At 42.8% G+C, this 144,179-nt stretch overlaps 1 protein-coding gene across 2 annotated transcripts; it reads right to left on the bottom strand.

The window, feature by feature from the left end:
- Positions 1–23,318: 23,318 nt before the first annotated feature.
- On the bottom strand, positions 23,319–93,501 carry LOC147421407 (carboxyl-terminal-processing peptidase 1, chloroplastic-like). 2 transcript variants are annotated; one of them, XM_086502586.1, is made up of 12 exons: positions 92,984–93,500; positions 52,753–52,872; positions 52,350–52,487; positions 52,158–52,262; positions 51,896–52,058; positions 51,704–51,780; positions 51,544–51,588; positions 25,103–25,186; positions 24,991–25,029; positions 24,154–24,216; positions 23,922–24,051; positions 23,319–23,773 (listed from the first exon to the last, which is right to left on the bottom strand). In XM_086502586.1, the coding sequence occupies exons 1-12, from the start codon at positions 93,422–93,424 to the stop codon at positions 23,727–23,729; spliced, it is 1,452 nt and encodes a 483-aa protein (XP_086358712.1). In that variant the 5' UTR covers positions 93,425–93,500; the 3' UTR covers positions 23,319–23,726. The 2 variants fall into 2 exon arrangements, with proteins under 2 accessions (XP_086358712.1, XP_086358713.1); XM_086502587.1 differs by lacking the exons at positions 23,319–23,773; positions 23,922–24,051; positions 24,154–24,216 and adding an exon at positions 24,235–24,313 and having other exon boundaries at positions 92,984–93,501.
- Positions 93,502–144,179: the final 50,678 nt, after the last annotated feature.

The following is a 144,179-nucleotide window of genomic DNA, read 5'->3' as shown; positions in this document are numbered from 1 at the left end:
TCTATTGATTGTATTAAAACTATATCATTATAATGAGAAATCCCATAAAAGTCCAAAGCTCTTCTATTAGTATTGATCGTCAAAGAGTGTAAAGGGACCAAGGGCTTCCAAAGTTGTAACTAAATACAGTTCCTAAGCCTTCTTATTCAACCCAATTAGCTAGTAATCCATTTCTTAAACCTTGGCCAAGGTATAAAAGCCAATTTTTTGACTTTTGACCTAAGGTTTTTGGATAATGAAAGTGAGCATACGCTACAATATAGTATTGTGAGTTCTTTGATTTTTTTATTGTTCGTGCGGTGTTGGACTGTGATTCTAAGTATACAAACGTGCTTGCAAGTAAAAGCTCTTCCGTCCTATGTAAATTTTATGCATTTTTTTTTTAAAAAAAAGTCATGCTCGTCTACAAGCTATATTCATTTTCTATGAACAATACACACATCCAAAGTGATTTTTGACCATAGGGATAGGTAGAGCACGTCCTAATGAAGCTAGATAGTGCTTCAGAGGCTGAAACTGGCCTACCTAAAATAGGTTGTTTATCTTTGGTGCAGTTTTCTCCAAGTGTCAGAAATGACTTTCGAGAAGATGGGAATGTTGAGGATACTTTGCATTTTCTAGGTAGTAAGTTTCATTGCATTTGGAGCATCGTAGCCGAGATCGTAGCTATACAAATTCATCAAGTTAAGCTTGAGGCCGGTAAGAAATACCCCCCTCTTGAAAGAATTGTAATCACCCACGATTACGCATGCAAAATCAATCATAAGCCAGAAACTAGTTCAGTAGACACTGACTCTAAGTATCGACGCTCTAGACGACACAAATCCAGCACTTGCATAAAGACGACAGTCACTCAACTTCCACATCACATTCAAATTAAAAGATCTTGGACCATGATCTCTCAACAACATGTTTAGCAATCGCATCTAGATCCACATCGGATCTCATTGATGTCGTATTGACTAATTCTTATTTCTATCATGTCCATCTCATAAGGAATCTCAAGGCCGAAATGTTGCAGTCATTTCTTCTTTCAAACATGCACTCAAACATGACTCACATGAGAGAGCACACGTAAATCAAGATTATTTTGGGAATTCCCATGTCGATGTACTTCTTTCATAAATTCATATAGTAGAATATTGTCAGCCTATCAGTATCCCTCAAATCAAAAGAAAAATCAGTGACTTTATTCCATCTGGGTAACCTATGACAAAGCAGCGTAGTGACTCCCCTCTTGTGCAGTCTTGTCTGCACCAGATTCAACCCTGTTGATCCACGGGATCTCTTAGAATAGACAAAGCTAGATTGAAAGACTCAAGGTAAAGTTCAAATATATGAGAAGTATCCGCTAGGTCCTCCTCCTCCACCCACTTTGCATCCAATGCCGGATAGTTCTTGACTAATAACAGTCGTTCACTTTACCTTTCTCTTTCATTTCCTTCTTCTAAGCCAATATCTGTTCCAAAACAAGAATCTCCTTGCTCTCTTCCATTTTAGGTTGCTCCTCAGGCTCCTTGTCGATTGGCACCTCACCCTTGAAAGGTTTCAAAAGACTCACATGAAAAGAATTGTGAATCTTCTAAGTATCCGGCAACTTCAGTCTGAAGGATACATCATTTACCTTCTCTTGAATATGGAAGAGCCATAGTACCGCATTAAAAAATCCACTCCTTTCCCTTTTGTTTTCTTAGGCATTCCTTCTCAAACTATAAGAGCACCCAATCATCTTCCTTCAACTGCAAGTCTCATTGATCATTGTCGGCTACCTTCTTATGTCGTGCTTGAGACTTCTCAAGTGCCGTGCACCTTGCCAAAAGCAGTATCCAGATCTAGATCAGACTGATCTACTTCAAAACTCTTATCCTTGGTTTGGGGAATTCTCTTATCTACCAACTGATTCCTTTTTTCCTTTCTTTCCTTGTGTCGTGGGACATGTGGGTAGCTTTGCTAGCTTCCCCTGTCTGTTTCCACAATCATCGGAAACCTGAGATGCACTATCATCTAATTCCCTTTCTAGAAAATCCTCTAATGAACTTGCATCTGGTTCCCTTTGTTCAACGGAACCTTTAGATGTGCTACCATTTGATTCTCTAGAATCTTGTAATGAGCTGTCATCTAACTCCCTTGATTCATTCTTTTCACTAGAAGACTCTTGCCCTGTTTCCGTAGGATAAGTCAATGTGCTAGCATGCATTCCAAGTGGTTTCTTAGCATGTTCCATAAGCCTCTAAATAGGGTCATACTTCTAGTTTAGCAATAGTCTCCAATATATTTTAAAAAACCACAACAAAACCACTTAATCTGGTCTCTCAAAAGTAATCTTCCTAAACGAATACATTGGCATATAAGTATACCAAATTCTCTCCGAGTAGTCATCCAATGTATCTTTCTTAGTCATTTTCAAGTGATGCCACGACCTGATGACATCCCACGCATATTCATTTGATATCCAAGTTGACGTGAAAATTGACTTGAATTTAACTACGTTGCAAGTGCTTCTCTGCATAATAACAGAGTAGACCAATATGTCTGTGCAGTTCCTTTCAAGTAAGATGGAGCCTGTCATACCATGGAGTGTTCTGTGAACCGATATTCAAAGAAGGCAACGTCAAACTGCTGTATAATTTTAAGGGCTTAATGGGTGTCCTGGTAGCTTGAAAACATCTTGGACCTGACAGCCTAACTCTCTTTCTTGAACTCTTGGTCTTCTTGCTCATCTGGTCACTGTTAGAAAAGGATGAGCTCTCCTCCTCTGAATTGCTAGATGGCCTTCCATGCTTTCTAGAATTTCTCAAAAATTTTCTTTTCTTGCTTTTTCTCCGCTTCAAAAATCTTATCTTTGGTGCTCATAAATGCTGGGACCTTGTTAGCACCCTCGACTACCTCAAATGGCACCTTCCTTGTTGAAAATGAATTGTGTTGTTGTAGGCCAACTCCACCGAGAGAAAATACTTTCCCCATTGAGTCTTCTGATCCAAAATAAAAGACTTCAACAAATCCAAAACTACTAAATTGGCCGTCTCAAATTGCTTGTCTTTTTGTGGGTGGAATGGGGATGATAATTGCAACTGCGTGCAAATGTTCTCCTAGATTTCCCTCAAAAAAAAGGAGTGAATTGGGGAATCTTGTCTTCTTTACCGGAATGAAGTGGTCCTCAAAGGATGTGTAAAACACAACATCGTTTTCCGCATCAAGTAGCTGTCCCATATCGAATAGCCTACAACTATTTCTCCACTTTATATCCGATGAAATATATCTGCAAAATCAAGATTTGTGGCATACTGATATACCATATTCTTGAAGCTTCGATGATGTATCCTAGAAATAGCTAGAACCAAGGGCTTTCTAGACAATGCATCTGTCACTAAATTCTTTTGTCCTTGAACATGGACTATTTGGAAATGAAATTGTGACCACCTCATCTGTGCAACAAGAAGTAGTGCAAACTTTGATGTTTTGGGAAGACAATAAATTCAGCTCCAAGTAGATAGTGTCGCCACTGCATAAGAGCATGGATAACTGCGAACATCTCTTTCTCATAAATCTGTGCAACCAATCCTAGACATGAAAACATCTTGCTCTTGCAACATGGCCTTCTTGCATCAAGACTGCTCCCAAACTATGACCACATGCATCACAATAAACATCAAAGAGATTTTGCAAGTCTAGAAAAGGCAACATTGGTCCGATTGTCAACTTTTCCTTGAGAGTTCCCAAGTAAAAGGAACCCCTTTTTGAATCAACACATGCAAAGGATAAGCTATCTCTGCAAAATTTTAAATAACTTTCCGATAATAGGAGCGGAAACCCAAAAAGCTATGCCAATCACAAATGGTCTCAACTTTGGCCGGGTCCATCTTTACATCTTCCACTGAGACGATGTGTCCCAGATAGTGTAGCTCGCGCAAGACAAACTCGCTCTTTTTCGCATTTACAACCCTTTTATTTTTTTGCAATGTCTGGAAAACTTGTAACAGATGGTGTCCATGCTCTGCCTGACTCTTAGGGAAGATGATGATGTTGTCCAAGAAAGTGTCCATAAAAGATTGAACCGCCAATAATAGGAGCAAAAACCCAACAAGCTTTGCCAATCACAAATGATCTCAACTTTGGTTGGACCCATCTTTACACCTCCGTTGAGATGATGTGTCCCAGATAGTGAATATTGCATAAGAAAAACTCGCTCGCTCTTTTCCGCATTTACAACCAGTTTATGTTGACATAGTGTTTGGAAAACTTGTAACTGATGGTGTCTATGTTCTACCTCACTCTTGGAGAAGATGATGATGTGGTCAAAGAAAGTGCCCACAAATGATTGGTACTCTCTGAAAATCCTATCCATCCTACGATTGAATGTTGTCAAAGCATTTGTAAGGCCAAATGAGATTACCAAATATTAATGCAACCTCAAAAGTCGTATAAAATCTGTCTTGTAGGCGTCTCCAAGAGAAAATTTGGGTCTGATGACTCTTCAGATTAATTCTGCTAAAACAAGAGGACCGCTAAAGTCTATTGAGAATATTGTTGTTCCTTGGGATAGGAAATCTGTTCTTGAGCACTCCATCCAGCCCAAGGTGATGCACATCAAATTATGCAAAACCACTTTGGCACATATTATGGCTGCAAAAATTTGTGCAACATTTCAGTAGCTTAACCATATCCCAAAAAAAAATCCAAAAGACACACCAACTTTCACAATCAAAATCATAACCATAATCCATGAGGAATCTCAACCCTTGACCATAAATCATATTCCTACCTGAACTGACTCCCACACTTAAGAGTTTGGCATATCCACTACAATCAAACTGAGCCAACACACATGGCCCTTAAGACGTGAACTTTTTATGCATAAAAGAATTTTAACCAATGACTAAACATGACTTCAACATCCCATTTTGATAATTTCTACCCATGAATAAGTGATGCACTATGACCGTACCTCACCTCCCTAGCAAATAAAGCTAGTTTTGACCTAGAAGGATGGAAAGTAATATACACATGCACATGAGGTAATTATATCCATCCATGAGGTTCCATAAATCATATGATGTCATCCCACAATCTTAACCATGACGCAAAACAGTCCCACTACTTTGATCAAGCATATGCCATAACTTCACATATATGCAAAAAAGAAGTTTTTACTATTTTTGGGTGCATACATAACATAAAAATGAGAGTATTTGACCTCAGAACAATGCATCAAACTCAGACCCATAACATAGACTAACAGCTTGGGACATCACTTTGCCCATATGAGACTTATGCAAACAATCGTGATACAAAAAAAATCCACACTTATTAATATTCGCCCGCACAGTTCAAGATGACTAACCATATACCCATATATACGTTTATGGTCATCAAACACTTGAAATTAACTCATCAAAACAAACCATAAAACATATGTGAACCACTCCTCCAACTCACGACGTCATATGGTATTCCCCCTTGGTAGCACCTCTACCTGTGCTCGCGGGGGGGGGGGGGTCACTTAATAATTATGTGACTATCACGTGCAGTAGAAGGGCTTATTATATGTCATTTTTTCTTATACTTTTACATACATAAGCTAAAATGGAAATGGGAAAAAAACTAACATATTGAATAGGAAAAGGTTGTATTTTATCTTTCAAAAATTCACAGATAAGCAGTTTTAGAAATAGAGTTGACAAGTGAACACAGAAGAAGCCTTTCCCAACTTTTTTTATCACTTATTTTTTAGAAACAACATAACATTTTTTAATGAGTTAAGCGAACAATATTCTTTGTGAGAATGAGCCTCTAAGGAGGAATTGTATATAAGCCAATTTTTGTAACCCTAAGGAGACTTTTGAATTAATATAATCTCATGTTTATTGTGCGTTGTGTTTGAGAGAGAGAGAGAGAGAGAGAGAGAGAGAGAGAGAGAGAGAGAGAGAGAGAGAGAGAGAGAGGCTTATTCTTTTCCATACGCACTCTATAGAGCTTCCATTGCAAAAGCGACACCACCAATGCATTAGCAACAGTGAGGGCTTCAATCCAGTGCAAAGCTTGCATGATTTTGGTGTCGTCGTCGCGAAGGGAGCTCCTACAATCTTTTGGGTGTGTTTCCTTGCAAACCGTGTGTCCTGTTGGTAATTTCTTTATACCTGTGGGTTCACGGTGAGTAGAGCTACATATTAGGATCATAAAAACCAAAAGGTGGTGACCTATATTTTGTTGCCTATCTTCTTATTCCTAGATACATGCCCTCCCAATCTGCCTGCACACAATTTGCCACTAGGCTACCATAGCCATAACCCTGCGGAGAACTAGTCGTAACCTGAAGAGCACAACTCCAATTGGGTCACTTTAAAGCTTGAGAGAAAGCTTCAAAAATGACTGGTGAGAAAGCTGAAGATGAAAAAAGTTGAATCTACACACTGCTACATGCAAAATTGATGCGAACACGGAGCTGTCCCGACACGACTACGCGTAGAGTAGGCAAGGCGGGGGCAAAAACTACAACAGAAACCATCAAGGAGGCACAACGAGCTCAAACCTGCAATTTTTTTATCTTTGGCTGAACTTTTTTTAAGTTTTTACATGAGTTTAATTTATATAAAAGTCTCACTTCGAAGAACTCACTCACAGGCATAGTAGCCCGATAGCTGTCACTAGACTAGCGACTTGCAGTGCATGTACATGTGCTTGCTAAACCAAGTTAAAAATCTCACAAAAAGAAAGCCCACACACCCTTTTGACATCATGCGTCATGTCCGTATGTACAAATTTACAAAAAATGGGGTGTCAAAAATGCACACAACATAGTTTGCCAACCCCCCAGTCTACTAGAGGATTCATGGTGAGCAGTAGCATAACAATCTTGCCCACATGGATCAAAAGGCCATACAACATAAGCACAAAATGCATAAAAAAACACCAGCCATATCAATTTTCCCACTTCTAATATGAAAGCACAAACCATGTGTAGAATCCAAATCCTCTTTAGGCATAAAGGACTCTCAACAAATACAGCAGAGAAAAACCCTTTCATCATTATAGCATGCAAGGAAGCCTCTAACATCTCATCCAAAAAGTCTTCAACTTTTAGCTCAGCCATTTTTATATCCTCATGCATACATATTTCATTATTCCCACTTTTCACTAAGCATCCATCCATTTCAACCATACCATGCTTGATAGGTAGGACATCTTCTACACATTGCTTCCTATCCTTAGCATAAGGATCAATCAAGGAATCATTAGCCATCTCATCTTTAGGCATCAATATTATATTTTCATGGCTTTCCACATCCTCAAACACCTCTAAATTCTCCTTCTTGATCAAGGCATGGCTACATACATCATCATAGATACAAGCACGAGAGTCCTCATGGAAAATCTCCTCATTAGCAAGGTCCACAACATGCTCAATAGCATTATCATTTATTAAAAAAGGTTCAACAATAGCATACATTTGACAGAGCTCTTCATTCACATCGTTCACTTCCATATAAGTATCCTAATTGACTCGTAAATCATTCTCAATGAATTCACATAACGGAGAGGGATACTCAACATCCACTTTCACATCACACACATGCTCATCTTTTTGTGTATGCACATTAAACATATCAACAATGGCATCTCCTTGATTCTTATCATGATCATTCTTTAAGACTTCATTTATTGCATCCTTTTCCTTCTCATAAACTTTTACATTTGTAGAAACATCATCTTTTTCATGTGAAACACCATTGAGAGGCATAAACAGCAAGGATGGCATGATGTGTACATTCATCTTAGTGTCTTTCTCCTAATTATATGCATTTTGCTCTTTCTCAATAGAACCATCATCATACAATATTGCATTAGAGGCACTCTTTGTATCTACATCAATGCACAAACAAATCTTTGGCTCCATATCACCCTACAATCCAAGCTGCTTCACACTCTCTAGCTTCCATTCCTTATGCTTTGCAACCTTTACTGCATCATCAAATGTAAGTGGCCTTTTAAGCTCAACCTTTAACTTCAAATCATCCCTCAAAATTTGCATAAACATACACTTCTTAAGCATAAGAGGAGGAGCATCACTTCCCAAAGAAACACACCATCTCTTCCACAAGGCATTGAACTCCTTGACAAAGGTATCTACACTGTGACCATCACATTGCACAAGTCCTTCAATGGAGTGCCATACATCCGTTGGGTCCTCTACCTTCTTGAACTTCTCAAGAAAATCCTTCTTTAATGCATCATAAGTCATCACCAATGGAGGTTGAGATGATTTCAATCAAAACTCATACTCATCATACCATATCCTTGCATCCTCTTTCAAGCAAAAGAACAAAATCTTGAGCATAATCATTGGATCTTCCTTATTTGCCATCAAACAAGAAAAATCCATCTTTTCAATGAATGCATCAGCATCCTAAACTACATAGCATAGAAACTTGGAAAATCTATCATCATAGCCATCAAAGCTGTCAATTAAAGGTCACTTGAAGAAGATCCTCGGTGGGGGGCACCAAAACACTGTTGGGAAACAAGAAAACCGGAACACCTCTATAGCGATGTCACCCAAGAGTGTCAAAAGAGAACTACAAGAACACCAAAATCTTTGGGAAACCCCTTTGAAACACCACAAATCCAACAAGAGTAGTCCCCTTGGGAATTTACTGGCCGTCGCCCACCCAAGAGACTATGTCACATAGGAGCAAAACCCTGCCAAAGCATGGATTTACGGCACACGCCGATCAATACATATTAAGACAAGGGCTTCCCCTTTCACCATTGAACACCACAAACCCACAACTTCAACATCAATTCCTAGATACATGCCCTCCCAATCTGCCTGCACACAATTTGCCACTAGGCTGCCATAGCCATAACCCTGCAGAGAACTAGTCGTAACCTGAAGAGCACAACTCCAATTGGGGCACTTTAAAGTTTTAGAGAAAGCATCAAAAATGACTGCCGAGAAAGCTGAAGATGAAAAAATTTGAATCTACACACTGCTACATGCAAAATTGATGCAAACAGGGAGCTGTCGCGACACGACTACGCGTAGAGTAGGCAAGGCGGGGGCAAAAACTGCAACAGAAACTATCAAGGAGACACAACGAGCTCAAACCTGCAATTTTTTTATCTTTGGCTGAAATTTTTTTAAGTTTGTACATGAGTTTAAGTTATATAAAAGTCTCACTTCGAAAAACTCACTCACGGGCATTTACAGTAGCCCGACAGCTGTCACTAGACTAGCGACTTGCACTGCATGTACATGTGCTTGCTAAACCAAGTTAAAAATCTCACAAAAAGAAAGCCCACACACCCTTTTGACATCGGGCGTCATGTCCGTATGTACAAATTTACAAAAAACGGGGTGTCAAAAATGCGCGCAACAGCGTATAATGTCTTAGAGGTCAAAATTGAGTCAGATTGTGCATATGAGTATACCCTTGTAATCTATAGCAGGTAATGAGCACATAGAACCAATTGCATCAAGTGGGAAGCACTATTGGAGTTAAAAAGTACCAAAAGACTGTTTGAGATAGGTGAATGATTGCATTGTTCATATCTAGCACAGAAAGTCCTGAAACTGAGTTTTGAAAGCTTATGAGAGTTGCTTGCATGGTAGAGAACCTCTAGAGTGGAAATCTTCTCATTTTGGCCAGATAGACATTGCATATGATGTCTCAAGATATTTAAAGACCAGAGTTGATTTTAGGGTTGACCAAGGGGTCTAGCACCTCAAGGAGAACTTAAGGACCCAATTTCACACAATTTGAGTCATGTTTTGGTTTAGAAAACCTCTTAGGGAATTGAGAAATATTAAGACAATTTCAAGAGGATTTAACCAGATTCCAGGTGTTAAGACCACAGAAGGAGATTGGATTGAGACTTAATACATCAAGGAGAACCTAAGATTTTAATTTGAGTTGAATCTGGCACATAGACATCATACGTGTATATTGTCTAAGGGCCAAATTCAGGACTCATGTGTATATAGGGAGCCAATCCTCCAAAAATAATTTTTGGAAGAAAATTACCCACCAGGTCATACTATGAACACTAAATAGTACTAAATTGAGAATCACTATTTGACAAAGATTTGCAGAGTCTAAAGTTTTGTACAAATAGCCATCAACAAAGTCCAGCAAGTTGAGACCAATTTGAAGTACAAACTGTCAACAAACTGGAGAGCAGTGAAGACTAGCATGAAAAAGGAACAACTACGAGCAAACTTTTGAGGTAAAAGGTTTGGATTGATAGTTGTGTGTTTAACAAAATTAATGTATTTAAGATCAAGTAGAAATATCCAAAGAGACCAAAAATCACTAGGAGACCAGACCAGCTTAGTGTCCACTGAGGAGAGTGTGACCCAAGTAAGAATAGATTCACTAGCACCAATTATAGAAGATGGTAGTGGGATTGACACCTCTTTAGAGCAGTCTATTTACCTGTGGTTGACCAAAACATCATTGTCAACCAGCAGAACCAAGTGGGAGGAGGTAGCACCTCTAAGAACCCCACTCAGACAACAAGGTATACAACCCTTTACTTAGAAGGACGAAATGCCCATGGAGCTCTAGTATATGCTGATGCAAGGGGACACAAAAGCATATGCATAGAGGAAAAACTAGCTTACGGAGTGGAAGCCCTTCTAGTGTATGGTGACAGATTTTGTGATGATGAGGGAACACATTGCTTCATTGTTAAGGACCCGGAGAACTATAACAAATACGGGGACAATATTGCAAAAGGGAAGATGGATTCTAAGATGACAAAAATGCCTTCTCAGATAGATCTTTCTAATGCCATCCTGGTGTTTGATAAGAAGGTGACTAAAGTAGTGACAAACCAAGGAGTGGTAGGAATCTACGAGTACACGAATGGTAGGGCCAATATATATTTCGAGTGTCTAGTACCCTACGCCTTTGAGTTAAGCACGAAAAGGACTTTATACTTGTTTTTGTACGACTCAGGTGAGGGGAGTCTCATAATATATGTTGACAAGTATGGACGAGAGTATGCGCCGATAGAAAAAGCAAAAGTAGCAAGATTGATAGGCACTGGAGTAATTCCAAATGATCCAGTTACAACAACTCACCCCTAGCAAGTCTACAAATCCCTTTGAGGAAGTGGAAGATACGACCAGGTTTACATCTAGTCAAGCTAGAGTGGTTGAAACACCAGTTTTTCCTTCATATCTAAACTTAAACCCTGAAAACTTGCAATCCTAGTTGCCTCCCACAACAGTGACAAGGGAAGAAGAATTCTATAGAGGAGAAATCCCTATCACAACAAGATCATATATGACCCCCATAGTATCACCAATGCTCACTTATTCTTACTCTTATCTCATGGAGGGCAAAGGACCGACAACGATGCAGACCACATCAGGATTCCCCTCTATGGAAAGAATCAAGACGGAAAGAATAAGGTAGATATAGTTTGGACGAGAGAACATTGTTGTTCATAGCCAATGGAGGCTTAGGTGGACCGAGGCCTACTTACCAATAGAGGGGAGCTTTAGGAGTGCCACGACAACCATTGGGACCATGCTACAAGTGTGGAGGCGACCACCTCATGAAAGACTATCCTCATATAGAAATTTTCCAAGTGAATGCGTATTGTCCAGACTGTGGCATCAACCATTTGATCACCGATTGTCCAAAAAATCCAAAGAAAGCAACTAACACTACTTTGAACATCTTGGAGGCAATACCTTCAAGCAATGGTTCAAAAAGAGAAATGTTTATACCTATACAGGTTATCACACAAGCACAAGCTTAAAAAGAGAGAGAGAAACCCATAATCAAAGAACCAAGAATGAAAGCACCCAGCATTGAACGAAAAAACCAGCAGAACACATGGAAGGCTAGGAAAGCACAGGTAGGAGCTAGGAAAGAGCGAGAACAGACGGCCCTAGCTAAAGAATTTAAACAAATCAAAGATAAATTGGAAAGACTTGAGAGTTCCAAATTCTGACACACGGCATTCAACACCCTTTCTTTGACCTTTTGGCACTCATTTGATGAATGCATTGGCTTCAATATTTTGGTCTTTTTAGCATGAGTGCTTTTGGCACTTCCGTTTGATAGTCGAAGAGGAAATTGGCTTTGGATCTACACCAACATATAGGTTTCTCACAAGCTCATATATAGCAAGCCACGGGGTATACATAGCCAGAGCATGCATCCCTTTTACAATTCATAGGTGTTTTCAGACTCTCTACATTTTTAGAGAGGTTACAGCTTGCCATATGCATATCGGCAGCATGTATAACACTTGTGGTTGTTTCTGATAGATAGATCTTTATTTCCTCTAATTTGTGAGTTACTTTGGACATAAGTACTACATATTTTTTGGAGGCACTTTTGCTAGCATTTTTGGGAAGTAGTCTCACTGCAGAATGTTATGCATTGACATATGCATTTTTTAGTCATTTAGAGTGCCACTAAGAATTTTGAGAGTAGATATCCCACAGGGATCTTGTCTATTGCTTGCATCAATTTTTGGTGCCTATTTGTGGGCGGTCCTTACTCATGTAAATATTGCCTAGTCTTCTCTACTTTCTAAAAATTCTTAGCATTGATAGAGAATCAATGTGTCAAGAATATCAAAAGCTTGAGGACTGATAATGGTGGAGAATATGTCTCCAAGGATTTTGAGAATTTCTATAGAAAGAGAGGTATCAAGAGGCATCTTAATGTGCCTTACACACTAATTAAAATGGAGGCGGAGAAAGAATGAACCAAATGATTCAAGAGCGAGTCACAACCATGCTTTTTATGGCAAATTTGACTCAAGTTCTTTTGGATAGAGGCAGTATTGACAACACTACACATCATTAACAGATCACCTAGTACACCATTGAATTACCATTTGTAATTCAATTATGAAGCCACATTATGATCATTTGTATGTCTTTAAAAGTAAGGCATATACACATGTGCCCAAAGAGCTTTGGAAAAAGTTAGACCCAATGTCACATGTGTATTTCTCTTGGTTATATGTAGATGGAGAAATGGGGTATCTTTGGCACTCAAAACACAAAGTCATTCACAACTCCCTTGTTATCTTCAACAAATTAAAGATGCACAAGAAACCTATCAAAGAGGTTGAGTATATAAAAGTCACATTCAGTGACATTGCCTTAAAATTTGTGAAAAATCAAAATATTAGTGATGTACCTTCCACTAACAACATTCCAATTGACAGGATAGAGAGAAATTGTTAGGGTTTGAGACAATCTACTAGATCCTCACATCCACCTGAGTGGTTTCAACTAGGGTTGGTCTATGTCATGCTGACAGATTGCAGTGAGCCATCTTGTTACAAAGAAGCCATGCAAATGGATGACAATGTCTAGTGGGATCATGCCATGCACTTCAAGTACAATTTGATTGTCAACAATGAGACATGAGACTTGGTTGAATTGCAAGAAGAAGTTTACATATGATGATCCCAAGCTTAAGTACAAGGCTAGATTGGTTGTGCTAAGGGATTCAAGCAGCAAAAGGGAGTTGATTTTAATAAAATCTTCTTGGCCCATGGTCAATATTACTACACTTCACATAGTGCTAGGCCTGGTAGCCATTAAGGACATGGAGCTTGTCCAAATGGATGTGATGACACCCTTTCTTCACATAGATCTTGAAGAGGATGTTTACATGAAGCAATCCAGAGGTTTTGAACAACCTAGTTGGGAAGAGCTTGTATGCAAACTCAAGAAAGTGTATTATGGATTAAAGTAGGATTCAAAGCAGTGGTATCAAAGGTTTGACGCTTTTATGCAGTCGCACAATTTTAGAAGGATTCAAGAGGAACACTGCTTGTATACAAAGAAACTCAATGATGGTTCTTTGGTCATTCTCATTTTATATGTAGATGACATGCTCATTGCAAAAAAGTCCATTGAGGATATTGCCAAATTGAAGCAAATGTTGAGAAAAGCTTTTCTAACGAGTGATTTGAGTGAAGCAAAACATTTTTGTGGTATGCATTCCAAGAGAGATAGGAAAGAGGGAATTCTTGAGTTATCCAACAAGGATCTTATATCCACAAGATATTGCAGCATTTCAATAAATTTTTACTCTCAACATGAAATAGAGGCAACAACATATCATATATATTTTATGAGCTCAAATTTATCTCCTTTATATATGTTAACAAAGGCTAAAGTTCATCTTCCACATTAAAAAATACATCTTGACTAATCAAGATACACTTTGTTTGTAGATGATATAACCTCTAGCCTTTGCTTTCTAGACCATAACCAACAAAAATAAATTTCACAACCTTATCACCTAATTTTTTGCTTTGTTGTTCACGCACCAAAGAAAAATTTGAGCAATAAAACACATGCAAACAAGTACCAATAGATTGCTTCTTGTCATGCCAAGACTCGTATGGAATGATAGACTGCAATGCTTTAGTGGGGCACCTATTTAGTACGTACGTCACACACATGACAACCTCAAACCAAAATGTAAACCGAAATTCAGAACACTACATTTTTCACAAAATAGATCATTCACATACATGCATCAATGGTGCCTTGGGGGAACAAAGCAATCATATCAATTTCTTGCAAATGCAACAAACTTGCAAATATGAATGACCAAAGCATGCATGTCAAATATTTGCATTTGAGACAACCTTTGAAATTAAAAACTATGCATGTTTAACCTTTCACACATTTCTTGTAAGCATTAAGCTCATACATCCTACCAATAAAGTGCTAGGTGTCCCAATAATATTACCAAAATTGAGATCATGCACAATTCATTTGTCATCCACAAACTTGTCAGAACAAGAAATTATGGGAATTGAACAAGTGTAGCATTCATAGCGTATTCATTTAGGATTTTCCACATCAGTTGTTACTATCTAACATTATCACTTAGAGCATCCAAATTTATATTTCCAATACAATAATTTCTCATGTGCTAGAACTCATCCAACTATAGTTATTTTCTAAATATCTTTGCCATGCTCTCAACACTACCCCCCCCCAAAAGATTACGTCTTTGCACATCCATATCCTTTACACCTATTTGTCTCGTAGTGTAGCCTCCCCATGGTGCCCCACAACTATAGCCTATCATTTGCTAGCCCAAGCCTTTCCAAGTGCACATTTCATAGGGGGAAAATTGTAAACTCAAATAAATTTCTAGTCATCTCAACCATAATGGGATTGAGGATGTTTGCCAATCTTGTTTATTTTTCTTCTTCAAATCTTCATTCGCTATGAACCTGACTTCTTCTTTTGTGGTCATCTTGGGACTTCGTAATTTTTCCTTAAATTTTGATTGTAGATTTGATTTGATTGATTGCACTCGTAACTTCCCTCTCTCCTAAATGCAACATAACTACATGTAAATTTTGGCTTAAACAAAAACTGACTTACACATCTAATAAATGTTGGAATTAGGATTGCAAAAAAAACACACACAGCTTGGAGAAGACGAAGGAAGCTCAAGGCACACAAGAGAGATTGTTTTACTTAGTGTGCAATGGAAAGATAGATATCCCTAGAGTGATGGGCGTATATACAATGCACAGGGGGAAAAACCTCCTAAAGAGGGAAAAAATGCCTCGGTGGTCCTACTGTGTTCACACACATCACTACCACATGTATATGGTAACAAATCCTCCCTGGGAGTGACTCGGTGAATGAGGGCTGGCACAAAGAGTACCCAACAGCAATTTGGTAAATAGTGACCTTTGCAGGATCACCAGCATCATGAAGACTCAATTTCAAATCTGTTCCATGGGAGTGGCAATAGGTTTGCAATCCTCAAGTTCAAACTTACATAGCAATGTCTCTATGTAACTTTTCTGACACAAGGCAATACCACCATCACACTGCTTAAACTATATACCCAAGTAATGATGCAACATCCTTAGATCTTTCATCTTGAAAGTAGCATTTAAATTCAGCAATATGTCTCTCATTTGGTCCAATGATCAACAAATCATCCACATCTAGAACCACAATGAGAAGTACATCACCCTCACACTTTACATACAATGTGCTTTATGTTGGACTGTTACCAAAGCCTCGTTTGACCAAATGAGTGTCATTTTTCTCATACCAAGCACCAGGAGATTGCTTCAACCATACAAAGCTTTGCTACATTTTCACACCTTATCCCCTTGTCCTTTCTTGACAAACCGTGAGCCTGCGTTACATAAACTTCCTCAAATATGTCACCATTTAATAAAGCAGTAACAATGTCTTATTGATATACATCCCAACCAAAATGAGCTGCCATTGCACATAGAAAACGCACAATAGTCAAACGACGAGTGAGAGCAAAAGTCTCATCATAATCTATGCCTTTTTTTTGTGCATAACCCTTTGCAACAAGTTGAGCCTCATAGTGATCAATCTCACCATCTGGCTTGTGTTTAAACTTATAAACCCACTTCGTATCAATGGCCTTTTTTCCAAGAGGCAAATCACAAAAATTCCATGTGTCATTTTCTATACGTGCATCATATTTTGATTGCATGGGAACCATCCAATTTTTTGAATTGTGTGCTTCATCAAAAGACAGAGGTTCTTCAACATCCTGTAAGCTAGACACAGCCAAAGCATAACAATCTGATGCATAAGATGCATGGCGAGAGCTTGAAAAAGTACGACTAGACAAAGGTGCATCCAATTTATTGTCACACAATGTATGCACCAGCCATTTTGGCATACCTCCAACCTGCTTATTTTCAACACTTTCTTTATCAAATACATCATGTACATCTACATCAGTAATAGGCTGATCTATAACATTTTCAGAAACCCCCATAGGCTCTACTTTTGCCTCATTGGAATTTACATTTGTACTTCCACCACTGAAAAGAGGCAACAAATGTCATAGATGTCCTGTGAGCTTATATTACTCTCTCTAGTACATGACAGCAAGGGCTGAACAGAATCTTCCACAAACACAACATCTCGTGAAACCAGAATACACTTTGTTTGTGGATGATACAACCTCTAACCTTTTCTTTCAGCACTATAAGCAACAAAAATATATTTGACAGCCTTATCGTCCAATTTTTTGCGTTGTGTTTGTGGCACCAAAGCATATGCCAAATAGCCAAAAACACACATGTGCTCAATAGAAGACTTTCTATCATGCCATGCTTCATATGGAGTAATAGCCTACAAAGCTTTCGTAGGACACCTGTTTAGTACATAAGTGGCACACATGATGGCCTCAAGCCAAAAAGAGTGCGGCAAAGCTTGTCTTTTGACCATACATCGTGCCATTTCCATAGGTCACTTGTTTTTTCTCTCAGCAACACCATTTTGTTGAGGCGTATAAGGCACTTTACATTGGTGTTTTATCCCACGACTTGCCATAAATGCATTAAATTCATGAGACATATACTCCCCCCCTCGATCGGAACGAAGGGTGCCCATAGTACATTTCTAGACATTTTCAACCATAGCCATAAATTGTTTGAAGCACATAAATACTTCGGACTTCGCTTTAAGCAGAGATACCGCATGGAGTAATCATCAATGAAAGTCATGAAGTAAAGGTAATTGCCCAACGATGGAGTTTGCATGGGCCCACAAACATCACTATGCAGCACAAGCTGCAACCTGCATGTGGACCTAACTGAACCATCCTTCGAAAACTTAGAACGTTGCATCTTACCCAGAATACAGCCTACACAAACGTGTTTGACAAGTGCTTCAAGAGGCAGAAAAGAAGCAACCATATCAGATTTCTGCAAACGCAAACGTAGCAAACTAGCAAAATTCAGACGACCAAAACGTGCATGCCAAAATTTTGCATCTGAAACAGCCTTTGAATCCAAAATTGCATTTGCAAAATTCTACCCAAACTTGTCATACAAAGTGAGCCTATACAGCCCACAACATAAAATGCTAGATACAACAATTTCATCAGTGAAACTGAGATCATGTAATGTACATCTGTCATCCACAAATTTGACTATAAGACCAAGTCTAGCAAGTGCAGATACAGACAAAAGATTGTTCTTGAACCCAGGTACATAAAGTGCATCAACAAGTGTGAAAGAACTTTCATTTGCAGCAGCAAGCACAATCTTTCCAACTCCCTGAACCGGATAAGAGGCATTGTTGGCACAAGTAACTGAATTCCCATGAGGGACAGTCTCAAGAGAGTTGAATAAATCACGATGTGAGGTAACGTGCTTTGTAGCATCACTGTCAAAATACCACACATGTGAATCTGCATCATGGATAGCAAGATTATAGGTACACTATGCAACAAAAGCCCATTCTACATCAACATCAGCATCACAATCTCCTTTCACATCAACAATAGCTGTATTTGTGGTGGAACCAGCATTTGGAGTGAAACCACCCTCTTTCTTCTTAGCCTCTTTGGCCTTCAACTTAGGACACTGCTTGATCAAGTGATCATTAGCTTTACAATAATGGCAATGCATCTTCTAATTGCTCTTATCACCACGATTTTCGGATATTGCTATTACCACCCTTTCTTTGAGCAGCAATAAAAGCATGTTTAATTGTACGCTGTCTAGTCCTTTTTTTTTGGGAAAGTGACTCTTGCAACAGCAATGTGCAGAATGCATCAAACTTGACAACTTCAAGATTTCCTTGGGTCATAAGTCTCCTAGTACTAGCAAAAGTCTAGTAAGAGTCTGGCAAGGTATCAAGAACAGTTTGCACAAGGGAACTATCTGAATTGACTTCACTTTCATAAATAAGTTGCTCATTGATATCCTTGAAGCCAGCAAAGAAGTGTCCATATCATCTTCCTCATGCATAATCCTCGACTCCAGTCCTTTATGCAGCAATGCAGTTTTTGCCTCATTGTGGCTTGCATAAAGACATGCCAAAATATTCCAAGTCTGTTTTGCAGATTTTGTTGAACGAATGTGACGAGTAATGGTACGCTTCACAGACAACGCAATCAACGCATGAACTTGGACATCCTAACGAACATGTTCTGCCGTAGGCAAAACAACTCTAACAGCAGCAAGACCTGCAACATCCTCAACATCGCCTACATCCTCAGAACCAGGATGTACATCAATGCCATGTACAATATTCTAGACGCCCTTTGACACAAGAACATGTGGCATCATGTAAGCCCACATAGGGTAATTGTCCCCATCCAATCTGTCCTCAGTAGCAAAACATCTTGAACACATCTTTGTTGTTGTCAGCCATGATAAATGATGCACCTAATGTGAAAACCTCCCGAAAAGAGGAGAAACAAAGCGGGAACAACACGTGCTATATAGCACAAACCGTAAAAGACTGTAAGGGACCTATTATGCAAAAAATGGCACTGACAAAAATTTTGCACAAAATTACGAAATAGCTTGTGCAGTACTATCTGTAGTGGAAGCGGAGACCGAAATGAGCCCAAAATTTTTGTTGACCTACGAACGCTTGCCAAAGATCACTAAAATCGGAGAAAGTGAGCAAATGTGTGCTGGAGTTGCTGACGACTAAGCCTGGGAGGACGCAACCTGCTCTGATACCAATTGTTGGAAAAAATCATTACACAAGATGATCCCCCAAATGCCCAAGCTTGCTCTCATACCAATTGTTGGACATGTGGCTACAAGAACGCATGCGAAGGTGGAAAAGATGAAAATGAATTCCAAGAGCATACAATATAGAAAATAGTATTACTGACTGTGCTAACACAAGGATAAGGCTTGATCGAGAATAATGGGTGTATATACAAGCCAAGGGAAAAGAACCTACTAGTGAGGAAAAAAGTGCCCCGTCTATCATAACTGTTTTCACACACATCACTACTAAGATATGGTAACAAAATACCCACTTGTAAAACTGCAACATTTACGTTAAAGAATGGATGAGTGTAATTGTCACAAGTAAATTAACTCCAATGCAATTCATTTGGATTCTTATAAAAGAACCCTAGAATTTTGATGATGAAAAAGACAACTTTGGCATTGAAAGAAATTGGTGTCAAGTTTTCCTCTATTGTAATACAAGAAGAAAGCAAGGCTTTGTAATTATAGCTAGCCAGTCTAAATATGAACGTGAAGTAGTTACGCTTAGCCTTTAGAAGATTAATTCCCCCAAATTTTGATTGTAGCTTTGCTTTGATTGACAACATGCAAGAATCTGACTTATCCATCTTAGTGTCGCCTGGAAGAGCCCAAGGATTGAGATATTTCATCTGACATACACATCAAGTGAAACTTTCTATTCTCCAAAAGTTCTCTCCTGCCTTGAAACTCCGTCAATAAGGTGTAGCAAAACATCAATATTTGAAGAAAACCGTTGCACTCGACATTTCCTTGAAGCCCGCTCTGATACCAATTCTTGGAAATATGACTGCAAGAATGCACCGAAGATAAAAAATAAGTCTAAAAGCAAACAAAATAGGTAGTATTATTGAGTATGCTAACACAAGTATAAGGGTTTTTCTAGAATAAAGGGTGTGTATACAAACCTCCTAGTGAGGGAGAAAAGTGCCCCGCCGGCTACCATATGTGTGTTAACGACATCATTACCATAATATGGTAAAAAAAAAGTACCCACTTGAAAATCAACTTAAAAATCAAGTATATAGCAATGCTACATTTAGATCAAAAAAAAGGTCAAATCTAATTGTCACAAGTTAATTCTGCTTCAACTCATGGTGGGCTTTTAAGAAACTCCAAAAGTTCATTGATAAAAAAACTGTGAGATTGAAAGAAAATTGTTTGTCAAGATTTCTTCTAGATTAGTACAAGAATAAAGCAAGGCTTTGCTCTATTGCAAAATGGTCTAAATATGAAGGTGAAGTAGTTAGGCTTAGCCTATAAAAGAATAATTTCCTCTTGCCTTTTGAATGTAGCTTTGCTTAGATTGACTAAATTGAAGATTTTTCCTCTTTGCTAAATGCATCATAACTACATGGAACTTTATGCTAGAACATGCAAAATAATAAGTAAATTTCATCCAATTCAATTCATGGCGATTCTTTAAGAAAAACTCTAAAAGCTCGTTGATTAAAAAAATTGAAAATGTTGACATTGAATGAAAATTGTTTGTCATGGTGTCTTCTCATGTAATTTAATATGAAAGCAAGGTTTAAATCTTATCGCAAAACAAAGTATGAAGGTGAAGGAGTTAGGCTTAGCCTATAAAAGACTAATTTTCACTTGACTTTTGACTATAGCTTCACTTTGATTGGCTGCATTGAACAATTTTCCTCTCTACTAACTCATCATAACTATATGTAACTTTATGCAAATACCTATGCAAGAATGTATGACGTCCATCTTAGCTTGATCTCCAAGAGCCCAAGCATTGAGATAATGCATTTGACGTACACATCAAGTAAAGATTTGTATTCTCCATAAGTTCCCTCTTGTTTTCAAACTAGTTAAATAAGATGTAGCTAAAGATGAAGATTTGAAGAAAACCGTTGCATGCAACACTTCCATGGATGCACAAGCCCGCTCTAATATCAATTGTTGGAAATATGGATACAAGAATGCACACAAAGATAGAGAAGATGAGAAGAATTTCAAGAGCACACAACAAAAGTAGTATTACTAATTGTGCTGACATAAGGACAAGGCTTGCTCTAGAGTGATGGGAGTATATATAAGACCAAGGAAAACAACCTTCCAGTGAGAAAAACATGTCCCAACTCTCATAAGTGTGTTCACACACATGGCTACCAGCATATGGTAGCAAAAGTTCCACTTGAGAATCCCTCATTAGATCAAGCATACAAAAGTGCTACATTTACATTTAAAAAGGGTCGAATCTAATTGTCACAAAAAGTAAATCTATCGCAATTCAATTCATGGTGATATTTTAAAGCCTCTAAAATTTTGTTGATAAAAAATGAAAACTTTGAAATTTAAAAAAAGATGTCAAGATATCTTCCATTGTAATATAAGAAGAAAGCAAGACTGCGATTGTATAACTAACTGCTCTAAATGTGAATGTGAAGTAGTTAGGCTTAGCCTACAAAAGACTAATATCCCCCCCGACCTGTGAGTGTAACTTCACTTTGACTCATTGTACTAAAGAAGTTTCTTCTTTGCTAAATGCATCATAACTACATGTAGCTTTATGCTAAAACGTGCAAAAAACCCAAACATGAATCTATGACTTCACCATCCCAGTGTGATCTCCAAGAGCCCAAGTATTGAGATATTCCATTTGACATATACATCAAGTAAAGCTTTGTACTCCCCGTATGTTCTCTCTTGACTTCAAATATACACACCAAATAAAGCTTTGTATTCTCCATAAGTTCCCTCTTGGCTTCAAACTGCTTCAATAAGGTGTAGCTAAAAATCAAGATTTGAAGTAACTGTTGCATGCAACACTTTTCGGTATGTTGAAGCGTGCTTTGATACCAATCATTCAAAGTGTGACTGCAATAATGCATGAAAAAAGGAGAACATAAAAAAGAACTCCAAAAACACAACACAAAATGTAGTATTACTAAGTGTGCTAACACAAAACTCGGTATTACTAAGTGTGCTAACACAACGAAAAATGTAGGATGTGACCACGATTCTAAGAAAAGCTTTTTGAGGCAAAATTAATCTTGACAGATGCCATGGACGATGAAAGAGGACATTTACAACTCTACAGAATATTACTAGTTTGTGGTCCATTCTCATGAAGCATGAGCATGGTCGCTCTCGCTCGCTTCCATATTCGGAATCTCAAATTCACAATATGAAGCTGGATGGTAGGTTAAATGAAAAGCATTCAGCCTTGACAAACCACTTTCAAATGGACCACTTATATCTATATTTTTCAGCTGAATACACAAAAAAGATATCAATTTCATGGGCATCCAATGCTAGAGCACCCTTGCTACACATCGTAACTCGCATCCTCCACCTAAAGGTTTTCAATCTTGCCACTTAGGGCTACCTTCAGAGTGTGTGCCATCTTCTTATATAGGATGAAGACAAATTTAAAGGATTTGCAAGAAAGGGGTTTAAAAAAACCTTGATTAACAAGAGACAGTGCAAAAACTTTCAGTTCTCTAGCTCAAGATGACATAGATGACAAATGTGCTCTAAGTCTTACTCCTGACATCTTCATGTCTTAGTACAGGTGTCCACTAGGGAAGCTTACACAAGAGACGAAGCCGATTTTAAGAAAATTCCAACAAGGTGCCCATGATTATCAAGGTGACCATGATGTAGTCAATAAGACCTAACATTTGTGAAACTGCCGTGTCTACTATGAAAATGCCATGTGACAGATGACTTATTGCATAACAAACTGGCGACTTTAAAAACAAAGTTCTTTCAATGTGCTTCCACCTCTCTCTCTCTCTCTCTCTCTCTCTCTCTCAACACAGATACGACCAAAGGCCAACAATGGCTTTACTCCAAAAATAGACGAAGAATATTTGAAATGCTTCAAAGTTCTTATTACTGTTTTGGCATAGATTACAAAGTTCAATAGGATACCAAATCACAAATTAGGTGAGCTGCCATTGTTTCTATGTCATTGAGAGATTCCATTGATGCTTTATCTTTGTCTTCGTAATAATCCACTTCTCAAGACAAAGCTTTGCATATACTTCTCCTTGCCAAAGCTATCAAGAAGCACTTGCAAGGAATTAAGCTCTAGCAATCTGCTTCTGGAAAGAAAACCAGGAAGCAATTTTGTGCATATAAACATTGATAGCGGAGGTAGACAGTACGTATAGCTTGATCAAGTGTGTAGATTTAGCTGTGTTCAAAGTCATTCCAACACGACATGTGGATCAGGATGAAACACACATCTGAATCTTCTTGTTGACGTCCACTAGATCTGTACAGGGACAACCAAGAGCGTGAGCTCTCAATTCAAAAACAAATTATTTCAACTGATTAGAGGCTGCAAAACAAAACTGAGAACCAATGTTCCGAGCATTCACTGTACAACCCTACAATGGACACCAATTTAATGTTCAACTTGCCAGGAAGCTCTTGAAAATCAGGATAAATGCCATTTTGATCGATCTCATGATGATGTGGAGTGACATACATCCCAACAGTGAGGATCACTCCTGAACCGTCACTAAGTTCAAAAACTGATTGAATAAGACCCTGAGCACATACACAAAAGCCGATCAGACTCCCCAAAAAATTAAACCAGAGTTCCAAACTAAGCACAAGGTCCATACTAGGACTACATGACAGCAGGCTCACCTTGCCAAAGGTCCTATGCCCCACAAGAACTGCCCTGCAGTTATCCTGTAAGGAAGCAGCAACCTGCATTTGTCGATAAATGCACTCTTTGTTATTCAGAATGCACCTTTTTGAGGTGCACGCCAATGACACACTAGTGGACCCCAATTCAGTACCCAATCTGTGCATGCATAAAAATGATACATAATAGCATTTCAATTGATACAGTAACCAATTACATGCACCATAAGATTACCCAGCGCAAATACATACTCTTTATAAGACATCTAGAATACTAAGAGAACAAAACCGCAGGTACAGCTAGCTTGAGAACCCAACACACTTGATGAATGTTTTGCACACATCAGCAGTCACTTATTCTGGAAAGAACATTAACCCTCTCTACCCATTCACTGCTGCCAATGCACAGCACAGCAATTAGCTGATAATCTGAGGACGTCGGACAGGACTTTTGAGTGTACAAAGACAATTAGAACTCTTGCAAGTATTACTGGGGGTTGTGTGAGGGTGTAGACTGGTTCGTCAATGCTATTCGTCCACATATCAGCACATGCTTGAGGAAACTACCATACTCAAGAAAGTGAGACTACCACATAACGTTGTAACACCAAGAGAGTTGACAAGAAACACTTTATAGACAATTGAGCTGTGAAACAAAGATTTTTCGATATGATATTCATGGCTACAATTCCCTTGATGGTGACTCCTATTTAACATTCCCTCCCACACTCATCAGTCTCCTACGCACTCAAGCATGGTCTTTGAAAAGTAACAGCATTGATTTCCTCATTAACAAACCTTCAAGACATTATGAAAATACATTGGCTTCGCACTTACAATTTCACTTGCACTTGCAGTATGCTCGTTCACCAAAATCTGCGAGACAGGGGAATATTTAAAACACAGAAGATTACACCCATTTCACTAAACAGAAATCTTTTAGCCTTACAACTAAAGGTGCTTTTGTCAGAGGAGGACTTTTCGCAAAAATACCCTTCTGATCCTGTGGGTTCCTGGAAACAGTATAGACTACCTGGCCATGAAAATGATTTAACACAGAGTAAGATTTTCTTGTCAAAGAATTTAGGTTCTTCAAAAACTTTTAAGTTCTAAAGCAAAGGCTATTGGTCGAAACCAAATCACGATACTTGAGAAACATCAAGTAGATTAGTAAACGATATTCAAATAATCCATCTATGGCCAGCAAAAAATATAACATAATAAATTGAATAGCCACTTGTCACACTCTTACTCCCTTTGTATCTGCTTACAGTCGTCACTGTACTGGTTCTTATGGGTCATAGAAACCGCAAGACAATATTCTGAAACAGGTTGTGTACTTGAAGGGAAATAGTCTCCAGATACGCTCATCTACATATTACAATGTTCACAAATCCTTGGATTACAGGACGCTATGATGCCACTGTCAAGCACACAATGATGCATGATTAATAAAACATAGGCTACAACCATGAAGCCAGCTGCCTGCAGGAAAAGGGGACAAAAATAATACTAAATTTGCACCTTCTATCTATGCACGTCCAAGGACTATTGGTGACACCCATTATATGGGATCATTTCAAGGACTACACTGTTTCTACTCAAATGTATCAGTTTTTGCAATATCTTAAACATCAAACAATCGAAATATCCTTCTATTTGAACTCTCATGATAACTAAGAGATCTCCCTGATGTTTAGATTGCATGGCAAACAAAGGTCCAAGATCTTACGAGAGGATGATGAATCCTTTCAACATGCCCAGAATGCTATAACATTTGAGTTGCAATCCAATCTTGGCGAACAAACCAAAAAGAGAGTTACAAACCATGGCAATTGCTTAAAAGAGCGATTGCTTAAAAGAGCATCCTCAAGTTCTTTAAATTAGAAGGTGCCAATGTTATTTTTGCGAGAGGTTGATGACATAAGGCCATAAGTGATACACTTAAGATCTACCACAAGACTTTGGCATACTGTTTACTCCTTTGAGATCCCTGTGTCTTGAAAATCTCCACTACAATTACCAGTAGACGTCTTGATGTAGCTGGTTTCAAAACAAATGAATTGAGGCAAAGCTGGCCAACCACTTTATGGCATGTGGGCATGACAATGGAGCCTAACCAAAGTGGCTATGTGAGTTCAAAACTTACAAATCACTAACAATATGCTCACGATAGAACGGACAGCTTTCCACTTCAAAACAGGTGTCAGAAAAAACAACGAACGCACATACAAACAGTGCCAAAAAATTACAACCTACATTCTTACCATGACCCTTAAATAACAAATCCTTGTTAAGATTATTAAAACTACAAGAAACAAATTTGAATGTTACTAGGATTCTCTTGCTACTTGCTGGACCTCTCCCCCCCCCCCCTGCTTCTCCCCCACGCGCCCCCCCCCCCCCATGTAAGGCTCGATTAAGTATTTTTACTTTACACTATATTTCCCTCTTTGCATCCATGTTGTCGCTCTGTAGTAATCTCTGTAATTCATTTTCAGCGTCATGAAGCTTTTGTCTCATAGCAAGCACAATTGGGATGACCCTAGCATTGCTTGCTTGGACAACCCTCGCAGCTTTAAACTCTGATTTTGCAGTTAGAAGATGTTCTTTAGCATCTTGCAGTTGTTTGCTGAGAATTTCAGAGGCAGCCTTTATGTGCTGCAAATTCTCAACGCCAAAAAATGACAGGCTTTCAGCCTACTGGTGAGTGCTGTGGCGAGAGATGGGTGTCTCCTTGGTATCCTCCTTAATTCCGGCTTGCGCCTCCTCGATGTTTTGACATACGTTGCGCATCCTCCACTTTTCGACATGGGCCTCATAGTACCCTTTCTCTCAGAGGTCTTGCAAATGCTAATGATTAGTTGCATTCATAAGCAAAACATTAAGTTAGTGTGCTTATCTAATAACTAACGTAGCCAACACAAGTATAAAATAATACAACACAAGTAGATTGATAAGATGCTTAATTTGTACAATGAGTTGTGTGCTTATATAGCACTATGAGTGTGTACCCTCAAGCCACATGTTGAGCCACATGTCCTAATACATGGCATAGAAGGTGGCACTCTTAGATAAGAGGTAGTGGCACGTAGGTGGCACATAGGTAGTCATGCAAAGTGTAAGGTTGCTTCCCACTAGAGTGTGTGAGAGTAGCACCATTAGGGGCAGTTCACATAAGCATAGGATGGAAGCGGATTTAACCCTACCCCCCGTTTACCCAGCCGTTGTCCACCCTCTTCCCCTTTCCTCGAGGTGCCCCCCCCTACTCGCCCTCTCGTTGCCCTCACTGCCTACCCCCTCACTACCCCCCCCCGCTCAACCGACTCACAAGTCGGACAACCAGCATCTGCAAAAGGTACTACTGTTGACCGCTCCAAGAGAATGCATTATAAATGAGGGTAAAGGCATCGAAGAAAGAGTCGGAATTCTGAACCTCCGGTCACATACCACATGCCAAAATATCCAAGCTGCTACGGGAAGTCGAAAGAATGGGACAACCGAGGCTACTGAGAAAGTAATTGTCCGATGACGAAGAACCAAAGAACTGTGCATCAGATTTGAGAGTGAAACTGCTATTGATCTTCATCTGTCTAGAAAACCACCCGAGAGAGTATCACCCCACTCTTAGAGTGAATTGGGAATAAACTCCAGCAGAAAGAAGTACACATCAATATTGAGACTGGAGCTAACATGGCAAGATCAAGAGAAGATCCTGCTCCCAAGCTCTGCAAGAGAAGAACAAGGTGTTGTAGAAAGCCACCAAATAAATTGTCCATCATGTTTGCTTTACATGGAGTCACAGAACTCTAAGGAAGTAGTGTGCACAAATTGACTCCCAAGCTGGCTCCACGTCCCCCTCTGAAGGGAGAACACATGAACCATGGATAATTGTCATAACTCTCCAACAGTCTCTACCTGTGTAACTAGATCACCAAAGGGAGGTGAATCCAAAAGGAAATATACATGTGGAACCTAGAACCAAATCTGGGAGCACCAAGAAGACTGTCTTCCCTCTTTGAAGAATGCCGGCTAACTATAATTGGTTCCTAGTCCAAGAAGGACCACTATCCACCTGTACGAAACAACATGCCAGTCTAAGGATAAGGAAAGTAGGTGTGTCCTGAATGGTATAGTCTCCAAGGATCAATTTGGAAGACAAGGCATATGAAATACTTGTCGAATGCACTAGGAAGAGCAACCGTCGCACCACAAATCTGAAAGACGAGACAACCACCGAAATGGCTAATGAAGAACATCCGCCAAGATACTAATTGCACTAAGACGTAAAGCACACCATCCAAAGCCGCGAGAAATGGGCAAGGAAACTAGGGACTAGCAGACCCCCTACATGGTACTCTGTTGAATGAAGCACCGGTAGTCGACTGAAGATAATAACCTGGAAGCCCCCCTCTAAAAGAGAAGTATCCTCAAAAGTATGCTCTGAGGTAATAATTTATTCAACCACACATCGGCATAGAGCAAACACTATCACTGAAAGCTCCAAAGCTAAATCCGACAGCTCCCCCCAGGATAGAAGGCCCCCTCCTGCTCAATCCTGGAAAAGAGAATGAGTACCACCAAAAGAAATCTGAGACAACCTGGAGTAAAACTACTTCCTCGTAACTGAATAGCAACACCTGAATCTCGTGGAACTCGAGACTCAAAGAGAATCACACCATCGGTAAACTCTGACTACTAAGAATAGGAAGATCTAAAGGTCATCATCTGAGAATCATGTTTGCCAAAGAAGCCGTCGGAGTCTAGATAGGACCTAGCTACTCAAGCAAACTCCTTGAGATCAAACCAAATGTCTGCCACCTCTTTGCATCTGCCAAGATCAAACCTGTAGGTACAATCCAATACAACATGCCAAACTACATACAAACTCAGAAGAGCACTGTTGTAACTTGCTTCCTTAAAATCTCCACCAAAATTGTCCTTCGTACTTGTATTGAGGAGAATATACCCAAAATTGAATTGTGCAATCAATATCCAATACACAACATAACTCCAATACTCAAGGGAAGAGTAAAGGAACCAGCTCGAGGGAAGGCCCGTGAAGAACGTTGGGGCTTATCTCTAACATGCCAGAAAGCTGGAGCCTGGACAAAAAACTGCAATAGAAAAGAACCTGCTATACTAGCCAGCCGTGGCCAGATCTCCACCCGAAGGGCCGCCCCCAAGGTACGAGCTCTCCAAAGGGATACATGGAAGAAGCATTCGATTGTTGCTCACTACAGGAGTAGGAACTAGATGTCCCCACCAATTGTCGACACTACGTGCAAACCTGTCATCCAAAGAATCTCGACAAATCTGTTGTCAAGCAGTAAGAAGACCGCCCATGGAAGGTTGAAAATCTGTCCCAAAACTGATGGTAACTAGCTCACAAGGATCGTAAACTGTCCCACAACTGATACTGACAAGCTCGCAAAAGGGCAAAGGAATGACCAAATTTGTAGGCCCACACTACCAGCAAGGAAGGAGAGAACATGGGGATAGGAGAAGTCCACACTCCAACATTGTCATTGTCGGCTAACAGTCTGGCATCACATGCTCCACCTCTAAACCTCATCCAGGGAAGTCGGATGATCAAAGAAGAAGTGGTTCTAGAGATAGAGGGATGTAATATTTTTAGCTAAGGCTACAGATAAATGAAAATGATTTTTGTGCACACAGAATGAATTTATTTAATGAACTTATGAATTTATTGGTACCAATTATGAGCAGGTAAATTTTCGGGTGCAATGCGCCATCTGGAAAATTATCCGTGTCCAGATAGTCTGATAAGCAGAATAGAAGCTAGACAAAGTGCAAAACAGATCAGAAAAAGCGCATGAATAAGATGGTGTCCCTAGTGGGTTCAGAAAAATTATAATTAATTATATTCATTGTGGCCTCCCATGCAAGTGGCCGGCCGGACACATTGTAAATACATCCCGGCGGGAGCTGGCAGATTGAGTCGGAAGAGATATAAAATCGACCGGGTTGATAATGCCCCAGAATGGCCTGGAAAAGTGGGAAATAATGCCCGTTTTTAAGTGCAAAGGTTATAAAAACCTTATAAATTCAATGGTCGGCCACTTTGAACGCGGCCATAATTAATAAACTATAAAAAAAATTCAACTCTAGCGTTAAAAAAAACTACAGATCAACGTGGAAACATTTTAACAAACTCTCTCCCCCTCCCGCATGCAACGCCAAGTGCCCAGAACACTCGCCCAAGTATAAAAAGTTGTTAGCGCTACCTCCTGGGGGTGTTCTGCAGAAGCTAACAGGAAAAGAGAGCTTCCTCTCTCTCAGCATCCAGTTCAGCCCGTTCTTTCTCTCAACACCAAACTCGTGCGCAGAGCTCTTGTGAGAGCCGTGCGAAGTTCACACAGCTCCCGGCTAAGGCCGCGGTCACAGAGGAGACCCCAACCTGCACCACAGGCCCAGCCCCAACCCTCAAAGCCCCAACCCTCAAAGGCTGGCCAGCAACAGCAGGCAGAGCCACGGAGTTCACAAGCAGCGCCACCCTCCGAGCCTGGGGCTCAAGCGGAGGAGGGTTGGCAGCATGTTCGTGGTCGACGTGGGCAGGGGCCACCATGCCAACCTGGCACTCAGAGTGGTCCTCAGGCACTTGCCCAGCAATAGTGGGTTCCCACGGAAAACCGATTCGACCCTCTTCAACAGGATGAGGTCCCTGCTCCAACCTCCACCTCAGCTTCACCCTCGACAACCCCCCCCCCCCCCCCCCCCCCCCCCCTCACCTCCTCCCGCTCCAGTCCCTCAGTCGTCCCAGGGGGCAAGGCCTTCTTCAGTTGCTGGGAGATCTCTTGGCAGCGCGTTTGCCACGAGTCGTTTGGAGAGAGGGGCAGCCTTTCTTGCGACCTCCTCTGCAGGTGCAAACGTCTCCCTTTGCAGCAGTTCCTCGTGGTCTAACGAGCTTCGACATTCGTCGGCATTGGGATTTCTTTACCTATGACTTTACCCGTTTTCGCGGCGACCCCTCACCAGACCTTGAGGCAGCCTGCTTCAGAGTTCATGTACTGTTCCTTGCAGCTAGGGGGATAGAGGCCTTGGACTCAACGGTTGGCTTCGCTTTCCCCTTTGCGGCAGGGACCAGGCTGAGGGACTATAGACTCAGTGATGGAGTGGCTGCAAACACAGGCCCTAGAGTTCTCTCACCACATGGGAGACCTAGGAGTTACAGACATGCTTCATACTCTTTGGCCATTGGCCAAGTTTGTTGTGACACCTCCAGACACAGCAGGATGTAGACACATTGTGGTTCACTTTTTTGCTGACACGTAGAGTTCGCCATGCTATGTACACATACATGAGGACTCTTGGACAGAGGAGGTTGCTTTGCGCACGGCTCAGTCTACTTGGGCTTGGGTTGGACACTCTTTGCAGTCACGCCTATCTCGAGGACGCTCGGATGCGGATCACTCCCCATCCAAGCCTGCCTTGAAGATAGCACGATTAGCTGCTGTGGCAACATCAGTTCTCTCTCGTTCCCCATGAGGATTGTCTCATGGAATGTACAAGGACTAGGTGGGCCCCAGTTTCAGCGTCAGAGGGGCCGACTGTGTCAAGAGCTTCAGCGCTGCCTCGTGAGAAGAGAGATTGACCTACTTATGCTACAGAAGCATCATCTGTGTGAGAGCCGCATTAGACGTTGTGGTCAGCTTTTGCGTGGACGTTATGAGACTTTTTGGTCAACTGCTTTTGGACCTGGAGACATCCAGGGTGGGGTATATATGACTCTTGCGGATTCTTTGCAACAGGCCATTGTGGGCAGAGGGATTATTGTGCCAAGCAGGGCCCAGTGGATCACTATGCAGGTTCAAGGTTGTCTCGTGGGCTTCCTGAACATATATGCGCCCAATGTGGCGAGTGCACGTGCAGATTTTGGTCTTAGATTGTTGAGTCTCTGCCGCAGGCAGAGCAATGGTGCATAGGGGGTGACTTACAACATGTCGGAGGAACCCTCTGACAGGATTGATGGTAGCCATACTATTGTGCATGGAGTTGAGCTGGCAGCTTGGGAGAGGTTTTGTATGACTCTGCGGTTTACATGTGTGTGGCAGCATTCCAGTTTTGTGAGGCCCCCAGACAGCATGGCCTTCTCTCGTTCGGACCGCAGAGTGGGAGGCGTGAATCTATCTCGAATAGATCTCTTTTACACTAGTGACCGCTTTTGTGACTTGGGTGGGACAGTAGGCATTCTGGCAAGGACCTCCTTTTCGGACCATGCTCCAGTGATCCTTACAGTGACTGATAGACATAGGAGGGGGAGCACGATGCTTCGCATCCCAAAGAGGGTCTTGCTGGACTCAGCGCTTAGAGAGCGAGTGGAGGCTCTTTGGACAGAGAGCTTAGACATGCAGGATTCTCCTGCTCACAGAGTGGCCTCAGGACTTGCTCAGCTTAGTCGACTCTTTCTCCAGGAATCTTCGGCTCGCCTGGCTGCAGCGAGAGAGAAGGAGCAACGTCTCCGACGGGGCGTTGCTTCCCTGCAGAGGATGCAGGAGCAACATCCAGGCAGTCCTTGGTTGGAGGAGCAGTTACAGCAGCCTCGCCAAGAGCTGGCTAGCACAGAGGAGAGGCGCCATGAGTTTGCTTTCCATCGACAGGCATCTAAGTGGACCCACGTGGGTGACAGAGTGACAGGAGCTTTCTTTGAGGCAGTGGGACCTCGACATTCGCATGCCAAGGTAAGTCAGTTGAGGAGGCCCGACGGGTCAGTTGCTTTAGAGCCAGAGGACATGCGTACAGTTGCCACTGATTTCTACCGTGATCTACTGTCTGCAGAGCCTCAGTCAGAACGTCAGGATGCATGCAGAGAGCAGGTGTGGGCACAGATGCCTTGTCTTGTGACTGAGGAGATGCCCCAGAGGCTTGAGCTGCCTCTTCAGCTAGAGGAGCTACACACGGCTCTTAGCGCACTCCCACGTGGTAGCTATCCAGGTGAGGATGGCTTGACTCCCAGTTTTTTCTTGGAGTACTGGGACTTGCTTGGCTCAAATCTCTGTAGTGCTTTTCAGTACATCCTGCACACAGGAGAGATGCCTGACAACATGAGTGAGGGCCTCATCTACCTCATTCCGAAGGAGGGTGGCTCCTTGGATGAGATTCGACAGTGGCGCTCCATCACCATCCTCAACTCAGCCTACAAAATTCTTGTCAAGGCTCTGGGTTTGAGGATTCAACCACTTCTAGAGAGCATTATACATGGGACTCAGACAGGTTTTGTCAAGGAGCGTAGTATCCTTGACAACATCTTCACTTTTTGGGAGGCTTCTGCCCTAGCACGGCTCTGTGGTGAGGATCTGGTGATTCTTCTTCTCGACTTTGAGAAGGCCTATGACAGAGTTGACTGGGACTTTCTGAAGGGCACTCTACGCAGGATGGGCTTCTCAAATGCTTGGATCAGAGGAGTGTCAGCTTTGAACAGACGGGCACACAGTCAAGTACTTTTGTCAGGAGGTAGAGGGGATCGTTCCATGCTCACATGTTCGGTCAAACAGAGCTGCCCTCTTGCCCCATTCCTTTTTCTGTTCTATGCTGAGGCAATGAGCAGGTTTTTGGTTTCGCAGCAGGTTGGTTTGCGTGGCTTAGTGCTTCCTATTCGGGGAGATAAGCTACTGGACACTGAGTTTGCAGACGACTCAGCCTTGTACTTGGATGGCGAGGAGGCCAACCTTCACAGGTGTGAGCAAGCTCTTGAGACTTTCTGTTGTGCATCTGGCGCATTGATCAATTGGAGAAAGACAGTGGCTTTCTCGGTTGGTAATGCTCCTATGCCCGATTGGATGCTAGGTGAGGGTTTCAGGTGGATTCCCCCAGGCACTGCAGTTAGGTACCTGGGCTGTCAGGTTGGTTTGGACTTGTCTCCCAAGCAGCAGATTGCTCCCCTCCTCCTGTCTATCAGGAGGAAGTTGTTACATTGGAGCTCCGCACGTCTTTCTCTGGCAGGCAGAGTTGTAGTGGCCAACCAGGTGTTGTTGGCTACTATGTGGTACATCACTTCTTGCTGGATCTTCTTGAGTTCTTGTATCAACCAGGTTGAGAGGCTGATCAGGAACTTCCTTTGGTCAGGGCGTGACACTCAGATAGCCCGGGCCAAAGTGGCACGGCAGGTCATCACTCTTCCTTGTTCTCAGGGTGGGCTAGGGATCATAGACCCAACACAACACAGCAGAGCCCTCCTTGGGAAGTTCATCGTTAGAGGAATTCTTCTAGGTGAGGAGCCCTGGAAGGAGTTCTTGCTTCAGCGGCTTAGTGCTAGGGTGCCTCAGGCTGGAGGCCTCTGGCGACTCTCAACTAGATGGATTTTCATAGAGATGCGCAGAGTTGGCTTGAGCAGGAGACTGGAAGACCGCTTCTCTGTGAGTTTGCTCCGATCTTGGGAGCAATTGTGGCAAGGCTACCTTATTGGAGACGGGTGCTAAATATAATCTGCTATCATATGGGGTGTGGTGTCAGTTAGGGAAGACACATGTGGCAAGACGAAAAATGAGGACAAACTACTTAAACACAGAAAGTAATCCCTAATCAGCCTACTTGCACGGAGGAGCGCCTGACACAGCCCCTTGTTTGGAACCCCATGGTTAGCACTCAGAGAGGCCACTTGGTTGGTAGTCGGCCTCATGTTTCCTGGGGTCCCATGGCAGAGGGTCCAGCACGCTCTCTGGGTGATTGGTTACAGTTTTCAGGTGTCACGTGACACATCCAACCCTATGTGTCCGTGGACAAGCTACACCATAACAGGTTTTCCGTCAAGTCCAGTCGGTTTAGATTAGAAGTGATCTGGCACTTTTGTGAGTCTATTCGTAGACCGTGCATGCCCAGTCACTCAGTGTAGATGCATATCCTCTAGTTGCACACTGCATAAGCATAAGCATTTCCATCAGAGTCAGTTTGGGGATTTTTCAAGTGACTTTATCCCATTTTTCCCTATTTTTGACATTTTTCACTTATTTATTAAGTGACTTTTGTTGGGTACTCAGTAGGGCAAATTGGGTAAGTTAATATATAGGCAAACCCAAGTTAACACAATTGGGTAGATGAGCAAGGAGCACAACAGGCCCCCAAGCAGCAGGTGTTCCCTCCCTCTCTCAGCAAGACCCTCCCCAAGCCGCCTTGGCGAGGCCACTCCACCACTAGCCACCGTTTTCATCATCGCTTGCCCTCTCCCTCCCTTGGCGCTTTCCCATATTCAGCCCATCGCCATCCAAGTCCCCTCTTGCCTGGCGGTTTTACCATCTACCAGCAATAGTCCTAGCGTTTTACTAACGCTGGCCATACCTGCAAATCATCAACGATTTCAGCCCCAAAACGCACCTGCAGCCCTGCTGTAAGGCAGCGTTTTTCAGCCCTTGATATCCACACAAAAACGCAGCCTGTTCCTTGCCAGAACCTCAGCGTTTTGTCATCAGTAGGAGCCTCTTCAAATCAGCAAATTTCAGCCATGACAACAGCAGTAAAACAGAGATTTTCAGCCATACGAAAACAGCCCAAGACCACCCCGATTCTCAGCCATTAAGCCCTTGTGGACAGCAGATACAAGAAGACCAAAAACAGCCCTAAAGTCATCATCGTCGTCATCGACATAGCCCCCATTTGCATCAATCCATGCATCATCATTGTACACCTTTGTGCAATCAAAGTTAGACCACTCTCACCGACGAGAGTGGGGCCTTCGGAGGAGGGTTTTACAACCTCTCGGGTGTCGTATCTCTTTTCTCTCCTTCTCTAAGTCTCATTCACTTGCACGCACAATATCCACTCACTTTGTTCGTGATCATAGCACACTCCATAAAGACGGAAGGCTCTCTCCTTCCCTAAGAACTAAAAGGAACCTTGAGCAATAAAGATCACTAATCTTGAGAAAATACAACATTCATTCTGTTGCACCTTACATTGGTATCAGAGCTTTGGAAGTGTTCTGCATTACTTAAGGAAAGAACCACAAGATTTTATTTTTTTTGCTTGTTGCGGTCGCACAAACCCAAGTTTACTTGGGCGTGGCGATTCCTAATCGTGTTTTGTTGAAGAGTGACAGGAATCCCAAAAAAGAAGGGCTTGTCCAGCCTCCCCTTGTGTACTCCCCCCCATTATCTGTACGTATGCATTTAAGTTTCAAACCCTTTTGAGTACAAACAAAGGCATAAAACTTTTTAAAAGCATTTAAAACCTCACTCTTGTCCTTGAGCAAATAAACCCATAGCTTAAGTGAACAATCATCAATGAAAGACACAAAGTAACGAGAACCACCATGAGTTTTTATTGGCATTGTGCATACATCAGAATGTACAAGATCCAAAATACTAGCCTTTTTAGAGGCTCCATGAGAGTAAGAAGCTTTTACATGCTTCCCAAGTACACAATCATCACAAAAATCAAGTTTAGAGCTTTTTACATCAATCCTACCAAGGGAGGAAAGAGTCTGCAGTCCCTTATGACTCATATGTCCAAGACGCTTATGCCAAAGCTCCATGTGTGATTGCACTTCTGCAATTGCAACAAAACCACCAGGTAATGCCTTGCAATGCAGATAGTATAAAGTACCCTTCTTACTGCCTCTAGTCACAAGCATAGATCCCTTTTGGATCTTCCACATGCCACCACCAAATGTAGTGAAGAAGCCTCTGCTATCCAACTGCCCAACTGAAAGCAAGCTCTTCTTGATACCAGGCACATATCTAACATCATGAAGGGTGAGTTCCTGGCTATTATCAAGTGCCAGGTGTATGGTGCCAACTCCCTCAATGTCACAAGCATAGTTATTGCCCAAATACACTTTTCCAAGGTTTCCTGCAATGTATGAGGCAAAACACTCCAAAGAGGGACCACTGTCAACAATCCAAGATTGTGACAGGCCATCATGAGTAGAAAGCAAAGCATCTATCACATCATGCTTAGTGATATGCATATCCTCAACAATCATGACATGTGGATCTAAAGATGCAACATAAAGATCACTACTGTCTTCATTTTCATCAATCTCTTTAATGACAACACTAGAGATCACATTTGCCTTTTCAGGCTCACTTTCCTTAGGGGTAGAGCTGCCCTCTTTGTCATTTTTCTTGCCTTTTGCATTCATTTGCTTCTTGCGCTCCTGCTCTTTCTTAAAATACCTGTAGTCGGGCTTTTTATGCCCCTTTATTGATAGCAAGTGATGTCTTGCTGTTTTTTCCTTGCTTTTGCTGCGATTTCTTTGCTTATTTGCAACATTTTGCCTTTTTTCATTGCGTCCACGCACATTATAGGCTGATCCACTGCCACTCCCACTTGACTTGCGTCTAATCTCCTCATTGAGGATAGAACCACACACACCATCATAGGTCAAGTTGGAGTTGTTACTCAAAGAAACAACCAATGCTTCCCAAGACTCTGGCAGTGTCATAAGTAGAAAGATAGCCTTGAGCTTATCATCCTCAAAAGCCTGCAAACCTGAATCACTCAACTGACTCAAAATGCCACCAAAAGCATTCAAGTGATCAGAGACAGATTTGGACTCATCAAGCTCTAAGCTTACAAGCTTCCTCATGAGATGGACCTGATTTACAGGAGTTGTATTCTCATAAGTAGCTTTAAGCTTATCCCACACAGCCATAGCTGTGTCAAGTCCCTTGATGTCAACAAGGATATCATCAGTCACAACCATCTTGATGTAAGTAACGGCTTTCCTGTTAAGCTTAGTCCAATCTGCATCTGACATACCCTCTGGCTTATTTGCAGACAATGCATCATCGCACTCTTTCAAGAAAAGAATGCCCTGTATGCGATCCTTCCACAGATCAAAACCTGTACCATCAAACCTACGGATCTCAAAGAGGCTCTTAGAGTCAGAGGATGACGAAGTGTCAGCCATAATGAGGCAAAACAAAAATTGATAATTTTCAGCCAAGAAGTACAATCACTGTACCGCAAAAGCAAATGCAAATATACACTGTAAAAGTGTCTGCAAGAGCAAATATAATGCTGTAATTTACTTCAAAAGTAAAATTTTTAGCAAGATGATATATTGAGCATGTCAAACTCAACGCATAGAACAACCTCACATCAAGTATACATCACCAAATGCATTTGCAATGACCCCAATGTTGTACATGCCACAGTTTCATTGCATAAAGTACATTTGGCAATACACATAAGAGGTGAAAGTTGCTCAAATAATTGAATAAACACCTGTAGGCTCCACAAGCCTCAATCTCTCTGCTCAAATTGACCACAAATGTAAGTACATAAGTGAAATTTTGCCGAATTTTTCAAAATTCAGCAAAAAACCCCCAATTCTCACTGCTCAATTCTCCAGTGTAGCTTTGCCACCTACACCTGTAAGGAGTAAACTTGGTAGTTTTTGCTGAAATTAGCAAAAGCCCCAAGTTTTGTCGCGAATAATTGTTGAAATTTGACAAATTTCAGCAAAATGGTAGAAAACCCCAATTCCAAACATGAAATTGGGTTCCCAAAGTGCCCTGTGACAACCTGTAAACCTGTTTTTGTTGTTTTTACACCTGAATATGCAGAAAATGGCCTGTTTTTAGCCAAAAACAGCCCAAAATACACCTGTTTTGGACCTGTAATTCCCTGTTTTCAGCGTGTAAGCAACGGTAGTCGACGTACCGTACTTGGAGAAGAGAGGGAACGCTGTTGCACTGCTGTTTCTAGAGAGAAAAAATCTGCAAAGGAGAGAGAAACTCCTTCCTACGCGCGAGAGATTCGCCCAAGGCACGTAGCCTTGCTCTGATACCAGTTTGTTGAGCGCAGGGAGTATGTGAGAGCAGGAGGAGATGGGCACACACTGCAGGAAGTAGGGTGCGCAGCAGATCGAAAGAGAGAGAGAGAGAGAGAGAGAGAGAGAGAGAGAGAGAGAGCTCAAACGTAAGAAACCCACAATGCTTCTTTTGAGGGTTCTTTGTTTTATTTAAGTACACTTATAAGTTGTCCGGCCAAAGTGGCCGGACACTTAATAAAAAAATGTGTGTACTCACTTATAAGTGAGTTTTAAGTATAAGTATGTGTACACTATACAAGAAAGGGGGCCACAGGGGGCCTTTACCCCCAACAAGCGGACCGTGCACTTAGCGGCCGGCCAATCGACGTGAGGTGGGAAAAAGCAACCTTGGTGTGAGCGCAAGGCCACCACGGGGTGCGCCCGCAAAAAAGGGTAGAACTCGGGTGAAGAGAAGATCCTTCTCCAACGCGATTTGCAAGCAAAAGGAAACCTCAAGGACCTCAAGAACCTCAAGACACTCAAGAACCAAGTTCCTCGAGAACTTAAGAACCAAAGATCCTAGTGCATGGTCGTCACCCGAAGCGGAATGGATACTTCGCATACAGGTGATGAGCATGAGAGAGGCGACGAAGGATTCTCCCCACCAGGAGATTTTTCCAACCCTCCCCCTTCGCCATCTACGCCACGAGTTGTTCTAACTCCTATGGAGATGATGGTCAAATCAATGGACATGATGCTGGCACAACAAGAAGCGACTCGCGTCACTTTGGAAGCGAATCGCATTGCGTTGGCACAACAAGAAACCAATCGCCTTGCTTTCGAACGCAAGCGCGATGAACGAAATGAACGCAAAGCAAAAAGGGACGCCGAGCGTGAAGCTCAAAGGGAGATTCGCAATCAAGAATTTATTTCCCACATGCTAGCCTCGAAGACCGAACCACCCAAAGATCGTGGGAGTTCCTCCAGTGGTGCAAGCCACGATGCGGATTCCAACAACCCAGTCACCGAAAAGTTGACTTTCAATAAGTATGATGGTAAGATGGATACTACGGTGATTCATTCTTGGTTGCATCAATTTAATGCTTATTTTGCGACAACTAAGAAAACAGGAAATAGCAAAGTTTTGACGGCAGCTATGTACCTTGCCGGTGATGCCATCAATTGGTACCATGCATGGCAAGAGGCACAGCTAGCCGTGCACCTAGAGGCAGCCGACGACTTCACGCCCCTCTCTTTTAGTTGGGCTGATTTCCAAGACAAGCTCAAGTCGCGGTTTATGCCACCTCAGTATCTCGCACGATTGAAAGAGGATTGGCGTAATCTCAAGCAACATGGTATGCCAGTCATGTCTTTTTCTAACCGTGTTTTGCAGCTAGGCACTCAATTATGCAAGTCGGATGATGAGCGCAAAGAGGCTTTTCTCTTTGGGTTAGACGAATACATCAAGTTTGATGTTGAAGTCTTTGACCCTGGGGATCTCAACGAGGCGGTAGCAATCGCTCTCGCCCAAGAGATGAAGCACAACAAGGGAAAGCCTAAGGAGAACAAGTCTTCTCAAGGGACATCTCAGAATTCTCAGAACACACAGAATGGTAAGAATAGTAAGAATGGTAAGAATGGTAATTCTTCTAGCCCTTCTTCCTCTAATTCCTCAGAAAAGAATTCTAACAATGAATCTAAGGGTAAAGCTAAAGCACCTGCAAAACCTAAGCTAACCCCTGATGAAAAAGCTTCACAAGGAATTATAGGAGGATACATCACGGCTGAAGAACAAGTGATTTATGCTAAAGAAGGTAGATGTTTTCAATGTCATGTCCAAGGTCACATTAAGAAGGCCTGTCCTAAGACAGTCCCACCTAAGGAACCAAAGGCACCCACAGCTACCACAAACTCTGTCACAACACAACCTGCATCTTCTCATGACTCTGACACACACATTGATGAATCTCTCATGAAGTGTTATGGTCATGTAAAAGGACAACGTTTTATCATATTGTTTGATCCAGGCAGTATGCATGATGTGATTAGTCTCCCTCTTGTTGAGAGAGCCCGCCTAGAGGTTAGTCAGAAATCTCCTCTCGAGGTTTCTGGTTTCGCTCTTGGTATGGACTCTCTCATCACGAAGGAGTGCCTTGATGTGATGTTTACCGTTCAGCAAGCTTCTTTTCGTAAGAAATTTCTTGTATCTCCTCTCTCAGGATGTGATATGATTTTAGGCATTAAATGGTTTCGTGAACTAAACCCTCTCATTGATTGGGAGGCGAACACTCTCACTTTACATGCCAAAACCGATTCCCCCCTCATCATTCGTGCTGAGGAGGACTTGCATTCTTTGCCTCTCATCTCGCATGTACAGGTAAAGCGTGAATTACGACGAGGAGCACAAGCGGCATTCATCTATGCTGCCCCAGTTTCCCAGAGCATTCAGGCTCCAAGTAAGTATTCGGAGTTGTTTACGAAGTTTAAACATCTCTTTTTGCAGGATGATCTTCCACCTCATCTCCCACCCGAGCGGCCAGAGGACCATCGCATCGAGCTTATGGAGGGAGAACAGCCTGTCAGTAAGGCTCCCTACCATTTGAACAAGTCACAGGAGGAAGAGTTAGAGCGACAACTCACGGAGTTGGTGGCTAGAGGATTCATACGTCCTAGTGTAAGTCCGTTTGCTTCCCTTATTTTGTTTGTTCGTAGGAAGGATGGTTCGTCTCGTTTGTGTGTTGATTACAGGGCATTAAACAAGATGACCGTCAAGAACAAGTTTCCGATGCCTCGCATTGAGTATACCCTCGATAGGCTCAATGGGGCAAAGGTTTTCAGCAAGGTCGATCTCAAAAGTGGATACCATCAGGTACGGGTATTCAAAGGCGACATTTTCAAGACCGCCTTTCGCACCGAGCGAGGGCAATGGGAGTATATTGTTATGCCTTTTGGATTGACAGGAGCTGTGGGTACATTCAATCATCTCATGGTAGGTCGTTTCGGCGATATGGTAGGTGTATGTGTGTTCATCTTTTTAGATGATATTCTCATTTTTTCTGCATCGTGGGAGCAACATGAAAGAGATGTTGAAAGGGTACTAAGTCGTTTGGATGAGTGTAAACCTTGGCTGAAACTGTAAACCTTGATGAATCTCACCGTGCAGCGAGGATCTGCTACGGGAAGGTGGGATCTGCGAGGTTTGGGGGTTCTACTGCGATGCTTGACTGCTGAAAACTGAAAACGCTGAGTCTAGGGCTGATTCCGTCGTGAAGATCTGCAAAAACTCTGAGGTTGATTTGCAAACCAAAAACGCTAGGGCTGAATTTGAGCTCTAACGCAAAAACGCTAGGCTTCTGCGGTGTCTTGCTGTCGCTGGGTTGGTCTGCAATGCAAAACGCTAGGGCTGATCTGCAATGGAGAAAAACGCTGGCTGTTCTTTGGCTGAAAATGCTAAGTCTCCTGCCTGGGGCGGAGGGGGTCTTGCTGAAAAGGTGCACGGATGGATCTTAGGTCCCTGCTGCCTCTTCTGCCAGAAAGTGCTGGCTCTGGTTTGCTTATATATTTCATTAGCAAAATTGCCCTACCTAGTTCCCAACAAAAGTCACTTAAAAATAATAAGTGAAAAATGTCAAAAATAGGGAAAATAGGTTTAATGCACTGGAAAATGATCCTGATGGAAATCTGATGATCATGTTGTGTGCAACCAAAGGATATGCATCTACTCTAAGTGTCTAGACATGCACGGTCTGCGAACAGACTCACAAAAGTGCCAGATCACTTCCTATTCTAGACTGACTTGACTGAACTGAACCCTCGTCATGCTATAGCTTGTCCACTGACACATAGGGTTGGGTGTCACGTGACATCCCCTTTGAATATCTTGACACAGAACAGAGTCCCTTTCTCGTGGGGACCCACAGAGGTGACTGTCTTTCAAACATTGAAAGAGAAATTGACTACAAGACCAGTTTTGACTTTGCCGGACTTGCAGAAGTCATTTGAAGTATATTGTGATGCTTGTGGTCGTAGCCTGGGTGCGGTCTTAATGCAAGAAGGCCATGTCATTGCCTACGAGAGCCGATTGTTCTCAAGGCCGGAATTGACAGCACAGATTTATGAGAAAGAGCTTTTGGCGGTTATCCATGCTCTCGGAAACGCAGATGCGGTGGGCAAACATCTTGTCACAGTTTCACTTCGAGATTGTCCGTGTACAAGGACAGAAGAATTTGGTGGCAGATGCTTTGTCCCGGAAGCCGTTGGTTCGGGCTATTGCCGCGATACATCATAGTAGCTTCGAGGATATGGTCGATCAGTATGCCATAGATACAGATTTTGCAGATATTTTCACTCGGATACGGAATGGAGAGATAGTAGCGGGATATTCAATTCAGGATGACTACTTCATGAGGAAAACGATGTTGTGCATTACACAACCATTGAGGGAAAAGGTTATGACCGAATGCCACTGTCCACCTTTTAAGGGTCACCGCGGCATAGCTACCACCTTGAAAGATGTGGAGAGATACTTCTTTTGGCAGAGACTCAAGAAGGACGTGGACGATTTTGTACGCAGCTGCTTGGTATGCCAGAAGGGTCAAGTTTGACAGGCATAAAGCACAAGGATTGTTACAGCCTTTACCCATACCCACCCACCCCTGGGAAAGTATTGCAATGGATTTCATTTTTGATCTCCCGAGAACACAGAGCGGTCACGATGGTATCTGGACGATTATTAACAGAATTAGCAAGCAAGCTCATTTCATTCCAGTGAAGAAAACAGTCAAGCCGGATCACTTAGCGAGTCTGTTTGTGGCCTAGATCTTCAGATTACATGGCATGCCCGAGACGATTGTCTCTGACATGGACCCCAAATTTACGAGTTTGTTTTGGAAGGCTATTTGAAAGAACATTGGCACGCGGTTGCAGTTCTCATCATCTTTCCACCCGTAGACTGACGGGCAATCTGAGATTGCCAATTCAGTGGTACTAGATTTATTGAAGTCTTACATCTCGGATCAGAAGACTCAATGGGAAAAGTATTTACCTTTGGTGGAATTTGCCTACAATAACATGATACACTCTTCGACAGGGAAGGCGCCATTTGAGATTATTGAAGGTGCTACGAAGGTTTCACCCTTCCTAAGCACGAAAGATAAGATTTTTGAAGCCGATGAGTACACGTGTAACTTGGACACGGCTTTTGCCAAGGTCCGCGAGGCTTTGCAGAAATCTCAAGAAAGACAGAAAAAGGAAGCAGATCGCCATCGTCGCGATTTGAAATTGAAGGAGAACAATTGGGTGCTCTTACGTTTTGAGAAGGCACGCTTGAGAAAGAAAAAGGGAAAGCAGAAGCTTTTTCCAAAGCTTAGTATGCGATACTACGGACATTTCCAGATCTACAAAAAGATAAATGATGTCTCCTTCCGACCGAAGCTGCCTGATACTTTGAGAATTCACAATGCTTTTCATGTGAGTCTCTTGAAGACTTTTAAAGGCGATGTGCCCGAAGATGGGGAGCCTGATGAGCAACCCGAAGTGGAAGAAAAGGAGGAGATCCTTGTTCCAGAACATATATTGGCACAAAAAGCGGTTCTTCGTTAAATTCAAGAACTATCCTACATTGGATGTGAAGTAGATGGAGGAGGAGGACCTAGCAGATACTCCTCAGATTGTGAATCTTTACCGTGAAGCATTCAGTTTAGCATAGTCTATTCCGATAGATGGTGCAGCGGGTATGCACAAGAGGGGAGTTGCTCCGTTCCTTTGTCAACAGATTGCCTCGATTTTTTATATTAAAGTCACTGATATCTCTTTGAGTTTCAGGGATACTGTGAGTTGACAGTATTCTGGTGTATGACTTTATGAACTGGATTTCCTGATAATATGATATTAATTTGTTCTTGGCTTGTTTAAGTGCATGAATTGATAGATGAAATGACTGCAGCATTTTCGTCTGAATGATCTCGATAGACATGGTTGCAATAAGGATTAGTCAATCGGGCATCTATGAGGTCCCGACGGATCTAGATGCGATTGCTAAATACGTTGCCGATAAATCATGGTCTGAAATCCGAATAAAATTTTGAATGTGATGTCCTGTGATGTCAAGTGATGTGACTGTCGATTGGTACATGTGCTAGATATGTGTTCCTAGTGCATCGGTACTAACAGTCAGTGTCTGCTACGACAATTTATGGGCTCTGTCTGTTTTGCAGGCGTAATCGAGGGCGATTACAATGCTTTCAAGAGGGGGGTATGTCACAAACTGGTGACGTGGCTGCCCAGTACACACACACACACACACACACACACATTGCCCGCTGAAATGATGACGTGGAAGCCCCGTACGGATCCGGAAACTACGCAGCCCTGCTGACGTTGCATGCCGTACAGAAGCTCGAAAATTACGGCGCTTTTTCCGGCACTATTTATGGCAGACAGCGGCAGCTTTTTTACTTGCTTTATTCTACGCGATAAGCAAGAGAGAGAGAGAGCTTTATTTTTCTCAAGCAAGGCTTGTGAGAGAAAAGTTGTTTTATTTTTACAAGGCTTTTTATTTACAGCTTTTGGGGCTCTGCTTTTGGCATCCCTTGTAAAATCTTTATAAGTGTAGGAAGGCCTCCCACTTCTCAGAGCATCTGGACGCAAAGTCTGAGAGTGAGAGCCTCCCACTCCTTTGTACTTTGAGTTGCAGATTAATACAAAAAGAAATACCGAAAGAGGCGCCAGTCTTTGGGGCCAATTTCTCTAGGCACGGAACTCCGTCGGGCCGTGTCGAATCAATTGTGAATTGTGAACCGCTTTGAAGTGAATTCTTGTCATGCCGCGTTAGAATCTTGACTTGGAGTGTCCAAGTCTGTTACAATCTTGCCCTCTCTTTCACTGGACTCTCTACAGTCACTAGCCAGCTCTCCGCACTTTTATACACCTCAGCCCTCAGCTGATACTACCCACACTGGTAGACCTCCACCCTCTGGGACGATGCCCCAAAACCGATGGTATGATGAGGAGTGCATGGATCTATACAGACAGCTACGGGCTCGACGAGCCTTGGAGATCGCTGAGAGCGAGGTCAGGCGACAGATGAAGGCCATCACACGCCGCAAACGGCGGGCTTTTGAAGAGGCGCAGGACCTTGAGCTCTACCACCTTCTCATGAGTACAAACTGCGCCACCGCATGGAGGATTCTCAGAGAGCCACGCCCTACCACCCCCTTGGAGGACCCTCAGATCTGGCATGACTATGCCGAGTGCCTATACCAGATATCTGGGCAGCCACTAATCCCGGAGCCACCCGACCCTCGACCTACCACCTCGACTTTCTTCACATCTAGTATGGTGAAGAGGGCTATTCGACGCCTCCAACATGGCCGCTGAGCAGACCACACTGGATTACAGAGTGAGCACCTCATCTATGCAGCAGACACCCTCTCCCCCTTGATAGCACGTCTCTTCAACCGCGCATTGGTTGAGGGACTACCAGAGGAGTGGCCATGCACACCATTGTGCCTATCCACAAATCTCGCGACACCCTGGACCCAAGGAACTACAGGACTATCATGATTGGCCACACATTGGCCAAACTATATGGGGTAGTTCTGGAGGCAAAGCTTAGCACATATGCAGAGGCATCAAGGCTACGCGCACCAGGGCAAGCATGCTTTCAACACACCTTCTCGACCATCGACCACATCTTCGTGCTTCGTTGCCTGATCGACGGACGAAAGCACGGAAGAGGAGACTCTATTGTTGCTTTCTGGATTTCCGGAAGGCTTTTGACACTATCCCCAAAGAGAGACTCTTCCAGCGCCTCTAGGAGCTACAAATACCATCTGAGGTGATATGGGCCATTCATTCTTTGTATGCACAGGTCATAGGTAGAGTGCGATGCCCAGGTGGACTGTCGGATCCCATTGCTAGCACCATTGGTGTGAAGCAAGGATGCCCCCTTTCCCCGACTCTATTTGGCCTCTACATCGACGAGATATCAGATTACATCCTACGAGCAGGCGGGGCGAGATCAAACTTAGCAGGTATACCAGTTCATATTATGCTCTATACACATGACATTATCAGAGTAGAGTTAGCAGCACCCTCGATGCTCGTAAATGCCCTCTTCCAAACAGTTTGCTTCATCTAGCGCATGCGAGAGCTCCCACCAGATAAACTCACCGTAGAGCTTTCGAGGCATCGATACAGCTACACCAAGAGGGGGACACGAGAGCATGGTACTCACGGGTTACAAGAGTGGTTTACATCCCATGGCCTGGACATCACGAACTTGCCTCCTTTTCAGTATGATCCCGACTCCCCACACATACGCCTCTCACACCATGAGAGGAATAGAGTTCTCAAACAGGACCTCTGGCAGATATACATCTGAGAGACATGGATCACACCCAAAGAGCCTCTTCCCGCGAAGAGGAAGTACTACAAAGATCACTTCCTAACCATTCTAGTAGATGTGTTCATCCAAGGACCGAGATACATGGACGTCTACATGCCACATAGAGCATGGGTCGCCATTGGACAGCTCAAAGTATCATCACACCAGCTAGAGATCGAGGCAGGGAGAGCTGCACATGTCCCCAGAGCACAGAGGATATATGCAGACTTTGCACAGCAAAGATTGAGAGTGAGGAGCATTTTGTATGCAAATGTAGAGCATATGAGGAGATCAGAGACAGGATACCCGACCTTGTTTGTAGATCAGCCCACCTTACATCAAATTCTTGAGTCCAGACCAGCGACAGTTCGGCCGCTTCCTCATAGAGGCACAGCAGCACCGGGACTTTCTTCTTCAGACACCATCAACTGTGAGAGACGAGCGTCAGACACAGCTCACAGACTTCTTCCAGAGGGCCACAGCAGCACCATCACCCCAGACTACTCAGAGAGGAGTGACCCTATAGCAGGCTGAGGAGGTCCGAGCTCACAGACGCCCACGCACCCATGGATGTAGGGCACCCGACTTCACCAGAGAGAAATCCAAGAGGTCCAGGAGCGCTACTACAGTTCTCTAGAGGAGAGACACATATGGGCTTTTGCAGATCCAGCCCCCGTCCTACACGGATTGTTCACACCCCACCCACCCATGCATCATGTCCTGCACCCTGACTATGGGACTAGATGGAGCTAGAGATAGAATAGTACTTTCTCTCATGATTGTATTTACCCCAGCATATAGGATTGCATCTTTTCCCCAGTTTAGAGCTCCACCCCCACCCTTGTATCACTTTCCTCCTCCCTCAGTCATTACACAGGATAGATATTTTTTACTTTGTACCTTTTATCCTTCATGGATATCCAGAGGACACCCACTTCATGTACTTTGATTTGTCTCATAGAACGATTTCAGCCTCTTATGGACGTTAAAAAATCTTTCTTTCTTTCTTTCTTTCTCTCTCGTCAAGTTCAATGATTTTGTAGTTTCTATTCGTGTGTTGCTATTGATTTCGCTTGGAGTGTCCAAGCCTGTAACATAATCTCTTCATCTTTTGGGACACATACCCTACCTTTGTAGAGTAAATAGCCATTATCTATGGCAAAATTCTTCCACTTGAATCCTTCTAAAGCACCCGTCGATGCTTTCTTCTCATTGGAAACCTCTTGTCTTGGATCCCCTTTCTGAATGGTTTCCCATATCTTGGAATATGCAGATCAACCTGACATTTCCCTCTTAATGATTCAAGCAGATCACTATTGAATCGAGTAAAACTCAATTCATTGATCATAGGCATCCTGCTAAGGGAATCTGCTACTACATTATATTTCCTTTTACAATACCTAAGCTCATAATCTAACTCTTGTAGGAGTTCAACACATCTCGCCTTACGATCTTTCAATTCTTTTTTATTGGAAAGTCACTTAGATATTCTATTTAGGAACTGTAACTATGTGGCGTGTCTTGAAAGTGTCAATGGTGATGGATAAGCTTTCATGCTCTTTATGTTTTTTTATGCTTCAACAAGGCTGATACCAGTATTACGTCAACTTTGAAGCTTGACAAGCTACTGTACTTGGTTTAACGAGCTATTGTGCTTCGATTGCCGAGCTCATATCTTCAATGATTTGGGAAGCCCTCCTTAAATTCTAAATATGCTTTCGAGAGGTTGTGTGCCAGCTACAAAGAGCGGTAAGTAAACCAGGTTGCAGGTAATTGCAGATATAACCGAGAAGACTATGAGGTTGGTGCCTCACTCGCAGAAGCACAAGGCGCGAGCGTTGAGGGTGTAGGGTTATAGCTTGAAAAACTTCCAGCTTATGCTCAGCTACGGGCGTTAAGTGGCGAAGTGTGAGGTATCGGGCCTTGAGCACATGGGCATGAAGTCAACCGGCCTGTCCTCGTCACTATATGGCACGGTTCCGGGTTAGAGGGGATCTAGGGCCCAAATTTGGGGGGCAAGGCGGCTTTAATCTCCGCCGTCGGATCACACAGTGAACTAGGGGTGAACTAGGGGTGGGTGAACTGGGGGTGAACTGAGGGTGAACTAACGGTGAACTAGGGGCGGGTAGGCTAGGGGTGGGTGAACTGGGGGTGAACTAGGGGCGCCGAAACTAGGATATGATCATGTGCCATGCCAACATGGACAATGACGCGCGTTAGCGTGGTGGTAGGGCATTCGTGTGGCAACCGAGGCGTCCCAGGTTCGACCCACACCCCGCGAGGCGGGTGAACTAGGGGTGAACTAGGAGTGAATTCGGGGCGCCATTTTTGCCCCGAGTTCACCCCTAGTTCACCCCGAGTTCACCCCCAGTTCACTACGTGATCCGACGGCCGAGATTAAAGCCGCCTCGCGCCGGCAAATTTGGGCCTTAGATCCCCCCTGGATAGATCCGTGCCATATAGTGACAAGGCCGGCCTGTGGCTCCTGTTGGCTGTCGACAAAAGAATAATAGCAGCCAGCGCAACTGATGAGGTTGGGGAGGGTAATTAGCGACGACAGAAGTTGAGGAGGCTCTGATACCACTTTTGCACCAAGCTGTTGGCAATGGCGTCATGGCGTGCTCTACTTCCAAGAGCTACCCACATACACGGCTCCTCCACTCCCCTCTCACAGCCCCTCGCGCGCCGTTAGCTGCATGGGGAATTGTTCCCCATTCTTGCCACTTGGCACCAACACCTTATCCCCTTATTTTAATCTTTAAGGGGCGGCTCACACGCGACCATAACCCCCTAGCTCCTAGTGTGTGTGGCCGTGCATGCCCATACCCAGAGTGAGGGTTTCAACTTTGATCTATCTCATCCCCAAGGAAGGGAGCTCCCTAGACGAGATTCCACCCATCACGGTTCCCAACTCAGCATACAAAATTCTTGTGAAGGCTCTGAGTTTGAAAATTCAGCCACTACTGGAGAGCATCATACATGAGACTTGGACGGGCTTTGTAAAGGAGCGTAATATCCTTGATAACATCTTCACTTTTTGGGAGACGACTGCGCTTGTTCGCCTTCGAGAAGAGGATCTTACGGTGCTCTTCCTCGACTTTGAGAAGGCCTAGGACAGAGTTGACTAGGGCTTCCTTGAGGGCACTATGCGCAGGATGCGTTTGTTAGATGCATGGATCAGAGGTGTGTCTACTCTTTATATATGTGCTCACACTCAGGTGCTGCTGATAGGGTCGAGGCGAACGCTTCATGCTTACACACTCAGTACGGTAGGGCTGCCTTCTTGCCCCCTTCTTGTTTCTTTTCTACGCAGAGGCGATGAGCAGATTTCTGCCTTCACAGGAGGTTGGTTTGCACGGCCTACATACAGTTATCCATTCGAGGAGAGGAGCTCTTGGACGCTCAGTTAGTTAATGCCTTGAGCATGTTTCTGGAGGGCTGTGAGGCCAATTTGCACAGTTGTGAGCAGGCACTGGAGGCGTTCTGTTGTGCATCACAGTATTGATCAACTAGAGAAAGATAGTGGTTTTTTGGGTTGGTGATGCTCCCATGGCTGATTCATCGCCTAACGACGAGGGCTTTTGTTGGATCCCTCCAGGGACACCACTTTGTTACTTGGGATGCCAGGTTGGCCTGGATTTGTCACCAGAGCAGCAGACTGGAGCTGATCCATACACTCATAGAGGACAGTTTGAGAGGCTTCAGGGCAGCCCGACCGCATGTGGGAGCGCTGCGAGGCAGTCCTACGACCTGGCGACCAGGGCCTTTCTACACCATGGTCCATGGGGCTCCTAGATTGCATTACCACCCATCTGTGTGGTTGTTTCCTCCTCCCATATCCTAATTTAGCCATCAATGTACATATCTCACTGTTTCACTGAGAGAGTCTCCCCACATTCTGATGTAGCCCCCTCTTGTCGGGGCAGTTTGTAGCCCACTGGGCAGTTTTTATTAGCTAATGGAAGGATCTTTTTCTTGGAAACCATAAGAAACAAATGAAGGAAGCCTGAATCAGATATCAACATGGCCAAATGCTTAGCAGTCACCTTACTTTCATCAGGAAAAATTGACCCTTACACAGGAAGTCAAGGTCCAAATATACGACCTTCTGGCTTATTCAATAAAGAATGGTCCCAACTTGTGACCTTGCGGCAGATATGATAAAGAGGAAAAAAGGTCTGAACTGGCAAACTTGTGGCAGATTTTAGAATACTTTCTTTTCAGTGAGTCTTGACAATTTCAGATTGTCACAGAAGACCATCCTAAGCAGGAAGAAGGTTTAAAACCATACTGTATCTCCTTTGTCCAGGAAAAGCCTCGCAATCTCAACGCCAACCTGCTCAAAAAGAACATGAAAAAATGATCACTTATTGAATTAACCAACAAAGTCTTATCAGAAGGTCTGACACGATGTGTCAGATTGGGAATAGTTTCACATAGAATAGAATAACCTGGACCAGACCACCAGGGTTGTTCCTTAAGTCTAACACAAAGGAAGTGGCACCTGCTGCTGTAAGTTTGTTCATTGCTGCACATGAATTGCCAAGAAATAAAAAACTTTAACATTGACCAGAAAAGAATACAAGGAAATCAAAAATACATCGCATTTCCTTGAAAACAAGATCACGTCCAGAATAGAATACCTGTAACCAGATGTCGCCTTGCTACAGCATTGAATTCTTTCAAGTGAATGTATCCCAAGAGATCACCTCCTCTATGCTCCAAGCGAAAATAAACTGGAGTCTGTACAGTTTGTTTTCGCTCAATAGATAATGACTGAGTGTCTTTGCACAGTCCATGCCGCACCTATCAAAAAGGCCTAGATACAACTCAAGGTTTCACAAAAAAGGAGAATGCACCTGCAGGTCTACATTTTGAAATTTGTGATAAGTTTAGACCTCAAACCTCTACAGAGACAAATGTTCCTTTTATGCCTTGTATGAGTGAAGATGCTTCAAAGGCAGACTTTCCATGTATGTCTACTCCATTGACAGACAAAATCTCATCGCCCTTTCAAGACACGGCAGGAAAACAGTTTAGAGAAGATGCCATTCTTCAACACACAATGCATATCACTTATGGCTTCCAGTTCATCACCTGTTTGATACCTGCCAATTGACCTGAACTTCCAAGCACTACCCCAACCACACGCAAAGTTGCATCATTATCCTCATCCCCAGCCTCTCCAATGCTAATCCCAATACCGGTCATGTCATACTTTGAAAGTTGTTTTAACTGTCAGAAACAGACGAGGTCCTGCAGTGAGAAGATGATTTTTAGCCATGTAAATCCATGTGAATAGATAACTATATCTTTGGGAAAAGGGACTCTTGATTTTCTTGAAAACTACTCAGACTGGTTGCTGACTAGGCTAATGCACAATCACTCAAATTACAAAGGAGGATGCCCACAATCTAATGTTTTTCAATGACGGTGTCTACTAGTGAAAGTGGTTGCACAGTTCACTATTAAACATTTATCGATTAAGGAGAAAATGAACCTCTGCAGGGGTAATGAATCTTGTATAAGGATCGTGTAACTCTGAAAGCATTTTCTTGATAATATCATACGCAGCCATTCTACTTGGGATTGGCCTTCTGAGGACGTCCTCCCACTTATTCTGCAAGAAGAAACGACAAGAAAAATTAATCCTTCTAAGAGGTTAAACAAGCTTTTGTTTTACTTTCTAAGGAAGCAGACAAATGTAAGGTTCATGGGCTTTGTCCTAAAGTCACCATGGAGCATGTCCCTATCTACTGGGCATCCTAAGTGGCATATGGCATGTGCAGCATTGCCAAAAGAGAAATTGGGCATAGGCTATCCCATGTGGGACATTTCTAAAACATAATATCACATGTAAAAGTCATGTAGGCATGAATAAAACCCCTAAATATGCAAATTCGAGTTTGGCTCTTAGAATAGGTTGTTCCAAGTTTCCATGGATAAAGTAAGCACATGCTACCTCCCTAGTGCTATATAAGCACCTCTTTTGTACTCAGTAATTTTGTGTCTACACTCTAATCAACTTCCATTGAGCAATTAGCATTGTTATTAGCATGTTATTACTATGATTGCAACTCTCTATTATCCACCCTAAACCTAACATATAATATCAGAGCTATGATGAGATTAGCATCTCCTAATCTCGCTAATTAGATCCTCCTAGTTTTAAGCACACTAGTTAGTTAACCTTCAATTAATCTCTATCTAATTGATTATGTGACAACACGTTTTTGGCAACCCCAATGAGCCACTACTCTCCATGATTCATGAGCATTGATTGGGAAGATAGTAGAGTCTTCTAATTGCATAATTAGTTTCACTTTTATGGCAACTTTTTTTGCATAATTTCTCCTTAATAAAATTACCATCTTGTGTCGTGGAATCCATAGCTCAAAATCCTCTCCAAGATCTCTTTGATGAACCCTCAAGCTCTTAATTTGGAGTTGATTAGCCCATCCAATTGAATTCCTAATTTAGGGTGTGTTTGTGAAGCTCTCTGCAAAACTGGGAATAAGACTTTCCTTTGTGAACTTCTCACACAAGCAAACGCACATGGCCAAGTGGTTATAGCCCTAGACTGAGGGTTGTGGGTTTCAAAAGCCTTGGCCATTTTGGATGAGGGAATCTGGGAGGAACTCTACTTGGCCCTCAAGTGGATTGCATAACTGTTTGGGTCCGTGAGTGTTGCCAGCCGAACACTCGGCACTACCTGTGAGAAGTCGACACCACCTTTTTGATTCGATCCGGTCACAGACGTGACCAAAGCGCTTAAGCAAGGTTGATACCAATTTGGATCAAGAGGGGGCTGCTCCTGTGAGCACGCCCTTTTGCAAAGAAGCTCACTACAAAGTGTGCCTTCCCCCGATGTGGTCAAACCAGCAAGGGAGTCTCTATGGGGAGGTGTTGCTCTCTATTAAGAGGGAGTTCCCACAGCAAGCAGAGTCAGAGAATCGGAGCTTCAAAGCGAATCAAAGAAAGTTCAAAAAACAGTATTCTCTATTGTGAAGGATGACTTCACCCTAGGTGAAGCAATACTTCACATTAAAGGGAAATTTTGTTTCTCTCTTTCTCTTCCCACTTTGTATTAAAAGAAATTGCATCCCTACACAACATACTGAGAGGTGATTGTGCGCTTGTAAGAGGAAAGGAGAGTCTTCGAGATAAGACCGTCCTCAAGGCACAATCGAGGAGAAGCGTAGTGCCAAATTTAATGGCGAGGATTTTCATACCTGGCAAACCAATATTCAATGAAGAAAACTTTATGGACAGTAGTCAAACCACCATCAACCAATCAAAAAAGCACACAAACTAGGGCAATAGTTGCAGTAGATGTAGAAAAAGATGAGCAAGCACTCGGCATCATCATCACCTCACTTCACGACAATGAGGAAGCATGGGTTGTCCTCGCGCAAAATTTTAGGACTAGAGCTAAAAGAAGCAAAGTTAGCCTTAAACGGCAACTTTACAAACTTACCATGGGTGTAGAGGACATAGCTAGCATAGTTAACAGACTTAAGAGCATCATCGCTCAACTTACCTACATCAACTGTGGAGTCCCCGTAGATGACAAAGTGGCCGTCATTTTTAATGCATTGCCACCTTCATATGATCACTTAGTCACTATCCTTGAGGAGAGAGAAAGCTCTTGCCCCAACACTTCAAGACGTCATCAACTCTCTTCAAGCCGAGGAGAAGAAACAAAAGGATGCATCAACTTCATCAAGAGGAGCTTATGTCGCATCATTCTCTAGAGGAGAACCGTTACCACCATTGTTACGGCCCTAGACATCAGGATGGGCGCTTGCGGTATGTCCAGCCAGTGAGAACCTGGTCCTTAGATTATGAAGTCCTATAAATAGGACTTGAGCCTCATTTGTGAGGTATCTTGTGTGATCATCACACTTGCACTCTTGGCCCTTGGCAGCTCTGCCTGCACACCCGTACTGGTGTGGGCTAGGTGGTATGGGACACCAAGCCCTTAGGATAGAGGCTAGCCTGCTTGGCTGCAAGCTCCCAAGCTCAAGGGTGAGCCCGTATTGGTTCTATGGTTGGTAGGTGAGCCTGATGTCCGCTCATTACGTGTGTCTAGGTGTGAGTTTGGCTTGTGTCATGTCATGTGTGCAGGATGGATCCGGCGAGGGACTAATAATGGTACCAGAGCCTCACCCTGCTCGTATGCACGACATGGCTATGTGCACAAAACCACTAGAGCTCATGGGGCCGTGATGGTCTAGCCTGACAAATTTTCCAACTTTCGCATAGGGTGGTATGGGATGCTACTAGCGAGAGAGGAGGAAAGGGGGACACATGCTAGCCGGTGGTGGGAGTCTGGTGAGCTCTTTTTACGGATTCTCGTGTGTAGAATGTTGATTTGCCAGTGGCAGTCGCATGGATACTTGGTATGTCTTGTCTTACCTCTCCATGACCATTTTTGCTTGAGGGTGTCCCTAGGAGCCACTCCAGGGACATGGCAGCCCCTCCGTATGCAATTGGAGAGTCTACCAATGGTCGCTCTACGCAAGCGGTATAAACATCGTCCATGTGTTGCAGTTGACGCACGGAGGTGGGCCAGCTACGGTGGTTGTGCCATGGAGAATCGGCAGGTGAGGCACGGGCAAGGCGCATAGGCGGTAGGTCAGGCTAGCACAGGCAACGGCGCTGTGCTAGCCGAATAGGGAGTTGTGAGGCGACGCGTCGGCACTGCAACAAGGAGCTATGAGACGGCGTGTTGGCACTACAGGAGGGAGCTGTGAGGCGGCCCACAGATAGGGTGGTGAGGAGGTGCTCAGACAGGGCGGTGAGGCAGCTTAACTTCCGGGTGGTGCGTAGAGGCGGTGCAGTCGGGCGGCAAAGCGACCGACCATAGGGCAGCTACATGCTCCTTCGATTTTTTTTATCAAAAGAAGTTTTCTCTTACCCCTTCATATTATTTTGACCATTTTTTAACGTACACGCCGCCCATTTTAAAACCTAGCCGCCCAACTTATAACAGTAATGCCCACTCTTTATTTAAGAGGTTTGAAAACCCTTTAAAAGCCACAAATTATTCTACCGCAGATACCTCCCCCCACTCTTCTATTTAAACCACACCGCGAGTGTGAGCGCAACACCCCTCTAGCCAGAAGCACTCTCTTGTCCACATAACTCCTCAAGCTCGCTTTATCTCCTACACCCTATCCATCTCTCTTGCTTAGTACCGCTTTTTTGTGTCTTGGGTGTATTTTCCAAGCGAATCTCTAATACATACTCCCACGCTTGCATATCTAAGCGCCATGGCATCACACAATGCTTCTCCGCATGGCTCACGAGGATTTTTCTCTCCCGCCAACTGCCTCCGATGCGTCTCTCGTAACTAAATTGCAACAACAATTAGCAGAGATGCAGAGGCAACACGCGGAGCTACGCTCTGCATAGGTCCCGTTTTCGCCCGTCACCATGGGTACCTTGCCTCTTCAGCTCTATCTCGGCCCCTTCAAAGGGGAAATAAAAGAGTGCAAAGAGACCGCTATAGACACGAGGTTGGTAAAATGGACCGCCTTCTTCGATATGCATCGTTTTACGGATGCCCAACATCTTGGGCAACTTCCGTTCATGCTAAAGGGGAAGGCTTACTCTTGGTGGGCTGCGTTACGACCGCAACCCACAACTTAGGCGGGGTTCCAACCGACTTTTCGTGCCCGCTTTGTGCAGGTTGATAGGATCGAATGCTTTGAGAAGCATTTTCGTTGTGAGGTGGGAAAGCGAACACTGGACGCTTACTCACATGCCTTCAAGGATCTTCTCCATAAAACGAAGGCTCTTGATGACCCTCTTCGGATCGCCACCAACATATTAGAACGAAATTTTACACAATCCGATCAATACTGTTGAGGACATCTATAAGTTCGCCGAAAATTATGATATCCATTGGTGGCTTTTGGAGGTGGCCCGACGGATGGGGAGACTCCTCGTCATGGTTCCTCCATGTCACAATTCAAGCGCTCGAACGCTTCAGTAGCCACTAGTCAATCATCCGACCCTCCGCAGAAGAAATCCAAGCACAATGGAAAATCAAAGGCAGCTCGTATGGAGGATCAAAAGAAGAGTCGTTGCTTCGATTGCCACCAAACCAGCCACTTCCGCAGTGATAAGGGGTGTCCCAAGCAAAAGAAGAAGACGTCTACCTCCGCACCGACGAATACTTCGATAAACGTCATCGATAATCCAGGTACTTTGTCTTCTTTTGATTCAGAGATTTTTCATGTTAATGCACGTAGCCCCGGGTTGTCACCTTAATAAGGTTGTGTATGACCTGCATGATCTTCTCTGCGTCAAAGGAGAGATCAATGGCCATGCTGTAACGGTCTTATTCGACAACCGCTCTACACATAACTTCATTTTTTCTCATGTCGTACAAGCACTTAAGCTCGACACGTCTCCCGTAGACCATCCGTATGTGGTCCATTATGTGGAACGTACAAGCGATCAATGAACTGAGGTTATGCTACGACTCGCCCTCCAAATCCAGCGTTACCACGAAGTTCCGCATCATGGGCCTTGAACATGTACATGTCATTTTAGGCATGCCATGGTTTTACAATAAGACATCTTCTCTATCTATCGATTATGCATCGCATACAACTTTCTTTGAACTCTTACCCAAACTATCGTCCCCTTAAGCAAAACTCGGGGTTTTTATAAAGATTTCATGTGTTATGATGTGATAGTGCCTAGGTATCTTATTGGATACATCTACAAGGTTCTCATGATACATCATGGTGGTTCTCACTGGATTTAACACTTTACGGTTCTCAATTGGATACATGGTGGCCACAACAGATTCAATGACCGTAATTCAATCAGATACAACATGTAGGGTCTCATGAGATTGAAACCGGCCCGTAGGGCGGTAGACCTTGGCTTTCACCCAAAAATTTACTTCAGACTTTAGGACACAGAAACTTTGCAAATAAAAACCTGTTGCTGGAATTAACACTTTGAACACACACGGCTTGGAAGCTAAAGCGCTATCAAGCAGATGCCGACAACCTTTTGGCCCCAAAGACTAGCGCCCCTTACAGAATTTCTTTATTCTTATCAAAAAGGGAATAAAACTTGCGTTTTCCTACGAGCTGTCCCACATAAACTCGGCTAAAAAAGACCTATTCTGGCCCCATTTCGCAGTATAACCGTAATAGGAAACTTCACAGACAAAATCCCCACGCATTGGATGACTTTCCCGGCGCATACGGGCACTTTCCCAAACCTGATGAGAATCTACAGCATGCTGAATTCTCTATTTTATGCCCCGAAAATCCACCGGATCGCATGTACAGCAATCCCCTTGCTTGTAATTCACTGTTTCGGGCTCCATTTCGCGTGCCGGTTGCATCCATAGCAAGCCCTCAAGCTCCCGCACCTGTGGGGCTACTCGTGTGAAATCTCTCCGAATTCACCTGTACCCTGCGCGGGATTAGAAACTAGCTAATCCAATACCTGTGCAAGAGGTTCTTGCCTCGGCAATCGCGCATGAACCCACACAATTGTACATACATGTGAAAAGCCCTCGAGCGGGGCATCACGTTTCTATATTCAAAGGGGGAGAGAGATGCACAAGAGCACAATCATCACGGTACATAAGACAAGGGAGAAGGCAAGCTTTCCATTAAAGCTGTGAAACATGCACTTACTACTCACCCACACTCTGTAGTCAATTATGGGCAATAATCAGCCCCCTCTCTCATTTTGGGCGCCCCCCTCTTCATGCAGACTTGGCAAAATCATTTGTAACCGCCAACTGTCCACGTGGCCTCTTTTGAGTTAATTTCCTCGTTCCCACAGACTTAAAAGTGTAGCCAGGGGGCCTAAATGACTTTGAACTAAGCCTAGACACCCTTTTACTGCTCCGATTCCAATGCCGGTCGGCCCGACCAACTCGTGGCGACAAGGCCTTCCCGCCTGCGAGTGAAACTCTCGGCCATCGACTGTTTCACACTGGCCACACAATGTCCCGCCATTTGTGACTTCAAAAAGAGGGTCCCAAAAATTAAATTAAAATCATCGGAAAGAAACCAACAACTAAGGTTAGCATTTGCCACATCCTCGTGACAGAGATTTTAAGGCTCATACAAAGCTTTTATGTCAAAACAAATTCACGTTAAGAGGAAAGTGTTTCCTCTTCTCGTGTATCATGCCATTGTCCTTCGTGTCGTAGCCTTTATCTTCATTGTTGGTCCATTTTCTCGAGGATGCAATCTTCATGGCTAATGGTGAAAGGCATGGATACATTTCAAGCGTGATGCTTGTGTGTGTGTTCTCATGTGAGAGAGGTAGGGCGGTCTTCCCAGTCTTCTGGCAGTGTCTATACGCATGCGAGGTGTGAACATAAGTGCCTTCAGCAAATAAACTAATAATAACGAAATGAACTTCAACTAAGATGTAAAAATGCCCCGCCGGCTCATGTGTGAAAGACCTTCTGCAATTAAAATTAAACAGGCTAGGGCTATCTAGCTTTTTAGTACCTTGCCAAAATCCTTCACGGCTACACAGCAGTGGGTGTGGCACAAGACATGGTGAGCAGCACTGATGGAGCTGGGCTGCTGACACTTCAAGTATTGGAACCAATTGGGGGTTCTTTTTTTTTTTCTTTTGGTGAGCTAGTACAGTGAGAGAGCAATGGATAGTGTGAGAAAAAGAAATTGTATAAGGGGGACCTGATAACACTTTTTAGGTAGGAATCGCTACTTAACCTTAAATGGAAAAGCCAATGTCTACACGCGAGGCAGTAGAACAGAAATAGCTTCGTGGTGAATAGCTCAATGCGGGAAGATGAGGCTGCAGACGAGCAAAAAAGTGTAGGGTACGAGCTACGACTCAGAACAGGAGCTAGGAAAGCCGGTGGTGATGAGGGCAGCCAATGGCTCATCTGTTGGCTCTGCCGATGGAAAGTGCAAGGTCAGCAGAGGGTGATGAGTGCAAGTTGTTGTCATGGACTTGCAGGGTAAATGTTGACGAGTAGCAAGTGCGCGCTCCAACTAATTATGGCGAGCAGGTAGCATGGCAGATGCGATTGGAACTAGATTTAGTTGTAAGACTCCAATATAGCGGCATGCCAACAAAGTGTGAATTCAAGGCAAGCTGTTGACTTCTCACAGGCGTCCAGAGGGAGGCACTGCCAGAATCGACCAAATCTGATTTTCTTACGAGAGGAAATTAAGGAGCCCTTGTCTTGTCTAGAGTGGGTTCCCACCACTCAAAGGCACAGACACACACACACACACACACAAATGTACACACCACTTAATGGACCAAATCTGATTTTCTTGTGAGAGGGAATTAAGGAGCCCTTGTCACCACTCAAAGGCGAGCGCGCGCGCACACACACACACACACACGAGTGTACACACCTAAGATTAGAAATAGATTGATGAGTACTAACTTGCTCCAAAATCAGTGATTAAGCAATCAAATGAAAGCTGAAAACCAGAGATTTTGATGTAATGTGCAGTGGAAGTGAATAATGGTGAATGCTCAGGATGAGTGTCGAGTGCATACTCAAGGTTCCTTTTACTGAAGGGGAGAGAGAGCCCCCCTTTACTTCATGAGAGATTGTGTAATGGACCAAAACAAGAGAGAATGCAAACTTGTGAGAGTGCACGTGTGCGGAAGCGTGAAAAAGGGGAGAGAGAAAGAAAGAATGAAAGAAAGAAAGATTTTATTTAAGTCTTCAAAAGGCCAAAGAAAACTGGCCTATGAGACAAATCCATGTACAAAATGTGAATATCCTCTGGGTATTTGGTATTTGCAAAATGACCACAAATGCAAGATATGGTGAAGAGGGGGCGATCAGCCCCCCATGGCTACCATGAGCAGAAGACCCAATACACAATAACCAGATAGTGTGGAAGTGGGTACCCCCTCGGCCCCATAAACAGGTGCCCAAGGGGAGGTAGGGCAGAGCCTGGAACAATCCCCCACGACGAAACAGAAATAATTCATGGAAACATATATGTGAACGCCCGGACAAAGGTGGTAGGCCGGCCCCCAACTTGGGCGGCGGGACGAGGTACAACCTAGACTATGGGTGGCCAGCCCAGAGACATACTAGCCGTACAAGTATGACCTAGACCTGTGTGAAGAAGCAGAGTGGTGTAAGTCTAACACCCCCTCTCAACACCTGATGTTGAACAAACCGCGTGAAGCCGAAGATGTGAGGCAAATGATGAACATGTCTGCTGCGATGTCCACTGATGGACAATACTCCAGCGAACCCCGCGAGTGTAGCAGCAGTCGTGGGTGTCCCTACCACCAAGAAATCTCCATGGTAAAGTGCCGTCACGAGCAATGTAGTAAACTGTTGTATTCCACCGTTACAAGGTGCAGATATTGCGTGAAGGTCCCAAACTGAGTGTGAAAACAACTCCTTGTCGTAAAAGAAGTGCCAATAGACCTGCAAGTGTCCTGCACAATAGGATATGTGGTGTCTGTAATCAAACTGCCTCGAGAAAATGGGGAAGCCCACGAACCGTCATGAGAATGACCGGAAGCCTGTCAATGCATGAACTTGTAACCCAATGTGGCCAGGTGGCTAAGCTGTGAAAAAACTCCAAGAAGGCTAGATGTAGCCATCTGCGTCGTAAACGTCCTCCGACACAAGGAAAGCCAGACTAAGCAGTCTGCACTGTAGAAGCTACCATAAGCTACAACAGTCACCGGGAGACCGCACGGACCACCACCGGATGGTGTCCTGTCAGTAGGCAGGGTAATCCAAGATGAGGGGAAAGCCAGACTCGACAGTCTGTGCTGTGAAGGGCCTTTGAGAAGAGGTGGGGTCAGAGCCAAGCTGTCTGCACTGTAATCATCCTATATGAGTAGTTGAGAAGAGGAAAGGCCAGACCAATCTGTCTGCACCATCTTGCCTGTATCTCCTGCATCCAATCCTTCGTTGTCAACCAAAACATAATCCACGCCAACAACGCCACCAAACCCCAACTCGGTGTGGCTCTCAATGTGAATGAGTTGGGAGTGGCCTATTGCCCAAGTCGGGGGATAGATCTATTGTAAGGTTACCGAGGGTGAGTGTAAGCAACTCTGAAGATAGCAATCCAAATGATCAAGAGTGTAGAAGAGCAACTGCACTACCATCCAAGCCAAGGTTATCGAGGGTGAGTGTAAGCAACTCTAAAGGCAGCAATCCAAATGATCAGGAGTGTAGAAGAGCAACTGCACTACCATCCAAGCCAAGCTCCGGATGACTCCGGATGTAGTCGCGTAATGGTGCCTGATCTCCCGCATCTCGCAGGTAAACTCTCCAAGAGAGTCCAAAGCATTGAAGTCCCACTCCAGTCTGTAGATCCAAGCAAGGAACCTGTTCAAGAAAAGACCTAAGATCCTCTCTCTAAGTCCATGTAGATGCTCCACTGTAAGCAAGTGATCTGACGTGTCGAGGTCAAGTGGTAAGTGTCTATCCACCCAAGATGGCGGTGTCTTCTCTAGGAGAGTCAGAATCCCGTATGCCATGAGCATGGCCATATCTCATGTGAACTCCTCTGATGAGTGCATAGGTGTGTCCATAGCAAACCACAAGTCACCACCCCCTCTAGAGTGTGCAACCGCCGAATGATGGCTGGAATGAATGGGTCTCCCAAGGATCATACGCCCGTAGATGATCAAGCCGATGTCAAAGATACCGCGTACTGCAACAGTCACTGAGACACCGCACGGACCACCACCGGATGGTATCCTGGCAGGAGGTGACTTCATCCTCTGTGAAAAATACAAGCCAAGAGGCTGCTGTCCACCCAGAAACACAATTGCAAGGTGATGAAAATGCTGCTGTCCAGCGATTTTCAGCGTCCTCGTACGCTCTCGCAGGTAAACTCTCCAAGAGAGTCCAAAGCATTGAAGTCCCACTCCAGTCTGTAGATCCAAGCAAGGAACCTGTTCAAGAAAAGACCTAAGATCCTCTCTCTAAGTCCATGTAGATGCTCCACTGTAAGCAAGTGATCTGACGTGTCGAGGTCAAGTGGTAAGTGTCTATCCACCCAAGATGGCGGTGTCTTCTCTAGGAGAGTCGGAATCCCGTATGCCATGAGCATGGCCATATCTCATGTGAACTCCTCTGATGAGTGCATAGGTGTGTCCATAGCAAACCACAAGTCACCACCCCCTCTAGAGTGTGCAACCGCCGAATGATGGCTGGAATGAATGGGTCTCCCAAGGATCATACGCCCGTAGATGATCAAGCCGATGTCAAAGATACCGCGTACTGCAACAGTCACTGAGACACCGCACGGACCACCACCGGATGGTATCCTGGCAGGAGGTGACTTCATCCTCTGTGAAAAATACAAGCCAAGAGGCTGCTGTCCACCCAGAAACACAATTGCAAGGTGATGAAAATGCTGCTGTCCAGCGATTTTCAGCGTCCTCGTACGCTCCTTGGCAGGCTCCGAAGCGGTGCAGAGGGTGTTGGGAGGGCGGGGAATCAATGTCACAGCCCCAGGTGGGCTGAAAACAGAGAAAAAACAGCAGGTGGGCTGAAATCTGCAAAAATGCAAGATTGTCAGAGAAATGCTAGGGTCTGTTGGCCAAAAAACGCTGATGGTAGGGGGCAATTCCGGCGATGAAAAGCCCTCCTGTTGCTAGCGCTAGGTGCGGGGAGGGTAGATCCACAGTTCTCCAGAAAAAAACGTTGATGATAGGGGGCAATTCCGGCGATGAAAAGCCCTCCTGTTGCTAGTGCTAGGTGTGGGGAGGGCAGATCCATAGGCCTCGTACTGATGTCGCCCCCCTCCTGGTGTAAAAACGCCAGCTGATCTAATCTGCTTCTTGGGAGGAGAACCTGATGCGGAGATGATGCACCCTCAAAACTCTGGCGACTAATACAATGTGAGAGAGTGCGCGTGTGCGGAAGAGAGAGAGAGAGAGAGAGAGAGAGAGAGAGAGAGAGAGAGAGAGAGAGAGAGGGACCAAAAACGCAAGATATGGTGAAGAGGCGGCGATCAGCCCCGCATGACTACCATGAGCAAAAGACCCAATACACAATAACCAAATAGTGTGGAAGTGGGTACCCCCCTGGCCCTATAATTAGGTGCCCAAGGGGAGGTAGGGCAGAGCCTAGAAAAATCCCCCACGACCCAACATAAATGATATAACCCATGTCACATATGTAGTCACTAGCATAGCAACGATCTATCCTAAACAAATTCACGCCTCCTACTCTACGGTCAAATCGAGAAAAGGAGAGGCTATCTGAGGGCCGTGCAAAGCCAACATGCTGCCGTACTCCGAGATCCCCAAAACTATACATAGGCTTTCCCAAGCAGCCAACTCAACCCCATGTAGAGTAGCATGGCTGCCCCCAATCCTGTCTGAAGGGTCCTCCAGCATATTGAAATCCCTCCCGATGCACCATTGCTCTGCATAAGGTAAGGACTCCACAAGATGTGACCAAAACTCACCTCGTGGACTTGCATGGTTGGACGCATAAATGTTATGAAAACCCACCAGGCAATCATGGACCTGCATGGTGACCCATTGAGCCCTGCCTGGCACACTAATGCCTTTGCCCACAACGGCCTGTTGCCATGAATCTACAATACAGGGTGCAGCTGTCTGCTTGGAAGCGCTCTAGCTTCCTAGCTGTGGTTTGTTTTGAAGTGTAATTCCAGTTGAAGTGTAATTCCAGTTACAGGCTTATTTGTGAAGTTCCTTTGTGTGGTAAAGTTTAAAAGAGTAAAGAATCGGGTGAAAGCCAAAGTCTACCGCCCTACAGGCCAATTTCAGGAGACTTGGGAGTGACAGACTTGATATTGACTCTGTGACCGTTGGTCAAGTTCTTTGTGACACCACCTAATGCAGCAAGATGTAGACACATTGTGGTTTACTTCATTGTAAACACACAGAGTGCACCATGTTATGTATATGTTCAGGAGGACTCTTGGACAGAGAATGTAGCTCTATGGATTGCATGTCCTGCTTGGTTATGGGTCAGACAGACGCTTCAGACACGGCTATCTCGAGGTTGCTCGGATGCGGATTACTCCCCATCCAAGCTTGCCTCGAAGATTGCGAGATTGGCTACTGTGGCAGCATCAGTTTTCTCTCATTGATGTAGAAACTGGGGTCCACCTAGCCCCTCCACATTGCATGAGTTATGGGTCAGACAGACACTTCAGACACGGCTATCTCGAGGTTGCTCGGATGCGGATTACTCTCCATCCAAGCTTGCCTCGAAGATTGAGAGATTGGCTGTTGTGGCAACATCGGTGATCCCATGAGAATTGTCTCATGGAATGTGCAAGGGCTAGGTGGACCCTAGTTTCTACGTCAGAGCGGTCGACTTAGATAAGAGCTTTAGAGATGTCTTATGGGTGGAGTGATAGGTATGCTTATGCTCCAAGAGCATCATCTGTGTAAGAGCCATATAAGGCAATGTGGATAGATCTTGCGTGGTCGCTATGAGACTTTTTGGTCAGCTGCTTTTAGGCCTGGTGGCATTCAGGGAGGTGTATGACCCAAAGACTGGCGCTCCTTTCGGTATTTCTTTATTCTTATTACACTTGAGAAAAACCTGTAAACTTCTACAAGCTTACCCGCTTTTATCGGGCTGAAATTCCCCTACTCTAACCGGATTTTGGCAGCATAACCACAGTAGACGTCTCCACGGACAAAATCCCAAGTAAACAATGACTTTCAATAACGATCCAAACGCTTTCACCTAACTCTCACCTAGCTGTCCAAACCTGTCCATGGCTGTAATTGCCGGTTTTTGACCCAATCTCGCCAACATAACAACGCAAAAATCCCTGTCGGTCAAAAGTACACGTCAAGGACACTTTCCCTTGCGGTTTGGAAGCTTTCCAGTGAGCTGCAGGTCAATTTGAGCATGTTGTAATTCCCTGTTTTGTCACTGTCACGTGCCCATAGCCCTGTTTAAGCATCCCACGGATTTCCCGAGACTCCCCTGGCAATGTCCTGCAGTTTAGGTGCAAAACCCTAAACCTGCATAAAAACATAACAGGCTGTACTTTTCTATTTTGAATCGTTTTGGACGGAGCGAGCACGTCTATACGTGTCTCGGACGGTCCCGCACGCATTGGAACAGTTCCCCTATAAATCGGACGAGTTTCACGTAAGAAAACTCTCCGTTTTCGCATTCCTTCGCGATGGAACTGTGCGTACTTGAAGGGGATTATCAATTAACTAATCCGGTGACTGTACAGAAAGCTCTTGCCAAACCCCCAGAACTCGACATGGTCATCTGAGAAGCCCAACTAGTGGGGAATTACCATATGTGCAAAGGGGAGAGAGAGATGCACGAGAGCAAATTGTCGCGCTACATAGAGCAAGGGAGAAGGCAAGTTTTCCATTAAAGTTGTGATCACCTACACCCACTACTAACACACACATTGTAGCACACTGTAGAGTAAAAATCAGCCCCCTCTCTCAAAATGGGCACGGGCGCCCCCCAGCCGGGATGAGCTTGGCAAGTGCACCTGAAGCCGCCAAGTGTCCAGTTTGCATCTTTTGAGTTAATTTCCTAGCACCCACCAACTTAAAAGTGTAGCGAGGGCCTAAAGGACTTTGAACTGAGCCCAGACACCCTTTTACTACTCGAATTCCAGTGCCGACTGGCCCAACCATCTCGTGGCGACATGCCCTTCTCGACTACGGGTGAAACTCTCCGCCGTTGGCCGTTTCACCTGGCCATGCAATGTCCGACCATTTGTGACTTCAAAAATAGGGTCCCAAAAATTAAACAACAATCATCGGAAAGAAACCAACAACTAAGGTTAGCAGTGTGTGTCACAAAAATACGAAAGCGTAAACTGACGTTTAATTGCACTTCAAATACTCAAGAGAATTAGAGGGAGCGAGAAAACTTGACACTTCATTGGGGACCAGAAGATGGGCTGGTCCCCCCCATAAAGAGAATATCTTTATTACTAAGAAAGAATCTTTACAAGCACAGGAACGGGGCATACGCCCGTCCTCTATTCTTTCTTCTGTTCTGTTCTGACTACTGACTGAGAAAGTGTTTCCACTTTCTTACTGCTTAGGGGATTTCCCCTCTTCTGCGAGACTGGTTGGAAGCTCTCGAAAAGAGAGTCTATCTTCCGAAACAGCTCATCGGAAGCTCTCACAGAGGAGAGTCCATCTTCCGTTATGTGTGGCCTTCATGCTCATTCATTCATGCATCGAACACAAAAGAGAAACAAGCAAAATGCACACACACATGCTTGCTGTAATTTTCTGCACATAACCTGAAATTCTTACGTGTGCACACCCCTACGCCGAAACAGAGGTCTTCTTCGCGATGGAATCGCGCCAAACTTGATGTAGACTTAGGATAAGGAGAGAGAAGAGAATTTCTATGGCTGATCTGCTGAAAACAGCCCTAATCTAGGTGATTAGGGGCTGAAAAGAGAGAATTACAGCAGCCACACTCTGCTAAGAGAGCGTCTACGACAGCTGCTCGCGATGAAACTTCACCAAAAGGTGTCTATGACTGTGAGATCCCTTGTTCTTGACAATGGGAGCACAAGGCTACCACATATGTCGCAAGGGGCTGCTCTCAAGCTTCAATGGAGGGCTCCACCGCGTAGAGCACGCTCACATTAGGGGGGGTAGGTGCACTGCCAGCCCTGAAAATGGGGGAGGGGGGGCTCCTAAATAGCCATCAGGGAGAGGGGGCGCTAGGAAGAGAGAGAGGGTGAGAGTGAGAGTGAGAGAGAGTTAGTTTGCATTGGTAAGTGTGCCACTTGGCACACTTACTTTAAAAACTTAAAAACCATTCAACTTTTGACTTTAAAAACTTCTAGCTCATTAATTAAAAAAAAATGTGCAACTAACTAACAACTGCTACCAATGATTCTTTTATGAGAACACCAAAGGTCTGCCGGCGCAATGCCGCACTGGCACTGCACCGCCTTTACCTGTTCACACTTGTCCGGCCGCCTGCCCGGGCACGGACCGTTAAATTTAATTTAACGAAACTTACCCTAAGGCTTTATTAGCTTTATTAGCCTTAGGGTCACTCTTCTAAGGACCCCATCTCATTCATGTGCTTGTACTGACGCGCGTATTTTTCTGAGCCTAAAATCTGAGGCTACTGCTTACCCCTTTCTGAAGACCCAATTTCCCAATCACTAGGGCTTCAGGGTAATTTCTGCTAAGGTCCCTCTGAGGTGTTCTAGCCCGCATTTAGGCTCACCTGAGGCCTTAGAACTGCTAGGTCTATTCTGGTGTGCACACAACTAATTAGATAATTCTTTTCTCGTAAATAAATTAATTATTTACAAAGTCTGACTTAGTTACATCCCTCTTGGTTCTAAACAGTTGACCTCAACTGTAGAGCGTCAACATAACCTTGCAAGATGTCAGGGTAGTCCTTAAGATCGGACTCGGTCATCCACTTTGCATCTAAAGGAGTGTAATTTTTGAACTTGACTAAATACTTTCGATGTAGACTCCCCGACTTGAGTTGTCTCTCCGAGTGGTGTATTATCTGTTCGGGTTGAAGGATTTCCTCAGTCTCTTCGACTTCTGGAGGATCTTCTTGTACGGGCGCCACTGGAGGAGGTCCAACATATGGTCGGAGGAGACTGACATGAAAAGCATTGTGGATGCGCCAGTTAGAAGGCAAATCCAATCTGAAAGTCACATCATTGACTTTATCTGTAATTTTGAAAGGGCCGTAGAATCTATGGGAAAGTTTGACAACTTTCCCTTTGCCGACCCGCTTTTTCAATCTAGCTTTCTCAAACCGAAGCAAGACAGATTGTCCTTTTTCAAGATTGAGATTCCTTCTGTGCTTGTCTGCTTTTCTCTTCTGTTGCTCTAGAGTACGAAGAATTGCTTGCTTTACTTGTTGATGGGCAATATCAATATTGCGCACAAATTCATCTGCGGCGAAGATGTTTTCTTTGGTCACCATAATAGGAAGTAAGAGTGGCTTCCCGTAAATAATTTCAAAGGGAGCTTTACCAGTTGAGGAATTTGTATGGTATTATTATACGCAAACTCAACTATTGGTAAGTACTGTTCCCATTCGGATTGTCGTTCCGAAACATAGCACTTCAGGAGATCTAAAACAGTTGCATTAGCGATTTCGCTTTGACCATCTGTTTGAGGATGATAAGCTGATGAAAAATCAAGCTTAGTTCCCAAGTTTTCGAACAATGCCTGCCAAAATAGACTAGTCATGCGGGGATCTCTGTCGCTCACAATAGTCTTTGGCAATCCATGGTGTTTAAAAATCTGAGCTAGAAATATTCTAGCTATGTGATCAGCTTTGATCGTCTTCTTTACTGGAAGGAAATGGGCTTGCTTACTGAATCTGTCTACTATAGTCCAGATTGCATCATTTCCATTCTTGGATCGAGGAAGATCCGTAATAAAATCCATGGCAATACTTTCCCATGGCGTGTTAGGCACGGGGAGCGGCTGAAGCTTGCCATAAACTTTATGTCTGTCATATTTTACCTTTTGGCAGACTAAACACTCACGTACATGTTTTTCAATGTCCGCACGGAGTGTTGGCCAAAAGAAATACCTTTCGAGGGCACTAGTGGTGGAAGCAATTCCCCGATACTCGGCATAAGGAGAATTATGTGCTTCATCCATCACCTTTTGTCGTAAGGGCTGAGCTATGCATATTGCTTGTTGACGATAGAGTGTATTATCCCTGATAGAATAAGGTGGCTTTGAGTGACCAGCTTGAAGATCTGCCCAAATTGTGGCAAAGTCTGGATCTTGAGGATACATCTCGCTGAGAGATTCTAGTTCCTCATGATAAATTGTTGTTAGTGCATTGATCTTTGGACGCCTGGAGAGAGCATCTGCAACTGCGTTCTTTGTTCCAGAAGTGTGTAAGATCTGAAAATGAAACATTGAAAGAAAGTTGGCCCATCTCATCTGCTTTTCTGATAACTTTCTCTGTGTGAGAAAGTAGCGAAGACTTTGATGATCTGTCTTGATAATAAAATCAGCTCCTAATAGATAGTGTTTCCAAATGGAAAGAGCATGAATTACTGCCATTAGCTCTTTTTCGTATATGGAGGCATGCAACTCTGCATCTTTAAGGCGCCGACTCAAAACTGCTCCTACACAATCTCCAGATGCATCGCAGTATACCTCGAAAGGTTTGCGAAGATCAGGGACGGTGAGAACAGGTCCGTGACTGAGTAGATACTTAAGCTTTTCGAAAGCTTGTTTTTGTCCAGGACCCCAGTGGAATGGAATCCGCTTCTTTGTCAGGTCATGGAGGGGACCTGCTATCGCGGCAAAACCTCGAATGAAACGCCGATAATAAGAACAGAGGCCAAGGAAACTTCGTACATCATGTACTGTAGTTGGCGTAGGCCATTCTACAACTGCTTGAATCTTATCAGGGTCCATTCTCACCTGGTTGTGAGATACTATATGGCCCAAATAGTGGATTTCTTTTAAAAAGAATTCACTCTTCTTAGCATTCACAAATAATTTGTGTTTGCGTAATTCTTCAAACACTAAGGCGAGATGCTTATAGTGTTCGTCTTCCGTCTCTGAGAAGATTAAGACGTCATCAAAGAAAACGCCTGTAAAGCTTCTGTATGAGTGGAAGATTCTATCCATCATTCTGTTGAATGTAGCTGGTGCATTAGTGAGCCCAAAAGGCATCACTAGAAATTCATACAACCCGAAGGTTGTTCTAAATGAAGTCTTATGCACATCCTGAGGAGCTATGCGGATTTGATGATAACCGCTCTTCAAGTCTATACGACTAAAGACACTGGCTCCTTGTAACTTATCAAGAATGTCGTCAATCCGAGGGATTGGAAATCGATTCTTGATTGTGATCTTGTTTAGAGATCTATAGTCTATGCACATGCGGAATGTGCCATCCTTTTTCTGTACTAGCAAGACAGGTGAACAATATGGAGAAGTACTAGGCCTTATTAAGCCCTTCTCCAAAAGTTCATTAACCTGCTTGAGAATTTTCTCTTGTTGCATTAGACTAACTCGATAAGGGGGCTGATTTGGAGGAGAACTTCCTGGGATCAAATCAATCGTATGATCCTCATGTCGCGAAGGTGAGAGTTCATTTGGAAGTTCATCTGCAAAACAATCTGCAAAACAATCTTTATATCTTTCTATTAACTTAAGTCTTTTTTCCTCTAAAGAGGAAGAAAGTTGTGAAACAGACACATCTCTCTCTCTTGCAAAAATCAAGTACGTTGAAACACACTTTTTCATTTCTTTCTTGATGGCAATGTGGTTGGCGATAGGAATACGCCAATCACCTGCATCTGCAAGTACAAGATACTCCTTTCCTTTATGAGCAAAAGATAAGGTTTTCTGAACATAGTCAGGAATGGGATGCATCTTGTAGTGCCAAGGCATTCCCAAGATAACATCGCATCCTTCAAGTGAAGCTAGTAAGAAAGACTCTTGATCCTTGTAGTCGTCGACCTTTAGATTCAACTTCCCTATGATTGGAGTAGAGTTTGAGTTCTGCCCTTTGAAAGCAGATTGCGCTTGAATAGAGACTCCGAAACGATTGGGCTGCAAGTTCAGGTCGTCAGCTAGCTTGGTAGAGATGAAGTTGTCTGTGCTACCAGGGTCAAACAAAATAAGAGCCCGCTGGTTGTTGATACTACCCCATGCTTTGAGAAGAGCTCTTTCTTTTCCATCCTTGGTTGTATTTCCCTGTACATCTGGGACTGCATTGGAAGAGGGTGGTTATGGAGGTTTGGTTGGACAGTCACCCTTCATATGACCAACTTGTCCGCACTTGAAGCATCTTCCTTCACTAATGTAGGTTCGCAACTCAGCAGGAGAGAGATATCTCCCTTTCTTGGGCTGATTTCGCTTTGCTTCTACTTCGGAGGCCGTTCTTTTCTTCTTTTGAGAAGAAGTAGAAGAGGTAGGCTGCTCATGGAGAGCCTTCTGCTTAGCATGGTAAGTGCTTTGCTCCATCTTCCTGGGAGTACCCTTGTCATGTACTCCATCAGCTATGTGGGCTGATTCCATAAGTATCTGCAAGTTACCTCGAGGGTAAAGCTTCATAGCCTTTTGCAAGGCTTCATGCAAACCTGCTTCAAACTTGCGCATCTTCTCCGAATCGTCAATCTTCTTGAATGGAGTGACTTTCAAGAGAACGTCCCAAAACCTATCCACATAGCGTGGAACAGTTTCGTTCTCTGACTGTGAAAGTCGATCCCATTCTTTCTTTACCTCTTCCTCATAGTCTGGAGGAAGGAACTGTGCGTAGAACTCCTTCTTGAAAGCGGTCCAATCTTGGGGTTTGCGATCTTCCAGGATAAGGGTTAACCACCAATTGCTGGCGGTGCCTTTTAGGTACAAACTAACATGGCAAAGCTTGGATCTTTCTTTAAAATTCCCTTCAGCAAATGCAACTTCAAATTGGCGGATGAAAGCCAAAGCTTTGTCATTATCACGCCGTCCATTGTAGGTGTCGAATTTCACATCTCTATCTCCCGACTTGAATGTTTTCTGCCTGTGGTGCTTCTTCTTATGGTGCTCCTTCTTTCTATGCTTAGACTCCTTGGGGACAGGAGTCCTTTCCCTTGAATGTACTTCTTGCTGCGACGGATCGTCGAGAAACATGTCTTCCGGAGAAACTATGTCTTCCAGATCCTTCATGAAAGAGAACTGAGGGGAATCAGGGGGATCCTGCTCTTGAACTTTTGGATTAAACCGCACATGACGTTCTGGAGATTTCTTCTGCCTCTCGTGCATGCGGGAAGTTCCAATCAAAGGATCTTTTCTTGGTTGTGGCACCTTTGGGTTCTGCGGGATTTCTCCCGACCCCATCGGCATTTTCTCCTTCCCTTTTTCAAGAGTATGAAGAATCGTTTGGACTTCTGGATGGGAGAGAGCTTTCTGCAACTCTTCCACCTGCTGTTGAAGGAGAGAGAACTCTATCTCGTGTCCTCCCATTTCTGCAGTCTGCCAAGAGTCGTCAATCCCTTCAGGAAGAGAGAGAGGACCTTGCTCTGATACCACTGTCACAAAAATACGGAAGCGTAAACTGACGTTTAATTGCACTTCAAATACTCAAGAGAATTAGAGGGAGCGAGAAAACTTGACACTTCATTGGGGACCAGAAGATGGGCTGGTCCCCCCCCCATAAAGAGAATATCTTTATTACTAAGGAAGAATCTTTACAAGCACAGGAACGGGGCATACGCCCGTCCTCTATTCTTTCTTCTGTTCTGTTCTGACTACTGACTGAGAAAGTGTTTCCACTTTCTTACTGCTTAGGGGATTTCCCCTCTTCTGCGAGACTGGTTGGAAGCTCTCGAAAAGAGAGTCTATCTTCCGAAACAGCTCATCGGAAGCTCTCACAGAGGAGAGTCCATCTTCCGTTATGTGTTGCCTTCATGCTCATTCATTCATGCATCGAACACAAAAGAGAAACAAGCAAAATGCACACACACATGCTTGCTGTAATTTTCTGCACATAACCTGAAATTCTTACCTGTGCACACCCCTACGCCGAAACAGAGGTCTTCTTCGCGATGGAATCGCGCCAAACTTGATGTAGACTTAGGATAAGGAGAGAGAAGAGAATTTCTATGGCTGATCTGCTGAAAACAGCCCTAATCTAGGTGATTAGGGGCTGAAAACAGAGAATTACAACAGCCGCACTCTGCTAAGAGAGCGTCTACGACAGCTTCTCGCGATGAAACTTCACCAAGAGGTGTCTATGACTGTGAGATCCCTTGTTCTTGACAATGGGAGCACAAGGCTACCACATATGTCGCAAGGGGCTGCTCTCAAACTTCAAAGGAGGGCTCCACCGCGTAGAGCACGCTCACATTAGGGAGGGTAGGTGCACTGCCAGCCCTGAAAATGGGGGAGGGGGGGCTCCTAAATAGCCATCAGGGAGAGGGGGCGCTAGGAAGAGAGAGAGGGTGAGAGTGAGAGTGAGAGAGAGTTAGTTTGCATTGGTAAGTGTGCCACTTGGCACACTTACTTTAAAAACTTAAAAACCATTCAACTTTTGACTTTAAAAACTTCTAGCTCATTAATTAAAAAAAAATGTGCAACTAACTAACAACTGCTACCAATGATTCTTTTATGAGAACACCAAAGGTCTGCCGGCGCAATGCCGCACTGGCACTGCACCGCCTTTACCTGTTCACACTTGTCCGACCGCCTGCTCGGGCACGGACCGTTAAATTTAATTTAACGGAACTTACCCTAAGGCTTTATTAGCTTTATTAGCCTTAGGGTCACTGTTCTAAGGACCCCATCTCATTCATGTGCTTGTAATTACGCGCGTATTTTTCTGAGCCTAAAATCTGAGGCTACTGCTTACCCCTTTCTGAAGACCCGATTTCCCAATCACTAGGGCTTCAGGGTAATTTCTGCTAAGGTCCCTCAAAGGTGTTCTAGCCCGCATTTAGGCTCACCTGAGGCCTTAGAACTGCTAGGTCTATTCTGGTGTGCACACAACTAATTAGATAATTCTTTTCTCGTAAATAAATTAATTATTTACAAAGTCTGACTTAGTTACATCCCTCTTGGTTCTAAACAGTTGACCTCAACTGTAGAGCGTCAACATAACTGTGCAAGATGTCAGGGTAGTCCTTAAGATCGGACTCAGTCATCCACTTTGCATCTAAAGGAGTGTAATTTTTGAACTTGACTAAATACTTTCGATGTAGACTCCCCGACTTGAGTTGTCTCTCCGAGTGGTGTATTATCTGTTCAGGTTGAAGGATTTCCTCAGTCTCTTCGACTTCTGGAGAATCTTCTTGTACGGGCGCCACTAGAGGAGGTTGCTAGCCTGCTGTAAGCCGACCATCAGGGACGCCAAAGTGGCGCACCTGTCCCTGACAACTACGGCCACCAACTTGCTGCCAGCCCTCATCTACCTAGGCACCTGTCTCAAGAGAGGTACACGCATGTGCACCCTACGTCTCTACCTATTGAGCCTGGCTAGCCTCAGTAGGCTGGGTCTGTGTCGAGGATCGGGTCCTCCTACGTGAACAGGCGTTCGCGAGATGGCCCATCTATCTACAAATAAAACACTGATTCAAGAGCCCAAATACTCCATACTATGGCGAAGCCATCCACCACTCACCCAAGGTAGTAGAACTACCTTCGAGAGGGTGTGAGTGTCACGAATCAGAATACGTACCGAAGATATGTCTGTTGTCCTAGCAACAACTGAAGCTGTCGTACGTGGCGTCTCCAAAACGGTCCCAATCTCGGATCATATCCTGGAAAGTAGCAAGAGGTACTCTCTCCTCAAGCCGGGGAAGCATACCAAAATGGGCAGGTCTGCTTCCTCGACAAGAACATCGGTAGCCGAGATCAAACCATGGCGCCACTGTCGAAGGTGAGACTCATGGCAATGACCTTAGACGCCATCTCGGAAGACTCAAACTCGATCTAGTAGAAGCCACGCCCGAGGAGCTGAACGTCAATGATCTTTCCCACCTCCGACAGAAGGCGAGCATGGAGGAGGTCGCGCACCTCTCAATTACTAGGTCGTGTGCCGATTATCTTGCAGATAACAGAGGTGGCTTGAAGGCGATCCACCTCTGCTTCTAAGCTCGCTTGCTCTGTCAGCGAAAAAGCAAGTTGGCTGGCAGGTTCTACCCTTGGGCAAGGGGGCTTCAGTCGAGTCCCTCTGGGGCACAACAAAGTCTTCCATCTTTGTCTGCTGCTGAAGAGGGCGAAGTGCGCCCGGGGGGGGGGCAAAGGACACACAAGGACAGAAGGGAGTGGGGGGTAGTGAGAGGGGGAAAACGTGCACGGATGGGAGGGGAGGGGGGGTCAGCAAGCAGCAAACGTTCTTTCAAACATTCATAACCCTCCATACGCAGACTTGTCCTAAGAGGTTTTTTTCTTGAGTGATGATGCCGAACACTTTCAAAGAGCTTTGGTACCAATGTAATGTGCAACGGAAGTGATTTATGGTGATAACTCGGAATGCGTGCTCAATGTGTACTCAAGATTCCTTTTAGTTCATGAGAGAGATGAACAATAGACTAGAGAAAGAAGTGAGATACTGAGTGAAGGTTTTGTGGGTGAAAGAGAGAGAAGGAAGACTAACACCAAATGGGATCCCAAAACCCCCTCCAAGGGGCCCCCCTCTCGATCGCTAGAGAGGTATTTGCTTTAGATTGCACAAATGTTGATACAATGGATCCAAGGTCTAGATGCTAAGATGTTGATGGGATCTTGATATAGATGCTCGCATCTGCGAGGCTAAGGGCTGAAAGTTGAAAACGCTAATGATGAGAGCTTGGATCTGCAAACATGACAAAGTTACATGCTGAAAACTGAAGGGCTGATCTGCTGTGGTGAAATGCTAGGGCTGAGATTTGCTGGCTGATGCAAACGTTAGGGATCTGCAAGTGCAACAGATGCTGACGATGGTGATGGTGAAAACACTGGGCTGAATCTGCTGTTGATGATGGCGATGGGCTGAATCTGATGGGAAAACGCCAATGGTCCTGCAATTGGAGACGTAATGCTTCTAGTTGTCTGCCCTTGATGGGTACTGATGGTCTGATGTAAAACACTATGGGTCTGGGGCTGATTTTACTAATGCTAGGGCTGATTTGGTATTGCGGGATCTGCTACTGCATGCCGAAAACGCTAGGTCATGGTGCTATTGAAGATGGCGATGAGGGTGGCTGAATACTTGATCCAAAAACGCCGAGGGTGGGTGCTGATGGAGAAATGCCAAAGTTGCCCTGCTCTCTAAGTGCCGTATGCCCATGAGGGTACTAACTGATGTCCAATAGATAATGCAAGGCTGAGTCAGGCAAGGCCCAATTAAAACCTCACTACTCTAACTCATGCTCACTTATCAATAAGTTTTCAACTCACTTATAAGAAGTGTTTTGTATGCACATAACTACCTACACCGGTACTAATACTAGACTATGGGAACACTCCATACTGCCTACAGCTAGCAGACACTGGTTGTGCTCATGTGCAATCAAAGGGTATGCAACTATGCTAAAGTGCCTAGACATGCACGTCCTGCATACAAGCTAACAAGGGTGCTAGAAAACTTCCTAGGCTGTCCTATACCCTAGAAGTACGAGTTAGCTTGTCCACATGCATATAGGGTCAATGTGCGTACAGGCTCACAAGGGTGCTAGAACACTTCCTAGGTTGTCCTAAACCCTACAAGTAGGACTTAGCTTGTCCACATGCATATTCAATCTGACAAGCAGATACTAGTACCAGTAGCAGCTATGTGTACCTAGAGTCTATTCATTGAGTCATGTCGGTTCTACGCCGGACCGCCCTTGTCACTTGTATAAGCAGTTTGTTATCAGCATGGAAAGCCTTTCCCAGCACGCTCTCTCTCTCAGATGCCGTCTCTCTTTCTAGCTTAGTGATCTCTCTCCTCCACGATTGCCTCGTATATGTATGTGGCACTGCAGGTGCTCCCTAGTGTCAGAGGATCTTATCGAAGTCGAGCCAAATTAAAGTCGAGGTGTCCACTGGATCGAAGGCTAGTTCATGTATTCATTGCATCTTCCGCTCCCTATTTTGAGTCTTGACAGAAAGGGTATCTTCGTCTTTCATCCTCAAGTGGTTCCATGCCGTCAAAACATCGGCTTCAAATTGGGGAATAAACCAAATAGATAAAACAACCTTTTGAACTTAGCCCAGTTCCTAGGCACTTTCCCGTGCAGTAAAAGCGTAGACCACCATGTTTGTGCATTCCCTTGACATGGGATGCCACCTTTCAAACTTTGAAGGATTCTAAAAGTTGCTACCACATAAAGCAAGGTCAAAGTGGTATCCTTGTGGCCCCAAAAAAGATGCTTTCCTTAAATTATTTCTTGCCCTTTCTCTGCTTCAAGTAGTCAGGATGAGTAGTTAGAGTCATCATCAAAGTTGTCAGGATGAGTAGTTTTTTGTGTCTATATGACGTGATCTCTTGTAGCTCTTTCTTGATCTGCTTTTCTAGTACTTTCGTTTCTTCGACTATCCTCTTTCTTCCTCACTAGAAGTAGAAGAAGAAGAAGGCTCAAACTGAGCACAACATTGGTGTTTTTTTTTGGACCCTTTCTTCGCCAAATCCTCACCAGTTGACTGCTGGCCAAGATAACCGGGGGAAGACTCGGACTTCCATCCTTTGCAAGAGTGTTTCCTGTATTGGAAGATTTCGTTGATCTTCCACTCCATGGATTGATCAATTTCCTCTGATGTCAATAGGGAGGCTTAGCAGATTTCAGCTTTGCTTTCCTTTCGTTGACAACTTGATTGGTGACCTTCTATCACCTCTAGTAAAATTATGGGATCGGTTGTTCCTTAAAAAAATTTGCATATTTAGTTCCTTAGAATACTTCTTCGTAAGGGGCTTTGAACTAGTGTTGGCTTCTAGTTTTCGCCGGAAGTCTACAAGCTGTGGAGCCTCAATTAAAGATTATTTGAGTTGGTCATCCAACTCTTCATTAGTCAAGATTATTTGAGTTGGTCGTCCAACTCTTGCATTGAAAGATCACAACCATTATAAGTCTGAGAGTTTACTTCACCTAACAAGCATTCTAAATAGAACTTTTGCACGTAACAACAAAGCTATTAGAGCACTTATCTACGTAAGAGATTACAAAATCACGATGAAATTTCTTAAGAGCATCACGATCAGAGAGTTTTGACCTGCGGTTGCTCTCCTATTGCAATGTGTTCAGTTTGCTCCTTTTGGTTTAATTCCTAGTACCCACCAATTTATAGAGTCCTGCTGAGGGGCCTAAATAACTTTAACTGAGCCTAGCGACTTCTTTACTAGTCGGATTCCAATGCCGATCGGCCCAACCATCTCATGGCTGCCTGACCTTGACTCCTGCGGGTGAAACTCTTGGCCACGGCCATTTCACATTGGCCATGCAATGTCCAAGCATTTGTAATTTTAACAAGAGGGTCCCAAAATTAAATAAAAATCAAGGGGGAAATATATATAGTGGTTGTCACAGTCTCATGACAGAGACCTGTATTAACAGTAGTGTCCTCAGTAGAGTTGTCTCTCCTGGTCGAGTTGCAGAGGAATGTCCAGCCCCCTGAGCCTGAGAGGAGGTGCGAGAAGGGTCAGGAGAAGAAGTTGTGGCCTCATTGGGGGGAATGGGGGAGGAGGATGGGAAGGGGGAGGCGGGGGCGAAACAGAGGAGTCGGTAAGCGGAGGGGGGGGAGGGGGCAAAGGTGGAGGGGCAGGCGGCGGTGAGGCAGAGGTGGACTGAGGCTCCTCAGGGATATCTTGTTATAAAGGGCCAAAACGGTTCCCTGTAGCAATAGCAACAAGGGACAGTCGGGACGGGGCCTAGAGACAGGCGAGGCTCGATTCCGAGACGAGGACGCGTGGGGATGGACGGAAAACAACATGCCAAGTGGGAACGCAGCCAAAACGTCTCGGGGACGGCAAGGAATGGCCAAGGACGGACGCAGTCAACTGTCAATTTTTTTTAAAATTTGAAAAACTTACCGCTTTTAACAACCAGTTTGACTCCAACAGTCATTTTTTGGAACTTTGAACTTTGAAGCAACCCAATGGCTAAAAGAGCCACCCTTTGGGTCACTATGTCTCAAGCTCTCCACCTCAAGTTCTCAACTCTCAAGCCAATTGCTCTGCGCCGCTACGGTCTAGCCTCTCCTCTCTACCGTCGCCTCTACGGTCTACCCTCTCCTCGGACCTCTATCCTTGAGTCTCCTCTCTACCATCACCTCTATCCTCAAGGCTCTCCACCTACTCCCCCTCCTCTACCTTCTCAACTTTCAAGCTCTCCTCTACTCTCTCTCCACCTACACTCTCCACCATCATGTCATCTCAAGCTAACTCCTCTTCTCAAGCCGGCTCTTCTCGAAGGAGGCCCACCGTGTAAACATGGTCATGGTGGTATGAAGTCGACTCTACTGGGCGTGGTCAAGGTGGTGATGCAAGACCATGGACATGCAAGCTACGGGTGGTGCAAACAAAGTACAAGCCCATCTTCTTCATGAACCTGACCACGAGGTGAAGTTTTGCCCACGCATTACACCCGAGAAGAGGTTGGAGCTTCTTGAGAATCTCTCAGTGTATGAGGTCGCCGAAGCAGCCAAGAAAGGCCGTTTTGTTACAGTTGATCCCTCCGCCACAGTGAAACCGTGAGAGCAAAGGCAAGCCAACCTTGGCTCCACCTCTCAAGCGTTCAAGTCAAATGCATCCGCATCGGGGGGCTTCCATTGCACATCGCCAAAGCACCCTCAACGAGAATTGGAATCCTAAATTGAGGAAAGAGGTGGATAGGTCGGTTGCCCGATTCTTCTTCCATGACCACATTGCCTTCCATGCTTCGCAGTGAGTGTACATTGTGACTTAAGCACAGTGCAATCTCTCATTTTGTATTTCATTCTAGGGTCTCCGTACTAACACAACATGCTCTTTTTTGTCTTGATAGGTCTCCATACTTTCGAACCATGGTTATGAAAATAGGGGAATATGGCTTCTCTTATGTGCCACCTTCATCGGAGAGGCTTCGCACCACCCTCCTTGACAAAGAGAAGCTTGTCGTGCAGCAAGCGGCCCAAGCAACAAAGGCCAGGTGGAATACATACTACTCCCACTTCATGCGGCGGCTTATGTGCTTGACCCCGAGTTTCAAGGAAGGCATCAAGAGATCGACAAGGAGGTGAGCAAAGGATGGCGGCTTGCATTGGAGCGCCTTGAGCCTGACAGCGACATTAGGCGCAAGATTAGAGATGAGCTACTCAACTACAGGCAAAAGAAGGGCTTCTATGGATGTGTAGATGCACACGTTGATTGCAACAAGATTGGCTCGGTTTTGTCATGGGAGGACTATGGAGGAGATGGCCCACATTTGCAGCGCTTGGCTATTCTTGTCCTTAGCCAAGCATGTACCACTAGTTGCTTGGAGCAACTATGGAGTGTGTACAACCACATTGCCTCTAAGAAGGGGAATCGCCTTGGGGTCGAGAGGGCCAATGATTTGGTGTTTGTGAGCGCTAACTTGCGCATGCTTTCCAAGAGCGTCACATACAAGGTAGATCCCTTCACTGAGTGGGAGATGATACAGAGAATCCATCTACGGCCGAGACACTTTTGGAGGACCTAGAGGAGGACTGCGAGGCCCCATATGTCACTGACAACCTCGACTATGATGATGAAGTGGAAATTCAGCAAGCGGGCACTTCCGGGGTTTGATGATCATTGATCACTCTAGAGTCTAGAGTCTACTCCTCTACCTAGCCCTTTACACTTTTTGTTATCCTTGTCCTTTTTGTGGCATGTACTTTTCATTTTGTATCCGACCCACCGTTCCATGTAACTATGCCTGTAGGAACCCATTGCTACTAGAAAGCGTAGGTACTAGGGCGGCCACCAAGAGGGACAGTGTGGCGAGTCCGACCCTATCAAGCCGTGGACATACTGCCAACCATCAGCTGACTGGCCACTAGGCCCTGAGGCCATACCAACTTGTGTGTCTTGGATACCTCCTTGCTATGACTGATCAGCCTTGGGAGGCTAAGCATTGTCCGAATATGTGCGGTCTAGCTGGGAAGGTGCAAAACCTCTGGCTGTGAGAGTTCATGATGAGAGTCACAAACACTTTAGGAAAAAGCGTTTATGGAAAATCACCAACTCCCTTTCTAAATATGACTAAAAATCTAAGAGCATTTTTGACAAAACAGTCACAAACCCTCTCCCCTACTATGTTTGAAATTGCTTGTTTTCGTAAGCGAGTTCGTGATGAAAGGATCACCAATTCACATCCAATTTTCCTTCAAAACAATGATTTAAAACACTAAACTTTCAACCATGAAACTTCAACTCTCATAGAAGCACAAATTCCATTCAAAACCCAAACCTCTTTCATGGAAACATGTAGCCTCGCCCCCCATTACATAGCCGTAACTTCAAACAGTTGAGAGGAATACGCGAGCTTCCACCTTCACGACGACCATTTTCTGACTTTGCAGAGGTTTAAGAGCTTCTAAATTAAAGCCCACACACCATTTTGATAAGGGGAAACCCTAATTCACTCCCTCACAGGCTCAGATACAAGATTGTGAAGAGACGAGACTGCAGCACACATAGATTGGGCAACCATGGAACCTATTGCACAATAGAGCAAGATTGCACGTTTTTCCACTAAAACGCAGCCTTCTCCTTCTTTCCCAAGGAATTTTCAGCTTAAGTGTCAATTTCTAGGCATTTTCAGCTCATTTTTGAGCCCAAAAAAGACCATTTTTGATGCAAAAAATCCCAAACGGAGTCACAAAAATCCCTAAATTTGTGGGATCGCTCGCATCAACATAAAAAGCATAGATATGCATCATTTTTCATCAATATTCAATTTTGGGTCACTTTCCATGCAATTCTGCAACGACGCTTGTGAGCTGCTATTTTCGACAGTTTTTGCCCACACCAGTCTTTATAGGCGAGATGAGCATGCCACCATGAAACACTAAGAATATTGTCACGTGCACATCTAACCCTATGTGTACGTGAACAAGCTACTTCATGACATGGGTTCAGTTCAGTTAGATTCGAAAGTGTTCTGGCACTTTTGTGAGTCTATTCGCAGACCGTGCATGTCCAGACTCCAGGCACTTAGAGTAGATGCATATCCTCTGGTTGCACACAGCATGATCCTCAAATTAGAGTCAGAACCCATCAAGAGCATGTTTACAATGCATAGACCTATTTTCCTTATTTTAGCCAATTTTCACTTATTATTTTTAAGTGACTTTTGTTGGGAAACTGGGTAGGGCAAATTAGCAAGCAAGTATATAAGAAACCCTAGCGCTAGTACTTTCTGGCAGAAGAGGCAGCAAGGACCTGCCATCCAAAAGTGCACCTTCTCAGCAAGACCCCCCCCCCCCCCCCCCCCCCCCGAGCGGATGACCTAGCGTTTTCAGCCAAGAACAGCCAGTGTTTTCTTCCATTGCAGATCAGCCCTAGCGTTTTGCATTTGCAGCAGCCTGGCGACAGCAGACAGATCAAGATCACTAGCGTTTTTGCAACAGTACCCCAAATCAGCCCTAGCGTTTTTGGACCAACACAGTCCCCTAGCGTTTTGCAGATTCTCCGCAACAAGACCACAAGAAGCATCAGCGTTTTCAGTTTGCAGCAATCAGACACCGCAGTAGAAGTCCCAGACCTCGCAGACCTCACCTTCCTGCAGAGCAGATCCTCGCCGAACGGTCAGACCCGCCGAAGTTTGTAGATTCAGCCCGAAAAACACAATTTTCAGCATCTACGTTTTCAGTGCGTCGTCGTGGCATCATCGTCATCGCCGTCGTCACCGACATAAAGTCAGAATTCAGCAGATAAAGATTTGCAGATTTCAGCCATTAGCGTTTTCAGATTTCAACCCGTCTCGTCCTCGGCCTTATCGTCGTCGACATCGTCGGCAAGTCCAAAGAATTGTAGAGATTTGTGCAATCAATAGTAGACCGCTCTTGCCATAGAGAGTGGGGGAGGAGGGTTTGACAACATTCTGGTGTCGTATTCTCTTCTCTCTCTATCTCTGTCTCAGTACCTTCATTCACAGTGTCTTCCACTTTGTTTGTGATCATTTGCACACTCTCACTAAAGGAACGGAAGGCTCTCCCTTCCATAAGTAAAAGGAACCCTTGAGCACAGTTTGGAGCACTCATCTTGAGCAAAGTTCAACATTCACATCCGCTGCACCTTACATTGGTATCAGAGCTTTGGCAGTGTTCTGTATCACTCAAGGAAAGAACCACAAGAACCACATAATTTTTATTTTTATTTTGCTTGTTGCGGTCGCACGTAACCCGAGTACACTTTGGGCGTGTCGATTCCTAATCGTGTTTTTAAAGAGTGACAAGAAACCCAAGAAAGAAGGGCTTGTCCAGCCTCCCCTTTTTTCTCTTTTTACTCGTTGAAAGCGGACCGTGCACTTAGCGGCTGGCCAATCGACGAGAGGTGGGGCAACCATAGAGCGTGAGCACAAAGAAAGAAAGGCCGAATTGGATCGCGAGCACAATGAAAGACGGTTACAGCGTGAAGCGCAGAGAGACCAACACATGAAAGAGTTGGACCTACTATTTTCTAATGTGCAGAGGCGTAGATCGCTGTCACGTGACACATCCAACCCTATGTGTCCATGGACAAACTACAGCACGACAAGGGTTCAGTCAGTCAAGTCAGTCTAGATTAGAAGTGATCTGACACTTTTGTAAGACTATTCGTAGACCGTGCATGCCTAGTCACTTAGTGTAGATGCATATCCTCTGATTGCACACAGCATGATCATAAGCATTCCCATCTGAATCCATCAGAATCCTTCAGGGGAATTTTCCAGTGCATTTAGCCTATTTTTCCTATTTTTGACATTTTTCACTTATTATTTTTAAGTGACTTTTGTTGGAAAGTAGGTAGGGCAAATTGAGTAAGTTTGTATATAAGCAAACCTAGACTAGCACTAATTGGCAGAAGAGGTAGCAGGAGCCCAAGCTCAACAGGCAACTTCTCAGCAAGACACTTGGTGGACTTTCCTTCAAGCAAAGACCATCTCTCCCCCTAGCGTTTTCTCATCAAGCATCGTCGCCGTAGAACTGCAGCACCTTGGCGTTTTCCATCAAGGAGGTCATCGCCACACATACCCCAGCAGCTAGCGTTTTGAAGATCTGCACCCCTAGCGTTTTTGGAGATCCCAACGTTTGCAGATTTTCAACCGTTACAGCTTTCAGCCTTGGCGATTTTCAGCAATGAAAGACCTGCAAATTCATCCCTAAAAGAGTAGCAGATTCAGCCCAAAGAACCTCAGTTTTCAGCCTACAATAGATGCAGATTTTCAGCCCTAAAGACCAGCAAAATCAGCGTTTTCGGCAACAGCAAATTTCAGCCCTTGGGTCGGTGTCGCCATCCCCGTCGTCATCGTTGACATAGCCTAGACTTGCATCAGTCACATGCATTCAGTTTGTACCAGTTTGTGCAATCATAAGTAGACCACTCTCGCCGACGAGAGTGGGGCCTTCGGAGGAGGGTTTTACGTCTCTGTTGTCGTATTTCTCTTCTCTCTCTATCTCTCAGTCTCATACACTTGCACGCACAGTGTCCTTTCACTTTGTTTGTGATCATAGCATTCTCTCATTAAGAATGGAAGGCTCTCCCTTCCATAAGAACAGTTCGGAGCACTCATCTTGAGCAAAGCGCAAACATTCATTCCGTTGCACCTTACATTGGTATCAGAGCTTTGGCAGTGTTCTGTATCACTCAAGGAAAGAACCACAAGAATCACAAGAATTTTTTTTTGCTTGTTGAGGTTGCACGAACCCAAGTTCACTTCGGCAAGTCGATTCCTAATCGTGTTTTTGAAGAGTGACAGGAAACCCAAGAAAGAAGGGCTTGTCCAGCCTCCTCTTGTGCCTCTGTTCACTCATTGAGAGCGGACAGTGCACTTAGCGGCCGGCCAATCGACGTGAGGTAGGAAAAAGCAACCTTGGTGTGAGCGCAAGGCCGCCAGGGGGTGCGCCCGCGGGAAAGAGCAGAACTCGGATCAAGAGAAGATCCTTCTCTAACACAGATTGCAAGCGAAAGAAGAACCTCAAGAACTCAAGAACCCAAGAACCCAAGTTCCTCGTGGACTTAAGAACCCAAGACCACAAGAACCCACGACTTCAGAATGGTCATCACCGAAGCGGAATGGATACTTCGCTTGGAGGTGATGAGCATGAGAGAGGAGAAGAAGAATTTTCCCCACCAGGAGGTTTTTCCGACCCTCCCCCTGCCCCATCTACGCGCACTAACTTCTATGGAGGAGTTGAAGAAGATGTTTCTGGAAAGAAAGTTAGAACGCGAAGCAAGAAATGCAGAAAGAATGGCAGAAATGGAACGCAAACACGCAGAAAGAAACGCAGAAAGAGAAGCAGAAAGAAAGGCAGCCAAAGCAAGACAAGAACAGAGCGATCGACACAGGAAAGAGTTCTAGCGACTCTTTTCTCAAGTTCAGGCACACATGCAAGAGATTTGGGGAAAGGAGACTCTCTCAGTCTCTTCTTCTCCCAAGCATGACACACAGGATTTGCATGATTATGAGAAGCATGATGAATTGAATGACAATGATTTGCATGATGATTTGAATGACAATGATTTGCATGATGGATTGAATGATAATGATGCGCATGATGATTTGGATGATAATGATCGACATGATGATCAAGACGTGATTTCTCACAAGCATGATGAGTTGCATGAAGATGATGTGATTCTTCACAACGATGATGTGTTAGTTGATACTTTCTCTAGTGAAGCTAGCCTCATTGCAGATTCGATCAATCACGAAGGATCGATCTTGGCTCTCGAGCCTAGGTCCAAAGCACCCCTTCAGGAAGAACCGACCTTGGCTCTTGAGCCTAGGTCCAAAGAACCCTCACAGAAAGTACTATGTGTTCGCATGATTAGTACGCACGCATTGATCGAGTGTTTCATTCGTGGTCGTTTCCTGTATTTTAGTCAGCGTCTTTATGTGATCTCTTTTCCTAGGCATGACATATTGTACGTTGAGCACGTTTCACTCATGAATGAGCACAGATGTATGCGGATTTTTCATGAAAAGCTGAAAAGTATGTATGTACGGAAGGCAAATTCCATGTCTCTTCCTTGGCATGACACATTCGTAGAAAGAGCACATGAAAGTATGAGCACCAAGCATGGGCATTTCCGTTGTGAATTACCACAGTTGATTGCTTTAGATCAAAAGAGAAAGATTCGATCTCATTGTTTGCGTGTGTGTGGTGAATGTTTTGGCACTCTGTCTATTGGTTCATCTACATTGCATGCACAGTCTTTAAGGAAGACAAGATTTTTTCCAATCACTTTACATGGAATAGGTATGTTCATGTTTTTGTGTTGGAAGTGGTTTCAGGAATTTTCAGCCATGGAGATTCTTGAAGAAGAAAGAAGCATGACTCTCGACGAAGTTGAAGCATTGAAGGAGCTACAGAAGACTATGTGCCGCTTTCGGCACAGCCCAAAGAAGCAAGCGTTGCAGACCTTTATGAAGTTCAAGTACCGCACGACCCACACATCGGAGTGGGTCGGCGAAGAATCCCTTCCAGGATTCCGAATGCTATTGGCGATCTCCCTCGACACCATACAGTTCAGTACCAGTACCTCACTTTGAAAAGGAGGGGATGTCACCTGACACATCCAACCCTATGTGTCCATGGACAAACTACAGCACGACAAGGGTTCAGTCAGTCCAGTCAGTCTAGATTAGAAGTGATCTGGCACTTTTGTGAGTCTATTCGTAGACCGTGCATGCCCAATCACTTAGTGTAGATGCATATCCTCTGGTTGCACACAGCATGATCATAAGCATTCCCATCTGAATCCATCTTTTCCAATGCATTTAGCCTATTTTTCCTATTTTTGACATTTTTCACTTATTATTTTTAAGTGACTTTTGTTAAAAGTAGGCAGGGCAAATTGAGTAAGTTTGTATATAAGCAAACCTAGACTAGCACTAATTGGCAAAAAAGGCAACAGGAGCCCAAGCTCAATAGGCAACTTCTCAGCAAGACACTTGGTGGACTTTCCTCCAAGCAAAGACCATCTCTCCCCCTAGCGTTTTCTCATCAAACATCGTCGCCGTAGAACTGCAGCACCTTGGCGTTTTCCATCAAGGAGGTCATCGCCACACATACCCCAGTAGCTAGCGTTTTTGAAGATCTGCACCCCTAGCGTTTTTGGAGATCCCAGCGTTTGCAGATTTTCAGCCGTTACAGCTTTCAACCTTGGAGATTTTCAGCAATGACAGACCTGCAGATTCATCCCTAAAAGAGTAGCAGATTCAGCCCAAAGAACCTCAGTTTTCAGCCTACAGTAGATGTAGATTTTCAGCCCTAAAGACCAGCAAAATCAGCGTTTTCCTTAGCGTTTTTGGCAACAGCAAATTTCAGCCCATAGTGTTTTTGGACAGCAGATAAAAGATTGCAAATTTCAGCCCTTAGGTAGGTGTCGCCATCCCCGTCGTCATCGTCGACATAGCCTAGACTTGCATCAATGACATGCATTCAGTTTGTACCAATTTGTGCAATCGTAAGTAGACCACTCTCGCCGACGAGAGTGGGACCTTCGGAGGAGGGTTTTACAACGTCTCTGGTGTCGTATTTCTCTTCTCTCTCTATCTCTCAATCTCATACACTTGCACGCACAGTGTCCATTCACTTTGTTTGTGATCATAGCATTCTCTCGTTAAGAACGGAAGGCTCTCCCTTCCATAAGAACAAAAGGAACCTTGAGCACAGTTTGCAGCACTCATCTTGAGCAAAGCGCAAACATTCATTCCGCTGCACCTTACAATCGCAAAGAATCAAGAGAAGGAGACTCTCTCAGTCTCTTCTTTTCCAAAGCATGACACACATGATTTGCATGATAATGATAAGCATGATGATTTGCATGATCAAGATGTGATTATTCACGAGCATGATGATTCGCATGATATAGATGTGATTACTCACAAGCATGATGATTTGCAGGATAAAGATGTGATTGTTCACAAGGATGATGGTTTAGTTGATACTTTTTCTCATGAAGCTAACCTCATTGCAGATTCGATCAATCACAAAAAACCGATCTTGGCTCTCGAGTCGAGGTCCAAAGAACCCCCACAAGAAGCATTATGTGTTCAAATGATTAGTCAGCACGAATTGTTCGAGTGTTTCATTCGTGATGCTTTCCTGTGTTTTAATCATCGTCCTTATGTAATCCCTTTTCACAGGCATGCCATATTGTACGATGAACACGATTCACTCATGAATGAGCACGAATGTATGCCGATTACTCATGAAAAGATGAAATGTTTGCACCCAAGGAATTCACATTCAATGTCTCTTCCTTGGCATGACACAGTATCAGAAAGAGCACAAGAAGGATTGAAAATCAAGCATCGGCATTTCCATTGTGTTTTGCCACAGTTGATTGATTTAGATCAGAAAGTCAAGATTCGAATCCATTGTTTGCGTGTGTTTGATGAACGATTTGGCACTCCATCTCTATGTTCATCTACATTGCATGCACAGTCTTTAAAGAAGACTAGAATTTTTCCAATCACTTTACATAGAATGGGTATGTTCATGTTTATGTGTTAGAAATAGTTTCAAGAATTTTCATCCTCGGAGATTCTTGAAGAAGGTAGACGCATGACTATAGACGAAGTTGAAGCATTGAAGGAGCCACAGATGACTCTGTGTTGCTTTCGGCGCGGCCCAGAGAAGCAAGAGTTGCAGACCTTTATGAAGTTCAAGTACCCCACGACCCACGCATCAAAGTGGACCAGCGAAGAGTCCTTCACACGATTCCAGACGCTGTTGGCGATCTTCCTCGACGCCATACAGTTTGGTACCACTACCTCACTTTGAAAAGGAGGGGATGTCACGTGCACATCTAACCCTATGTGTACGTGGACAAGCTACTTCATGACATGGGTTCAATTCAGTTAGATTAGGAAGTGTTATGGCACTTTTGTGAGTTTGTTCGCAGACCGTGCTGTCCAGGCACGTAGAGTAGATGCATATCCTTTGGTTGCACACATGATCATCATATTAGAGTCGGAACCCATCAAGAGCATTTTTACAGTGCATAGACCTATTTTCCTTATTTTAGCCAATTTTCACTTATTATTTTTAAGTGACTTTTGTTGGAAAACTCAGTAGGGCAAATTAGCAAGCAAGTATATAAGAAACCCTAGCGCTAGCACTTTCTAGCAGAAGAGGCAGCAGGGACCTAACATCCAACAGTGCATCTTCTCAACAAGACCCCCCCTCCCCCCCCCCCCCCCCCCCCCCGGGGCGGATGACCTAGCGTTTTCAACCAAGAACAACCAGTGTTTTCAGCCAAGAACAGCCAGCGTTTTCTTCCATTGCAGATCAGCCCTAGACGTTTTTGCAGCAGTACCCCAAATCAGCCCTAGCGTTTTTGGACCAGCACAGTCCCCTAGCGTTTTGCAGATTCTCCGCTACAAGACCACAAGAAGTATCAGTGTTTTCAGTTTTCAGCAATCAAGTACCGCAGTTGAAGTCCCAAACCTCGCAAATCTCACCTTCCCGCAACAGATCCTCGCCGCACGGTCAGATCCGCCGAAGTTTGCAGATTCAGCTCGAAAAATGCAGATTTCAGCATCTGCATTATCAGCGCGTCGTCGTGGCATCGTCATCATCGCCGTCGTCACCGACATAGAGTCAGAATTCAGCAGATAAAGATTTGCAGATGTCAACCATTAGCATTTTCAGATTTCAGCCGGTCTCGTCGTCCTCCTCATCATCGTCGACATTGTCGGCAAGTCCAAAGCATTGTAGAGATTTGTGCAATCAATAGTAGACCGCTCTCGCCAGAGAGAGTGGGGCCTTCGAAGGAGGGTTTGACAACATTCTAATGTCGTATTCTCTTCTCTCTCTATCTCTCAATCTCAGTACCTTCATTCACAGTGTCTTCCACTTTGTTTGTGATCATTTGCACTCTCTCACTAAAGGAACGGAAGGCTCTCTCTTCCGTAAGTAAAAGGAACCCTTGAGCACAGTTCGGAGCACTCATCTTGAGCAAAGTTCAACATTCACATCTGCTGCACCTTACATTGGTATCAGAGCTTTGGCAGTGTTCTGTATCACTCAAGGAAAGAACCACAATATTAATTGCTTTATTTCTAAAAAGCTTTTAAGCTTTTGATTTTGGGGCTCTGCTTTTGGGCATCCCTTGTAACAATAAATAAGTGGGCAGGGCCTCACTTCTCAGAGCATCTGGACACAGAGTCTCAGAGTGAGCACCTACCCACTCTCTTGTACTTTGAACACAGATTGATACAAAAAGAAATACAGAAAGGGGCGCCAGTCTTTAGGGCCAATATCTCTAGGCACGGTACTACGTCGGGCCGTGTCGACTCAAGTGTGAATTGTGAACTGGTTTAAAGTGAATCTTTGTTGTGTCGCGGTAGAATCTTGACTTGGGGTGTCCAAGTTTGTTACACTCAGCGTGGTCAGTCGAGGGGGCTTCAAAAGAGTCCCTCTTGGGTGGAGCACAAGCCTCCATTTGTGTCTGCTACTACTAGTGAGCGGGATGTCGACGCGTCCTTTGTTGCTGTGAGCCCTTTCTTTGCGGATTTTCAAGCAACAGAGGGAAGGCCGAAGACCATGACGAGGAAGGGTGCAAAACGATAGAAGGGGGATGGGAGGGAGGGTGGGGGCAAGGCTGGTAGGGTAGGGGGAAAGCACCGGGCGGCAGGTTGAGATAGGGCAGCGCGCAATGAATAGGGGGCTGGGAGCGGGCAGCACAAGCAAAAGAGCGCAAGCGAGGGGACCAATAGGATCCAGCTTACTCGTAATTTGATCAATGAATCATTGATTAGAATGTTCCAGATTATGTAACATTATGTGAGTGGGCTCACACAAGCAATTGTAACCGCGACAATTCATCAATATAATAAAGAAATACTGATAGGGGCGCCTAGTTAAGGAGCCAATATCTTTGAGAGTGGAACTCTAACACACTTTCTGTCTTGTCTACAGCGTTATGTTTTCAAGTTCAGTTTTTGTTTTTAGTTCAGGTAAGTGTTGTTGCAGTTGTTTTACCGCCTTGTCAGATGACTCGCCTGTTTACAGATTGCGTACTAAGGTACATATACAAACGTACTATTGTACATTTGACACTTTCAATAGAAATTTAGAGATATACAAGATGTCAGTCCATCACAATTATCTGGAGAGACATGTCATACACATTCATCAAAAGAGATAGAATCTCCTTGCAAGGATTCCAGGCCTCTATAAGTATCCAAACAATACTACAGTCATTGTTATTTCTTCTGCCAAAAACTAACAAACCAGTAAAGAAACATAGTACTCTAATAACCCAGAGTATAGGCCAAAGATAAGAGGGTGAAATTGCAGCAAAATTCTCTACTAGCCAGAATATCATTCAATATACTACTTAAACTTCGATCAAACTACTCAAATCATTGAGCGGACATACTATTTTGATAACTAGCAGTATGCAGCAGCGATAGAATGCTTGCAGCTAAAATAGAAGAAAATGCAAGTTATAGAAAAAATCCCGTATTATCCATTCGGTATGTATTGAAAACATACCGTACAAGTAAACGTACTGACCAAACTATGTATTATCCATTCGGTATGTATTGAAAACATACCGTACAAGTAAACGTACTGACCAAACCATGTAGTACTCATCCTACCTTGCAACTCGGGTGCCAAGAATATTTAAAAGCTTTGCTAGACAAACTCACACTTTGTGGGATCTAGCAAGGACTCCAAGAAGGAACACGAAAAGCCAATTATGATTGGAATGCCAATAAGCTACCGTGAGATGAAGATAGTGGATAAACGAAAGAGTGGACTATTCTTTAAACAAGGCAAAGCATAGTCACAAGGGACGCCCATTTTGGGCTTCCCATCCCCTCTTTTCCGTCCCCACTTGCCGTCCGCCCTCTATTTTACACTAAAAATCCATTTGAGCCCCCCGTCCCCTGACTATGAGGCAAAGTGTGTGTGGCCACCATCAATAAGGGTGGCATAATGCACCTAGAGCAAGACACTTTGACCTTCGTTAGCTTATATCCTTATTGGTGGCCACAAGTGAAGCGAATGCCTTTGTTTAGTGTCATGATGCACCTAGTTGAAGTCATCCTGGCATACACAGCATTTTTATGTGCATACATGTTTCTAATGTCAGCTTCAAAAAGCTATAACGTTAGCAGTACTCCACATAAAGGGGACAAACTGACCAGCCAAGCTTCGGAAGACCATTTATGAGAACGAGCATCAAGGAACCTCTCGTTAACGACCTTCCAGGCCTCTGCAACGATGTATTCATTGCTTACTTTGTCATCTTTACCAGAATACTTTGGGGAGGGGCCAGCGATTGAAGTGCATGGACTGGTTGGGTCTGAGAGGGTCATCCGTTGAGGAGAGGCCTGCGATGGTGTGTGGGTAGAGGAGAGGGCTGCAAGAGCCAAAGGAGGAGGCTCTGCAAGAGAGCAACAAAATGCCAACGCAGCCGATGCCACAAAGCAAGCCACTGCCTCCTCTGCTGTACGTTTCGCGCCCTGAGAAAGGCCCAGATATTGCTGGTTTCTCACCCGCAGCTGCTTATCCGCAACATCGCAGCAGCAGATGGGAGAAGTCGGCTGCAATGACAGAGCTCTTGCGATCCAGTACGTACCCATCGAGCGTCGTCGTAGTGAAATCGTCTGGGGCTATACTGGCTGCACAACCTCGTTACTAAATGACACCTCCTTCTGGCTCGTTGATAGGTGTGTGTATGGTAACTTTATAGATCACGGCCTCGCGGACAAGTTCACACCGAGTTTGCACTGAGTTCACACCAAATTTGGTGTGGTGTGCAGATCCTCTCCAGTTCACACCATGTTCACGTTGAGTTCACACCAAATTTGGTGTGGTGCACATACCTCCGAGTTCACACCTAGTTCAAATAACGATCAGATGGCCCGGATTGCACTCGCCTCGTGATGCCTATTGTGGGCCATTGATCCCACCTCCCTAGGGAGGTGTCAATTAGTGACGAGGGCTGCACAAGTGAAAGTGGGTGTCTCTGAGGAGTCGATGATGCATTTATAGGATGGAATTCTAGCACAGACCTCGAAACAATGAGTTGATGTAGGTAGAGGTCCTCCCGCCTCGGGACTAAGTGGCATGGGCATGGGAGGGTGGGATCTACAGTGACGCGATTGTGGATCGCAAATCTTGGTGACGGTGTCGAAAGTAATCTAGGGTACCCGCACCCCAAATCTACAGCCCACAATCCGCCCACCGTAGATCCCACCCTCCTATGCCCGTGTCACTTAGTCTTGAGGGTCCTCCACAGACGATCTAAGGCTTGCATTCAAACTGCCCGACGAAATTTTCTCTGTGTTGCCGAAATTCGATTGGACAAACTGATGTAGGGCTCGTTTCTAGGGCCACCAAAATTTGGGCGGCCTCACCACCCCAAATACAGTCCTAGGTGGAGCGCTTTCCAGTGTCAGATGTGGGCGGGGAGTTGAGCTCACGGCCCCACTGAGCGTAAGCCAATAAGCAACAAACGAGTTGAAGTGACTCGTTGAAACTCTGTCAAAAAATTAACATACAAAGTAGTATTTCTGCTCTGTGTGAACTACACGACTTAGGTAAACCTGCAAGGCTACATTTGCCTTTGCGTAGTTTGAACCAGCCCTTACACGAGCAAATTTGGGTAGGGGATGTTCAAATGGGATCTACAATTGAGAGCATGTGGGCCATTCCATACACATTTGTAGATTCCACATTAAAAGTAAAATTTGGGTGGGCTCTAGTCATCGTGCACCATGGTTTGTAAATTTGGGACAAATTTATAGATTCAAGCCGCCCAATCGGACATGCCATGCTCTACGCATACCCCAAATTTTGTCTTGATCCGACTTCAACATGCCCATGTGGGATAGTGTTGAGGGATAGAGGTGGAAAATATTACACGCTGGGCAAAAACAGAAGTGAGCTTATTTTGGACCTACCACAAGTTAGGTGATGCCCATCGGTCTCTCCACCTCCCCCCCCCCCCCCCCCCCCCAAAAAAAACCCCCCTAGCCTGAAAGTGGGATAGCATTATTTCCTTTCTTTGTGTTTCACCAACATCGCGAATGGGATGGTGCTCCCATTATTTGGATTTTTGGCCGAGTGCAAGTGAATCTACTTTAGCATTACACAAGCTTTTCTATTCGAATTCCATCCTCAAAATGCTTTCTCGCAGAGAAGAGGTGGAGCTTAGGCCCCTTGGCATGTGTGGCATGTTACACCTTAGGCGACCACCTTTTCTCTCCACAATCATCGTCATATTGAGCAAAGGACACTGACAAGAAAATGAATTGTTCTAGGCTTGCACAACCGATCAACATTGTCGTGAGGAGCTTGGGCAGGTGCAGGGCTACTTGGGTGGTCACCCACAATCCACAAAATCCTAGATATGATGGTGCCAAGTTGATTGCAATGATGGAGCCCCTTCGCCCTATGTGACAACCATTACTAAAGGCAAACATGATGATTGACCCATGTCAAGCTCTGGAGGAAGGTCATTCGTCCACATCTGAGAGCGGTCTTACAAGGAATGGTCAAACTCCCAAGCAGAATAAATTGGTGCAAGGTTGTATGTTGTCTATACGTACAACTTCACTAACCCCATAGTATGACTTCCACACAAGACTATGATCTCTCGATTGCATACAATGGAGACAAAGTATTTAGCCACATGCTCAAAGTAGTGCTTGCAGAGGGTTGTAAATAAAGCAAAAAAGAAGTCCAACATTGAGTAAGGCAAGTATTGATCTTTGTCAAACAAGGTAAATTTTGAGAAAAGCAATGATCCAAACACAAGTGGATCCCTCCTCCTCTTGGCTTGAGAATAGGATGTGAGGAGGAGCCTACGAGTGAGTGAGTGTGTGTGTGTGTGTGTGTTTGTGTGTGTGTGTGTGTGTGTGTGTGTGTGTGTGTGTGTGTGTGTGTGTGTGTGTGTGTGTGTGTGTGTGTGTGAGTGAGAGAGAGAGAGAGAGAGAAGGTAAAAGTCAATGAAGTTAATGCAGTTTGCAAAGAGGTGGGTGGGAAAAAGGTAAACAGTAATAGACAAGTCATGAAAGGTGCTAACAAACCATATTGTCAATGAATTAACCACATGAGGTTTTTAAAACAATGAATACGACAAATAACTCGAAGTCATTCACCATAGAGCAAGGAATGCCCCTCCTACCTACCACCATCACACAACAACCAAAAATGTTAAATTGTCAATGTGGAAGATGGGTCGATAGAACATTCCACTTATTATTGAGTTTCACCCTATGTTGAAAGCATCGACTGCTCCATACCTAGCCTTGAAGACAGGTCGATAGAACATTCCACTTATTATTGAGCTTCACCCTATGTTGAAAGCATCAACTAAGAATAGCCCGGTTTTTTTTTTGCTCCATGCCTAGCCTAGAAGATGCAATGTAGTGTCCAAGTAGCTTACCCATGAGCTAGCGGGTCCTAATCCTTTAGCTCCCACTCTTGAAGCAGTGAGGTGGGTTTCAAGGCAGAGGTTTCCTTTTTAGCTACACTAAGGAACCCACCATCATGGCCTTGAGTGGTTGTTAAGATGCAATCTCATAACATTCACAAGATATTTCCACTTCTTTTTTATGATGGCTACACACACACACGCACGCACGCACGCACGCACACAATACTAGTGCCCCCTCTGTTCTTATCTAATTTCTCATTGACAATCTGATCGATTCCATCATTACCAAACGTATTTGCAAAAATAAAAAAAATTGCACAAAACTTGTAGACTAGAAAATGGCAATAACCAAAACTACATTTGAGCGCAATGTTAATACATTGTGTGAGCAGCCTCTTCCCAAAATAAGATCAGTGAGCATTTGTAGAAAATAGAAACAAAAAAGGATGCAAGGCTGTTGTCCAAAAGTGTTGTTTTAGCATAGCATGACTCCTGTTTTTGTGTTGCTACTTTGTAGAAGAATTGCTTGCCTGAGATGGACTTCATCCAAGGAACTGATGAGGTTTAATACAATTCACATCTTCAAGAATACATGAAAGCGTATTCTACATGCCTCACAACCATCAGTAGGCATACATAGGTCTTCAAAATTTAGCAACCCACTATGGCCAAAGGGTAAAGGATATGTATGTTTCTAAAGGTCCAAAGATCCTACAAAATTTTGTACCTACTATCATATCGCAAATCAACCCAAGCCTTTGTGCAAAGACTACTTTCAAGACTGCATCCTCAAAAATCTAAGGATTACTTCACCAGAGACCTCTCTAGAAAGTGAATTTTGATACCTTTGAGGCATGTTTATCTACACAAAATTTAGAAGCCCATGTAACATGAGACTTGAAATGTAACGTGGTTGTGGCTAACCTCTACACAAAAAAAATGAGGTGCCCATGTAAGAGGATGCTCGTTATTTGATGTTGGATTTTGATGGTTGCTACAACTAGGTTGTTTTAGCTACCTCCTGCACAAAAGTTCAAGCTGCCCTTGTAAGGGTGACTCAAGTCACTAATGCTCTTTCCTTGAGAGCTATTTAATATAGACACGTGGTAGTGATGTGTGTGAACACACTTAGGACTGTCGGGGAATTTTTCCCCCTCTTTAGGAGGTTTTTTCCCCGTGCATTGTAAATACGCCCATCATTCTAGGGCTATCTATTTTTTCCATTGCACACTAAGTAATACACTCTCTGTTGTGTGCCTTGAGCTTCCTTCGTCTTCTCCAAGCTGTGTGTGTTTTCCTGCAACCCTAATTCCAACAATTGGTATCAGAGCAGGTTGCATCCTCACAGGCTTAATCGCCAGTAGCTCCAGCACACAGGTGCTCACTTTCTCCGATTTTTGTGAGCTTTGGCGAGTGTTCGCAGGTTGACAAAATTTTTTGGATAGCACGTAGAGCTTAGTTTGCTCAGATTTTTTATTCGGGCTCATATGGGCCTCCGTTTCCACTACATGCAGTGTTGTGCAGGCTATTTCTCCATTTTGTGCAGAAATTTTGTCAGTGTCATTTTCTACATAACAGGTTCCTTATGGTCTTCTACGATTTGTGTTATATAGCATGTGTTGTGCCCGCTTTCCTTCTCCTCTTCTTGGGAAGTTTTCACATCAGGTGCAGCATTTACCATGGCTGACAACAACACAGATGAGATGTTTGCTACTAAGGACAGATTGGATGGGGACAATTACCCTATGTAGGCTTATATGATGCAACATGTTCTTGTGTCGAAGGGCGTTTGGAACATTGTGTTGGGCATTGATGTACGTCCTACTTCTAAGGATACAAGGGATGTTGAGGATGTTGCAGGTCTTGCTGCAAGGATTGCGCCTACTGCATAACACGCTCGTTGGGATGTAAAAGATGCGCAGGCTCATACATTGATTGTGTTGTCTGTGAAGCGCACTATAACTCCTCACATTCATTCAACGAAATTTGTAAAACAGGCTTGGGATATTCTCGTTGGCCTTTTTGCAAGTCGCAATGGGGCTAAAATTGCATTGTTGTGTAAAGAGCTGGAGTTGAAGATTATGCATGAGGAAGATGACATGGACACTTTCCTTGCTGATGTCAAGGATATCAATGAGCAACTTATTTCTGCAAGAGAAGTCATTTCAGATAGTTCCCTTGTGTAGACTGTTCTTGATGCCCTTGCCAGATTCTTACCAGACTTTTGCTAGTACTGGGAGACTTATGACCCAAGGAAATCTTGAAGTTGTCAAGTTTAATGCATTATGCACATTGCTATTGCAAGAGTCTCTTTCTAGAAAAAACAGAACTAGACAGCGTGTAGTTGAACATGCCTTTATTGTTGCCCAAAGAAAAGGTGGTAACATCAATGCAACCACTTCTGTGAGTGGAAAATCATATGTTCCTAATGCTTCTGCTGGCAGCAATGCGTCTGGAAATTCTGGTGATAAGGGCAAAAAGAAGATGTGTTACCATTATTGTAAAGCTAATGATCACTTGATCAAGCAGTGTCCTAAGTTGAAGGCCAAAGGGGCTAAGAAGAAAGAGGTTGGTTCCACTACAAATGCAGTTATTGTTGAGTCTTCTGTGAAAGGAGACTATGATGTTGATGTTGATGTAGAATGGGCTTTTAGCGCAGAGTGCACTTATAATCCTGATGTCCATGATGCATGCATGTCAGTTGCTGCAGATTCACATGTGTGGTATTTTGACAGTGGTGCTACAAAGCACATTACCTCACATCGTGATTTGTTCACCTCTCTTGAATATGTCCCTCATGGGAATTTAGTTACTTGTGCCAGCAATGCCTCTTATCCAGTTCAGGGAGTTGGAAAGATTGTGCTTATTGCTGCAAATGGCAGTTCTTTCACACTTGTTGATGCACTTTATGTACCTGGGATCAAGAGAATATTTTATCTCTATCTGCACTTGTTAGACTTGGTCTTGTAGTCAAATTTGTGGATGACAGATGTAATTGTTGCATCAGGCATTTTATGTCATGGGCTGTATGACAAGTGTGGGTAGAATTTTGCAAATGTATTTGTGGATTTAAAGGCTATTTCAGATGCAAAACTTCAGCATGCACGTTTTGGGCATATGAATTTTACAGTTTGATAGAAAGCCTTCAATTGAGCACATACGTGTTTTTGGTTGTTTGGCATATGCTTTGGTGCCACAAACATGGCGCAAAAAATTGAATGATAAGGATGTCAAATGTATTTTTGTTGGTTATAGTGTTGAAAGCAAAGGTTACAGGTTGTATCATCCACAAACAAAGCGTATTCTGGTTTCACAGGATGTTGTGTTTGTGGAAAGTTCTGTTCAGCCCTTGTTGTCATGTACTCAAGACAGTAACGTAAGCTCACAGGACATTATGACACTTTGTTGCCTCTTTTCGATGGTGGAAGTTCGAATGTAAATTCCAATGAGGCAAAGTACAGCCTATAGGGGTTTCTAAATTGTTACAGATCACCCTATTACTGATGCAAATGTACATGATGTAGTTGATGAGGAAAGGGCTGAAAATGAGCAAGCTAGAGGTATGCCAAAATGGCTCGTGCATACATTGCGTGATAGTAAATTGGATGCACCATTGTCTAGTCACACTCATTCAGGCTCTCGCCATGCATCTTATGCATCAGATTGTTATGCTTTGGCTGTGTCTAGCTTACATGATGTTGAGGAACCTCTATCTTTTGATGAAGCACAGAATTCAAAAAATTGGATGGCTGCCATGCATTCAGAATATGACGTACTTATAGAAAATGACACATGGAGTTTCTGTGATTTGCCTCCTGGAAAAAAGGCCATTGGTACAAAGTGGGTTTAGAATTTTAAACGCAACCCGGATGGTGAGATTGATCGCTGTAAGGCTCGACTTATTGCAAAGGGTTATGCACAACAAAAAGGCATAGATTATGAAGAGATTTTTGCTCCCACTTGTCGTATGACTATTGTGCATTTTCTATGTGCAATGGCAACTCATTTTGGTTGGGATGTACATCAATCATACATTGTTACTTCTTTCTTGAATGGTGACATATTTGAGGAAGTTTATGTAACGCGTCCTCACGGTTTTGTCAAGAAAAGAGAAGAGGATAAAGTGTTCAAATGTAACAAAGCTTGTATGGGTTGAAGCAATCTCCTCGTGCTTGATATGAGAAGGCTGACACTCATTTGGTCAAACGAGGCTTTTGTAATAGTCCAACAGAAAGCACATTGTATGTAAAGAGTGAGGGTGATGTACTTCTCATTGTGGTTCTTTATGTGGATGATTTGCTAATCATTGGACCAAATGAGAGACATAATTTTGAATTTAAGGCTGATTTGAATGCTACTTTCAAGATGAAATATTTAGGGTTGTTGCATCATTACTTGGGTATAGAGTTCAAGCAGTGTGATGGTATTTTTGCCTTGTGTCAGAAAAGTTACATAGAGACATTGCTATGTAAGTTTTGACTTGAGGATTGCAAACCTTTTGCCACTTCCACGAAAACAGGTTTGAAATTGAGTCTATATGATGTTGGTGATCCTGCAAGATGTTACTCTTTACCAAACTATTGTTGGATGCCTCATTTATGTATGCAACACTAGGCTAGATATTCAGTTTGCAGTCTCACAAGTCAGCAGCTTCATGCATAGCCCAGGGTCTAAGCATTGGCAGGCTGTCAAGAGGATTTTCTGCTACTTGAGTGGCACTTTACATCTTAACTTGTTTTATCCCAAGGGGGATCATTGCCGCCAGACTTACATACTTTTTCGAACTTAGATTGGGCTTGTTGTTTTAACATGCAAGCGTCCACAAGTGGTTTCTGTTTCATGCTTGGCAGTTCATGTATATCATGGTTGAGCAAGAAGCAACCTACTATAGCCACTTCTAGTTGTGAGGCTAAGTACAGGGCAGTTTTCACAGCTACGGTTGAGTGTGTATGGCTCAGAATTATGGTTGATTTGGGTGTGGGACAGGACACTGCCAACACTATCTATACTGATAGTCAGAGCGCATTGGCAGTTGCGAGGAACTCAGCTTTTCATGCTCGCGCAAAGCACATTGAGGTGCATTACCACTATTTCAGAGAGAGACTCTCAGTAGGAGAGATCAGCTTGGCTTATGTGCCAACACATGACAGTCTTATAGATCTTTTCACAAAGGCATTGTCTCGTGAGAAGTTTGAAGCTTTCTGCAAAGCTTTGGGCTTACTCCCCTTTGTGGACTGATCATGTCCTCAGGGCATGGCACTTCCCTTACTCTATGTGCCAACTCTCGTTCATCGCATCACTCCAGGGGGGATTTGTTACCATATACATGTGGTAGTGAGGTGTGTGAACACACTTAGGACTGCCATGGCATTTTTCCCCTCTTTAGGAGGTTTTTCCCCCCGTGCATTGTAAATACGCCCATCATTCTAGGGCACACTAAGTAATACACTGTGCCTTGAGCTTCCTTTGTCTTCTCCAAATTGTGTGTGTTTTCCTGCAACCCTAATTCCAACAAGCTTCTTGTACATGTTTGCTATCTTTTTTACAATGCAAAGAAATTTTGAAGCACTAGCATGGGATCGGAAAAGACTTGTGAGTAATCAAACAGCTAAACATTCTAAAGCATGTAAATGCACTCCAAGCTCTTCACTATAAAAACTCTTCAATTCACTAGCTTTCACTATAAATATGCAAACAAAGTTTTGAAACACTAGCATGGGATTGGAAAAGACTTGTGAGTATTCAAACAACTAAACATTTTAAAGCATGTAAATGCAGTCCAAACTCTTCACTATAAAAACTCTTCACTTCACCAGCTTATGGATGTTTACATTTGTTGCCATCGCCTCTTATCGTACCTACTCCCGGAGTTAAAGAATGTATAGAACCAAAATATAAAATACGTAAATTATTTGATATAATTTTGTCATATGACCAGAGAGAGAGAGAGAGAGAGGTTTTGACTAGAGTGGACTTAAATGATGCATCGGCCTCTTTTTTGGAGTACACAGTGAGGATTGGTCAACAATAAATTGTTCATCAACAGCAGAGCAGATTCAAGATTTATAACATATCAAGGACATGGTTCCTTGTGGGACCGTCTCATGCTCTTGTATCACAATTTTGCTCTTGCATTTGTATCTATAGATGCATTTTTTATTTCATATGGATGCTAGCCCATGTTGGGATTCCCACTGGGAATTGTTCAATTAGGGTTAGTCAAATCTCGGGGGGTTCAGTGTTCAGTACCCCCTATATAACATGTGTTCGCACAGTATTAAAAAAACCCCTCTTTTAACATGTCTGAATGAATAAAATGACCCCTTATTTCAATGTATCTTTGTTAAGTTGCCTAAATTTTTTTAATTAAAAAACCCCTCCTATCGAGCTCACGTTATACGACACTAACATGATTACATAGTGCAACCCTCGAGAGTCAACAAACCCTACTTGCATAAGATGCTAGATTTAGGTTGAAATTCATGTTCGAGGCGTTGCTTATGGGTGTAGGCATTTTAAGTGCACACCATGCTCTAGCTCCTAGATAACTGACCTCATGGCACAAAACTTGGTAGGCAAGTGGCATATATACCTAGCTACATGACGATGATGAGAGATGCACACAAATGTGTAATAACACCCATCAACTACCTTTTACAACCATTTATCTGATGGCACTACGTGATCATGCAAATGTCTAACAACACCCATCAACTACGTTTTACAACCATTTATCTGATGGCGGTTCCGTCATGCAAGTCCTCCAAACCTTCTTACAAAGGTGCCGGGCATGAACCCCTAACTAAAGATAATGTCTTGATGTAGCAAAAGCATGTCCACATAAAGCATTATGCCAGTGTACATGTGACTTCCCCCCCTTCTTAAGATGAGGCAAGTTTGACGAACCCCACCCATGAAAAGGATAGCTATGTTGATGATGTGGATGATAGTATGCTAATAAAGCTAATGGAAATGAAAGAGTTGATGAATGAAGAGAAGAGTTTGCAACAACCGATGGTGATGAAGATACTCCTCTTGGCTCCACAAAGACTGCGTCACCAATGTGGGCAATGATGACTACAACTTCTACAATGGTTGCCTCGTTTTAATTGATGATGCTCAATTGCTAAGAAGAAGTAGGGAATGCGTGCTTGCTGTGCCACCCTTGAATTGCACAAGTGAGACAATTCCAAAGAGACGATCCTTATATACCTAATGGAGAGGAAGGATCGAGATGTCTATAATTAGACAAAATGGGTGTGTTAGTGATCAACAATGTACTCAATGATATATAGTTAGTAGTAATCTCTCTGTATCAAGTAGGATGCTATCAAACATATATGGACACCACATGAATGTTGGTAGAATGATAATGATGGTTATGCTGATGCCAAGGTCCATGATTGTTAGTCCCTTGTTAGATCCATCTAGCACACATGACACAATACAAGCCATATTCACACTTAAATGAGCAGAGAGAGCAAACATCAGGCTCACCTCTTAGCTATAGAGCCAATATGGGTTGACCCCGAAGCATGGGAGGCTGAAACTAGTGAGAAAGTCTCTACCACAAGGGATGATGTCCCATACCACCAAGCCCATGCCGATATCGATGTGTGGCTTGAGCTGCCTAGGGCCTAAAGCTGATCACACAAGATGTATCATGAATGGGACTTGAGTCCTATTTATAAGTCTCATTGTAGATGTGGCTAGGTTCACACTTCGCGAACATAGCTCATGTGCCCATCTTGGTGCCTAGGGATGTAACACTTCTCCTCTTATGTTTTATCTTTATCCTCAGTAAGGTCCTTGATTACAAAACCCAATAAAACAACTCTTTGATAATCTTATCAACTCCCAAGCAAAATTGAGGCACGTTGATGCCTTTACTTGATCAAATACTTAGGGTAGGAAGTTTTGCAAAACTTTTTGAGCCATTGCTCATGAATATTTTTGAGTTAAGGTGGAATATAACGAGTGGTATCATTCTAACTTGGGATTTCCTCGACAGGAAACACTCATTCATCTTGGCCAATCATCACGTTAAGTCATAGACATGGAACACATGATGGAGAGTAAGGCTAGAGGGGAGATCGAGTTTATAAGATACATCACTAAGCTTCTTTATAATTTGGAATGACCCACAACATCATGAAGTATTGATCAGTATGGATCATTTGGAATCGTTTGATACCCTTAGGTACACCCACATCCCTTCTTGGAGGTTACAAGGTTGACAATGCTGGTTAGCATTAAGATAGCCATTGTCTTTATGATTTTGTTAGTGATCGTCGCAAACATTTTACCACATATCATGCAATAAATTGGCTATGGATTGAATCTAAATGACTTTAAGTCTAGTACGATTTGATTGGCTTCTTAGTCCCTTGCTATATCCATCCTACACACATAACATGACACACACAATACTCACACTTAGATGAGCATAGAGAGTGGACATCAGGCTCGCCTCCTAGACATAGAGCCAATATTGCATAAATCTTGAGCTTGGAACCTGCAACTAGTGGAAAACCTCCACTGCAAGGGTTGGTGTCCCATACCACCAAGCCATTACCAAAATGCATATGTGGATAGTGCTACGTAGGATCAATATTCCAAGTGAGGTGATCACACAAGATGTCTCATAAATGAGACCCAAGTCCTATTTTTAGGCCTCACTAGAGGTGGGCAAGTCTAGACTTGGCCGGATATAGCTCAATCACCCATCCTAATGTGTTGGGATGATGTAACAATGATGGTATACGGCTAGCCAAGGCTACCCCAACACGGGAGATGTGGCAATAGTAAGTTGATGAGGGTGGGAGGAAGGGATAAAAAGAAGTGATGCTCCACAAACCGACCAAGCTAGCAATAAATGCAAAACTTAGGACTGAGGTGAAATTATGCAATGACGGCATCAAGAGATGGCCTTTGAAATGCAAAATTGGGGGTTGATGTGCACATAGGATGTGGAAAAATGAACAACTCTAAGAAGTAGGGAATGTGAGGCCAATGTGCCATCTCAAAAGTGCACAAATAAGAGCATTCCGAAGAGCTCATCTACATAATACCGAATGAAGAGGAAGGACGAAGACATCTATAATCAAAGGAAATGGGTGATGATGGTGATCAACAATATCCTCAATGGTGTACGGCCAAAAAGTAAACTCTTTTCCCCAACTAGGATGGAGTCGATCAAGGATGGAAAATATTGATGGAGCGAAGATGGAAAAAAGTGCTGAAAAAAATTGATGCTCCAACAATGGTCTAAGCTAGCAGTAAATGCAAAACTTGGGATTGATTTGAAGCTCTGCAATGATAGTGCAAGGATGGCCTCTGGAATGGGGAATGGGGGGCTGATGTGCACCTTGGATATGCAAACAAACAACTCTGTAATGAAAGACTACAAGAGATTATGCTCCAAATGGAGATGTGGATTCTAATGGTGATGCTAGATGTTGATGATGTTATATCAATGTCGATCAAAGAGGCAAGAAAATATTGATATTCCAAATAAGAATTGGCATGCACTTACAAAACATTTGTGACATTATAGTCCATGATATCAAACATGCCCAGCCACATGTGTGCCCTCATTATGTCGAGGTGGTCTAGCCTTTACTCCTAGCAACAAATTTCCCTCTGTATGATCTCAAGCTAAAGGAGCATGGCCCTACCCCAATTGCACTTTCAAGATTGAGAGATACATCTTGAGGTCCAATGCTAAGGCACACACTCAACCACATGAAAAAAAGACACGAGGATTTTGAACTTGTGAAGTCCAAGCTAAGCTATGATACCAATATAAGATGTAATAGAAGAAAGAAGGCACCCAAGACTTTGCTAGTGGATGGCGATGGAGGAAGGTCACTTGTGAAGGACTTTTATTGTGTTACATGAGAAACATGTGCACTTATGTCAATGTGATGCTCTAATTTCTAGATAACCTATCCAACGCCAAACTTGGTAGGCTAGTAGCACACATACCTAAATACATAACTATGGGGCCAGATGCCCACGAATATGCAGCACCGCCTATGAACTGCTTTGTACAAACATTAAAAATAGAGGTTATGCAAGAATTCTAATTCGCTCGTATGTAAATATAGTTAGTAAACTTTTTACTTCTTAATACTTATAGCAGTTTCACATAGAGATTACTTACAATAAACAAGTGATAATTGAAGGCTTCAAGAGATCTCTCTATTATTATTGGCGGAGATTTTTGTTACCACTACATGACAAACCCAAAAGAACTCTCATAAAGTGACTTCAACTTAAGGCTAGCTACTTATTGGCTGAGATTTTTGACTATTAATGAAACATCCAAAATGTTGCAATTTCAGACAGTCAAAAACATATTTAAAACTAGGAAATTTGTGAAGTCTAGTCACAAAAAGAACACTAAAACCACAAATTGACTATATTTTGAAGGTTTTTTCAATAAATTTCTTAATGATCTATAGAATTTCTTAACATCAAATTGAAAGTTAATTAGAAGTAAACTTCAGAATTAATATATAAAATCTAGGTTTTTATCCCTAGAGCATTAATTTCAAGTTTCTTGTGCAAGGGCCATTACTATAGCAATCTTTGTCTACATTCCTTGTGGAACGACCATTACTAACCTTGACCTTTTGACTTTTGTGTTACGACAAAGTTTGCCCACATTCATAGCAAGCTTTGCAACGTGACAATGGGAACACCAACAAAACGACATACAATATTCTATGTAGTACTTCCTAAAGGTTTTCCATCTGCATCAAAATCTCCATGTATATGCATTTTCTTGGACCATACAAATAAACTATGGGTCACGACACGACTTTTGTTTCTTATAATTTTTGGGGAGACGCAATGTCAACGCTCCACCATGCTTTTGTAAAACACTTTTTAGGATGTGCACTATTTGCTCTACATTGCATGATGCAAGGTTTAATTGGTTGTGTGGTTTTTCTTTAGCTTGAGAGGACTTCATCTACCTTGCATACTTGGACAAGATTCCTACTATAATACCACATCATTAGTCCACTTTAAATTTTGTATCGCTTCTTGCTGAATACTTTAGCTAAATATTTTCTTGAATAATGCATATTTGAGAACAACATTTGTATGCATTTGATACCAATGTATCAGCAATAATAGATGCTTGATGCCAACCACCCTTGTGTCTGTTTGATGCATGCATACTTCCAATAAGCACTTTAATGTCTTGTGCTAGTCTCAAAATCCATGCAAGACTACATTTTAAGCTTCAAAAAGCTATGGATTGAGCTGTGACCAAATTGAAACTAGCCCAACACCCATACACTAGGTCGTGGTTTGAAGTACTTAGATTGGGCCACACAATGTGACATTCTTACCCACATGGAAATATGTCATCGATGATAACTAATGGATTTGAACAACGTGGTTGATGCATGGGGTTTACCAAACATTCACGTCAAATGAAATCGTCACCACCAAGAGGAATAAGCTCCATAGAATTGAAGATAGAGCTTGAATAATGACCTCTCAATTTTCATGGAAAGATTACTTAGTCAAATGCATGCTACTCTTCCAAAATCCATTGAAAGAATACATACATCGCTACATCTTTCATGAAAGTCAAATACTACACCACATTCATCACCACCTTGTATGGTATGAGCTCGAGGAATCCACCTCAAAATGTGTAAGTGTCGCAGATGAGTTCACCTGGAGAGGTTTTTTTAATCTCAAAGAGTTATAGAAGTAAAAGTCATAGGGGTTAAAAATGGAAATTTGAAAAAAAGTTATAGGTTTATGGAGAAGGAGTCATTTTATTTATGGTGAAGTGTGTGTGTGTGTGTAGAGGGATTTTATAAATACCTCTTAAACACACGTGCTACGTGTATTTTTTAAGGTGAACCCCATGAGGGTATGAGATTCAAAAGAGGGGATATGTCCATGCCCATGCCCATGTCATTTTGTGGGTTGATGAAGATGACATCAAGAAAACATAATCAAAGATTACTTCTCATAGCCCCATAACAACTGTCGATGAGATACATGCAAAGACACTTGTGGGGATATGTTCATGCCCATGTCATCTTGTGGATTGATTAAGATGACATCAAGCAAACAAAATAAAATATCATTTCTCATAGCCCCATAACAACTACTGATGATACACATGCACAAAGACTTCGTGAACTTTTCCTCAAGAAGAAAATGCATATCTATCCTAATACATGTTGCATACACAACAACAATGGTAAGTGTAAATATGATTTCCATCTGAATATCCAATATGACCCTCTTCCAATTCTAGATACTCATTGCTTGAAGGGGATGCACTACCATCCAAGTTATGATGCCAAAATGTTGTGCCATACCACCCAACCATTCTTCTCCTTTGGGGAGCTCATATGAATATCCAATGTGTTACAAATTCATCTATATCAAATATTTTCTCAGATACACAATGAAGCATGAAACAATTGGCACATTAAACATATTTGCTGATGCAACAATGAAATTGGACCGAGAAGGACTCGACAAAACTACTCTTGGATGGCTACTCTAGTCTTGAGAGTTGCTTGAACAACCAAGATGTAACCATGGATGTTTGAGTCATTTTCCCACTCATCCCTTCTTCACAACAGAATGCAAAATTTTCTAAGGTGCATAAGCTCCAATCATCCTAGTCTCAAATACATACATTGGTTTGTTATTGATGGTCCAAGGTTCCCATTGGAATACAATGCTTCAAATTGAAGAAATTGCAAATGATTTCACAAAAATCACATGCAAACAAAGGAATGATCCCAATTCCACATGAAAAAATAGGAAAATAAAACAATGCATTATATACAGATGCAAAGCCATAGACTTGCAGGTAGTGTCTCATTGAGTTTTGTTCATATTTATTTGATAGATGATAGATAGATAGGTAGTTGATGGCTCTTCAAGCCAAAGAAGCAATGGCGGCAAGCTCTTGAAGCCGAAGATAATCATACATGAGCCCCACTAAGAAACTCTGTGTATTACCTTGTGTCAATACAAACGATTCTCTCTAGCTCGAAGTAAGCACGGGGCAATGTCCATCGACAATAAGTGGTATAGCCCATGGATGCCATGCCTTGCAATTGCATTGTCTCCTCCCAATCCCACCACCTCAAACACAGGTGTTGATGTGGTGGACCCATCATTCACTCTCACCTGCAATGTAGGCTAGCTTCTTTGCTTTGGGAAAACCTCTCTCTCTCTCTCTCTCTCTCTCTCTCTCTCTCTCTCTCTCTCTCTCTCTCTCACACACACACACACACACACACACACACACACACACACACACACACACACACACACACACACACACACACACACACACACACACATTTTTTTGTTAATCTTGTTTGATAGAATGTATAGGTGGGAAACCTCAAAGCAAGGAAAACCCACAGAAAGAAAGGGATACAAGAAGTGGAGCACTATGAGGCTCGGAAGGCTAGAAATAGTGAAAGTAAATCCTATAGGCATCAAGTGATGTCTCCAGCATCATGACCGAAATGCAACGCTTGACCAAGAGATAATTTGAAATAGGGAAAGGGGTCAACATAAGTGCCTTGGAACATTAAGGAGTTCCTATGGTGCCAGATGGCGCACAGAGTCCAAAATCTGACCCAGGTAAAGAACGCCGCAAACTGAGATTGCGATGACTAGAGGACCCCCAAAAGCCAAATGCGTATGTGAAAAGTGCCAAAAGGAAAACACAGCCAAAGAGCATACGACACTTGCCGAATGAAGGCTCTAGATTGGCGAAAATCCCACAATAATCTGGCTCGGTCTCCTTAGCTTCAAGGCATCTTAGGCAGCGAGAAGGCGCAATATGCCGTGCATGTAAATACACTGCCAACAGGTAGAGCTCTCACCAAGAAGCGCCACAAAAAACACGTTCCTTCAAAGGTAGATGACTCGGCCATATGCAAGACAATGTGTGTTGCCACCACAAGGATGACTCAAAAAGCCTCACAGCTGATTACCATGATGCACAATCCATACATCAGAGTGAAGGACGGCATAAACATTGCCAGCTAAAATGTATTCCAATCTGGTAGCCGGATTCCAATCGGAGAAGTGGGAGTCCACATCCAAAGGAGGAATGGGTGAGTGATCAACAAGCATTCTTTGAATTTCCCGCTTGAGAGGAGAATAGTGAGGACCCAACCAAAAGTGGGACACCGTGGCTTGGCGAGGAGACCGTTGAACCAAAGAAGCAAAGGCCTTGCTCCAATGCAGACTCTCCAAATGAGGGCAGCTACCTCCAGAGGAGAAGTGACAACCTTCCAATCAACAATGAGAGAAGAAGTAAAGGGACATCCAGGAATGTGTCCTTTAAGCTTCCCAAAAACAACATCCCAATAAGTCGGTTTCCAATGACCAAAAGATGGGGTGACAATGTGCATACACAAATGCGTGACCATGAGAGCCAAGGGTTGCTAGTGCTCTACCAAAACTGGCAACAACATAGCTTTACAAGCAAGAACATGATGTTGCAAGTCCAAAATATTTAACCCTCCAAGCCGCTTGGGAGAACACAACTTGTCCATAGATAAAATTGAAGACCCTTCGTGCTAGACGAGGTCCGCCAAAAATGCTCTAAAATACTGGACATGAGGGACTGCAAGTGCAACCGAGACCAGGATAGCAAAGGCAAGTAAAACTGTACATAAGCCACAAGGATGCAATGGACAATCCTAAGATGCATATGTAGTGGCCATGTGGGCAGTTTCGAATAATTTAACTTGGAATGTAGATGTTGGAGCACCCAATCCAGTTTTTGCATAGCCGATACATTCCAACCTAGTGGATAACCCAAATGGAGAACCACAACGTGCGGAGGAACAATCTCTCCATGCCATAATATCTTATGCCAATCACACTCTTTCAGAGGCAATAGCTTGGATTTATGAAAGTTAACTTTGAGATTTGCTGCCAATCCAAACAAGTAAAGAGTATGCATAAATTTTGTACATCATCATAGTGATTGCGAGGCATAAACAAAGAGTCATCCGCATAGGCGTGACTAGCAAAATGCCATCCAGAAGGTAATGTCAGGCCATGTAATCTACTAGTGGAAGTCAAGGAATCCAAAAACATAAACAAGGGGTGAGTAGTCATCGCATAAAGCAAAGCACTAAGAGGGCATCCCTCCCTTACCGACTATTCCAAAGGCCAAGATTCTGTGAGAGATCCATCCAACAACCCTGCAGAAGTGTGTTGTGCATACAAGAAAAGCATGACACGGGATAGCCTAGGCCCAAATCCCAAGTGTTGCATGGTATCCACAATGTAATCCAAAAGAACAGTATCAAATGCCTTTTCAATGTCAACCTGCATAACCAAGACATCTTGTTGAGTGTATTTTGCATATTCCATACCAATGATGACGTTTGCAAGGTTATCAGTAATTTGACGTCGTGGAATGAAGCCGTACTGAGATTGATGCAAGCCTTCATGTAGAAAGCAGTTGAGTTAGTTAACAAGCATTTTTGCCATTAATTTATATACCACATGCATGAGTGTAGTAGGCCGCCAACGAGAGAATTTTTAACACAATGCATGCTTAGGTATCAACTTGAGCAAACCTTCTTTCCAAGAGGAGGGCAATTCCTGTTGTTCCTAGCTGTATTCATCATGAACAACAGAGGAAACTTCAAATAATCCTAGAAAAGACAAGAAAAATTCCATAGAGAGACCATCCCAGCTAGGAGCTCTACACCGGCCCAAATCAAGCAAGCTGGCATACAATTCCGACTCAGTTTTGAAGACAACTTCCAAGTCTTGAGCCTGTTGCACTGAAAGAATGGGAGTAACATGCGATAGAAACATGTGACGCGCTTGGTGGGCTTCTCTCATGGGAGAAGAAGGGGCCTCAAAAATCTTGTCATAATGAGAGTGTAGGGCTAGGGCTAGCTCCCATAAAGTGGAGGTCCACTCCCTTGATGGTAATTTAACTCTCCGTATAGCTTGAGACTGGCTTCCTGGAGTGATGCAAATGCTGGAAGACTTGTTTAGAAGCACATCCTCTATTTGCAAAAGCCTACTAACGAGCTTGAGTCTGCCATGTGGCCAATTTCCTCTCATCATTATGCCGTAACATAGTGCAAGCAGAAAGCAACTCAGTCATTTGAGTGTCAGTAAGGGAACAATGATTAGCCAAGTACATTAATCTGCTACAAGTATCCTTTGTCTGATGAACCTGTTCCCTTAATTGTCACAAATAATCCCTGTCATAATCGTGGATAACACATTGAACAAGCATAACAAAGCGAAACTAGGCTATGTCCATATCAACATACATCTAAGAGATCAAAGGCGGGATGATATCCACAATCATAGCGTGAAAAATATCATGTTTGAGATAATCATTATTGACATGCAAAAGTCTCTTCGTGGGTAGGAAGTCATTGACATCAAAAGAGCCAAAATGAAGTTTCAAACATGCGGGAAAATTATCCGAGAGACACATAGCATAATCAGTCCTCATCTCACATACAAAGTCATCATACTGTTGCATGTGAAAAAGATACCAGCGATCCAGCCGAGCGCGATACATAGATTGAGCATTATGTTGAAAAGTGAACCCTAGATCAGTCGCATGCAAAAAGGGCCACAAATCAAGCCCATTACATGTCAACATAAAATGATCCCATGATTTCCATTCCATATGAAGCATATGAGAATGCCTGTAGTATTATCCGCAAGGTTTCTTGCATAAGCTATCTAGTAGCCCGCAAAGTAAGAAGTTTGTCCTGCAAATTGATGATGGTTATGCTCTTGAAGAACCACAATGTCTGCTTTACATGTATGTACATAGTGCTAGGTAAGCCACCACTTGTCGTGATTTCATAACCCATGCACATTATAGGAGATGCAATTCAAAGAACTATGCATTCTATATGGTATATACATTGGGTGAGGAAACGAGGAAAAGGGGGAAAACTCAAGTACCAATGCCCATCAACACATCGTCCCCAGCTGTAGGTACTTGAGGAGGTGGGTCAAGACCTTGACCAAGATGATTGAAAATGAAGGCACCTTGCAATGACGAGGCTTCTCCTGTAGCAACTTCCTTGTAAGAGCGAACAACCTTGTCCCAAGCTTCAGCTAAAGAAGTGTTGACATTACAAGGGAGTTTTTTCTGAGCAACATTTTCCAAAGGGGGCACATAATTACGAGAAAATGTCGGAATACGGGCTTTAGCAGTTTTCATGGGCACTATCCAAGTTTGAGAGGTTGAAACTTGTTCTTTTCCTTTGTCTTTAATATTTGGAGAGGCAGAAAGTGTAGACAATTGCAATTGTTTCCCTTTGCCTTTATTCACCCTAGCTGTCGGGGAGGAGGTTGAAGCACCTTTGGTTTGAACCTCAGCAGAAGATTTCAGAGGTGAGTGAGGTTGAGGGGTAGAGATAGCTGAAGGAGGTGGTTGCAGATTTGGTTACGAACATTCAGACTGCATATGACCAAATTTGCCACAACAGAAGCAAGAATTTGCAAATTTGCCCCATTTAAGTTTAAATAGATGCTTTCCAACCATTGCATCCCCATAATTGATCAAAATACCTGCTGGTGTGGGGATATCCATGTCCCACAAGATACAAAAACAATTTGTGTTTGCATCCAGCTTAGGAGGGAAAATGACTTTGCCCAATTGGGTAGCTAACAAGGGAAGAAAGTGATGCCAAGTTCAAGGAAAGTCGACCACCTCAACCCAGACAGGACACTTGTGATGAATGAGCCTCTGATAGTCCTTGGTGAGAGCCCATGGTAGTACATGAGTCATCTGCATATTGAAGAAAAGAGGAGACATTTCAAGCAAAGCATCAGGAGCATCCATGTTGGCCAGCAAGACTTCATAGAAGCCTCAAGCACCAAAGTAAACCCCTCGAACTGCTTGCCATTTTAGTAGGAAATCAACCCATTGGCCTACATCCTGAGCCGTTGGCATTCTAGCTAGGAAAAAAAGAATCACCACGTTAAGTGAATATTGAGCAACAGGATCCATAAGCTCATGTATAGGAATGCGGACTTCCATGACGAGAGCAGATCCTTCCCAGGCTTGACGTGCATCCTTGAAGTCCTCATGCAAACATTCTTTGATGAGGCCTAAAGCATCCATATCCAAACTTTCCATGGCTTTTTGGCGCTTGTATATATAATGACTAGTCGAATCCATGTGAAGCTCACACACACACACACACACACACACTCTCTCTCTCTCTCTCTCTCTCTCTCCCCCCCTTTTTTGGTGTTTTTGATTTTTAACTGCTATTTACACACACACACACACACACACACACACACACACACACACACACACACACACACACACACAACTTGTATACAGATTTGAACCCACATCATTAATTCTCTCGCACTCCCTTATCGGGTTTTGATTCCAACATCTAGGAACGTCATAGTGGTAAACAACATTGTTTATCTACATATGAGGAGATTTAATTCATCAATACCGACGACAGAAATACCTCATTGGACTTTTCCTTAATTATGTAACTCGCTCACTTGAACCTGATCTATTGCTAATATTAGTACTTGGCTTTCTTTCTATCACCCATGTGTGGTAGATTGGATATGCCATTTCCCTCTTGAATAACATGTCTTGAATTCAACTCTTGTCGGATAGATATTTGAGGTCTCTTGGGATAGTTTACTATGACATTAAAATCCTTTTCTTCTTCTTCTTCTTTAATGGGTTTAGCCGAGTTCTCACTTGTTGGCTTTTATCTATATTAATGTCCACACATGCACTCCTTTGTGTTGGGCTCCCACTCCAACTGGTTTACACTATTTTGTAGTTTGCAATAAAGCCACCCATGTTTAACACCTACCCTCACACTTATCTACAAACATGAACATGCACTTACCCACTTGCTGAGCATGTAGATATCTGAATTGCTTGTTGCTCGTTTCCATTACATTCTTTCATAAGGCCTACAACTTCCATATCTGAACTTTCCATGGCTTTCCAGTGCTTGTATATACAATGATTAGTCAAATCCATGTGAAGCTCTCTCTCTCTCTCTCTCTCTCTCTCTCTCTCACACACACACACACACACACACACACACACACACACACACACACACACACACACACACACACACACACACACACACACACACACACACACACACACACGCAAAATTACATGAGTTCTTTCACTTGACTCACCTCTTAAATTGGACAAAAAAAAGCCTGGCTGGTGTTTTTTCTTAAATGAGATCCCTTCGTCTACATCTCTATTAAACCGCCCATTACATGATCACACAAACAACTGTCACAGTAATAACATGTGTTTGGATGCTCAGCTAAAGGTAAGATACGAGTCACCAAGACTACCCCATGCTCCTGGCTACGTGGTGTACTGTTAAAGTATCCTCTTAGTGGATGTCCATAACTACGATACAAAAAAATCTTATGAGGAGGTAGGAACTGGGCTAGTAGGTATAACCACTCTGAAAACCCTTGCTTCATTGATTGTTCTATGTAATAGTACTGTGGCCCTAGGCCGAGAGCTTCAGTTACCATCTCCAGACGGATATTGTTCCTGAAATGCTCCCGACCCCAAAGGGTCACACGCGTCACTCGGTCCTGATATGCCCACCACTTAGTTTGGGAAAGAGAAATTCCTAATTGCGAAAATAGATGACGTTCATAATGGAGTAATGTTGCTCTCCGAGTAGATTCACTTGACATATGAAGATGTGTTGTCGCTATGGCAAAAACTTGTTCTTGACTGTAAGCCATAATATGTAAGATACACTTGATGAACAAGTAAGCTGAAGATGTAAACTCTGGAAAAGTTACTCTAGACTAATACTATGCACTCGGTTCTGTAAAAATGACACCATTCTTTTATAGACCCACTTTATGACTCCTAGACCAAATTGGAACTAATAAAGATTACCCAAAATTTACTTCTCTAAGTAGATTAACTCACACCTTTGAGATCGGCGCATGTATACTCTTATAATTTACCCAAGTGGATAAGCTATATGACATAAGCTCATTGGAGGTTTCTATCGTATGGATAACGGGTTATGTATGACCACCCCGGGCTAGGGGCAATAACGCATAACAATTACGGACCGGGTATCGACCATGTGAAAGGATTACTATCTGTTGCCTTAAAAAAAGAGGGAAATTTGGGATATTTTGACTTTTCCTTGCAATTAACTTAAATCTATCTCTACATTGTACTCTAAAAGCTCTGGAGCGTTAAAGGTATTCTCTGCATTAAGTTTTCATGCTTCCTATCGCACACTACCGTCTGTGTACTGGAGTATGGGTCTGCAAGCGTATACTATAGCGGATGTGTCTCGACAAGGCTTGTAACCTCCAGATCTTTGGCTGGGTGGGGGTAATCCCTGAGAATGTGGCCCTTATTGGCGACCTCTATTGTGGGAAACTCGTCCGACTCTGGGTCGTGTCTACTACAGATGGGCATCAACAATTATAAAAAACTCTCAAGGTGAGTACTCATACTCACTTAGCATTGTGCTCTGTAATCATCTATGTGTGCGTTCAAATCTGTTGACTACTGTGACCTCAACATGCCGAAAAAGACTGAGAAGGGGATTGTGGAGGCTTCTTCATCTCCTAATCTATAGGTTAAATTTTTTTTTTCTCTCGAGGCTTTCGAAAGATACTGTGAGCCGGACTATGTGGCTAAGTTGAAGGTGCTTGAATCTTAGTAAAATGTAATGTTTTGAAAAACCATTAATTAGACTTAGTTTTTTAATTAAAACCATGTTCTGGAAACTGGCTTTTACTGGTTTATGGGAGGAAGTGGGAATGGCTCATATTGCTAAAAACTACCAGGTTTTTTAGTATTGGATGGCTTTATGACTGATGGGAAGTGGTGAATCTATATGACTAATGATGCTGGTTTTCGTAAAATAAGCTTAGTGTTGGACAAACTCCATGTTTTTTAAACGAGTTTTTACTGGTTTATTGGATGAGATAAAATTTGTCCCTATTGCTAAGAATTGCCAGGTCTCGAGTTTAACATACTATATGGCTTTATTGAGTATTGGATGGCGTTGTGTCTGATGGGAAGTGGTGAGTCTATATGGTTGATGATGCTATTTTATGTAAAATAGCTACTCAATAGGAGGAATGTACTGGTGAATGGGATACCGCAGGTCTCTGAATAAAGTCGGAAATTCCCATTAAAATAAAAGACCTCAAAATAGTGAGTTGTGATGGTCTTATAACATTGATAGAATACTTGGGTAAGTTGTAACACTATTGGTTTGAGGTACTCTGGGTAAGTTGACAGACCTTAGATCGAATTGTTTCTTAGTTCAGGTGCCTATTTCACTGAATCGTCTAAGAATATTGAATTCACTGAATACTGGTTTCAGATTTGTTGCCTTATCTTCTAATATTCTGTAGGTATTGAGTGGCATCACATACCCTATTGTGGTAGTTTTTTTTTTTGCAAACTTGCTTGCTCTTTTTTACCGTATTACATCACATACTGGTAATATTAGTGAAAGTTTCTTGTGGTTCACCACAGATTCAGTGTATTGACAGATTACTGCTTGCCATGGTTTGGTTTGACCCTCGGTTATTCAATAAATTAAGCTTGCCATTATCTGCTCGTTTCTTTTTCTCACTCAAGTATATATGAACAATTCTTTGCCTACCAACTTGCAGCGGATACAAGGAAAAGTTTCTAGGGGGTTGGTTTAAAAGGTTCTCGATAGTATAATGAATTTCATCAACTTCCCTTTAGCTGATCCTGGCTGGTTAGTCTTACTTCAATTTTTTCTCGGGCGATGTCTGAGCTGGCTCTGTGGACTGAGTAGTCTATGGTATTATGGTATGAAAAGTAGTTCATAGCTGGCTTTGGCAAAAGTATGTCAGACATGACATAATAACGAAAGTATTTTTTGATAAAGGCAGTAAATATAATTGAACCAGCAAAAAAGGCTCTGGTTTGTATTTTGGAAATCGGTAAATACTTAGATGTTTTTGGGATATCTCAGCTTTTTAATAAAACTTTTTTGAAGTAGGAACTGTTCCAAAGGATTGCTTTTTCTATACTTCAAATTACAAGGGAGGGGGTAGTCCTTAAAAAACTGATATCTGGCTCGAGATTTCTTGTGCCTACTTCTATAGAGTGAAATTCTCTCCAATCTGATTAAAGGAGAAGTTCTTTTAGTTTTGATAATCTCCTTAAAACTCCTTAAAACTAAGGTTAGGCAAAGAAAATTTTATAAATTAAATCGGGAACTAACCAGATATATAGTTGCTCTGTGGAAATTTTACTTTCCTTTATCGGATTGGCAAAAAGCCAAGGAACTTTTTTTCTAAAAGAACAAAATACATGTTAAGAACTATGTTTTTTTTTATTGTGACATGGATAACAACTGGGATGCCCAACATCACCTGCGTACAGTCACGTGCTAACGAATTGTTTCCTTGTGGCTATGGGTGCAAGAGAGGGCTACCTTCTTTGATTAAAACATTATGTTCTTAACTTATGACGGATCTCTTACCGTGAAACAAAATTTCCCAGACTTTGGGATTGTTGTTTCCCGTGCTATATTCTGTTATCTTCATTACCTTGTATAAAATTTATTTTCAACGGCAAATAAGTTATTGTACAAATCCATTGTATTTTTCTAGAATTGTTGGTCTGTGAACAGGTAGTGTTCATTTGCGTGTGTGTGTGTGTGTGTATATATATATATATATATATATAGATTTAGAACTGCTATACACACACACACACACACACACACACACAATAAACTAAAAAAGACCTCATGTACAAAAATGCATCACGCACATGCACACATACCCATGTTCTATAGAGAGTGAGTTAGACCATCACCACTATTTTTTTCTATTATTATATGATTTGCACTGGCATGCGTGCACACACACACACACACACACACACACACAAGGTTTTGATGTTTTACAAAGCCCAAAAAAAAAAACACACACACACTCATTCTCAAAGTTAGGAGGCCCCCCTTTTTTTTGGTGGGTATCTTATTATTATTTGCTTAGAATTTTTTTTGGGATGTGACTCTCACCCAACCCCCAAAGTTCAATGGTGGCCCTAGTTTGCATTTTGAAGGCTCATTAAAACTACCTTTTCACTAGATGCACAAAAAAGAAAGTCATATAAGTGCAGCCGTTCAAGGCCTTGAGAAAGTTCTCATTTTCTTTCTACACAAATTGGAAGGGTATAATTAGGATATCCAAATACTTTTTGGCCTTCAAAAGGCCATAGGATACTGGATGGAGAATTGGTGCACTTTCTGGACCGTTGATTAAGAATCACGGATTGGCGACACATGTCAGGTGAGCTTGTTTTATAATGTATATGGGTCTTTCCATCATTGTAACTTGGTCCCTTCTTTTAATGCTCAATTGACTTCCTTGTTTTATAAAGGTTATAATTTCTTTTTATAATGTAAATGGATCTTTCCATCATTGTAATTTGGTCCCTTTCTTTAATGCTCACTTGACTTTTAAAAATAAATAAATCTTTGTTTAGTTTATAAGTTTTATAAAGGCTATATTTTCCTTTTATAATGTAAGTGTCTCTTTCATCATTGTAATTTGGTCCCTTTATTTAATACTCACTTGACTTTTAAAAAAAAATATTTGTTTAGTTTATAAATGGGTCTCTTCATTTAAGGATCTAATGACTTTCTTGCAAACTTTTTGATTTAAAGCATACTTTTTTCTTGTAATTTTTTTTTCATTTACAAAAAAATTCTAACTAAAAAATTATAAATTATCCTTAAATGAAATAATTTTTTCACCACTAAGAATTTTTTTCAACTTTTGTTTTTGATATGTAAAAGTTACTTTATTACTTTAGTGCATGTATTATTATTAAGGATTAGCTTTAGAAATTTTTTCACAACTAAGATTTTTTTTTTCAACTTTTTGTTTTAATTATAAATGTCACCTTGTTACTTTAGTGCATGTATTATTATTAGGGATTATATTTAGACATTTCAATATTCATTTCTATCCCAAAGATATTATGGATTTCTTTTATTTAATAACATGCATCATTTTATTGTGTAATTTGTTTTATTGATATATTTATACAAGAATTAGATCAATTCCTAAACTCTCACTAATATTTTATATGCTTTATGTTTTCATGAGGGCAATTAATATAACACTCATACATAAGGACATAAGGTAAAGAAATGATTTTTGGTGCAATTCTTTTAACATTGAATTGAATTGTTGGATGTTTTTCATGTGGTATTTGAATGTTTTTGGATTTTAATGTGTGCATATGGGAGTGCCCCCCCACTCTCTCACTTCGTTGGAGTCGAGGTAGGTCTCTCTCTCTCTCTCTCTCTCTCTCTCTCTCTCTCTCTCTCTCTCTCTCTCTCTCTCTCTTCTTCTGTAGGCCGTCGTAAATCTTTACCTTGTTTGAATATCTTTCACTTGTTTTGAAATGTAGTGGATGCATTGACAAGGAGACATGTAGGACCATCACCTATACTTTTTGGCATGCCCAAAGGGCAAAGGCTATAGAGATGCCTTCTCGTTTTGCTGACTAAAATAGAACAAAGGTTGAGTTGTATTTTCAAGCATTTTTTGATAGGCAAAAAATGCTGATTGGTTGAAATAAGATAGTGGGCACTCATTTAGATGACTAGTGTGTAAATCTAATGATGGACTTCAACATCTCGTTGACCAAGGAAAGTATTTCCGGGTTAAAGCAAGAAACGTTGCTAATGAAAAATGAGGAGTATTTTTTATTTTCCCTATGCTTTCATGACGAGTGGTGGTAACCTAAGAGCACTGCATGCATGTCGTTGGATGTGGGATTTTTGTATCTGGGGTTAGGAGGCCCTTATTAATAAGTGTTGAGAGCTCTGCATCTACCATAGCTTTCCTTTGGAGGGTCATGTGGGGGGTGTTTTTAAGGTTTTGATTGCAAGCAGAGTAGCCCTTCTTGATATCTACAGTCAGGCCTGAAGCCTATTTGCGTCTCTTTGGCAATGAAGATACAGAGAATTGCATTTCACTTTGAGAGTGGGCCTCTGTTTGGGCACATGTAGCAAGTCATTTGGATGGCAGAATTTTTTATGTGTGTAGGAACACCCTCATATACAGATAGTTTTAGCCTTGCCTTCATGGTTTTTGGCATTTACAGAGTGGGCTCTTTGACGCAATCTCAGGTGGTCTGTTTGTTTTGGGCCTTCTTGTGAGCGCATGGTGATGGCAGTGCCTTGTCAAGTTTTATAAATTCTTTGCCTAGAACCATTGATGCTCATTATCAATTGTTAGGAGAATTTTTATCCCTGCAGGTATCCATTAGTATGTGGAATTGGACTCTTGGATGTAAAACTTTCCCCTTCTCAAAGGAGAGTTTGTAAAATATGAGGCATTACGGAAATAAATTTTTGCAGGTTAGAGTCCAAGGATGTTCTGGGTGCTTTTGCTTTTAATTGCTGGGGTGGTCGAGGATGCCCTTTTGCTGTCGTGGGATTGCATGTAGCTTTCTGTACTGTGTCATGGTAATGAGCGATCTTCTTAACGGTAGCAATTGGGTTACAGTTGTGGTCTTGCTGCCCTTTTCAGATTTTGCATGTTTGTATTGAATGGCTTGTTCTCCACTAAGAGGGTTGTAGTAATGTTACCTGTTATGTGCATGCTAGCTGCATGAGCCGATGGATTGAAGCAAAATCAACAAATTTTGGTATGTTATTTCTTTGTATATGGTTGATATGTACTCTTTGGTTCCATTTGTACATAGATGTGCTTACTCATGGTAGGAAATTGACTCTATGGCTACCAACAGGCTCGTGACCAGCTTCTTTCTCATATGTGTCATGGTTTCATGTCCCATGTTTCTTCCTGCTGGTGTTCTGTAGTGTTTCTATGCAGAGTTCTGCCCAGAGTTTCTTGTCATGTAAGTCCTAAGTAGTTCTATGTAGAGTTTTGCATGGAAGCTTTTGTGTTTGATTTTTATGAACACGAAGGGTTTGAACCACTTAAGATAGCCTTAGTACATGGAAAAGAAGGTCGGTCAAGCAGAGGAAGCTTCTTTCTTACTGGTTGAACTAGATGAATGTAAAGAGCACATGAGGGCGTTGACCACTGAACGAGCAAAGATGGTGAGAAAAAAATAACTATGAAATGTCAAGGAGGGAAGCTTTTGGAGGGATCCAATGGCCACTGGTGGAGACAGGAGTTGGATTCTAACTACTGGATAGCAAGCTGCAGCCTTAGAAGGTGGATAAGTGTCATGTCCAACACCCAAATCAACCATAAAGCGTCTGATCCATACACACTCAACCCTAGCTGTGGAGACTGCCCTGTACTCAGCCTCACAATTGGAAGTGGCCACAGTAGGTTGCTTCTTGCTCAACCATGAGATACATGAACTACCGAACATGAAACAAAAACCACTTGTGAACATTTGTGTGTCAAAACAACTAGCCAAATTTGAGTCCAAAAAAGCATGTAAATATGGAGGCAATGATCCCCCCTTGGGGTAAAACAAGCCAATATGTAAAGTGCCACTCAAGTAACAAAACTTCTCTTGGCAGCCTGCAATACTTAGAGCCTGGGCTATGCATAAAATGCTGACTTGTGAGAATGCAGACTGAATATCTAGCCTCGTGTTGCATCTATAAATAAGACAATAGTAGTTTGGTAAAGAGTGACATCAGTAGGACAACCCACATCGTGAAGATTCAATTTCAAACATATTTCCATGGGAATGGCAATACGGTTGTAATCCTCAAGTACAAACTTACATAGCAATGTCTCTATGTAACTTGTCTAACACAAGGCAATACCACCATCACACTGCTTAAATTGTATACCCAAGTACTGATGCAACAACTCCAAATCTTTCATCTTGAAAGTAGTATTCAAATCATCTTTAAATTAAAAAATATGTCTCTCATTTGGTCTAGTGATCAACAAATCATCCACGTAGAGAACGACAATGAGAAGTACATGACCCTCATGATTTACATACAATGTGCTTTTTGTTGGGCTGTTACGAAAGTCTCGTCTGACCAAATGAGTGTCATCTGCTCATACCAAGCACGAGGAGATTGCTTCAACCCATACAAAGATTTCTTACATTTGCACAATTTCTCCTTTCTTGACAAAATTATGAGATTGAGTAACATAAACTTCCTCAAATATTTCACCATTCAAGAAAGTAGTAACAATGTCTGATTGATGTACATCCCAACCAAAATGAGCTACCAATGCACATAGAAAATGCACGGTAGTCATATGAAAAGTGGGAGAAAAAGTCTCTTCATAATCTATGACTTTTTGCTGTGCATAACCCTTTGTAATAAGTCGAGCCTTATAGTGATCAATCTCACCATGCTTGCGTTTCAACTTGTAAACCCACTTCATATTAATGGCCTTTTTGCTAGGAGGCAAATCACATAAAGTCTATGCGTCATTTTCTATAAGTGCATCATATTCACATTGTATGGCAACCATCCAATTATTTGAATTATGTGCTTCATCAAAAGACAGAGGTTCCTCAACATCCCATAAGCTAGACACAGCCAAAGCATAACAATCTGATGCATAAGATGCATGGCGAGAACCTGCACGAGTACATCTAGACAAAGGTGCATCCAATTTATAGTCACAAAAAGTATGCACCAGCCATTTAGTCATACCCCTAGCGTGCTCATTCTCAGCCCTTTCCTCAAGTACATCAAGTACATTTGCATTAGTAATAGGCTGACTTGTGAAAATTTCAGAAACACCCATAGGCTATGCATTTCCCTCATTGGAATTTACATTCAAACTTCCACCACTAAAAAGATAACTAGTCTTGCTTGGTGGGCCTTTGCAGCACATAATTTGATAGATTTTGAAGCGCAACTGGTTAGTTGGTTAGCTAGTTGTGATTGCTATCACCTTGGGTTTTGTTGTGGTGACTAGAGAAAATGAGTAGATCCAATTGATAGGCACCAATAATAGCTCAGTTTGGGACTTGATGAGCATTGGAAGAAGCAAGTTGTGTCCCATACTGCTCCATATAGAACATTGGGCTACTAAAGAGGGTAATTGAATAGAGCAAAAGGGTTGCAACTTAACCTAGTTTGGTAGTTGTTTGCAGATTGCACCATTCAATCTAGTAATATCAACAATTTAGTCTCTAAATTGTGGAAGCATCTCTGAGACACCCATCTTATCTCAATCAACCATAACCAATTTTCCTTTATTTCAATATATAGGTTGAATTGCAAAACTGTGCAAAAAGAAATGTATGTCTATTTGGTATATAGATACGATGATCCAAATTGAGCATGCACTCGTGAGGAAAACATATGGCTAAACTAAAGCTTTGATAAACTCAAAAAATACAAAAACCATAAATAGAGTATAAAAATTGAACTATACTACCGACCTGATAATTATGTACAAATGTCATCCAATTGTGCAAGCCAGAGGACAATTTTTTATTCAAGCTACAAAAAAGCAATGTGAATAGTTAGCATATCCTCTTGCAATGACACATCACAAATTGAAACTGTAAAATATACAGTGCACGTCATGCAGAGGTGCCATACAAAAGTATAGTGGAGAGTTGGCACTATGGTCTCTCCAAAAATTATAAGAAACGGAAGCCGTGCCCTACCCCATAGTGTTTATGTGCTGCATCAAGCAAACGCATAGTCATGGGTGCTGGATACAGATAACGAACTTTGTAGTGTTGTCGAGATGGAGTCACGCTTGTGCAATTGAAACGTCCAGTGTTGTGAATATATGTCCTCCTAGCCAGACACAAAACACGCATTAAGAGATAAATACACACTCTCTTTTTTACACTAAAAATCCATTTGAGCCATGTCCCCCGTCCCCACTCCTCGGGACGCGTCACTTGTGACTATGATCAAAGCACCACCAAGCATGACATCTATCTCCAATAGACCGGCTAATAATCTCACTTTGAATTATCTTACCCATGTTAATGCCTTGTGTAAGGCCGTAGTTACATTTGGATAAAAGCCTTTCCTTTTAATCTAGTGTGCTTCCTTGCCAAAGCCATGTTGAGCATATCATGCAATCAAGGTGTTTGAAGTAATGACATTTTGGAAAGGAAGCCCATCAAGTACTTGTACTTCCGTGAGGGTACCACATTTGGCATACACACTCACCAATGTCCTCCTTAATATGTGAATAATGTGCTCAATGTGTATCTTGTTGATTTTGTAGGAATCCTTCTTTTTAGCATGGGCATTTAGTCCAATCAAAAAATTATTATGCTTGTGTCGTGCAACAAATGTTGCTTCTTTCCTGGATTCGATAATGGATTCGCCGTTGTTCCATGCACACCGAGATGCAAGCATAGGTGATTACATATGGAGAAATGCCCTTGCTTTGCATCTGATAAAAATAGCCCATAGCTTCTTGTCCCTGCCCTTGTTGGGAATACAGTGAAATGTCCTCACTTTGCATCTGATGAAAACAACCCACAGCTTCGTGTCCCTGCCCTTGTTGGGAGTCTTCCAAATTTCCACATGCGTTCAAGATGCAAGCGTAGGTGATTACATCTGTATGACCTTAACCCATACCTCTTGATCTGTTTCACAACATGTTAATCGGCCTAATTTTCTCAACAAGCTTATCCCGAGCGTGCACCACACTATTAGCACTCCGAGCTTGCAACCCGATCTGCAACCATAGGACCTTGCAGGCTGAGGGTTGATTTACATTAGGATGACGGATGTCGACTAACCTACTCGAGCGATAAAGGAAAATCAGGTGGCAATTCACATAGGCCATCAACGATCAACGCCAAAAATAAGGTTTTCATGGTGTTGCTTTTCGTTTTGTTTTGATATCGCAGCATCGCCCAACTCCCACAGACACCATATTCTGCATTGAATTGGTCATGAGAGATGTTTCTGTTTTTCTGTAGATCCTTTTAAAATGCTTACCTCATCAAATTTTCAGATAGGGTATCAACACAATTGAATGAGAAGTGCGACTGAAGTCAATAGCTCATCAGACCATGCTCACACTCTGTGCTAAAAGTGCAAGCAGCTAGCACTGAAGCCGCTAGCTTAATCACTTGAGGATAACCATCATAAGCTTTGGTGTGATCGATTCTGCTAAGCTATACTGCCCTCACATCCACTTCGATGTTTATTCTTTCCATTTCTTCGGCCTCTTCCGTCTGCATCGCCAACACCCTGATAGCATCAACAAACAAATTTGTTGAACAAGCCTATGAAGGCAATGAGTTTTGGTGGTTCGACTTCAAATTAGGCCAATCGATCATCGATTGAAATCTGATATCTTCTGTTTCAATAGAACTAGAGCAGACCTCTGCCATTGGTTGATCGCACGAAATATCTGATCTTTGATTATGCTCATCACATCGGCAAGCATCAAAGTACACTCCAGCTTGATGATCTACGAAATATAACTAGGGTTAGAAAGTTCTCTGGTACTCCTTTCCTGTTCTACCTCGCTTACTACTGCACAGAAAAGAATTGGTGTGAATCTTGAGATTTGGCATGGGGACCTACTGCATATCATTTCCATGAACATTGAAGGATGGCCAAGGGCACAGGGTTGTTGAATTTGCATGAGATTATATACTTGGAGCTGAGTGAGGTAGTTGAAGCAGGACATATTGTTGAGCTATCCACTAGGTCTTGTTGCACACAAAGCTACTATGATCGCTACGTGGGGAAGGCGCAAATAGGCTTTGCACCGGTTGGGGTTGTGGTCGGTGTTGATCATATTGCTTTTAAGACTAGAATTAGTAGACATGGGGACCTATTGCATATCATTTCCATGAACATTGAAGGATGGCCGAGGGCACAGGGTTGTTGAATCTGCATGAGATTGTATACTTAGAGCGGCATAATGCTATCCATAACTAGTTGCACCTGCAAAAACGAGCTGAGTAAGGTATAAGTTGAAGCTGGACATACTGTTCAGGTCTTGCTCCGCTATGATCGCTATATGGGAAGGTGCAAGTAGGCTTTGCACCGGTTGGGGCTCATCGAGGTGCTCTACACGGGCTCACCAAGGGGGGCGCCCCACGACAGCTGTTGCAGAGAGATCGACGCCGACTGCAGAGTTGGTAGCCCAACGATTGGGTGTTGCTAAAGGGGATCGGAGAGCACCACAGATGGAGAGTGAGAGAGAGAAGGAGACACATGACACACAGATATGGGTGGGGAGACTCAAAGAGTGAGCAGCCCCCTATACACTTATGCTATGTATAAGGTATACAAGAGAGTGGGCGCCCAGACTCTGGGCGGTCGGGCAAGGCACAGGCGCCTATACCCCAATAACCTCCCACTTAAAGGCGACTGTGCCTTTAAGCAAGGGAACCTAGTCTAAAGACTACAAAAGGCGAGAGAAAACTGCTCTCAACCGATGCCCACTGGCTAGCTGTGATCGTGTGCATCCAGCTATCCTGCTCCCGTGTAAGTCCATACACCACCAGACGTACCGCACACGTACTGCAAGTATGTACGCAATACCTGCATATCTCCCTCGTGCACTATGCCATCATCAGTCAACAAATGACTCACAACCCCAACTGCAAATTCTCCCACTGCAGCTGCGATATCCGGTCTCAAGATCAGCATCTCATACATGAGACCACCGAATGCGGATGCAATGCTAGCAGGCCCTGCTAGCTCTACGAAGCATGCATCAACATATATATCCTTGGCAATAGGCATCTCTGACTGACAAGGCGTGTCAGCCACATGCATCTCCTGACTTTCCACAAAAGACACATCAACTTGTCGTGCAACCTCAGAGCAAACCAGCTGCTCTAGGTGTCTGATGGAAGACATATCATGCACAACTATATCCCCATGCTCACTGTCGAGCATAGAAAGGAATGATTGCATAATCGTTGACGTCTCAGCCTCCTCTGCAATCATCCACTGCAAACATGACCACTCAATTTGCTGTGACTCACTAGAGCTCTCATGCTCTAACTCCGTATGCATAGACTCTTGCACAACGTTCTCCTGTCGTGACTCACTAGAGCAAGACCGCTCTACCTGTCTATCCTGCATAGAAGTATCTCGCACAACTGACTCTCTGCTTTGCTCAGTCACTAGCAAAGCATGCATGTTTGACTCTGTCACCTCTCTGTGTGATTGCTCAAGTCGTGCCCCAACTGTGTGCACAACGAGCTCACTACTCTGCACTCCATGCAAAGCACCCTGCAACCCATGATCAAAAGAGACTGTCCGGGTCTCTCGATCTCTGCATGGCTGTAATTAGATTGAGACTCGACCATCTCGCACTAGTACTACGTGCAATGGGTACCATGTGCCAACTCTAGCACCTCTCGCAATCACCAGCGAACCCAAATGCAACGCAAAAGATCGCTCAAGTAGCAATACCCGACATCCACTATCCCTGAGCTGACCAACGGAGATCAAACTCATCGTCAAATCTGGCACAAGACGCACATCTCTGAGCACGTATGATGCACCGCTCGGTAATGACAGTCTCACATCTCCTGAACCAGCAATCTCATGCAATGACCCATCTGCCAATCGCACACTACCATGCACTATGCTAGAATAGCTACTGAACCAGTCACGATACGGAGTGACATGAAAAGTAGCATCCCTGTCTAGCACCCACTGCAAAAGAAGTGCACTATCCTCAGACGTCAAATAATCAAGAGTAATACAGGAAGCAAATGTGACCTCACTGTCACTAGGGTACTCAGACACTGTATCTGATGCTGCAACTATCAAGTCAACGGAGCCTATAACATCTACTGCATCCTTGAGACTAGCCTGTCTCCTGTGCTATCTCATACGACGAAAGCATCGCCGTCTAATGTGCCCTCTGTGATCACAATGCCAACATCTCAAGTGTCGACACGAACGAGAACGCCGTCTCTCATGAGTCATTGTCCTAAACTCGAAAGTCTCACACATATTGACTACTATAAGTGAATGTCAAAAATAACCAAGAGCTGTAACTCTACTCTAGGTATGGTAGCAATGAAATGCACTCAACTAATCCAAAAGAAGCAACCTGCAATGAGAAAATGCTCTCAAAAAAAGAGCTCACCAGCACCTACAATGCTCATGCGAAGCCACTCATAAAATCTCTCGCAGTAGTGTAACCACACTGTGCTCCACAAATGGCAATGATGCAAATCCCAAATGCCAAGTGTACGAGGCTCTTGTAGAGTAAACCAAGCTCCTGTATGGCTGTAAAATATGGCTGCAAAACAGCCCCGAAATTCAGCTCTTAAACAGCTGCATAAACAAGTCACAAACGTGTCCCAGATCAGCCTACAACTGAGCCATACATGGACACCTGCAAAGAGGAAACAATGGCTAAAAATTCAGCGCCCAAATAAGCCCTCAAACCTGCCCGTAAACTTGTAAACCTGTTGTTGAAACCTGCTGAAAAACCTCAAGCCATTAGTGCTCGAATCTGGCTACCTAGCTCGTAGACACACAAGAATACATCACAATATTCACTCATGTGAGTGTGCCAAGATAATTGTATGCCTGTCAAACCGTGAGCTAATCACCAAGCCCACACTGTGCGGTATCGATGCATACACATGCACAAATCTCCCACCTGCAGAGAACACCGCACGAAAATGCTAAGTGCAACCCGCAATCTCTACCTAGATCGCATAAATGATGCGCATAAAACTCCTGGGAAAATTTCGCCAGAGTTTCGACGCACAATGGCTATCAACACAAAATAACCATTGTCCTGCAAACTCAATACAATGAGCAATCAATGCGCATCAAACTACACTCAACATACATGCATAAGCTCTGCAAACCTGTGTCTAACAAATGCTCACAAAGAGTACCACAGGTGACCATACATGTCATCCACAACCAACCTCTGCACTTGCTCACAAGATCTATTGCTCACCACATAAGCATACATAGCGCATTACCCGCTCAAAGACCATGTATGCAAGCCACAACACTGCAGAAGAACCACTCAACTGCAACTGGCAACACCTGTGGGAGTACTAGACTCAATCTGTACCTGGGAGTCAAACCCTCTCTTGTAACACCTCATATGTGCCTACTACCTGCAGTGTGTACGGGTAAGCTGTCTGCAACAAAGAAAACAACAGAGCCCAAAACTGTCCTGAAAAACAGTCTCTGTGTTTTTAATTTCAGACCCACCTGCACTCCAAATTAGAAAACAATTCCTTCTACAAAGTCGTAGAGCTTGAAGCCAGCTCCATTTTGAACCAAAAAGTTTTGGAATCGGAGCTTTGTAGCTCAAGCTATGAGCAAAACAGTAGACTGCTGTCAAACTGCCAAAACCTGAACGACTTTCTTCTGTGCTTCTTTGAGCTCATAGAAAGGTTCAAACTCAATTCCCACCTCGATACGTGAGCTGAATGTATCAATCTCACAATGCTTCCATGTCTATGGAAGCTCCAAGCTCCAATCTGTCGCCGATGTAGCCGTTGCAAAGCTTGCCAAGAAGAGGGAAGATGTTGTACACAGTGGGCTGATCTGTAGAGGAACTGTGGACTAATCTGTGAGCACTAGGAAGCTCCTGAGATCTCTCTTGCAAGCCTTTGTATGGCTGTCCACAAGACTCCTCTATTTCTTTGCTCAGATCTGTGACCTCTCCGCCATAGCCAACGAGTTCATCGCGAAGCCGTCCATCTACACTCTCACACCTGTAGCTCTGATACCAATTGAAGGGGATCGGAGAGCACCACATACGGAGAGTGAGAGAGAGAAGAAGACACACGACACACAGATATGGGTGGGGAGACTCAAAGAGTGAGCAGCCTCCTATACACTTATGCTATGTATAAGGTATATAAGTCAGTGGGCGCCCAGACTCTGGGCGGTCGGGCAAGACACAGGCGCCTATACCCCAACAGTTGCTACCTGTGTGTCCCACGTTACATCCTGCTGCATCGCGTTTCTGTGCGTCTGAGGATGTTTTGCTCAATTAAATTGCCTTCTACATTAATTATAACTCCATCGTTCGCTTTTCAACGAACGAGCCAGATTTCAATAATCGGATGGTTCACTTGGAGCCAAGTGGCTCACTCCATGATCCAAAAAGTGAAAAAAGCTATTAGGCTCACCAAGTAAACTAAGTGTCATAAATGTCAAGTGAGCTTACATTACTGTCCCTAGTACATGATAGCAAGGGCTGAACAGAATCTTCCACAAACACAACATCCCGTGAGACCAAGATACACTTTGTTTGCAAGTGATACAACCTGTAACCTTTGTTTTTAGCACTATAACCAACAAAAATACATTTGATATCCTTATCATCCAATTTCCTTCGCGGCGTTTGTGGAACCAAAGCATATGCCAAACAACCAAAAACATGCATGTGCTGAAGAGATGGCTTTTTATCATGCCATGTTTCATATGGAGTCATAGACTGCAAAGATTTTTAGGAAACTTGTTAAGTGTATAAGTGGCACATAATATTGATGGCCTCAAGCCAAAACGAATGTGGAAAAGGTTGATTTTTGACCATACATCATGCCATTTCCATAATTGACATGTTTATCCTCTCAAAAACACCATTTTTCTAAGGTGTTAAGAAAAATGTACATTGGTGTTTTATCCCACGGCTAGCCACAAATGCATTAAATTCATGAGACATATACTCCCCCCTCGATCGATCACTATATACAAGGTGCAACCTGCATGTGGCCCTAACTGAACCATCCTTTGGAGACTTTGAATGTTGCATCTTACCCAAAATATAGCCTTTGAAAACATGTTTGATAGGTTCTTTAGGAGGTGGCAAAGAAGCAACCATATCAGATTTCTGCAAACGCACAAAACTAGCAAAATTCAGATGTTCAAAACATGCATGTCAAAGTTTTGCATCTGAAATAGCCTTAAAATTCACAACTATATTTGCAAAATTCTCCCCACACTTGTCATACAAAGTGAGATTATACAACCCACGACAGAAAAAGCTAGATGCAACGATTTTTTCATCGAAAGTGATATTATTTACTGTACATTTTTCATCCACAAATTGGACTACAAGTCGAAGTCTAGCAAGTGTAGATACATACAAAATATTCTTCTTGATCCCAGGTACATACAATGCATCAACAAGTGTGAAAGAACTGCCATTTGCAGCAGTGAGTAGAATCTTTTCAACTCTCTTAATCGAATAAGAGGCATTGTTGGCACAAGTGACTAAATTCCCATGAGGGACATCCTCGAGAGAGGTAAACAAGTCACGATGAGAGGTAATGTGCTTTGTAGCACCACTGTCAAAGTACCACACTTGAGCATCTGTAGCAACAACTAACCAACATGCATCATGGACAAAAAGGATCATAAGTGCACTCTGCACTAAAAGCACATTCTTCATCAACATCAGCATCAGAGTCTCCTTTTACAAAAGGCTCAACAATAGTTGGATTTGTAGTGGAACCAACATTAGTAGTGGAACCAGCTTATTTCTTCTTATCCTCTTTGACCTTCAACTTAGGACACTGCTTGATCAAGTGATCCTTAGCTTTACAATAATGGCAACGCATCTTCTTGTTGCCCTTATTATTAGAATTCCCAAACAAATTGTTGCTAGCAGAAGCATTAGGAACATGTGATTTACTACTCGCATGAGAAGTGGCTACATTGTTGTTACCACCTTTTCTTTGAGCAACAATAAAGGCTGCTCAACTACATGCTGTCTAGTCCTCTTTTTTGTGGAAAGTGACTCTTGCAACAACATGTGCATAATGCATCAAACTTGACAATTTTTGGATTTCCTTGGGTCATGAGTCTCCAAGTACTAGCAAAAGTCTCGTAAGAATTTGGCAAAGCATCAAGAATAGTCTGCACAAGGAAATTGTCAAGAATGACTTTGCCTACAGAAATAAGTTGCTCATTCATATTCGTGACACTAGCAAGGAAAGTGTTCATTTCATCTTCCTCATGCATTATCTTTGACTCCATCTCTTTGACTAGCAAGAATATCCCAATACTATTTTGTAGATTTTCCTGAACACATGTGAGGAGTAATAATGTGCTTCACAGACAACTGCTTCACAGGCAAACACAATCAATGCATGAGCTTGCACATCTTTTACATCCCAATCAGCTTACTCAGTCGTAGGCAAAACAAATCTAGTAGTAGCAATTCTGCCACTAAAACCTGCAACATCCTCAACATCCCCTACATCCTCAGAACGAGGACCCACATAAATGCCCTTCACAATGTTCCAAATTCCCTTTTGACACAAGGACATGTTGCATCATATAAGCCCACATAGGCTAATTGTCCCCGTCCAATTTGTCCTCGACAAAAAACATCTTGAACACATCTGTGTTGTTGTCAACCATGGCGAATGCCTGCACCTGATGTGAAAAATGCCCAAAAAGAGGAGAAACAAAGAGGGAACAATATGTGCTATATAGAACAACTCGTAGAGGACTGTAAGGGACCTGTTATGAAGAAAACAACAATGAATATTTTTTTTTGCACAAAATAACAAAATAGCATGCACAGTACTGTTTGTAGTGGAAACGGAGGCCGAAACGAGCCTGAATGAGAAATTTGAGCACATTAAGCTCTGCCAGATTTCCCAAAATCTTTGTCGACCTGCTGACGCTTGCTAAAGCTCACAAAAATCAAAGAAAGTGAGTAGGCGTGTGCTGGAGTTGGTGGCAACTAAGCCCAAGAGGATGCAACTTGTTGTGATACCATTTGTTGGAATTAGGATTGCAAGAAAACACACATAGCTTGGAGAAGATAAAGGAAGCTAAAGGCTCACAACAAAGAGTCTATTACTTAGTGTAAAATGGAAAGAAAAGATAGCCCGAGAGTGATGGGCGTATATTTAATGCACAGGGAATAAACCTCCTAGTGAGGGAAAAAAAGCCCCGGAGGTCCTAGGTGTGCTCACACACATCACTACCACATGTATAAAATAACATTAGCTATGGCCATTCTATGTCCAGGTAGATAGCTTATATTCATTTTGAGCATGCAAGAATTTTATAAATAAATACATGCAAGAGGAAAATGCTCACTCTTGCATGAGGGGAGATTGCACCTAGTGATTGTGTTCTTCTTCTCCTCTCATCTCTCCTCTCTTTTCGTGCCAGTGTGGCACTCTGCTCTAGGAGGTGCACTTGCACATTGGTTAAGGGAAAATAGGAACACACTCAATACACAACACATATGCCTCTCTATAGGCCATGGTCTCCAGAACAACCCCTATCCCATAATAATCACACACATAGGCACCCGATCTGCAACCCAATGATTCCCATACATGTACAGCCCAAACTACACATGCTCTATTGTAAAGCATATCATCATGGATTCACCCTTTTAATATCCTTGAAAACATCATATACTCACATGTAGGCAGCCAGACACTCTTGCAAAACCTCTATCATGCACCCACTTTATCCCAAGCTTGCATTTACTTTGTACACCCAACACCCACACCAACACTGTACAGATACTCAACACTTCACAAGACTTGTACCCTTTGCACACACTTCAAAATCACTAGCATACACAAATTTGCCTACAAACTTACACCTTCATGGCATACACCACACACACACAGATAGGGAACACATGCGATTGACACTCACATAGAGGTGAGAGAAAAAGGAAAAATGGTAGCATTTGCACAAATAGTGGGAGTAGGGAGATTATAAATCCGACTCGACTACTCTCAAGAGTGTACAATAATGGAATTGTATAGAAAACACCCTCCTTTACTGCAGTATTTGATGATCCCTTCAATTCCCAAAACTCACACCTGTCGCAACCCTTCCACAATTTGAATGTGCAATAGACAAGATCCTGTCTAGCTATCTTCAAACCTCTCTCTCTCTCTCTCTCTCTCTCTCTCTCTCTCTCTCTCTCTCTCTCTCTGTGGGGCATTCAGTCCGCCCCTTGTATTGGTGCTTTTTCCATGCACTTGTGCAACCTACTTTCTCTATCCTCGTTGCCTTTTCCTTAGCATTCGTCTCTTGCAGCCCACATTGCTTTTCTCCTCGTTGCACATGGACTTCTTGTTCTCTGGCCTCAGGCTGCAAGCTTGCTTTTTTATGGCATCCAAAGGCAACCCATAGCCGGACCTTGCTTCTTCGGCCAACTTATTCTCCCATGCTGTCACACATTGCAATCGGCGTTTTTGATGGCTTCCATCACCCCTTCTCATAACCAGCTCACCATCAACAACGTCTTCATTTCCCTACATCACTCAAGGCTTCTTTCTCATCCCCTCGGACTCCCATGCTAGCTCGTCCCGTCAACAAGTAGCCCTAGTGCTCCACCCTCTCTTACCACTAGTTGCTTACTGGTGCCTCTTGCTTATCTGCAACCCTGTTCTCTGTTGGTGGCTCCCTTGTTTACTATCAGTCCTTCCCTTATCTTGCAATTCCCCAAGGTGGCGCCCTCTCTCTCTCTCTCTCTCTCTCTCTCTCTCTCTCTCTCTCTCTCTCTCTCTCTCTCTCTCTCTCTCTCCCCCTCCTTGTTGCTATCGGCTTTGTATGCCCAAGGAGCTCCCCCTTTGCTCCGCCTATGTAGCCCCCAATTGATATGTGCCTTCAAGGACAAAAAAAGACTTGAAAGGGATGATCTAGATCACCATTTTGATATACAAACCATGATATTGCCACCACATGCAATGGTCAATTTTTGGTTGCAAGCCGCTTCTCTTTAGCATAGCTTGTCTCCAATGGCTCTTCATGAACACACCCAGTAAAAGATTAGTCTTTAGAGAGTAACATAGTTGCAAAATCATTGATAAGTTATGCCCTTCAAGCACTTTTAAACTTCTTCATTCATCAGAGATTGAAAATTGTCCTTGGTCTTCCACATTTGGCATACACACCTAGATAGCATTGATTGTACCTTCCACCTAGTATCTGCACCAGTACTCTTCCATAGCCCTGCTAACTTCCACATACCTACTTTGTGCATGCCCATGAGCCAACCAACTTTGATTGCACCATCATTTTGCACCCCCTAGTCGAGAATCTATGCCTAACCATAAGAATTGTTTAGGTATAATAAGATGGCATAAGAGGAAACGATATAAAAAATGGTATGATGAAGCAACAGAAGATAAAGATGATATATATTTGCTGTATAAATAATATAGAGATAAGAGTTAAGGATCATCATTTGCATAACCCTCTAGGGTCTAATGGAAAGCCTTGAGCGTCCCCTTGTGTGACAAAAACTCCACTTGGAGAAAAAATAAAGCAGTTTGTCCGACATAAAGCATGACTTCCACCATCGAGGCATTGACCATAGCCATCCACCTATAAAGTATGTATATCCCATGCTCTACTGGCACCTGTAAATCCAAATATAGTCCACCTGAATAGCTCTTTATAGCATAGCCCCTTAGCACCCTACATCCATAAGTCTTTGTATATATTATAAGCACATAGACCAACCTTTGGAGTACCTGTACCCAAGCACAATAGCCCAAATATCTGCCAAAGAAGTCTCCATAGTGAAATTCCCTTAGGAATTGCTAACTAGAATCCTCCTCCATACCTCCCTATTTATAGGCCCTTGGCCTTGTAGGATTCCTTTCCCATTTAGCAATCAGCCCTTGGCCCGGGTCTGTGCCCCCCTCTAGGTTTGCCCTTGGCATGATATTACTTCCCCCTTGGAGACGTGTTTTTGTCCTTGAAAACAAAAGTGGGAAACTTCTTCTTAAAAATACTAATGTTTTCCCAAGTGGCACCTTCTTCAGGTCGATCTTCCCACTTGGCCAAAGCTTGTCGATGTACATGTTGATGCATACGTAAATCATGATAGACTAAGATTTGCTTGGGTAGGAGGTTCAATGAAATCAACTAGAATATGCTGCTCAATGGCATTGTCACCCCCATGCAAGCGTTTACATAAACGACCTACATAAAATACCAGATAAATATAAGAGTGTTCATGTAACAAGAGTTTATAGGCTCAATCACCAACTCACTTGAGTATCTCCGAGATAATTTAGGTGTTGTAGTCTTCAGACTTTTTGAATGCTCTGGCACGTGCAAAAATACCTCTTCCCCTTCTGTGAAGGTAACTTGTCGATGCTTCTCATCAGCGTACTTTTATATCAATTTTGGGCTTGTCAAATATTTTTTCAAGCCAGTTTCATCATATTCATATGATCGTGTATAAAATCTTTGACCTGTTGGAGCTTTTTAGTTGCCAATCCGACCCTAAGTGGTGACCTATACTGCAAACAATACAGTAGCATGAAAGGACTAAATTCGGTCATTACATGCTTAGCACTATTGTAAGCAAACTCAAGAATGGGTAGATAATCTTCCTAGTCCGATTGCTTCTTGCTAATGTATGCTTGTAGCATATCCTCTAGTACTTGGTTGACTCTTTAATCTAACCATCCATTTTAAGACGATCTGCTGTACTTATGTTGAGTTTTGTACCCAATCGTTTAAACACAGCCCTCCAAAAAGGACTATTAAACTTGGATCACGATCACTCACAATGTTACTTGGCAATCCATACAACCTGTACATATTTTTCCACAAATAACTTAGCTACCAGGAGTCTTAATTGTTGACTTGGTTGGAATATACTTGCAAAGTTTGATCAACTGGTCTACGACCACCCAGGTCAAGTCATGACCTCGAGTAGTGGGTGGTAAATCCACAATGAAATCCATAGAGATACTTTTCCATTTTCCATTGGGAACCTCCAAAGGATATAAGAGCCCTCCTACTTTCAGGCGCTCTACTATATTAACTTGAATTTTGTGGTAATGCAAGATATAATCTTGAACATATATAGCCATATAAACCTGGCGAGTAAAATTGTCGTCTTACGAGAGGATAAGTCTTCTTAATGCCTGGGTGCCCTCCACTTGGACTATCCTGAAATTCATAAAGAATCTGGCGTTGAATGTCTGCGTTCGTTCGTACACTAACGCTCCCCTTGTGGAGTAGGTACCCATTGTCAATGGAAAATTTCCTCAATCTCTACAGTTCATCACTCAATAGAGGAGAACTGAGTGTGTAGGTTAACGATACAATACCAGCATTGGAGTGAAAAGGATCCCCTCATTTTCACATGGATCCACACTTTGGACTATGCATTCTCATGCTCATATCCACCCTTATGAGAGTCCAAAAACCCACTTCTACTTTTTGGGAGCAACTAAGAGCTTTAGCTACCATGTTGTTAGCTGCAAGCCAACTCAGATAACTCGACTATCATTTTTCGGAGCTTTTATTGTAAAAACACTTATTATTTTGATGAATCGGCAATGTTGAAACTCCTACTTTCTAAAAAAACATTGTAATTGATGAGCCTGGGCTACAAGCTTCCAGATTGTATCAACCTATCTTTAGTTAGAGCTCCCAGATTATTAGTTTTGACCACAAAAACCTTGGCTAAGGTATAAAAGCCAAATTTTGTAAGTATTTTGTAAGTTTTGGATAGTAGAAAGACAGCGTGAGCTAATGACACTCACTTCTTTCCTTCTGGCGCTTCCTACTCCCTTCTTGATTGTCACATTGCAGTGCAGTCTGTTGCGTTGCAACCGCAGGTAAGAGCTCTATGCATTGACATAAGCATTTCATGGTATTCCTTAGCTTTTGCCATCGCCAATCCACGGCCTCATTTCATCATAAGTAGAAATTTAAGCGTTAAAATCATAAAGTAAGTATAAGCGGGGTATTGGGACATCATTGCTAAGCATTTAGATGCATTTTGGGTCGAAAATGACTAGGTAAAAAACTTACTGTTGTTAATAATTGTAATTTTTTCACTTGACCTAAAGTGAGATTTGAGACCATAAGCATGTATGCTTAGGTTTTATAAACATGTCCTAGAAGTTTTGTGACGTTTGGATGTCGTTTGATGCTGTAACGGATGTGGTTTGTTTGTCAATTAGCGACTAGCTTTTAGTGATTTTTGTCATTTGAATGTAGCTTGAGTTAGATGTGAGTTTTTTGTTGTTTTCCAAGAGATTGACAACCTCTTGTAGCCTCTATACACTAGTCAAGTCATCTTCGTCCCATGGATTGACAATTATATTCATGGTTCTCGCTATGTCTGTAATAAGATAGAATTGAGGTTAGACACCCGTGCCACATTTGGTGCCACTAATATCGAGGATTGAAGAGACTTAAACTAGGAAAAAACATGAGAGTCTTGTGAAGTTATCCTTTAACTTCCTCTAGGATCTCCTAGAGTCAAAACTTTCTTTTTAAAACCGCACAGCTTAAGATTGTTGTCTTTTGTTGTGTAGAGGTAGCTTGTAAGTAGGTTGTACTTGCTAAGTACCTTTTAGGATTGTAGGATTGTAAGATTAGATTAGGATTTTGAGAATGATTGATGGACGAGACAAGTCTTAAGATCAGGCTCAAAAGACCATTAAAAACAAGAAAATGAGTGTTTGTGGACACTTTCCACAACCCCATTGCAATAGAATCTAGGAGTAGGGTAAGTAGAATCCGAGTTGGGATTTTAGAACATTGCTCTCTCCAAAAGAATCAATTGTGAGTTGTTTATGCGAAGCTACATAATTTCACGTCTACAGCTAGAAATAACACCAAAAGGCTGTCAACCACTGAATCCGGCTAGGGAATATGCTAAAGTTGTATGAAAAACCAGTGGGTAAGCTTAAGGACGCATTGAGGTAAAAATTTCAAGAGTTTGCAAAAACTTAGATTATTTACTTTTTCTTTACATTTTACGCTAAATTAAATTTTGACTTAACTCAGAGGCTTAAAATACTTCATAAAAAGACTGTCCAGTGAAAAAGTTCAAAAAAGTGCTCATTTTAGGCCTAAAGTAAATAATCACGATTATTTACTTTTAGCTCAAAAGTGACCAAGGTTGATACCAGAGACTCTATGCATGGGTACAAACATCTTTTGTAAAGGCCCATAGAATTTGGATCACCAAACTGACCAAAAACTTGGTAAAAACTGAAATCTGTACTGATTATCGAGAACTTGAGTGTAAATTGGAAAATTTTTGTTCAAACTCAGTAAAACTTGACTCATAGGCTTATATTGAGGTGTTAAACAAGTGTATATGCTTAGTTGACCAAAAAGATGCAGAAATTTTCCAGAAGTAAATAATCACGATTATTTACTTTTGTCCCATTTTAAAACTTTTTTGACCAAACCAACATACCACTAGTTTTAGCATGTTATAGTAAGCCCAAAAATCAAATTTGGCAAGATTTGGATCATTGGAGTGAAAATTGTGGCCAAATTTGCAAAGTCAGTCTGCAGACACAAAATTGTTGACCATTTGAACAGGAATTATCCAAACTTGATGAAACTTGGCTAGGGAGCTTAAGTTAAGCTGATTAACAAATCTATGTAAAGATTGTGGTAAAAAATTGCATAAAAATAACACGAGTATATAATCGTGATTATTTACATCTGCTATAAAACTAGACATTTTTGCACATTTGAGTATACCACAAGGTCAAGCATATCAAGTAAACCACACAAATCAAATTTGGTGAAATTTGGATCACAAAAGTGAGACTTAAGCCAAATTCTTGAAAATTGAGTTTGCGGACACGAAACAATTGATAACTTGAACAAATTTTGTTCAATCTTAGTGAAACTTGTCCAGAGACCTTAACAATTTGCATATTTGGCAAATCAAGCCAAAAAGTGTAAAAAACTGAGAAAAGTAAATAATCACGATTATTTACTACTGATACACAGAGACAAACTTTTTGACTTTTAAGCTTGTACAGTGTTAGACCAACATAATAAACGGCCATCGAGCAATTTTGGGTTCAAGCAGATCCAAATTGGTACATGTTCACTCAGTTTCCAGGTTGCAGATTAGTCTTTGGCTTTTTGCAAAAGTAGAATCTGAAAGTCTCAATTGCTGACTCACTTAGCTCAAATTGAAGTGATACACATAGACCAGTCACAATAATTAGCAATAATTGCACAGTCTTTGTGAAAGAATAGCTAGCTTGATTAAAAATGATACAGAAATCAGGTTGCAGACAAGGAATTTAAAGCTTGACAGAAGTTGCAATCAAGTCAAGTGGAAGAAATTGATAACAAGTCAATCCGATGGTAAGTAATAGCTAGCTTGATTAAAAATGATACAGAAATCAGGTTGCAGACAAGGAATTTAAAGCTTGATAGAAGTTGCAATCAAGTCAAGTGGAAGAAATTGATAACAAGTCAATCCGACAGTAAGTATTCTATCTAGGGCTTCACAAGTCTATATGAACCTTAGATCTGGTCGTATACTAGCAAATCAAGGCATATTTGGATAGACCGCTAGTAGGGTATCCACCAAGAGAGGTGAATCAAGGCGATCACTTGGACACTATCTTTGAAGAAGACTCACACACTTTTCCAGAATCAACATCTGAAATGTCTTCCTATTTGACTCATTCAGAAACCGGAATGACAGTGCGATATAAGCACATACTCTCTTTTTATAAGACTAATCACCATGGAGCTCAGGTTTACCTGGATCCTAATGAAGAGTATGCCATTCACATTGATGACCATGACATAGAGTTTGAAGAGCAAATCAGGACAAACAAACAGGGAAAAATGTACATGGATAAAAACGAAACTCAGTATTTACAAGTTGAAAACCCTGATGTGATAGACAAATGGGGGTTAGAAGTAAATACCATAATTGTAGATATGGCAGCAAAAGAAGGACAACCAATTTTAGAATTTGAAGGATACGATCAAGTTGATTTGAAGCCTCTGAAATGGCTTAGCATGGATAATCCTAGGATCGGAGTCTATTGTTGGGAGGATAGAAATGTCAAAGATCTTCTATGGACTTCTCATGCCAAATCAGGACAGTTACTAACCCATGAAGATCATCTATATCTTCAAAATCAAAGACAAGGGATCGGCAAATCTACCAAACCACATTTAGGGATTGTTATAACAATATTTTGCTATGATGAGTCCTGAAGAGGTGGATCAAACCAAATACCAAGGGTACTCCATAAGGGATTGGATATTGGGCCAAGGACCAGAAACTATTCCAAGAGATGAACTCCACGATAGATCTTTTGAGAGCAATGTTAAAAAACCAGAAACTACCTCATCACAAAGAAAACCAGGTGACACTAAATGTGAGATCCCCAACCCGCCTATACCAAGACCGGGATGGAATCCTTGATAGGTCTCTAGGCCTAATAAAAATCAGATCTCTAAACGAGAAAAATCAAGGGAATAGACCTTTACCATTGACAATGGCTTGGATCTATAGCCCTAGAATAAGACCTGGTTGTGCCTCACAGTGGAAATGGAACAACATATTAAGAGTCCAAAACTATTTCGGCCCTATAATTTTCACAAATTGAGCTAAGGTATCCTCAACCAACGCTTTTTCCCTCCTAACATATGTGAGGGCACAACTGCTGGTGGACTCCTCTTCCAAGTGAAGATTGACAACCTTAGTCAATCCCCACTTACCACCCCACACTCACACATGATTCTTTTGTTTTCTAATTACTATCACATTGTTTTAACATTTAAAATAATGGTTTCTTTTAACTTCCCGTCATAGTAATTCCTTCAATCAAGTATTAAAGACAACATTGGAAAGCATGCTTTTACCAAACAAACATCTTTAAACTTAAGACAAGGTACTGTCAATCAAAAACATTGATCTTAATAACCATGACCAATACTCTTCTTGTTTCAAGACCACCTAAGGATTGAAAACGGCACCCATTCTTTGTTCACAATCCGGGGTGGATAAACCCCTACCCAAGGTTCGGGGTGCCCATACAACCAGGCGGCTCCCCTAGGATACAAATGGTATCCTAACTTATGTAGAAGCATCAAGACATTACACGGAGTAGAAACTCATCATTCATGGGGGTAACCGACTTATCCGTGGCTGAAAGCCATCATTATCATCAATTTATACCGAGGAGTCGGAGGTGTCTTGAGACAAGCTGTTTTAAGGATAATCAAACATATCTTTCCTAGTTCAATCTAGGCTAATCCAAACATTTCTTTCCTAATTACAAACAATGCACGTTGGTTTCTTGGAAGTTACCTTTCGTTTTTGGCCAATTATTCCTTTTTTGATTCTTACTCACTCCTTACGTATACAATGTTAACTTATAAAAGAACTTAAAATATTTAAAGACCTAATTGAATAATGGGAAACCCACATGGGATTGATCTGGCATTTGTTGTAGCACCGGGGCTTGTACACTCTCATCAGTAGGCCTAATACTAGGCCCAGCTTTGTCGTCGTGCGACGTTCTAGTTCTTTTTGGAGCTCTACCCTCATTATCAGATGTAGAATTGGCTTGGGTTCTTTTAGGTGCCATAACTAATTATCCTTATAAAAAAGGACGTCTAATCATTAGGTAAATTATCTAAAAGCTAAACTTAACCTTTGTATTCAATCGTAACCCAATCAAGGTTAAATTTGTAGTCTTAATTGGTAAATTCTTGACCTAATAATTTCTTATTTGCCTATATAGATATGATAAGTTTTTTCAAAGCTTTCCTAAGGGTTTTCTAAGCTCTCCTCATTTTCTTATAATTTCTATATGTTTTTCCTAATTTTCCCATCGAATTTTGAGCTTGGAATCTGCTTATTTTGAGCTTAATATTTATTCTATTTACTTTCTCTTGAAGATTGCATTTCCTCAACTTTATATCACTAATTTACACTTATTGTAATTTTCCTAGAAACTTTTGATTGCAAAGTTTTTTTACTTTAATTAATCTTTTGCTAAAATAGGACTTTGAGTCAATTATAAAATTTTAAACTGACTAATTAACTATGGTATAATTATCACAAGTAGAAAATAATACTTGTGATCTTTCGTAATTATCTTTTGATTTTCTAACATAATTATCTAATTTCCATCTTTAATTTTTAACTTGAATTAATCCAACTTGACTTAGATAAATAGTTATTTTATTTTGTAACCTTAAGATAAT

Source organism: Adiantum capillus-veneris, chromosome 27 (genome assembly GCF_014529385.1).
Source record: "Adiantum capillus-veneris isolate H3 chromosome 27, ASM1452938v2, whole genome shotgun sequence".
Taxonomy (NCBI): domain Eukaryota; kingdom Viridiplantae; phylum Streptophyta; class Polypodiopsida; order Polypodiales; family Pteridaceae; genus Adiantum; species Adiantum capillus-veneris.
The sequence above is the reverse complement of the archived record's forward strand: the minus strand, read 5'-3'. Positions and strand labels throughout refer to the sequence as shown.

Coding starts and splice junctions, on each gene's coding strand:
- LOC147421407 (XM_086502586.1), bottom strand. CDS start 93,424: ATGGGTACGTACTGGATCGCAAGAGCTCTGTCATTGCAGCCGACTTCT. Junction 51,589..51,703: donor ACCCTGGTGGTCTGGTCCAG/GTTATTCTATTC, acceptor CTTTTTGAGCAG/GTTGGCGTTGAGATTGCGAG. Junction 24,217..24,990: donor CTGCAAGTGCAAGTGAAATT/GTAAGTGCGAAG, acceptor CGACAAATGCAG/GTTGCTGCTTCCTTACAGGA.